The 139,673-nt window shown below is 44.8% G+C and overlaps 1 protein-coding gene across 3 annotated transcripts; it reads right to left on the bottom strand.

Annotated features, from left to right (window-relative positions):
* Positions 1-33,402: 33,402 nt before the first annotated feature.
* Positions 33,403-116,849, bottom strand: Fermt2 (FERM domain containing kindlin 2). Of its 3 annotated transcripts, none has more exons than XM_059273767.1 (16): positions 116,759-116,849; positions 112,984-113,149; positions 86,193-86,426; positions 59,821-59,955; positions 51,663-51,695; positions 51,149-51,374; positions 50,776-50,878; positions 48,436-48,543; positions 44,198-44,335; positions 43,473-43,522; positions 42,106-42,230; positions 40,093-40,199; positions 39,748-39,969; positions 36,786-36,910; positions 36,376-36,517; positions 33,403-34,659 (listed from the first exon to the last, which is right to left on the bottom strand). In XM_059273767.1, the coding sequence occupies exons 2-16, from the start codon at positions 113,138-113,140 to the stop codon at positions 34,486-34,488; spliced, it is 2,079 nt and encodes a 692-aa protein (XP_059129750.1). In that variant the 5' UTR covers positions 113,141-113,149; positions 116,759-116,849; the 3' UTR covers positions 33,403-34,485. The 3 variants fall into 3 exon arrangements, with proteins under 3 accessions (XP_059129750.1, XP_059129749.1, XP_059129751.1); XM_059273766.1 differs by lacking the exon at positions 116,759-116,849 and adding an exon at positions 113,508-113,619; XM_059273768.1 differs by lacking the exons at positions 51,663-51,695; positions 116,759-116,849 and adding an exon at positions 113,508-113,619.
* Between the last annotated feature and the right edge of the window lie 22,824 nt (positions 116,850-139,673).

Below are 139,673 nucleotides of genomic sequence, written 5' to 3'. Positions count from 1 at the left end.
GTGCCACCATGCCCACTGGCCTCTTTACTTCCTGTGTATGTGATTAAATAAGGAAAAGGAGAAAGATTCAGTGCTATCAAGTTTGGGGTTCGTTTGTTCGTTTGCCACAGGCAGGTGACAAGCCCAGGTATCTGTTATCGTTTGCTTGTTTTTAAAAAGTTCTGGCCATTTTGTACAATCAGTAACACTCTCTTTTGGGTAGTGACTGCTCTTTCGGGTAGATGTGTACTCGCTTAGGGGAAGACACTAGAAGTCGCTTCTTTGAATTCAGGTTTAACTCCATAAAGAACAACAACATCAAAAAACCCATGATGAATTATAAAAAAGTGTGAGTATGGTGAATGACGTCATTGTTTACCTTAAAGCCTGACTGTGGTTGTTTGAATGAGACTGGCCCCCGCAGGCTCATATGTTAGAATCCTAGGCCCCCCCAGCTGGTGGAAGAGTTTGGAAAGGATTAGGAGGGTGGCCTTGTTGGAGGAGGGGTGTTACTCTGGTGGGGAGGGGGGCTTTGAGGTCTCAAAAGCCTATGTCATTCCCAGTTAGCGCTCTCTCTCTCTCTCTCTCTCTCTGCCTCATGGTTGTCTCAAAACGTCAGCTCTGAGCTACCGATCCAGCGCCAAGCCTGCCTGCCTGCTGCCAAGCTTCCCACCATGATGGTCTTTGGACTCACTCTCTGGAATCATCAGCTCCAAATCACATGCTTTCTTTTCTAAGTTGCCTTGGCCATGGTGTTTTGTCACGGCAGTAGAAAGGTAACTCAGACACTGGCAGATGACAGCAAAGTTGGGTGAATATTTAAGCATTTGAGCTAAGAGTTGGATGGCAGCCCTGTGAACATCTGTGCAAGACTGCTGCAATCAGGATTTAGCATGGAAACTCCAAGTTGAGATTCTCCTCTTATGTGTCATGGAAATCATATTTGTGATTTAAAAATCATTTTCCTCAATCATCTGTCTCTTCTAAAATACAAATGTGTTTCTTATAATCCACAGAAAACTGACCAAAAAAAAAATCAGAAACACTTCAGGCCAGTAAATGACATGAGGGACTACATTCCTACCAGAGTATCAACCTAAGACTCAAACTTTGGTGAAAGTTTGGATCTGTGTCACCCCCATTGGAATATTCACCTGTGACATCTTGTCAGAGATTGATAAGGTTCAAATATAATTGCTATTTATATTTATATCTTTATGTGGTTCTAGGCTCTTAAAATCCTGTGACCCAAGAAAAGACAAGAGAAATTTTCTGGATACTAAATCCAGTGTTTGGTGCTGGTACCATCTAGTTTGGTGTCCAAATTTAATATATCCTTTTTCCCTTGATGGTAAGAGCCATGTAAGATGTTGGAACAAAATGTTGGACCGGAGTGATGACTGGGGCAGTAAAGCTCCTGAGTTCCCATCTGTAACAACCTCATAAAGCTGGGTGTAGCAGGGTGAGCCCACAATCCCAGTACCAGGGAGGCACTAAGCTGGGTCCCAGGGCTTGTAGCTACCAATCTATCTCTAGGACCAATGGAAGACTCTCTCAAAACCTCAACAAATAAATAAGTAAGGTGGAGCGTGATGGAGGAAGATATCTGACCCAACGTCAACTCAATGGTCTACATACTTATAGTCAAGAGCATGCTTACCGCACACACATGCATACATACGTGCACTCACACACACATGTACAATGAACACAATACATGTGTACGATCAATCAACATAAACTGGGTTTGCTATCCTGCACCCTTAGCTTTAGAAAGCTAATGCTGGACTTTTTAAACTTACCGACTCGAATGTCTGGAGAAGTCAGTGAGGCTGTTTTGGCACATTGTCCCATAACTCAGGGACCTTCCCATCACACTTCCATATAGCTTCTCCCCCAGGCTGGAAAAACATACCCTCTCAAGGTTTTGTGACCGTAATGGCAGATCATTAAGATACAGCAAAATATTCAGAGGTGAACACTTTACTTTGCCAGCGTTTTATATTACAAGACATGTCTCCAATCTTCTCATGACAAACAGGATAGCCAGTAGCCATGCACTTTGGAACATTGTAAGTGCCCAGTACCTGAGAGCATCAATGACAGCTTAATCAACTATAGTGTGTGAATATAAATATTGACTAGATCCTGATTTTTAAAACATCTGTAATACACACCCTTGGGACAGTTATAGACATTTGTGTTTGAGCTGGAAATTAAGGTGTTGTTCATTTTCTTAGGTATAACAATGAGGCTTTGAAGGAGAACACACCTGTTCTTTTTGTTTTGTTTTGTTTTGTTTTGTTTTGTTTGAGACTGGGTTTCTCTGTGTAGTTTTGGAGCCTGTCCTGGATCTTGCTCTGTAGACCAGGCTGGCCTCGAACTCACAGAGATCTGCCTGGCTCTGCCTCCCGAGTGCTGAGATTAAAGTTGTGTGCCACCATCGCCTGGCATACCTGTTCTTAAAGGAAGATGAAGTATGTAGAGGCAAGATGTCATGACAACCTACAACTTATTTGCAGTGGTTCAGAAACATGGTTAGAGTCAGGCATGGTGGCATATGCCTTTAGTCCCAACACTTAGGAGGCAGAGGCAGGCAGGTCTGTGTGAATTTGAAAGCAGCATGATCTACATAGTGAGTTCCAGGACAGCCAGGGCTATGTAGAGACACCTTGTCTCAAATGAACAAACAAAAAAGAAATATGGTTAGATGAAGGAGAATGTTAATATTAGCTAATAAGAGTTATAATAGGAATAGTTAAATGTAGGTGGCTGGTGAGTTCTATTCATTGTAGTATGTTAATAATGGCTAATAATAGTTATAAGGATTAGTAGCAGTTAAGCGCATTGGTTTGCAGTACTGGGACTGAATCCAGGATCTCAGGCATGCTTGGCAAGCACTAGACCTACACCTCCAGTTTGCTCTCCTCCTTTAAAATTTTCTGGGAAAATTTTTCATTAGTTTTGTTCCTCTCTGTCAAAAACAAGTTAGAATTATGTAATTCCCCAAAGGGAATCCCTTCCCAAAATATGAATTAGAAACTGGAAAGCATACAAATTTGAGCAACTTTCAAGCAGATTGTGTGTGTGTGTGTGTGTGTGTGTGTGTATGTGTGTATGTGTGTGTTTCTTTTAAATCGTTGCTCAAGGGTAAACACAGATCTGAGGCAACAGTTTCTTGACCTTTATCACAACCATCATCAAAAGTTACTTACCCAAACTCCATTGCACTTTGTACATTCCAGCTTGCCAGAGACGCTGGGTCTCTGTAGTCACTCATCAGCAAGCTCCATCATACAGTTCACACACATGCTCATAATATGACACTCCTGGGGGTCTGTGAGAACAGATCCGAGATGCAGTTTCCCTTGAAGAGTTCCCAGTTCCGTTTGAAAGCAAACGATGATGAAATTGAGACACAGAAAGACTTAGACGTATAAACTAAAACAATGCAGTTCCAAAAGGGACCGGGGGGGGGGGGGGGGGGGGGACGGGGACTATCGCCTGCCCAAGTGAGACGAAGCTGTATGAATAAGCTGTGAATAAGCTGTGTGCTCACAGCGACTTCCACAGGTCTCACGTGTGTACACAGAGTAGATTCTGGACACCGCAACTGCGATTTTCTGTTGCTGTTCTCCACGTTCCTAATTCAAGCATTCTTGCGCAGATTCAAAGCCGGGAACAACACTGAATATCTAAGCAAAGGGAACGAATCGCAGCTGGAGGGGCTGGAGAGAGGTTCAGAGGTTACAAGTGCTTGTTGCTCCTTCGGAGGACTTGAGCTTGGTTCCCAGCACCCGTGTCTGGTTGCTCAAAGCTGCCTGTAACTCCAGCACCCACAGATCTGCTGCCCTCTTTCGTCCTCCGTGGGTACGTATGTGATGTGAGCGTGCGTGCATACAGACACACAGACCAGAGGCTGCAGTTTCATCCTGCCTGCCTGCCCACAAACCTCTGGATAAAGAGTGTGACCCAGTACTGGGTAATGGTGACACCTGTGGTCCTTGGTGGCTTAGGGATGCTTTTATTCTAGAGTTAAATAAGGCGGGGGTGGGGAGTGGGGTGGGGGGGGTGGGGAGAAGAAAAGACTGAGAGTCACACGGGAGTCAAGAGTTCTTGTAGCTGTTATGACCGAGTCACTTTAAATATTTTATCTACAGCCAGGCAATAATGGTGCATGTCTTTAATCCCAGCAGTCGGGAAGCAGAGGCAGGAATATCTCTGAGTTCGAGGCCAGGCTGGTCTCTAGAGGGAATTCCAGGACAGCCATAGTGAGACCCTATCTCGAGGGGTGGGGGTGGGGAGCTTTATCCTTGGCTCTGTGTGTGTGTGTGTGTGTGTGTGTGTGTGTGTGTGTGTGACAACACAAATTCTAGCCTAGTAGTCTACCAAGCAAGTTTCAGGCTAGCCACAGCTACAGCTACATAGTGAGACCTTATATCAAAAACAAAACAAAGATACAGCCTGTATGAGCTGGGAACATAGCCTGGTGCTGAGTGCTTGCCTAGCATGCAGAAAGCCCTAAATTCAATCCCAGTACCACACACATATATACACACATTTTATCTCACATGACAGGCCTGTTAAAACTCTGACGTTTTTCCCAGGTAGTTTTTGTGTGTGTGTGTGTGTGTGTGTGTGTGTGTGTGTGTGAATATAAAATATATTGACATGACAATTTGGTTTTAAAACTAAAAACATTATTTTTAAATATTTATTTATTTGTGTGTGTGATGTATGTGTGTGTGTGTATGTGTGTGTGTGTATGTGTGTGTGCGTCACATAGAGTAATGTGGTTGTGAAGCACCTGATAAGGGAATTGAACTTCGGTCCTCTGGAAGAGCAGTGTATGCTCTAACCCCAAGCCATTTCTCCAACCAATAATAATAATAATAATAATAATAATAATAATAATAATAATAACAATAGTAGTAGTAGTAGTAGTAAATTATTATTGTTATTATTAATTTCTGACAGAGTTTCATGTATCCCAGGCTATTACCACATTTGTATGTGGCTGAAGATAGTTTTGAACTTCTGATTCTCTAGCCTCTGCCTCTCAGGTGCTGGGATTACAGGTGTGTGCCAGGATGCTTGGTTCATGTGGTGCTTGGCATTGAGCCCAGGGTTTCATGCATATTAGGCAAGCCCTTTACCTACTGAGCTAGTTCTAAAAAAAAATTTTTTAATGAGTGAAAAATATGGCAGTGTTTCTTGTTACCTCTAGATGGCGCTATGTGCTGCTTTTTGTTTGTTTTTTGTTTTGTTTTGTTTTTTAAATAAGCACAAACTACCTACTGAAGAACAAGCTTTTGACAATTGTTAAAGTAAAAACTTAGGGTTAGGAGCTGGGCAATATGGGGCATGCCTGTCATACCACTGCTCAGCAGGCAAAGGCAGTGGGAAAGAGAATTGAGTCTATATTTACTTAGTCTCTGTCTCAAAAAGCTAACAGAGGAAAAATTATGGTTTGGAGATAATGTACTAATATTAATACATTATTTATTTGGCAAAAGTTGATCATTCTATAATTACTTAAGACACATTTTTACTGTTTTTAAGTGCATGTGTGTGTGTGTGTGTGTGTGTGAGAGAGAGAGAGAGAGAGAGAGAGAGAGAGAGAGAGAGAGAGAGAGAGAGAGAGCGAGCGAGCCCATGCATTCAGGTTCCCTCATATAGTACTGAGATCATCTAGGAGCTGGAGTCGAAGGTGGTTGTGAGCTGCCTGATTTGGGTGCTGGGAAATGACCTCAGGTTCCCTACGAGAACAGTGCACGAACTTAACCACTGAGCCATCTCTCAGCCCCAAACAGCATTGCTCTATTTGTGACAGGTTTAAGTTTTTATCTTATAGATTCATAACATTTTCCTTAGGAAATTCTAAAAGAAAATGCTTCTTTGGACTTAGGACATCACTTCCTAGACTCCTAAACCACTTTACCAGAAACTCCTAATGAAGAAAGGACTCAAAGATGATTTACTAAAGGAGACATACGCCTGCAGGTGATTGTATGGAAACACACACAAGCTCGCTAACAAATCAACACAAAAGCAAGGGAGAGGTCTTGTAAAGAAAGCAGTGAGGGGAGCTTTGTGCTTGTAGTTACAGAACTGGAACTATATGGCAGGACCCCATCTCAAGAAAAAAAGAGAGAGAGAGAGAAACAGAAACAGAATAAACACTGCCCAGTAACTAGGTGATAAAAATAACTGCCCAGTTATTTTTATCACCTGGTTACCCTGATAACTAACTCACATAAAGACCCAACAAAGAAAGAAAATTATAGGTCAATTTCCCTTATGAACATAGGTGTAAAAATTATCAATAAGATACTTACAAACCAAATCCAAGCACACATCCAAAAGATCATTCATCATGATCAACTAGGCTTCTTCCCAGATATGCAGGGATCATGCAACATACGTAAACCGATGAATGTGATCTACCACATGAGCAGACTGAGAGGGTCCCAGTACTGAGAGAGCAAGGACACAGGAGGCCCCATCCCTAACCCAGAGCTATCGCCAGCTGATGAGCACTTACAACGAAAAAATTAGTTTTCTCTGATGGAGTCTCACTGTGTATACAAACCACACCTAAGGGCAGGCAGGCCTCATGCCCAGCAGTAGATGCCAATACAAAATGAACAGCTGGGTATGACGGTGCCTGTCTTTAATGCCAGCACTGGGGAGGCAGCGGCAGGTGAATCTCTGTGAGTTTGAGACCAGCCTGGTCTACAGAGTGAGATCCAGGACAGCCAGGGCTACTTGGTGAGATCCAGTCTCAAAACAAACAAACAAACAGGCGATGTGGCACACACCTTTAATCCCAGCACTCGGGAGGCAGAGCCAGGGGGTTCTCTGTGCGTTCGAGGCCAGCCTGGGCTACAGAGTGAGATCCAGGACAGGCACCAAAACTATACAACAGAAACCCTGTCTCGAAAAAACCAAAACAAACAAACTCAATGGTATTTTGGAAGATTTTTTTGGTCACATAATGCTTTGTTTGGGCTTTTTTCTCTTCTTTTACTTATATATTATGGTTCCTGATTTTGTGTCTTATGGGCTTTGTGTGTGTGTCTGTGTCTGTATATGCTTTTGGTTGTTTGTTTTATTTTGGTTTGTTTTATTATTATTTTATTTTATTTTGCCTGTTTGTTTTCTAAAGAGAGAGAGAGAGAGAGAGAGAGAGAGAGAGAGAGAGAGAGAGAGAGTTGGATGGGTGGGGAGGATCCAGGAGGAGATTAGGAAGGGGAACCATGATCAGAACACATTGCACAAAAAAAAATTTATTAAAAAGAGTCAAGCCAGGCAGTGTTGGTGCATGCCTTAAATCCCAGCACTCAGGAGGCAGAGGCAGGTGAATCTCTGAGTTTTAGGCCAGCCTGGTCTACAGAGTGAGTTCCAGGACAGCCAAGGTGACACAGAGAAACCCTGTCTCGAAAAACAAACAAACAAACAAACAAACAAACAAAGGGTTGAGGGTGGGGTGAGAGGGTGGCAGAGAGATGGCTTAGAGGTTAAGAGCACTGGCTGCTCTTCCAAAGGACCCAGGTTCAATTCCTGGCACCCACAAGGCAACTCATAACTGCTTGAAATCCAGTTTCAGGGGATCCAACACCTTCACACAGACATACATGCAGGCAGAATATGAATGCACATGAAATAAAAATAAATTATAAAAGAAAATCAAGAAGCAGGCTAAAGGTGGACATGATGATGCTCTAATCCAAGCACTCAGGAGGCTGAGGCAGGAGGATTGCCACTTTGAGCCAACCTGGGATTCATTAATGAATGATGTTTTAAAATACAAACAAATAGCAATAACAACTAACCAAAAGGCTAATGTTTGTAGGTATGCTTTTACTTCCATTAGATAGACTACTTGAGCATTTAGAGAGAGAGAATGAAAGACACACTCATATATTAATGAAGGTTATTCCTTTATGAAGCATGTAGGTGCCTTACCCTTTACATTTTTGACAAAATGTAAGTTGTTCTTTCATAAACAGGAACATAGAGTTGTTTTTTAATGAAATAAGCGGGGTCCGAAGTGACTTTGAAGCTGTCACTCTGCCTGTCTCTGGAAGCTGAGACTTTGGAGCCTTCCTCTTTTTCCTGATGGTAAAAAGGACAGAATGCTACCAGTGTGACTTCCGAGACAGAAGTCTTGCTTTGCCTGTCCACTCTTTCCCTGTCCACCAAGACTGAGAAACTGTGTGTGAACCCGTGTGTGTATGCATGTTCATGTGCATGGGAGTGCAGAGGCCAGAGGACAACCTCAGGATGCTGTCTTTCATGGTCCTGGAGCACACTGAGCAGGCAACACTGGATGGCCAGCAAGCCCAAGGGGTCCTTCTGTCTGACTCCTTAGCTCAAGGATTTCAAGAGCAGGTCACCGTGACCAGCATTTTTTGCATGGGTTCTGGGGTCAAACTCAGATCCCTACATTTGAAGGCAAGCACTTGGCTTGCTCAACCATCCTCACTCACAGTCCTACACTGAGAAATGTTTAAAAACCTCAAGTTCAAAGTTGATTCTTATTTTACTTTTGAGACAGAGTCTCATTATTCAGCCTTGGCCGGCCTGGGGCTTGCTGTGTAGTTGAGGCTGGCTTTGAACTCATAGAGATCTGCTTGCTTCTGCCTCCCAAGTGCTGGAACTAGACGTAAGAGCGGTAACACATGGCCAAAGTTTATTTTAAACAGTAGGCAATTGAGAATAATCACATTTAAACATATGTTATTGAGTCTATGTTATCCATTTATCTTCTTCAAAATTTCTCTTCATTTTATTTGATGGCTTTTGTTGACTCTACTTTAAAATTTAGTTCACATTTTTGTTTTGTTTTGTTTTTTGAAACAGAGTAAGTAACCCAGGCTACTCTCAAATTTATGATCCTTCTTCTTCAGTCTCTAGTGCTGGGGTTACAGACAGGTGCCACATGCATCTTTGAATTTTAATTTTCTGCACTATAATTCACACCAAGTTTTCTTTTCTTTTCTTTCTTTCTTTTTTTTGTTTTCTTTTCTTTTTGTTTTTTGTTTTGTTTTGTTTTTTCAAGACAGGGTTTCTCTGTGTAGCCTTGGCTGTCCTGGAACTCGATCTGTAGACCAGACTAGCCTCAAACTCACTGAGATCCACCTGCCTCTACCTCCCGAGCGCTAGGATTAAAGGTGTGAGCTACCATGTGCAGCATCATACCATGGTTTCTAATTACTACAAATCCATGAACTCAGCTGCTCCTCAGTTCATTGCAAAAGTAGTTACTGAGAATGTTCTCGATTTAAGCAAAGTCACTTCAAGAATTTGCAAGCAGAAATGTTAGCTCCTCTGAAGCTCCCTCTTTAATCCAGGTTGTCTGTTTAGTGGTTCCACTCATAAACACAGTCAGTGTCTGGGCTAAAACATCTGGGATTAGGCTGCAGTAGACCTTGCCTCGTCCTATGGACTGGTCAGCAGGACAGTTAGGAATTAACAGGGTGGCATTCCATCTGGCAATGATTTTGTGTGGTGTTTGGTAAATGATTAATCCTGTTTCTTTGCCTATAAAATCAAGCTGGTAGCCCAGATGGCCTGTGACTCACGCACTGATGGAGCAGCAGAGTGTTGAAATGAGGCTGGCCTGTAAACATCCAGGTGACGGAACTCTTGCAATGCTGTGATGCTCAGGGTCTCTTCAGAGCAGTGTCTACAGGACGCTCTTCCTGGGTCTGTCACTCAACCTTTCTCCCAGCACTGTGGTTTAAAGGCCAATGTTGACTTCTACTTCCTTAGTGCTGTGGTCTGGATGCTTGTGTCCCTACCAAACGATGCTGAAATCCTACTCTGCAAGGTGATGGGTATTAAGAAGTAGACCTGTGGATGATGAGTAAGAAATGGGATCAAAGCTCTCACAAATAGGGCCTGGAGAACTCACCTGCCTCTTTCCACCATGTCAGGATGTAGCTGGAAGGTGCTGCCATTGAAGGAGAAAGGGGGCCTCCAATGGAGCCTGCACTTTGATCCGGGGTTCCCAACCTCTGGAACTGTGGGATCTAAATATTGACTTATAAGCAACCAGTTGGTGGGTTGGTTTATTTTGTTTTGAGAGAGGGTGTTTTAGTCAGGGTTCTCTAGAGAAACAGAACTGGTAGGATTAATCTATACACAGAGGAAGGGGATTTATTAGAGTGGCTTATAGGCTGTGGTCCAGTTAATGCAATCATGGCTGTCTCCTGACGGAAAGTCCAAGAATCCAGGAGTTGTTCAGTCCATGAGGCGGGACGTCTCAGTTGGTCTTCAGCATACCCTGGATCCCAAAGAAGTGGGCTCAAATGCCCGTGAGGGAACGAACATGCCAGCCAGAGTGAGGGCAAGCAGGCAAAGAGAAAAGGCTTTCTCCTTGCATGGCCTTTATTCAGACTGCCACCAGAATTCAAGGCGGATCTTCCCACCCCAAAAGATCTGGAATTAGGCTGGGTCTTCCCATGTCAAATGATTCAGTCAAGAAAAATCCCTCACAGGTGCATGGCATTGGGTTTTAGTTAATTCCATATGTAGTCAAGTCGACAACCAAGAATGGTCATCACCAAGTCTCACACTGTTGTCCAGACTGGTCTCAAGACCTGGTAGCTGTTCTCCTTCAGCCTCCCAAGTGCTGTATTACAGCTGTGCACATCAGGTCCTGCCTTGAAGTAGACAGAACACACTTTCAGGATGTGTTTGAAAGAACCCCAGACAGGGTACTTTATTCCAAACACCTACCCCACCTCCTGCCAATCCAACATGATTGCACTTAATTTTGGCTCCTGAAAACGCCACAAATTCTTTATAAAGACATTTTTCAACACATTGAGAGAAATATAACCTGTAAAGAATAGAAATGTTTGTAGAGCATATCAAGCTCCAATAAAACTGTGGTGAGATTTTAATAGACTTCCAGGGGGCGGGGGTGGGGGTGGGGGCTGGAGAAATGACTCACAAGCTAAGAGTGATTGTTACTTTTGCTGGGACCTGGGTTTGGTTCCCAGCACCCACATGGCAGCTCACAACTGCCTGTAACCCTAGTTCCAGGGAATCCAGTGCCTTCTTCTGGCCTCTGAAGGTACTACATACATGTGGTACACTTAAATGCATTCAGACACAGCAATCAGACACATAAAGAAAAGAAAGAAAGAGATTTCCAGGGCCAGCAGGATAGCTCAGCAAGTAAAGGCCACCAAGTCTGATGAATTCAATCCCTGAAACCCACATAGTAGGAGAGAACTGACTCTTACAAGTTGTCCTCTGACTTCCATGTCTCTCTATGACGCATGTGTATCCCCTCATAAATCAATAAAAATGATATTACAATATTTCTAGCTTGGTGTAGTAATGCATGTCTATAATTCCAGCACTCAGAGGCAGAGGGAGGAAGATTGGAAGTTCGAGGCCAGTAGAGACTATATAGTAAAAGCCTGTCTCGAAAGACAACAATAACAACACAAAGCTCAAACCTTAAAAACCACTAAACTGTTCCCATTGAACTTCTCTGCATGTGCTGTTTCTGGGGTGCCGTGCTCGAATACCCATCACAGTCACTACGCAGCCATAAGTAGGTCAAGATTTACTCTGTATTTGTTTTTAAAACTATTTCCTTCCATTTTTGGTCATCAAGAAAAATCTTTATGCCCAGGGGGTTAATTTTGGTAACTGCATTTACAGACCTTAATAGTGAGACTAACTTTTTTTTACATAATATTTTTATTAATTATTTGGGAATTTCACATCATGAACCCTGATCACACTCACTTCCCAGTCCTCCAAGGTCTACACACGCACTCTTGTGAGCCATCCCCTCCCCCACCCCCCCAAAAAAAAGAAAAGGAAGAAAAAACAAATCAAATTTGTGTTGCCCATATACTTGTTGGAGTCAAACTCCCAGTGGGTAGCCCCTTAAAAAAAACAGTCCTCCCCCACCCACATCCCAGCCAGAAGCCACCAATCATAGAGAGAGCTACACTTCAGCATCCTTATCACAGTTTTTAAGAGTTCTTTTCAATGGCTTTCTGTCTTGGGTGGTGGGTAGGGTGGGAGTAGGGGTTGTCACAGAAGCGTTCTGTGTCCCTCTTTCTCAACTGTGAGTCTGCAGTCACCCAGACCACTGCGAAAGTGGCTTCCTTGCCCTCTACAGTCAGTGGACGCACAGATCATGGACTTCCCCACGGCCCTCTGCGGCAGCATGGGCCATGGACACCATCATAGCCCTTGGCAGCGGCACAGACCAAGGACATCACCATGACCTCTGGTGTCCGCACAGGCCACTCACATCAACACGGCCCTGTTGGCAGCACAGAGCACCGTGGACACCCACATGGCCTTCAGGAGTAACAGCGGCCATTGACATCAACATGGCCCCACCCCCAGCTGCAGTAGGACCACGGACCCAAATGTGGTCCTCAGAGGCAGCACGGACCTCAGACACCATCATGGATAGCCCAACTTTTTCAGCAATATTTTTAATATGTGGGAGATTTTTCTTTGCCTTGGCCTTGTAAACTGTGAACAGTAAACAGACTTTTTTAAGTTCTTAGAGTCACTCATGTTCATAAACATAGTGATGTTATGGACTTTTAACATGAATTTGTCATTAAACTTAGCTTACTTTAATTAGTGATGGAAACAGTAGACGGAGAAAACAGAACATGAACATCCTATGTGGATACTGTTTATTATACATGATGTAACATTATTTGCCTGGGGCTCATATAGGGAAAATCACAGTCTACTTACTGTTAGCTAAGACTGGGGTCTGGCCATACATTGTTCTAATTTACTTGATCTGGTTCATTGATTTTTCTGATTTCTCCTCTACTTGGTTTTTTGCATTGTTTTAGCTTTTTTTTTTTTTTTTGAGACAAAGTCCTTTTTAGCCCAGACTGGCATCTTTAACTCTATATGTTTCCAAGGTTGGTCTTGAACCCCTGTTTCTTCTGCTTCCACTGCTCAAGTGCTGGGATTACCAGCATACCTGGCTCTTCCTCTTGTTCTTTTTTTTTTTTGAGACAGGGTTTCTCTGTGTAGCTTTGGAGCCTGTCCTGGAACTCACTCGGTAGCCCAGGCTGGCCTCGAACTCACAGAGATCCACCTGCTTCTGCCTCCCGAGTGCTGGGATTAAAGGCGTGCACCACCACCGCCCAGCTTCCTCTTGTTCTTTAGAAGTGTCCTCTGAAGCTTCAGGTAGACATTCCTCTATTAAAGTATCTGTTGGCTCCACTGTGCTCTGGAAGCTGTGACTGAACTTGAACCATACTGTTGACTAAGGCAAAGTCTCAGAGGGAGACAGAGACAGTTACAACATCACAAACATACACGTGCTTGAGGTTCCCAGAGATCACACTGGAAGGAACTCCTAGGTTCTTCTGGACTGGAAGGTTCTTCTCAGGCATACCTGAGGCCACACCAGTTACCATGAGCCAGAGGAGAAAGAGGAGTGTGTGGTGCTTGCCTTGAAGGAGCCCTGGTACTCCCTGGCAGGACATTTAGTGCAGCCTAAGATGTTCTAGGTTACGGCTCTGGTTAGACTTCACTAGAGGCTACAGAGAAACTTAAAAGTAAGAGTGTCTTCTGAGGGGCTGGAAAGATGACTCATTACATGATTAAGAGCACCATCTGCTCTTCCAGAGGACTGGAGTTCAATCCCCAGCATGAACACAATGGCTCACAACTCTCTGTAACTCCAGTATCAGGGGATCTAACACCCTCTTCTGACCTCTGAGGGCACCAGGCATGCACATGGTGCAGAGACATACATATAGGCAAAACACACACACACACACACACACACACACACACACACACACACACACACACACAATTTAAAAAAAAAGTCTTCTAGGAAGACAGAGCCCAGGGTGTGGCACAAAGATGTTTCCATAGCTTTCTCAGGAAAGGTGAGGAATTCAGAAAAGTTGGTGATGTTGGTGCATCAAGGGAGTTGATGGGGGAGAATGTAAATTTGCATGACAGCAGTAGCTCGTACTTAGATGGCACACACCGTTGTAAATAGTTAACAGACACTCATTTAACACCATGAGTTATTACTATTTCCATCTCCATTTGTGGAGGTTAGAAAGAAAATGGCCCCCAAAGGGAGCGGCACTATTAGGAGGTGTGGCCTTGTTGGAGTAGGTGTGGTCTTCTTGGAGGAAGTTGTCACCGTGGAGGCAGACTTTGAGGTCTCATATATGCTCAAGACACACCCAGTGTCTCAGTCTACTTCCTGTTGCCTGTGTATGAACATGTAAAAGCTCCTTCTCCAGCGCCATGTCTGTCTTATACCCCCATGCTCGCCACCATGATGATAATGGACGAAACCTCTGGAACTGTAAGCTGCCACCTGCATTAAATGTTTTCCTTTATAAGAGTTGTCGTGGTCATGATGTCTCTTCACAGCAATAGAAACCCTAACTAGGACACCATTCTACACAGGTAGCTACTGTGGTGCCATTCAAATTGGCCCACAAAATTTCTGGTTCTTTTAAAGACATGGACCCTAATTCTATCTATTGAAATAGGCAGAAATGTGGGGGTCTCTTCAAACACCACAGTCAGCAGAGTGCTGATCCATGTGAGGCAAGAAGGAAGTCAGGTTCAACACAACTCAGCCGGTGTTGGTTCAGACGTCTAGAGTCTGATACTGGGCAGTTTGTTTTAGGCATATTTAAGCACAGCACAATTTGGGAAAAAAGTTTCCTGATGATCATTAACTCAGTCCTATGTATACAACAAAGCTTAAGACATGACTACATTGAAGTCTTTTCAAAGTACCTGTAACCTCTTCCATAAAGATGGTTCTATTGACTGAGAAGAAACTGCTCAAGATAAGGGTCTAGGAAGGATGACTGAAATAAACATCGGAGTCTAGGGTGGGGGACAGGTGTGGCTTCGCTGTACATACCGAGCGGTCACTAGGCTATTAACCACCTCTGCTCCCATTTGTAAAGCACATGTGACATCTCCCATAAGGATGGGTTCTACTGACTGAGAAACAGTGCTCAAAATAAGGATCTAGGGAGGAAGGGTATGGGATCAACATAAGAGTCTGCAGAGCCAGGTGTGGCCTGGGCCCTACAGATAGCATAGGTCACCAGGCTATGAACTACATCTATTCCCAGCCTTCTAATGGAAAACAGGTTATATATCTGTTCCTTTGAAGAGACAGCCCTGCCTGTTCAACACTTCTGTTTTCCCTAGTGCTTATCTGTGAACACAAGGACCTTGTGCCCTCTACACAGAAGTGACAAGCTGTGACTCCTAAGACTAGGTGGCAAAAAGCAGTGACGCCTTCTCGTCTCCTCTCTAGTGTGGAAGGTGGAGGCCTTACCTGGAAACACCGACGCAACATCCTGGAGTGATTCCCACCGTAGGAAATGACACCTTTCTGCTAAGGCCATTTTAGAACTGCAGCCTCCATCATAAGAGCAGCTGCTTTGGAAAGGTCTTCTAACCTCCGTGTTGCCTTCAAATGACTAGACTTCTCCCAGGTTCCTGACCCGAATTAACTTCAAAGACAGTGAATGGTAGCTACTTTAAGCACCAAGTTTTGTGTTAATTTATCGTGAAGTGTTCGATAACCAACACATAAGTTGACGCTCCCAAGCTCACGTGACTCGTATGTTATGTTAGATTTCTGAGGTAGCATAAGAGTCTGAGGGGATTGTGTTTATTAATGCACACAGCAAGGGGCAGCCTCTCTCCCAAGGAAAACTGAGTCTGCCAAGGAAAAAGCTGCCTGGGACCCTTTAGAGGAGCAGGTGAAGGGTTGGGAATGAGGGGGTTGCTGCAGCTGCAGGGGGTACGTGTCTCTGCTACAGTCCCTGCTTCCTGAAATCTTTTGCCTAAGGTGAGACAGACCATCCCTTCTGAGTTGACTGTAATCTCAAGAATCCTGTTCCATAGCCAAGGCACTCTAACAAGTTGTAAACTTGAAATGTGAATCCAGGCCTTCAAATTCCAGGGTTTACACACCTGAACTTCATGTCATCTTACCTGGAAAGACACTCGGCTTCCTCTGAGGAAGTCATGAGGGTATTATGCATATATTTGCATGCACCCCACGTGCATGTGTCTTGCATGCACGTGTTAGAACCTAAACCTGACGCTGACTGGGAACCTGTGAAAGCGATTACACTTCAGAAAAGGCCCAGCTGGAAGAGGCTACAGTGTAGCAATGTCAGATGATCGGAATAATCCAGACAGCAAGGAGAGGTCTTGAACTAAGGGATAGGATAGAAAGGGTTGGACAAGCTCAGGAAATGTTTAGAAGGAGGATTTAGAGGGTTTTGTGGCCGCATAAGTATTTGTGGTATTGGCTATGACAGTGAAGGAGGAGTCACTGCCAGGACTTCCAGAACTGTGTGGACTGTACCCATCATGGTGGGATGGTGGGCTGTGTTTGCCGCTGTCGGGAGAGAGGGCGGGTCAAAACATTCCACTCTGCGGTGGTGCAGCTGAGAGTCAGGACACATCTAGACATGGGATCCCAGCTTCCCTGAGCAGCTTGCAGAGACGGAGCTGAGATGGGATTGGAGAGATCTCTGTCGGTCTCTATTGGGTGGTGATGTCAGGACATTGACTCTTGTTCTAGGAGAGATGTGTGCCAGGAGAGACGGGGATGTCTCTCAAAGGAGGCCCGGGAAATCCTCACCTTGAGGTGTGGTGGGCAGAGAGAAGCCAGAGAAGGGAGGGCCAGGTGAAATGGCATCAGAAGGCCTGAAGGGGAGGGGATTCTCAAGGGAATGTTCCTGAAGAATCAGAAGAGGTCTGAACCGCTGAACAAGTCCATGAAATCTGCCTGTTGTGATTCCAGACCTGTCACTTGAAAGACACTCAGTGAAAACCGTTCTCCACTGCCCACTGAGGTAGCCAGCACCAAAGCCCCATCTCAGCAGACCTAATTGTTTAAATCCAGCACACACTTAACATTTAGCAACTGGCTGGCAAGATGGCTCAGCAGGTAAGGGTGCTTGCCACCAAGGCTGAGGACCCGAGTTCAATCCCTGGAACTCACATGGAGCAAAGAGAGAACCAACTCTTTGAAAGTCCTCCTCTGACCTCTTCACTTGTGTGCCTGCCCCCCATACACACAATAAATGTGAAGTTTAGCAACGACTAGGCAGGTAATCGGTGATTATTGAATGAGCAGATACTTTCAGTAAGTCATGGGGTAGCTCAGCCTTTTGCTTTGGTTATGCATGGCATACACAAGTCACGAGACTGCTCAGGGAGTGAGGACCCTTGACTCAGTACACCGCCTCAGATTTTAAAGGACATTTGATGTCTCCAATGGTGCCACACCTGTTTGCCTCTCCTGTGGAAGAGCTGTGAGTGTTGACAAAGTAGAATTCAAGGGCCCATGATTCCAGAATGTTTCCTATCGTTCTAAGATTGAGTTTAAAAATGCAGTGTGAGGTGCACCGCGTTCTTCTGGGCTCCAGCAGCCTCCTTCGATGGCACACGCTTCTTCCAGCTCCAGCTGTTCCAGCGGCAGCTTCCTGTCCATCTGGGAGTCATTATTTTCCAAACTTGTATTTAGGGGAAATGGAATCATGTCAGCACTTACCTTTCTTGCTAATTAGCTGTGGTGATTAGAATCCCTTCTTAAATTATGCTCAAGTTGTCGATCAAGAAAGCCATGGCAAAACCATAAAAGAATAGGTCATCAATAAAGTTTCAAAGGTCTGAAAACTTTTACTCAGAAAAAAAAAAATATTAGCAAAATTGAATTGATGTGGCAATCCTCTTCAAGGCAAAATGTTTCCCACATATTTAAATAATTAAGACAATTAGACAACTGTAAACCAGGCTTTCAATTCTGTGGTCTTTTATAGTAGGAAGGTTCTGTTGTAAACTGGATTTATTAGCCAAGGATGATCATTTGAGAAGGGCATAAAGCCAATGTCGCCTGCTGAGGGGTTCCTTTAGGCCCTCGTTTTAAACTTTCAGAAGATTTTTTTTTAATTGAGAAAGAATTAATTGATTACATCTGGAAGAACCTTGCTCCCTCACTCTTCAGGGAAACCTTATCCTTAAATCCCACCTCCTCCTTGTCTCCCAGGCCACTCTTTGCTGACTCTTCTCACCTGTCGGGCCCCAACTCTAGTCAGCCCCTTGGTGAGGAGGGTTCCATTCTGGCATTTCAGGAGGTTCTGTGGTAATTTCCTGGGTGCCTCACACAAGCTTTGTCTACGGAGTTTGCTTAGGACAGAATGGAAGGTTAGCTCCGTTTCCCACAACGCCTTCACTACCACCCTGTTTCCATGCCCCTGATGGTTAACTTTCTCCATCCATTCGGCTCTGCTAAGGTGCCCAACTGTTTGGTTAAACACTAGTCACTGGTCATGGTGTTGCTTTGAAGGTATTTTTAAGATGTAACATTTAATTCAGGAGAAACTGAGGAAAGCCTTTGTGACAGGTGGGCCTCATCCAGTGAAAGCCAGAACTGGAGAACTGAGGTCTCCACAGTGGAAGGAATCCTACTTAAAACCGCAGCACAGACACCTGCCCTGGGGACCATCAACTCTTCCTTGAGTTTCCAGCCTGCTGGCGAGGCAGGTTCAGAGTTCAGACTAGTCAACTCTTGCTATCACCTGAGTTAAGCTCCTAAATTAATCAGAGAGAGAGAGAGAGAGAGAGAGAGAGAGAGAGAGAGAGAGAGAGAGAGAGAGAGAGAGAGAGAGTCTGAGAGACACAGAGACACAAGAGACACACAGAGAGAGACAGAGACAGACAGGCAGAGAGACAGACAGAGACAGAGAGACAGAGAGACAGAGAGAGAGTTTGTGTGTGTTTGGCTTCTCTGAAGAACTGTGACTTAAAAAACTATGGAAAACCTATCTAAGGAGAGAGCCAAGAGTCAGCTGAGCCACCTGGATTGGACCTTGGAGGAAGCCACCATGTAGTTAACCTGTTGCAAACATGACCAGATGGAGGGTGTGTGATGTCGCACACCTGTTAGTCCCAGCGCTGCAGAGACTGAAGTACAGCTGGCAGGTTCAGGCCGGCAGGCTCCACTGTTCTCTCCAGCCTCAGAAAGACCAGCCTCCCGGGAAGCAGGCAGGTACGCTCGGCCTCCTCCAATAAGAACGAGGCCAGTGACCACCGCTTTCTCCAAACCGGACTAAGTGTAGGCGTCACTGATTTTAGCTTTGTATTTGGTTGTAACTCAAGCTTATGTAAAAGCTGCAGGAGTAAGATTAGTGCACATGGGTGTGCATGTGCATGTGCATGTGGGTGTGCTTGTGCATGTGGGTGTGCTTGGGCACACACACGTCTTGTAACTTCCACCCAGCTTTAACTAGTTTGCCCATTCACTTTATCATCTTTTTCTTACTTGCAAACTCTCTTCTCCTCTCTTTCTCATTTCTCACCATTCCTTCTTTCTCCATTTATTTATTTAATTGTTTGTTTTTTTTTTTGTTTGTCTGTTTCTCTGTGCTTTGGATTAACCCAGGGTTTCACAAATGCTACTCAAGTGCTCTACAATGGAGACACACTCCCCACACCTTTCTCTTTCCATGGGGCTGGAGTCTTAGCTCAATGGTAGAGGGTTGGCCTACCATGTACAAGTCCCTGGGCTTGATTCCCAGCACCGCCAACACACACACACACACACACACACACACACACACACACGCACGCACGCACACACGCACGCACACACACACACACACGCATATGCACACACACATGCACACATACACATTTTCAGAACCATTTGAAAGTCAACAGCATACGCTATAACCATTCCTCTTTAGATGCTGCAGTCTGTACTTCTCAAGGATGGAAATAGTCTAGTCCTTCACAGACAGACTTTAACATCAACTAAACACATCTATTCCAGAATCCGTGCTCCAATGGCATCTATTAGTGTGATATTTTCTTTTAAAGCATTTTATTTTTCTTTAATAAAGGATTAAGTTGCCCTGCCTTCCTAATCTGGAAATGTCATTTATGATATGTACTGTGAGCTATGATGGAAATGCTAAGCTTAAGGCTTGCTTTCACAAAACTTAAGATTTGTAGATAATCCAGTGTAGGCTGTAGTTTTCCTCCTAGGCCCCCTTCAGGTCCATTCACAGTCCCGGGCAGGAAGCATGCTCTTGGGACGTTTCGCTTAGCCAGCTGTCAGGCCATCCTGGTCCTCATGTGCTCCTGACCCAAGCTGTCCTCTCTGCCCTGGGTACAGTCAGTAGGTACCTCAGTCTCTTGTCTGACATTCTGTGACAAACAGCTTACTCCGAATTAGAGATGGTCTTGGAAATTAGAACCAGATCTGTTTTTCTCCTAATTAATTCATAACAAAATCTAAGAGCATGAGTTAAAAAATAGTTAATGAGAAAACGCTGAAGTCACTAGGCACAGGCTTTCCCAACATACGTTCTCTTAGGATTTATTTAATATATTTTGTAGAAAAAATAATAATGCAATTAGGGTGGATTTAGCCCATATCAAGCTCTAGCTCTGTTTTTCTAGAAAGGGGACCATTTGATTAAATTACTTTTCATCTGAAAATAACATTGGAGGGGGAAGTCCCATTAGGTGTACAAAGTTGGATATGCTGAGTAGCTAAATGGGACCAAAGACTCACATGATGTCACAGACATAAGCAAGGAGAAAATGTCTTCATTTTGAAATACTTTGTTATGCCTGTCAGACAGTCTGGTTAAAATGACTTGTCAGAGAATATTTTTTTTTTTTTGGGTCCAAAAATGGAAGTCATGCAGTGAGTGTACGTGGAGCATGGTCATTTTGGCTGACTCACACGGCATGGGTTTCCTGCAGATGAGATTGGAGAGTGTCCACCACACTGAGGAAATTACGGGGATTTCTACATTAAGATTTGCATGTGTCAGTGTGTATGAGTGTGTGTGTGGTATGTGTGTGTGTGTAAATGAGTATATGTGTATGGTGTGTGTCAGTTTATGTGAATGTGTGTGTGTCAGTATATGTGTGTGGTGTCTATCAGTATATGTGAGTGTGTGTTGTGTATGAGTATGTGTGTTATGTATGTCTGTGTCAGTATATGTGAGTATGTGTTATGTATGAGTGTGTATGGTGTGTGTGTATGTGGTGTGTGTGTGAATGAGTATGTGTGTGTGGTATGTGTCAGTATATGTGAGTGTGTGTGTTGTGTATGAGTGTATGTCAGTGTATGTGAGTTTGTGTGTAGAGCGTGTGTGTGTGTGTGTGTGTGTGATGTGTGTGAGTGAGTGTGAATGTTTGTGAGTGAGTATATGTGTGTGTGGATATATGTGAGTGTGTGGTATGTGTGTGAGTGTGAGAGAGTATGTATGTATGTGTGAATATATGTGAGTGAATGTAGTATATGAGTGTTTGAGTGTGAGGGTGTATGAGAGAGAGAGAGAAAGGGAGGGAGGGAGGGAGGGAGAGAGAATGTGTGTGTTGGGGATCAATGCAAGGCTTTGCTTAGTCTAAGCAAGTCCTCCCCCACTGAGTTACTGAGTCCACCCCCCCAGCCTGAGTCACTTAAATGCATTTTCTTGGGAACCATGAAAAGAACTTAGTTCTTTAAAAAAGAAACGGAGTTCGTGTTAAGTTCAGATCTGACAGGGAGGGTGTACGTGTTCAGTGTTTACTAATCAGAAATCTCCAGAAGCCAGTTCTCTCTTTGTGGGAAAAAGATTTGTTGATTATAGTAGGTGTTCCTTAGAAAACTTGATCAATAGAATAATTGCCTCTTAGAAGCTGGATGTGGTGGCGCATGTCTAATTCAGCACTCGGGAAAGAGCAGCAAGAGGATGAGGAGTTCAAGGCTAGCCTCCACTATGTAAGACCCTTCTTAGAAAACAAAACAAAATGAGGAAAAAGCCACTTGAGAAACTAAAGCCATTCTTACTTTAGAAACAAACTAATAGAGGCCTAATCAAAGCCAGGAAGTTACTAATAAAGTTTATGAAGATAAATGGCAGGGTTACCCCATCCAGTCAACACCATCTTGTTCTGGAAACTCAGACGGCTTTGAGCCAACGGGAGGCCTGCTGGCTACGTGTGACACATCTCTGATGAACCAAGGGGTCCCCAGGCACATCTCCAGGCACTTGCCTGACCTACCACACTGGAGGTGAGATGCTCTCCTCGGCAGCTCATTTCCGCTGCCAGTGAGAGCCACTCACACTTCCTTAGACACCCCTCTTCTCATGGCCTGAAGGGAATAAACTGGTTCCTTTTGATTGAGGCTATAGTCAAGTGCCCAGGGGGAGGTCCTGGCTTTTTCCTTCCTGCTTCTGCAAGTGGTTTTCTACTCCTCAGTCTACCTGGAATCAGAAAGACTGTTCCTCACTTCCTTCCACAGAGGCAGCCTCTGCAGTGAGTCATGCAGACACACGCTCCAGCTGCCTGGGCGTTTTCTGTGCTAAGCACAGAAGGGTTGCTTAGCACCCGCGTCTTGTGTCACCTACAACATCAGCAGCCTCCTCCAGTTTCCCAGAGCAAGTCTAGACTACGCCTGGTGCTGTGGTCCCCCAGCATCGGCACAGTGTCCCTCGGAGTGGGAGGAGAGAGGACAATTCTGTCTGATATGTTTATTTCACAGGAGTAGCGGGGTTGTGAGTGTGGGTGGTGCTGTTCAAGACTGCGTTGCCAAACCATCATCCCCAAGCTTTGGACCTGTGTTTCCTTCCTAAGAGTTTTAGAGTTAGCTCTCACATTGAAGCCTTCGATCTGTTTTGAGTTAGCATTTTATATATGGTAGACGGTCAGAATCTGGTGTCATCCCACTGTATGTGAATATCCAGTTTTCCAGCACCGTTTGTAGAAAAGGTTGTCTTTCTCGGTGTTGAATGGTCTTCAGTGGGCATTGTTTTATTTCACCTTGAGAAAAGGAAACTCTATGAGTTAGACTTTACAAGAGTGCCATTCATGTTTCGGTAGATTTTTAAAATCTATGCATTCATCACTGTCTTTTCTCAATGAGAACAGTAGGTTTTTCCAGCGTGAAGGTTATCAGCCCTGGTCCTGTGTAGGGGTCTGCCAGACTTGGGTGTGCCTCCGCGTGTGTCTGTGCTGGAGGTGTGTCCTGAGTGTCGGAGTGTCCATGCAGTGGGACATTTAAGAGGTGGAGTCTGGCAGGGGGCTACTGTCTTTAGGGCCTGCCGGAGAAGGGGTCAACAGAGACCTCTTGGAGAGGGGTTGTTTTCAGAGGACTAGCCTGGCTCCTCCGCAGCCTCTTAGGCATCTCCCACACCCACGTGATCTCTCTCACCTGGACTCCTCCATTGTGATGCCACCCACCGCTGAGGACCTCACCACAGCTGAGCTCAACCTCCAGAAGTGTGAGCTCAACAAACCTCTTTTTTCAATAAAGCTGCCCAGCCTCGGCTGTTTAGTTATAAGAGTAGAAAACTAACCCATTCTTTTTTTCTTCTTAGGTTAGTATTCTACAGTTGGAGGGTCTTCCCTCGTGAGCCACACATCCCTCTAGAATGGCAATAGGCAGAATAAAAAAGCATTAGTTACTCACATGGCTGTGTGAGTTCATTCACAACACCGCTTTCCCCCAGTTATTCAGATAAAAGGGAAATTTTACCTTTAACTCTGTCCCCTGCCCCCACCTTCCTCCCTTTTTATTTATTTGTTTGTTTGTTTGAGACAGTGTCTTATGTATCTCTAGCTAGGTTCCAACTTGTTATGTAGACAACAGTGGCCTTGAACTTCTGGATCCTCCTGCCTTCACCTCCCAAGCACGTAAGCCACCAGACTGGTTTTATGTGCTGTTCAGGTTTGAACCCAGGACCCTAAGCATGCTCCGGAAGCGCCCTGGAACTGCTCCACATCCCTACAATCTTATTTCTTAGAACGGCTGTCACTATGGTTGTCCAGGCTGATTCATCTGCTCTCTGCCTTGGCCTCTGTCCTGCCTGTTTTTGTCTTTACCTTTATTGAGTCCTGGGAAGAAGTGAACAGATGGGAAGATATTCTGCTTTAGGGACACGTTCATATTCCTCAGAGGGCAGGCCTGGGTGTCGGGCCACCCTGGTCACCCTGTGGTAGCAAGGACCCCTGACAGGCCCAGGAGAGAGGACCAAGCCCCAGAAGGGGAAGTAGGGGGCCTAAAGATAGACTCTGCACACAGCTGTGCAGGGAGAGGCACCAGGAGTGGGTGTAATAATCCCGAGATGTGCTGGAGCCGCCCTTCCATGTTTATTTTTAAGCTGGTCAGGCATCAGCACTTGCTTTTCCAGGCCAAGAAACACCACCGTTAGGTACCATCCGAGCAGCTGACTTTTAAGGGCAACATGAAAAGTCCATAATGCTAAAAACCTCTTAACTTTTCCTCCTGTGCCCCTCACATCTACCTCTAACACGTGCGTGCACAAGACAACTCTGTTTTAGGAAAGGGTAAGTTGGCATAATTTTATGATCTAATTGCATTAATTCATTGTGTTTAGAAAAAAATGAAAGAAAAGAAAGGAGGTGAGGGGGAGTTGCTATGAGCTTTTGCTTTGGGGACTCACTTTGCAGTTCAGGCTGGTTTACAACTTACAGGTCTTCCTGTGAAAGCCTCCCAAGTTCTGTGACTTCAGGTGTCTGGTAAATAGCATATGTTTGTTTGTTTGTTTGTTTACTTGAGACAGTGTGTCTCTACATAGCCCTGGCTGTTCCGGAATTCATTATGTAGACCAGGCTAGCCTAGAACTCACAGAGATCCACCTGCCTGGTGCAGGGACACATGCACTTGGCCACACCCTTATTCTAAGAGGGCAAGTACCCAGACCTCTTGGTTCTCAAGGAGGGTGTCCTCCACAAGGTAGCACACATGGTGGGCTTAGGTCTCAGTCTTTCTCCCGGGCCAAGTTAGGTTCATAAAGCAGCTGTCCCTCCCTCGAGCTGGGGCAGGGGAAGCTGCACTGACCCCACATGTGGAAATATGCAGGGGATTCTGGCCAGGAGAGATGCCCAGGCTCAGATCAGAGCTCAGTTCTCCATGTGCTTTCTGGCTACAGCTCCTGCTGGGACGGTGGAGTTCACTGGGAGATGATGGGAGATCTTTCCAGAGGCCAGGCTGGTGCTTGGAGGTCAGGGTACTTACCCGGTACACCGACTGCGAGCCCAGGAGGACTGGGCAGTTTTCCAGAAACTAGAGTTGCCAGTGGCTGCACTAAGATTGCTGGGACTCTCCTGGCCCCTGTCCCCCTCCCCGGGCTGTGGAGCCTGGTGGCAGATGTCGGGGTGTTTTGTCCTTCTATGCTCTTTCTCTGACTCTAATCAGGCTCCAGTCTGTCTTGCTGAGTTGTGTTCATCTCAGAATGCAGCCATATACCTGAGTTTGGTTCCTCCTTGTGAATTTGGGGATGAGTGTTAGATACCATCTGTAATTAAAAAAAAAAAAAATGTATTCCTAAATGCCTTCGGGAAATCCTTTGGTGTAGTTAAGGCGCGGCTTTGTGATGCTTGTGAAATGAGTGTGATACAGTCTCGTGGAAGCTTTAGCTGGGAGGAAATTAGAAAAGAGTTTGTAGTGGGCTGCTCTTTGGGACTTTAACTTAAGAGTAAATGCCTCCATCGGATTAAAGTGCCTTTTTTTTTTTTTTTTTCCTTTCTCTCTTTCTTAGTTGTCCTGGAACTCACTCTGTAGATCAGGCTGGCCTCGAACTCATAGATCTACCCACCTCTGCCTCCTGAGTGCTGCGATTAAAGGTATGTGCCACCATGCCTGGCTGAGAATGCCTTTTTGCATAAAACACATAACAGTATAATCCAGATGGTCCCTGTTGTTTTGTTTTGTTTTTTTCTTTGTTTGGTTTTGAATTTGAACTTACGTTTTCTGTTGGAAGCATCTGCCTCCAAAGAGCTCTGATCCGCCCATTATTTAAATTGGCTCAGTTTCCTGACTTCAAAACAGTTAGTAGCAGGGAGGAAAGGCTAAGATTTTTTAATCTAAAAATAACAGGAAAAAAAAACAATAATCCCTCGTTGGCTAACAAAAAACGAAGTAGAAAGCTGTGTTCAAACTCAGGCCTGAATGCAGTTTCCTCTGAGCCCTCCAGCCCTGGCTAGTTCCGGGATCGAACCCAGGGCCTTGCACATGTTAGGCTCTCAGCAGATACACCGCACGCACTGCAGCCCAAGGAAGTCACTAGGATGCTTTCATAAAGCCAGTCCTCTCCTTTGTATCTGGATCCTGCCCTTCCTTCACTCCAGAAGTGTTTGCCTGAGTCACTTCTGCATGCCAGGCTCTGTCAGGCGCTGGGCATGTGTGGCCTGGAGGTCTACTTTCTTCCTCCCAGGTGGAGATACTCTGAGTCGATGGTAATGCCTTGTGGGACACCTCATGGTGGTTATCAGTGCCGGTCTCCTAAGAAGTCATGAGCACAGAGCCTGTCTGGTGATTGAGAGCCCTTTTTCCTAGGTTTGGTTCTTTAGAGTCAACATGGAATGTCCCAGAAAGAGCTGGCTTTGAAGACTTGTTTATGGCAGTGGTCTTTCTCGGTCACTTCAGAAGTTGCCCTGAGCAGAAAAGGACATGACTTACTTTAGAAGAGCCGTTAGGCACAGCTGCTCCGGGTCTAAGGTCCCTGCACGCTCCTCCAGTTGGAAGATTCTCACGAGGCACTATCTCCCCGCAGGGCTGTGATCCCTTCCCCTCTGCCCTCTGCGCTCTGGGTGTGATGTCCCTCATCCTCAATGGAGAGCATCTCTGAAAAATGCAAGCTGGCTTTCCCACGGGTCTCCTGTGGCATCTTGCTTAGGGAGCTTCCGTTCTAGGCTCCCGTATCTCAGTTGTAAAACCTCCCCCCTGGCTGCTTCTTTCTCTTCGATGTTCCTCCACGGCCTCATAAAACCACAGGCATTTAAGTTGACTTGGGTTATAGCTGATGTTCACATGGACATGTGATTGATTGGCCTTGTTTCTCCAGGATGATTTTATTAATGGCTCCACTCCCTGGAATTCTGGTTTTCCCATCTGTACTTCAGAAACAGCTAAATTTAGCTGCATTTCAATAACTCAGACATCACTCATTCATCCCCATAATTTTTTGTCTTTCTTTTCTCAAGTGTTCATTGAGGTTTTGAGGGCTATTTCTTGAGTTTCCCTTTCCTGGGGGATGGGCTCTGGGTTTTCTTATTTCCTGCCATCTGCTCTCCACACCCTCCCTGCATGGCTTCCCTTGGGCCCTTGGTCACAAGTGTCCCCTCGGTCCCACAGTTTTCCCAGGGCTGTGCCTCGTGAGCATTTATCGCCTCCATCATAGCTGTAGTTAGTCATTAACGGCTGTCAGCTGTGACCGGAGTCATACTGCGACCTTTCTTACATGCAGTCTTTTCGTCTCTGAGCCCTACAGGCTTCCATAGTTTCTTCTTCTCCTGAGGACACACAAACATTTATCAAAAAAGCTCCTCGATTCTTACCCCACCTTCGGCGGCAGTGACATATTTGGGTCTGAATGCGAAGATCTTCGGGAGAATGAGCTGAGATCTCTGGCGAAAAAATGAGCTGGCTGGCTTCTTTAGTGACCCGTGACCTTCCTTAGAGATGGCACCCAATTAACTAGGTTCCAAACAGTTATTTTGTCCCTCCTCATTCAGACAACAGGTGGCCTAATGTACTGCCACAGACCATGCCCTCAGGCTTTGCTGGGACGCAGCTTCTCAGCCCAGCTGCTCAAAATATCAAAGGGGGAGGGGGCTTCTAACCACACTTGCTAGGTTTAGAAATCACTTTTGTTCAGAGATCAGCACGATTTGACCTGCAGCAGTTCTTAGAGTTGGAGGAAGGGCTGCCGGATCCATGTTGTCTGCCTAAACAAAAACCAAACCGGAAAGCACTTGGTCGTCCATCCGTTCTACCACGTTGTCTCAGTAGTGAAGATGAAAGGAGACATCTGTCCAGTTTCCTTTTTAAAGACCTTCACGGGGAGAATTTGGGGCATATGAAAGAGGTCAGCTGCCAGGCTGGGCCCCATCCACCATACAGCAAGCATGGCAGGAATTCAGTTCCATTTTCTAGCTCGGGCCCCCCAGTCTGTGTTAAGAGGCTGCAAGAGGAGATATCAGCAGTTTTAGTGATTTCTCAGCTATGGCTTAGGTGGTTTGGGCAGGCTTGTGCTGATTTCCCCAAGCGCTTGGGAAGAAGGCCACTGTTTGTAAGCCGAGGCAAGCTCTGAGCTTGGTTTCCCAATGAAGTCGGCAGCACTGTTCCGCCTGTCCTGCTGGTCTGTGATTTTCGTGGGGTCTTGGTATAGCCTGTGAGCATGAAGCAAGGTCAACTGGACCTTGGGAACTGAACCCCCAGTCCCGGGCCTATTAGCTTGTTCTCTTCTTCAACCTCAGCAGTCAGGTAGCCCACCGGTGAGGGATTCACTTGGCAGCAGAAGCCAGAACTGGAAAAAGGCATCCCGGAGCAAGCAGAGTGGCTGCTGCTGAGAGTCACTCCCTCCCCCTGGCCTTTGGTGACTCAGTACCACTCTGTTTCATATGGGACATCAGAACTAAAATGTCTTTCAGTACAGTTTGGAGGCTGTCAAGACGGTGTAGTGGGGTGATGGGCTTGTCACCCGAGTCTAAGAACCTTAGATTCTGGAATCCACACATGGGTAGAAGGGGAGGACCTTGTGTGTTCGTCCCCTCCTTCTCAATAATATTGGAAAGTGGAAAGCACATTGTCCTCAGTGACAAACATCTGCCACTTTCCATTTGTTTCAAACTTTGAAATCCTGCGTGTTTAAAAGCTAACCATATTATGTTTTCTGCAGGCTGGCACATGTCATTCTTCATTCCACTGTTACATATCTTTGTTTCCAAGTTGTTGCTACTTTATATGGTGAGCTCTGTGATTTTTGTTGTTGTTTTCCTCTTCAGGGTTAGACACTGAACACAGGACTCTGCGTGTTAAGCAAGCACTCTTCCACTGAACTACATTGCCAGTTTGCTCTTTGTCTTTCCTTCCTTCCTTTTTTTTAGGGGTGGGGAAGAGACTCCTAGGTAGCCCAGGCTGGGCGTGAGCTCCTGATCCCTGTGTCTCTACATCCCAGGTGCCAGTTACACACTTACACACAGGTTTCCCAGCCCTCTTTTGACTTTTCAACACGAGGTCTGACTAATTTGTTCAGGCTGGCATTGTGATTCTCCTGCCTCAGCTTCAGGAGCAGATGGGATTATAGACCTGTGCCACTGTACAGCTCTGCACGTCCTGGAGCGTGGTTCCTGGTGGGCGTGAGTAGGCAGTTTGTTTCTCCAGATGCAAGCGTTCCTAATAATGGAGTTTCGAGATCCTTGGATGCATGGGAGATTTTACTAGGTGATGACATATGCCTCTGGTGATGCTGTAATTTATAATGGCACCAATAAATATCTTTGTTATCCCAGCAATGCCTGACACTGTTAGCTCTTAACTATGTTACTAATGATAGGCAAGAGGCTCCAACTGGTGGCACTGGGCATGGAGTTGAGTGGTAGAGCATGTGTCTGATACACAAGATCCTCTGGGTTGGTTCAGTCCTCGACACTTCATAAAGTGCCCATTTTCCAGGATACTATGAAGTTGGGTGGTTTTTCATTTTAGGCTTCCACTGTTGTGAAGGGACTATATCTTAGGATTTTGACCATTTCCTTTTGGATTGGTCTGTGTGAGCACAGACATGTGTACTTACATGTTTATAGACTGGGTACTCATCCTTTTTGTTACAATACCTTCCCCACATTTTATTTCTTTTTAAGACAAGGTTTTCCTATGTAGCCCAAGCTGGCTTCAAACCCATCACCACTACCACCACTCCCCCTTTTCGGCCTTCTACTCAATAGTTCAGTGTGCCTTACAATGTAGTTATCTTGCACTGTGTACTGTCTCACAGCATCTTATACCAATATTCTTTCAGTCAGACCACGAGATCATTTTGCTGGTTGAATTTAGTCCTCAATCCACCTGGAACTGATCGGGATAACGGCGTAACAAGATGAGGTTGTGGTCCAAGCCCTTTGGGGACATCTTTTGTGATGCTCTCAGAAACAAGTAGTCCCTCTGCACGTTTCCAAGTCTTGACTCTTCAGTGTTTCAATCATCCTGTGCCAACGCCATGCTCTTGGCTCTTGTTTGAGTCAGGTTCTCACTGTGTAGCCCTGGAACTCATTATTGTAGATCAGGCTGGCCTCTGCGTGTTGGGGTGCTGGGCTCAAAAGCTGTGCAAGAAGCCAGGTGGCAGTGGCGCATGCCTTTAATCCCAGCACTCGGGAGGCAGAGCCAGGTGGATCTCTGTGAGTTCGAGGCCAGCCTGGTCTACAGAATGAGATCCAGGACAGGCACCAAAGCTACACAGAGAAACCCTGTCTTGGGGTGTGTGTGTGTAGAAAGTCGTGTAAGATGTGCACCAGCTTTGTTTTGTAAACTTCTAACTTTTTAATTTAGATACAACTTATTGAAACTGGGGGTGTCATTATGGTACTTTTGTACCCATGTTCTGTGCTTTGTTCTCATTTAGTCCTTTCTCCCACTGCCCTCCTTCAGGAGGGCTTCATGTGACCTGCTATTTGGCAAACCTGGTCCTCTCTGCCATGATTTCTCAGGAGCATTTTGGCTCTTCCAAGTGTTCTGAGCGCTGTTTGTAATTAGGCAAGCAGCTGAGAGGCTGGCTGTGTAGCTTTGAGTAGGATTCGGCGTGGATGTGCTCCCCTATGAGTAGGATTCGGCGTGGATGTGCTCCCCTATGAGTAGGATTCGGCGTGGATGTGCTCCCCTATGAGTAGGATTCGGCGTGGATGTGACTTGGAAGCTCAGGAACCTGAGGTCAGAATTCTCCGCTCCATGATTTCTTTCCGCGCATCTGCCACATTGATTCGGACATGGCTTTCAACTTGTTTGGTTGACTGTGCCGTCCGAAATCACAAATCTAATTAACATTGAACTTGGATCGGTTCCCGGTGCAGTAATATGAATAATGCCTGACCGGTGAAGCCACAGGAGACTATAATTAGATCTCATGAAATAACGGTCTCAAATTATTTTTAAGTGCTTGTAATTTTTAGTAATACTTAGGCCCAGGCACAAACAACAAAAGGCAAGCTCAATGGGAGTGAGTCTACTATGAGAACAACAGGGCACTTGACATGTGTGAGCCCAGCCTGGGAAACTCTGTATTGTTTAATGAAGCAGAGCAGCTGCCTCTTCTTCACAGTGGGAAATAAGGCCACTAGATAAGCTCCTGGTGTCTGTTTCCTGTTCTGGGTGGCTCTGCAATCCACTGAGAATTTCACTGCCCTCACCCCGATGTCCCATTTCCTGTTGGTTCCCCCCCCCCCCCCCCCCCCCCCCCCCCCCCCGCTGCTTCTTCGGCTGCCAAACCAAATCAGTTCAAACAGATAAAGACTCAGTTAATTCACTGAGCAGCCTGGAGCTCCTGGGAAGGAACAGCTTCCTGAATTGCTGTGTAAAGGGCACTGGCGATTCTTCTGCAGAATAAAAACTGGGTCCGTTTCTCCTACACCAGCTTTTTAGGTCTCTACCCACAGAGCAGGCCAGCTCTCCTTGTCTTGGTGCTGTGGCTCCACGGCTACAGAGGAGCCGGCACAGCGGCCAGTGTGGGTGGTGGTGGTGCACGTCACGCGCTCTGGACAGGCAGTCCTGATACGTGATGACGTGAATCAAAGGGATGGATTCAGAAAGCTCTCTCCTGCTAAGGATGTTCCCATGTTTCAAGTGACTTGATAGAGCACTTGAGAAGTTGAAAAAAAAAAGCTTCACTATTGCGTTCACTATTGCTAGTGTTGACTCTAAAACACTGAACACCTTGTCTTTTAGCTAAGGGTCAGGAACCCAGGCTGGCCGAATCCTTCTTTATCACTGCTAATTTTAAACTCTTTTTTTTTTTTTTTCTAGGCAGGGTTTCCCTGTGAAGCACTGGCTGTCCTGGAACTTGCTCTGTAGCCCAGGCTGGCCTCAAACTCAGAGATCCACCTGCCTCTGCCTTCGAGTGCTGGGACAAAAGGTGTGTGTCACTACTGCCTGGCTTAAAACCTTTTAAGAAGACATAAATCACAGCTAAACAACTTGGAAAGGGTCTGCCTTGTCTTTGTCTTTGGGAAGTGTGTGACATTGGAGAGTCAAGAATTACGAAAGTCTTTCTTTCAAGGCTACAAAGGAATAGTGCAGAGCTGACATTACCTCATCAGGAGTGTCTAACAGGCCCCTAGCCATTTGACTGAGAACAAGATTTGGGTAGCGTTTGGTTAGTCCCTGTTCCTGTGCCCTAGTGAACTTGAATCACAGGGAACAGAAACTCAGATGTATGTTTCTGGGGGTCCTAGCCAGTGTTCTTGCAAGGCGTCTCTCTTGTGTGAGGCTGCCGACCACAGGCTTCTCTGGGGCTCAAAATGGCTTGCTTTCCACATAACGAGACAGAGGGATAGGAGCCTGGGCCAGGCTGTAGCTTTAGCATCACTGAATCAGCCTTAGCATCCATTGAATACAGCTGGCAGGTTAGGGAAGGCCAAGAACATGCTTGGCTCCAAGGCAACTTAGAAGGATTTACGGAAGGAAAGCTACAAACTACAAAATTTCTAGACGCAGATACAGATTCAGACAGGCGAAGAGCAGGTGAGGCCTGGGGGGACAATACGGCCCATGGGGTGGTGAAGTGTCTACAGCAGCAGTCCGTTCTCAACCTGTGGGTCACGACCCACTTGGGAGTCGACCGATCCTTTCACAGGGGTCGCCTAAGACCATCAGAAAACACAGATCTTTACATTACGATTCCTAATAGTAACAAAACTACAGTTATGAAGTAGCACCAAAAGTCATCTTATGGTTGGGGTCGGCACAATGTGAGGAACTGGATTAAGGGTCTCAGCGTTAGGAAGGGTGAGAGCCGCTGGTCTAGAGAAGGAGGCTGCCCAGACTGCTTAAGGACGAAAGGGCGCCTGGGAGATCCCCCACCTCAGCATACCTGAGGAGACCGGTGGGGACTTGGGCTTTTGTCCCACAGGTCACAATCCTTAGAACGAAGAGCAGGCAGGGCAGTGGGCCCAGGTGCTCTCTGTGTGAGCAGTGACGTGAGAAGGACTCCAGTGTGGCCTCAACCTAAGTCTATTTGAAGGCTTTTAGTAAGTGACGACATACGGATTATCTTATCTTTAAAAATGGGAAAGGGCTCTTGTATTCTGAAACAGGCCTACCAAGGTGCACGGGTGGGGGGAAGGAGTCAGGACGGGGGATATGGCAGCCTCACCAGCACAGACAAGAAAGCTGTAAGGCTGCCTAAGGAGAAAGCGGCGGGAGGACAGGGCTTCGGGAAGGCACGCAATTCAAAGTCTGGAGTCTAACTGAAGGACAACAAGAAGAATGTACCTCAGAGAACAGAAGCTCTCCATCTGGGTCACGGCCTAGCACCAGGGGCCGTTCCAACAACACAAGATGTGCGTGGTGTTGAGAGATCAGAAGTACAAAGAGAAAACGTTAAATAAAAGGGTTTGCTTTTATTTAAAATAAAATGCATTTATACAGTCTTTAAATCATGGATTATTGGACAATACTGTTAAGTCCATCCCTCCCTGGCGCCCTCTGGGCTCGTGAGCTAGGAGTTTCCTAACTAGCACCAATACAGATTGTAACAGCGCAGCAGACCGGACACAGCCAGTCCAGGCGTTAGAGTTAAGGACATCGTGGCAAGTCATGACCATCACGAAGGCATTCTTAATTTAGCAGATACCGAAACTGCATATTAATTATACACTTTAAAAGCATTTAATTAATGCAAGGATGCTACATTTAAGCCATTTCCTAGTTGTGAATAGTTTTTAAAAAAACTGTACAATTTTATAAAATTTGTGTTTGTACATTAGTTACACAAAATGCATACTTCATAGAACTTTACTTCATATTGTAACACAAAGGTTGCATATTTTAGGCAGATAGTGAATATGCTGGTGAATACTAAGAGTGTTGTAATACAGTATGGTGTAAAAATAAACACAAAACAATGTACAACATGCTTATTCAAGGACAAACCCAGCCAGGCACAACAGATCAACAGCGTTTCCTTCAAGGTCAATGACGTCACTGAATACCAGGCATCTACTACAGACCTGATTTTACATTAGGAGAGGGGGCTAACTGGCTACCAGAAGTGGGTATTTCAAAGAGGGCATCAAATTAAACATACATTAAACACATGCATTACACATGATAAATAGACTCGTATAGGTTATGCCCTGGGTAACTTGGTAGTAGATGGCTTGTTTCTTAGTTTGGCTAGTGTCAATCAGTGACAGCTGGTTCCTGATTCGCCCACTACTTCAGATTTCAATCCGTGGCCCTGAGGAACATTCGGTGTTCCACAGAGCACATACTGCATCACGGTAGCAGATTAATAACCGTGCTTGTTAGTGCACACATTAACCGGTCTGATAAGGCAAAGAGTTTTCATGATAAAATGGTACATTTCAAGCTTACTTTATTAAGCAGCATATAAGAAACAACAGCTTTAAAGTTAAATAGTGTTATGGCCGTGGAGTTTCATTACATCCTCTTCCTATTCACACCCAACCGCTGGTGAGTTTGTAGAACATCTCCTCATCTAAACTCTCATTTTGGTCTTTCGCACGAGTCGAGAGAAATATGTAACCACCAATGAATTCATGGACCACCTTGCAGTCTACTTCAGTACAGATGAAGGACAACCGGACCTCATCTGCAAACTCCACAGTGACCTGCAACAGAGACAAAGAACCGTCAGTATCCCCAGGGAACTTCTGGAAGTTCACTTCGTAGGCTGCCACTCCCCGGACTGTTATACAGGAACAGCAGCGGTGTCTGTGTGCCAAAACAATAAAAGAGGCGTATCATCCCCTCCCCCATTCCTTTAGTTCAGTCTCAAGGGATTTAAGCCATCAAGTTCCCAAGTGGTCTCTGGTAATGCAATTAATGAGAACGTCTCTCTCTTCAGGTCCTGGGAGAAAATCTACTTCCTGTGTTTTACTTAACATTTGCTCCAGTATTTAACCTTTAGGTATCATGTTGAAATATTTCAGAAAGATGGGTTTTTCTGACAGCAACTGATACAACATATCCAATGTGCCAAGCTAAACAGTAAGACTGTTTTATACGATGTCCATGTAACAAGGGAAAGGGCACCGTAGTGGCTACAGCGGTGCATGCACCAGGTCTTAGAGACCAGAAACAACCGTTTGAATGCTGAGCCAGTCACTAAGTGGACAATAACCACACCTTAGGCTCCTAAAAGGGACTGAAGTACAGGCAACCTGCTTTAGAAGGCTGTGACGAGGCTCGAGAGGAGTCTAAATGCAAACATCTAGTGTCATGCCTGGCCCAAAGAGGCACAGGACACAAACTCTGACTGCTACTATGAGAAGAAAAATTAGCTATTACAGATAGATTATGAAATAGGTAAGTTTAAGTGAAAAATGAGTAACAACCATATGGTCTATACTTTAATCCTAAAGATTCTTTCTTTTACAATTCATATTATTAGGCAGTCTCCCATAGCCCAGGCTGGCCTCTAACTTGCCATGTAGCTGGAGATGACCTTGCACCTCTGCTTCTTCCAAGTGTCCAGATGACAGGTATGCTCCACACCCAGGGCTTCAGGAACCAGGCAAGCACTCTCCCTCTACCTGAGCTAGCTATCCCCAGGCTCTATTTTTTTTTTTTTTTTAAGTTTTATGTGTACAGGTGTTTTGTCTGCAGATGTATCTGTGAGGCCAGAAGAGGGCATCAGATCTCCCGGAACTGGAGTCATAGGTGGGTTGTGAAACTCCATATGGGTGCTGGGAATTGAACCCAGGTCCTTTGGAAGAGAACAGCAAGTGCTCTTCGCTGCTGAACCAGCTCTCTACTCCTATTCCTTTGTGAACAAATGGAGACACCCTGTGCAGGGCCTCATTTGGACGAGGCTGGAGTCTTGGAAGCTTGGCTACCTACCCAACGGTGGCCTTTGAAAGCTTGTTTGAAGGTTCTAGCATGGGAGCACAGCTGCTCGTATACCCTTGGCAGAAGGAAGGCTTTCTTCTCCCACCAAGAAGTATGAGAGGTGAAGGGGGACACCAGAACTCACTAGCCAGACAAGCCAAATCGGCCCTAGTAGTTAATGGGGTTATCAGGGGCTGGAGAGATGGCTCAGAGGTTAATAGCACCGACTCCTCTTCCAGAGGTCCTGAGTTCAATTCCCAGCACCCACATGGTGGCTCACAACCATCTGTAATGAGATCTGGCACCCTCTTCTGTATACATAATAAATAAATCTTTTTAAAAAAAAAATGGGGTTATCAGATACCAGAGCCAAATCACCTCACATAACCCGATCTCCAGAATTTACAAGGCTCTCCCTCTTTGTTCTTCTTGAGTGCTGCGGACCAAATCCAGACCCACTGAACACCTCAGCTGTTCTAACGCGAGCACTGGCTTACCATTTTGATCTCCCAGTTGACATTCCACTGCTTCATGTTGCTGAACCGCCATGTTTTGATGGCATCTCCCGTGCTGGCGTCCATCCGAATCAACCTGTTGTATGCAATCCCAATAAGTTCTTCTCTCTTGCCGCCTTGAAATCTGTAATATTGAAGAAAAACTCCTCAGAAGGGGGTGAGGTGGGAGAGGGTGGATTTTCTCCAACCCTCAAAACTGAACTACTGTAAGTAAAGATAAATATGCAATATTGTGAGCTGTTAATGAGAAAATGGAAAGCCTAGGAAATACCACTTTTTAAAGTTTTGGTGTAGAAGAAAGAGGTTAGTGTGTCTAAGCAGTTTTCCTTTCAGAGTTTAAGCTCTAAGTCCATGAAGTAGACAACATGCGCAGATCACGGCGGCACACTGACCTCGCGATGAAGTGTGTGATGCCGAACTCAGGCAGAGACTGCCACGCTTGAATGAATCTCATCTTGGCTTCAATCAGACTCATCTGGGCTACATTCTGATGGGCCTCCAAGATTCTTGCTGTTATCTAAACATGATTAAGTATTAATTAGATAATTATATCTTTTGTGATTGGACCGAGATTTTTTTCTTTCTTTCTTTTTTTTTTTTCTTCGAGACAGGGTTTCTCTGTGTAGTTTTGGTGCCTGTCCTGGATCTCGCTCTGCAGACCAGGCTGGCCTTGAACTCACAGAGATCCGCCTGGCTCTGCCTCCCAAGTACTGGGATTAAAGGCGGTGTGCCACCAATGCCCAGCTTGAACCAAGATTTTAACAAGATAAAAATTTAATTATGTGCCCCATCAAATCATATTGAATTTTAATTAAAAATTATCTAAAGCTTTATTTGGGAATTTCAAGAAAGTAACATTGTTAATTTCAGTTTTTATGTATCACACAAGAAGCATTATTAGGAGTCTAGTGTATGACTGCCAGGGCTGAGAAATGTTCCAAGTGAGCAGACATTGGTGAGCAAGGACAAGACAATACATTCAAATCCATATACAGATGCTGGCTGAAGTTCAGAAACAATAGGGCTAGGGCTCAGTTTCGAGACCTGAACACGGAGAAATAGTGAGTGTCTTCCACGTTTCCATGGCAATCAAACAGAATCATTTACCTACATTCATTCTAGGGTGAATTGTCCCATGGCAGGGGTAAGGGGTTGGGTAGGAGCCCTACACTGTTGAATTTCTCTCTTTGTAAATGTGGAGAACTTACCAAATCTCTTACATAGCCTGGCTGCAGATGGCAATGCGAGGAAAGAAAAAGGGAGCAGAAAGAAAGAAAGAAAGAAAAACAAAACAAGAGGAGATCAGGAAAACAGCAATGAAGCAAAGAAAAGCCTGTGGTACCTGCAACCCAAAACTCCAGCGGAAAACCATGCAGAGGAAGAGCACTCGGGTGGAAACCAAGCCAACGAAGGAATGAGGATGAGGACATGGAGGCGGCAGCGGTACTGGCCACACAGAACAGAGACGTGCCACACTGCACACGTAAGTGCCACTCAGAATAAAGGTGGAGGCTCGCAGAAGAAAGCGAGAAGGGGCAGATCTCTTTCTCCCCTCATGTGCCGGTTCTGACAGTGAGGGCAAAGCTAATTATTTTAGTAGCAAAATAAAAACCACTACTCAAAGGCCATGACAGCTTTCTCAGATTTAGTCAGACGGCACAATGCATGTACCACTCCTCAGCAGGGCGCTAAGGGCGCACATGAACACGCGGCCACACTATTCCTTAATTTGCACCGAAAGACAGCAGCCCCTCAATTACCATCTGCTTTTTGCATCCTTTGTCCTGGAAGGAGAAATAAAAGTTTGGCAAACAGGGCGCTGGGAGCTGTGGCCACATATGCATGATGTCTTTCCAGTTTGGGACGACAGGATAACTCTTCTATTTACAGTTAAAACCTCATACTCAAAAGAATCCTGGTAAGTTTAGCTAAAATATGCATAATTTGGGGAAGAAAAGCAGATTGAGTGTCAAGGCTATGCTGATGAGTCCTGTGTCGTGGAAGGGTCTCGTGCCTGTGAGCACTTGGTAGGGTAGGGCCGGACCTTCAGGGGACGAGGCTGAGGGCCTACTTAGAGAAGGAGGGGCTGAAAAGGTCTGTGTGTTTGACTCAGTGAGACCATAGCTCCGGAAAGGTCCTTAACCACAGCCACACACTGCCTTCCTGACACTGGACACAGAACGGAGGATTTTTTTTTTGTTTGTTTGTTTACAACTCAAGACAGAAAACGATCACCTCTGGACACCTGGCATTAATAAAACCACCAAGGTCTGAAATCATTTGAAGAAATCATCTACAGAAACTAGCCTCTTGGCACCCAGCTCGTCAGTGAGTAAGAAGCAGGCCAGTGGCTCCTTCCTTGCCTTCCTGACTGAACTGCATTCCACAAGGCTCCCGGGGCGGCACTTCCGCCATTCCTCACCACTCACTCCCACAGCCAGGGATAAACAATGTCCCTGTCGCTGACTCGGCCTCGCCTCTGAACCGCAGAGACAGACCATTCCTGACTAAAGCTCTGAACATCTTTGTGGAAAGCGAAACTGTTTAGGTTTCATTTAATAAAGCTATGCTTAAATTTAAGGAAGGTAATGTTCTGTTTAATTTGGATTTTAATGTTTTAAAGTGATCCCTTAAAGATAAAAACGAAAGTCGATAAAAATGATTTGTTTATTTTAGAGGTCTTCTCTGCTCCCTCATCCAATCTGAAGTCTGTCCTTTTATGGCGTGCTGTTTAGTGTAGAGAATTCTGGGGGCTCTCCGGTCAAATTCCCCTTCAAAGGACCTTTCGTGATGTACCAAAGTGCCATTTTCCTGAATAGCAAACCTTTTATGGAATTAATTTCCAGGACAGGAATTCCAAAGAGAGTGGACAAAGGCCATGAATTTTAAGTTAAAATTCATCAAACTTTGTAACTCTGTAAGATTTTGTTAGATTCTGTTAGTGTTAAGACAGTGATGGACAACTAACTATCTTTACCACATAACATTGTATTTCTAAAAGCTGGTTAATCTACCTCAGCAAACACAAGTTTCAAAGATACTTTGGGGAAAGTGCTGACTGGGCTTTTTTGTCCTGTTTCCATAGGGAACCAAAGAATCAGGCCATTTCAGTTCTTGAAGGTCCTTGGAGAGAGCTCTCCGTGGGTTGTGTAGAGTAAACAAGCTCTGGGCGCTGCTCCCCAGAGTCTACCCTATTAACTTTATACAAGAATAACAACCAGTTTAAACTGACCTACGCCCCCATTTCCTGTTTTACATTCTACCAAAGCTGGCAGCGTTCATTTAAGAGGAGAAACCGCATTTAAAGCATGTGCACACAATTAGAAAGCCGGCAAATTAAGTACAAGGAAATACCTGTTTGTTCTTATACTTTTTTAGGTAGCGAGGGGACACCAGACACTCGGGGTTGATGTCGGTTGTGATCTGCTCTGGGATCAGCTGGGGATCTGGGTTCAGATGCTGCATCTTCAGGAAGGAGAGAATGTTCTGAACCTCTAAGTTGTAAGAACTGTCTGCCATGGTCTTGCCTTTGGAAGCTAATCTGCAGGCCGCCATCCAGTGTGCGTACTGCTTCTCCTGTTGAAAAGAAACGCTGAGGGATGAAGCCACACAGTGCTCGGGACCTAGGTACAGAATGTAGGACAGCTGGCCAACTCACATGGGAGTCAGAGAAAAGTGAGGTTTAATTGGAAAACTTACACTATCACAACGAAGCCAAATTTCGTTCATGCCCTCTGCAACCGGAATTAGGAGTTTGATGTTAAATTTTTGGCCTGAAATGTTTACATCTGGGGTAACTTCACATCCTGTAATAATAAGTTTAATTGTAAAAGTGCACAAAGGAAATCCTGAGTCAATAAAATAGCCTCATTTTGTGATGTCTTACTATGGTGAATTCTGCCACAGCATTTTAAGAGCACCTCCATACGGTAGGAGGTCACTTGATGTAGCTTTGGTACTCAAATGACAATCTAGAGCCAAGGATTCAGAAATACAGACATTCATGAACTATAAGAATCCAAACGGTCGCCTTGGCCTCCAAGTAATGTTTAAATTAGTAAAGGAAAGGGTACTTTACGTAAAGAGTTATCTCTTCTTTCCAGGAACACTACTACATACAAACAGTCCTTTTGTAGAAGCAAACAAGGGGTAAGTTGTATAGTAAAATTAAAACAGACACAATCTGACTGGGTTCTCGAGGTGATTTAGAGTTAGTAACTCTGTAACTAGCCCTTAAAAAACCATCAAAACCTGAACTAGGCAGTCTTTTCTTCTCGTATTACAGCTAACCATGCTAAGTGGTTGCATTTACCATTCATGCATTTACCATTCATGAGGATTTAGCACAGATTTCCCTTGACCCATTCTCGACATTTTAGCTATTCTCTCCCTAAACCCTGTTCTATTCCAACCTCCATATATATCGCCTTTTCTGCCCAACCGCACCAGCATGGAGTATCTGCTTGGAAGGCTCTTCCCACCAGCCAGCGCAGGCACGCACACACGCACAGTCTCTGCTCTGCAGGCCTCCTGCAGATTTATTTGATTTACTTGGGTGTTCAGATGGAACCCAGGGCCTCTCGCACATTCCCAGCACATGCTTCACAAGTGAACTCTATCCCTCCTTACATCTTGAGCCAGACCCCATTTACACCATGACACTCACACCCTCACGGAAGGACACACAGCAGCAACTCTGTATCACCACCACCTTCCCACACTCCCTTCTAAACTGTCACCGCCCAAAGTGGCGGTGACTTCCAAAAGGTGCTGGGGGCGACAGCAGACACACACTCCACCACTGGACGCCACTCCTGGTCCCCAGATGGGGAGTCAATCTCCTTCCTTCACCTGAGCCAGGAGAAAGAAACGAAGAAGCGACAGAGGCCACCGAAATGGTAAACGAAGCTCTAGCTCCAGCTATAAGCCTGAACGAATAGAAGATGCAGCTAGTGTCTGGAGGAGGCCTGGCTCAGCGGTTAAAGAAGGACAGAGTTCAGGTCCCAACTCACAGCTGCCTCTTATTCCAGCTCCGGTGGATCTGATACCCTCTTCTAGACTACTCAGGCCACTGCATACACACACGCACACTTAAAGATGAGATGAAGCTTTAAAAACAATCAATAAAGAAGCAGAGCTACCAGCTGAGCCCTCACTGAAGAGTGGCCCAGGCTGCAGGTGCTCAGTGAGTAGGCCCATGCCTCAAGTTCCAGCTCCTACTTCTCAGCCCACTTTCAAGAGGACAAGGCAACAGGAAACTCCAGCTGGAGGCTAGACACCTAACAGGGCCATCCTGGGCTTGCCTCAGGAGCTGGGCAGAGCAAAGTAAAGAGAGAAGAACTGGATGAGGAAGAGGGAGACTGGGCAAACAGGCATGAAGAGCAAGCAGGATGCCTGCCAATGATGAAGGGCGAGACAAGAAATACAGACGTGAGACCCACGAGGCTGCAGGTGAGGGACCCGAATGTTCCTGATGCTCAAGATGAGAAAAAAAAGACATCACAAATGCACTTGCCGAGTGAGGTAAACGTGGTGTACTTGAGCTCGGGTCTGCCCAGAGATCACAACAAATTATCCACACGTAACTGAATAACAAACTGGAGAATCAAAATCACCGCAAAGACCCCAAAGGCGTAAAGAGAGCGTGAAGTGCCCCCCACCAAGTGAAGTTTATTGAATACCGGACTGACAGGTCCCATGAGGCTCCCCTACCTTTGAGGTTCATCTGGTGAGCAGGTGTACCACTGGACTCTTCTCGGCTCTTATAGCAGGAGATGGACGTGTCTTTGAATGTGCACCAGTACTGCTTGTACCCTTTCAAAGTCAGCTTTTTAGGCCTGGATAGCAAACAGAATTGAGACAAAAACCACTCTGAAGTACCTTGGTCAGGGCTGTTTTAGTAGTTAAATGTCTCAGTGCTGAAAAACACGAGGCCAACTTTACAGGGCTGCAATCGTCTGCCTTTGGCCAGTTTTTTCCTGGTGTGCTCTCCTCCTCAGTCCACTCCAGGAGACCGGGAGTCCAAACGGCGAGGAGGTAGAGGGCCCACAGCCCCACACTTCTCACTTAAAGGTGTCCCTGTGGAAAGGTCCATGTCCACCCACACTCTGCAGAGGCAGTGAGTGGTGTCCACAGCACTACTGCTGCTGAGGCTTCTGCGTCATGTGATGTACTGGGCATGATTGCCGTGAGAGAGGAGTCAGCCTGACATGGACACACACACCACACCAGAGTCACACACAGAACAAGGCACAGGCAGCCGGAAAGCATGGAAAAGGAAGAGGCTAGATATAGACTTTTGAAATCTCGCCCTTACCGCAGAAGCGTTCCAGACTGTGAGCTATAGTATTTTCAGCCTTGGGAAACTCTAGACCGCAATGGTTTCCCAGAGCATACAGTAGGAAAGCAGACAGTCGGCACCACATCTCCATCTCAACTGCTCAGCTCTCAATTTTGAGGATTACAAATAGACTGCTTAAAAGTCTAGAAAAATTTACTGAGACCTTACAGGAAAGGGTCCAGCAGCACATGAACATAAGCCAATGGAGTCTGGAGCTCTGAGCAAGGACATAACACTGGCATTCACAGGACACCGTTTGCCACTTTTCACGAAGCACAGTGGGGCCAGCCACTACCACCAACTATGATACAATCAGCCTCGATGATTTTTTTAATATGTATTTTTTAAGGTTTATTTATTATGTATAGAGCATTCTGCCTGCATGTGTCCCTGCAGGCCAGAAGAGGGCACCAGATCTCATTACAGGTGGTTGTGAGCCACCATGTGGTTGCTGGGAACTGAACTCATGACCTTTGGAAGAGCAGTCAGTGCTCTTAACCACGGAGCCATCTCTCCAGCCCCCAGTCTCGATGATTTTAAGATCAAATAAAACAATGATTATTGTGGTTTTAGTTTAGTGAACATGAATATCTTAATTTTTAGTGTTCATCTAATTGGTAAATCTTACAGATTTATTTTACAAATAATTGACAAAGTTACTGTAAACTTAAATGTGAACATGACTATAAAACTGACAGCTCTTACTGACATTTGAAATCTCTCCCACTTTTGTACTTACTTGAAAACTTTAATATAGTCAGCGAGTTCTGGAATTGAAGTAATGTCACCCTAGGTAAAGAATTAAAATAATATTTTTCTTAATCTTTTAAATTTAGTTTGGTATCTGATTTTAAAAACTGCTTATTTAGTATTCAAAATACAGCTGTTAAAGACATAAATGATATGATCATATTACATGGTCTTGTTACAAAGGCATTTTCAATTATACAAAGTTGATAAGAATTTGAACAAAATGACATCTGTACAACTCCCAAGAATGTATTCTTGCTTCTAAATACAGCCAAAATGGTTTACAGCCACACATGGAAATACTGTAAATCATGATGCACTAAGAAAAATGTCTTCGGCAAGAACTCATTCTTTAGCTTTAAAAATAAGCAGCTTTTAAGCTATTGTGCGGCTCCTTCTCCTTCTTTAGTGTATCAATTAAGCAGACTACCTAACACAACTTGACGTTGCTGTCCCCTGCAGAACCGCCTTCCCTCGAACAAGTGTTTAGACAGCTTCAGTGTGGGAGGCCCGAGGAGCTGGTAACGCTGTTTCCTCAGGAATGGGGTGGAGCCAGGCCCTGGGTGGATCCTCCCACCACAAAAACCTTCTCTGAAAATCCGTGACTGACTCTGAACACTTTCTCCCCCTTCCAGAGGCCTTCTCCGGCAATGGAAAACCCACAAACAGGCAAGCCTCAAATAAAGTCACTCATCAGCTAGAGATCCACCTTACCACCAGAATTGTGGATGCTTTCCCGCCTTCCAAGGTGATCTCCAGGTCAGAAAGGGCAGCGCCAACTTCATCGACGTCTCTGTCACTGTTGTTTAAATGATTTTCTGACGTCATGATTGACAGCTTATTGATATGATACTGAAACCACAAGAACATGCTGTTGAAATGACTGTTCAGCGGCAGAACTTTAAGATGAAATTACTCCCTGACTCTACATTAGCTGTTTTTGAATCTGATTTGCAAGGACAAATCGTCAGGGAAGGAGGGTGGAGAGCTGGAGGCTCAGAGGCTAGCCGCACTGGCTGCTGGAACCGTGAACTCGGGTTTGAGTTCTAGCACCCAGGCGGCAGCTCACAGCCTTCCGTAACTGCAGGTCCAGGGGATCCAGCGCCCTCTTCTGGTGCCCACAGACACTGCATGCACATGAGCACAGACAAACTGCAAAACTCCTGAACACATCAAAGTAAGCAAAGAGTCCTGAAACCGGAAGGATGAAAAGCAAGGGCCATGGCACCTGGGATCCGTGTGACAGCCCTGCTCAGAAAGACTTATCCAAAATGAGCCCAGTACCTGTAGACACAATGTATTCTGTTTCTGCCTCCCTTGGTGTGAAGGGGATTTATAGGTCTGCTACTACATTTACACTAGTGAGTTTTGGTTGTTTTGTTGTTGGGTGGTTGATTTCCTTGTGCCTAGAACAGGGCCTTGTACAGATGCACATCCCATGAGGGCTCAGGCCATGCACTTCTGTAGGGATGAACTCACCGCTTGTACTCTATCCCTGGAGAAAACGAACCCTCACTGGCCCACAGTCCTAATCGCTCAGGAGAAAAGTACTGCTATTGTAACTTCAGGAGAAGTGGAAGCCAGCTCCACTTTCCCAGTTCTGTTTTCAGGGCTTCATAGCCTCAGCTATCTAGAAATAAGAAACTCTGTTCATACATGTGAACAGAATGTGTGAGTACAGTCAGACAGCCGGAAACGGTCTTGGGTACAGAATTTTCTAAAGTATAAAATAGTTGTTTTTAAACGCACTTGGTGACTCGGGATATTAAAAATCTGTTAGGTTTTGATGTCAAGTCTGAGAGATTTTGTGGAGAGATCAATAGAATCTGGTGTAACTCTCATTAGCTGCCTTTCACAGCGTAAGAAGAGGCTCTGACCTTCCGAAGGATCCATTTACCTGTAAAGCCTATCTGTGGGAGCACTCAATGTTTGGACTCAGTAGTAAATGGTTACACCTTCAAGGTGGGCAAACACGAGATCTTCGCGGTGACAGAAACTTCTGTGATAACCACTGAGAACACGACAGGCAGAGACTGCCAGGGATGGCCTCAATGGTGAGAGACTATTAAGAATCATGTGGAAAGCTGGTTAAAAACACAGGCCTCTCCCTCCATTCCCTGCCCCGTCACCCCAGAGATCTTGGCTCAAAACTCCATGGCTTAGCTTGAAATCCACCATTTTTCAAAGCACTTGGACTGGTACTGCTACAAAACGCCCCGTTACCATCTTATTAACTTTGCAACTTTTATGTTTTTTTATCCAGTTTATTCCAAATTATTTTCTTTCTTTTTGCTATAGAGTAAGCCTGCTTTGGATCTGGGTGCCCCAGAGACAGAGCAGCTCAATGTGTGGGCCACAGGGTCCTCACCATACTTTCTTCTCAATGGTGAAGAGCAGAAACATGAGCTCCAGTCAGTGTGGTCACATGGGGAAGGACAAGAGTCTGTCGTCTTCTTACCAAGATGGCTCCAACAGTCTGTAGGTCAGTCTTTTGGATTTGCACTTCAAAACTCCCTCCCTCCCCCATATTATATATAGATTTATTCTTTCTTTCTTTCTTTCTTTCTATCTATCTATCTATCTATCTATCTATCTATCTATCTATCTATCTATTAAAATGGTCCAAGTCTATCTATCTATCTATCTATCTATCTATCTATCTATCTATCTATCTATTAAAATGGTCCAAGAGGGCTATGCTTTGAGGCCCTTCGATTACTGGGAATAGAATCTAAGGCCTGCTAGGATATAACTCAGTGGCACAACGCTGAGTTAGCATGTGCAAGACTTTGGGCTCAGTCCCTAGCACAATACCAAAACAACAACAAAATGATAAACTAACACTGTTATAAAATTAAAACCTATGGTTTTTCAGATATATTTTACATGACTTGTACTTGCTTTTGGCAAAACTTCCACCAGAAGATGCCAGAGTCTGTGTCCAGAGGGTGAAAGATATATTTAAAGAGTCACTCAAGTGGGAGACTCCCAGGAAACTGTGCCGAGATTTAGTTCAGGAAATTCTCCAGACAGTCGAAATGACCCGGAAACTGTAAGAATCTTAACCAGCTGCTTAGTTAATTCTCTGGAATAGCTGATGAATTCACCCGCCTGCCCACCAGCAAGGACTTGCCACGTGCCCTCTGCTTTCCAACAGTGACCCTGGGTTGTAACTGAACTTCCTGGCCGGGCGGTGGTGGTGCACGCCTTTAATCCCAGCACTCGGGAGGCAGAGCCAGGCGGATCTCTGTGAGTTCAAGGCCAGCCTGGGCTACCAAGTGAGTTCCAGGAAAGGCGCAAAGCTACACAGAGAAACCCTGTCTCGAAAAACAAAACAAAACAAAACAAAACAAAACAAAACAAAAAAAAGTAACTGAACTTCCTGGTGCTTTGGTGCATTTGGAAGTCTGAGAGCATTTTTGTGTCTGAGAAAAGAAGTAAAAATCTTCACAGTGAGAGCTTCTTCACTGAGGGCCAGTCTTTCTTCTCCTGCTTCTATTTAAAGATTGTCAATTGCACTGGGACCTTAGGGAAGACTAGAATCCCAGCCCAGCCCAGGAATACTTGCCAAAGCCCCACTCAGACACAGTAAAATCTGAAAGATTTCATCTGGTGACAGTGGACCTCACTGCTTCTAAGAACACTGATTAGCTAAAGCCATTTCAGTAATGGGAGTGGGTAATTAATTTTTTAATAAGTACCACTATAATTCTGAAGCATGTGGTATCCAAGGTCCACATTTGTAAAAATACTAGTTAAAGAAACATTAGCTTTATACTTAATAATTAATACTGTAAAAACATTTATGTTTATTCTAGTCTCTTGAACTCTCATTATTTAAAGATGTTATTCTGACACAGCCAGTGTGCAATGTGCCTTATCATCAATTTAATATCATTAGTACTTTTTTTCTAAGAGAAAACTGAGTTAACTTCAAGTTACTATCCATTGGGAGGGAAAAGATTAATTTTTCCACAAGATACAGGAAAGTAACCAAGGTATCACTGATTCTTCAATACATATATCTGTATATTTAAGATCTATTTATTTATTATATATACAATGTTCTGCCTGCATGTATGCTGCACACCAGAAGAGGGCACCAGATCTCACTAAAGATAGTTGTGAGCCACCATGTGGTGGCTGGGAATTGAACTCAGGACCTCTGGAAGATCAGCCAGTGCTCTTACCCTCTGAGCCATCTCTCCAGGCCCAATTCTTAAATATTTTAAAACAACAACAAAAATAATCATTAGCTGGGCTGTGGTGACGCAATCTTTAATCCCAGCACTCGGGAGGCAGAGGCAGGGGGATCTCTGTGAGTTTGCGGCCAGCCTGGTCTACAGAGTGAGTTCCAGGACAGCCAGGGCTACACAGAGAAACCCTGTCTAGAAAAACCAAAAGAAGAAGAACTAATCCTAAACATTTTTGTTTCACTTTCGTAAATGTCCACTTTCAATGTTTAAAAATGTTCATTTATTGAGAGTGTGTGTGAGTGTGTGTGTGCATGCATGTGCCGTGTGTGTGTGAATGTGTGTGTGCATGCATGTGCCGTGTGTGTGTGTGTGTGTGTGTGTGTGTGTGTGTGTGTGCGCGCGCGCGTGCACATGAGGTGAGAGGACAGCACTGAAAAGCCAAGTCTCACTCTGCAGCCCTAGCTGCCCTAGACTCACAGACAACCACCTGCCTCTGCCTCCCCAGGGCTAGGACTAAAGGTGTGCGCCAATGTGCCCAGCCTCAGAGGATTTTTGGGAGTTGGTTCTCTCCTTCTACCAAGTAGGTCCTGAATACCAAACATGGGTACCATGGTTGGCAGAAAGCATCTGCTTTCTGGGCCATCCTGCCAGCCCCACATGCCACTGTCTACATAGCAAAGAACACTATCAAAAGCCTGTATAACATCGACACCACTCTCCTCTTTCCCAGTAAGGATTATCCACTGTTTTCATTACCTGCAAGGCTGCAAACATCATCATCTCTTCTTCGGTGCATTCAATCTCTTCCAGCAGAAGAGCCCACTTGGCCTGCTCATAAAGCTGATTGATTCTGATAGCATCATACTGCAGAATGAAGGAAATACGGGCTTTAATACACAGACTTCAATACCGCAAACTTCTCAATGTTCAGTCTCCACTTTTGAGGCTGGAGAGATGGCTCAGCCGTTAAAGAGTCCTTACTGCTATTGCGGAGGAATGGAGTTCAGTTCCTAGCACCCATGTAAGATGGCTAAGAACTGCCTGTAATTCCAGACCCCAGGGAGTTCTGATACCTCTGGCCTCTAGGGCACCTGTGCTCACATACACCTAAATTTTAAAATAATAAGTCTTAAAATAGCCTCTCTTTTTAAATAAAATTATTGTATTTTATGAGGGTTTTGCTCTTGTGTACATGTGTATACTACATGCATGCCTGGTGCCTATTGGGTCCCTGGAACTAGAGTTATGGATGGTTGTAAGCTACCATGTCGGTGCTGAGAACCCAGGTCCTCTGCAAGCACTCCTAACCAGTAATCCACTTCTCTAGTGCCCCTTCCCCACCTTTTTTGAGACAAAGGTCTCACTATGTAGCCCTTGGTTGACCTTAACTTGCTGTCTAGACTAACTAACTAACTTTGAATTCAGAGATCTGCTTGCCTCTGCCTCTTAGGTGTGGCCATTCAAAGCTTGTGCCACGATACACAGTTAAAACTCATGCTTAAAGCATGACAAAAAGTGAGTATGTCACTTTTTTCAACTTTTTATTATCAAAATGGTTAATTCTAAAAAAGGAAGAGATCTATTAGTGTTAGCTATGACTATAGATACATGTAATTTTCTATTCAAAATGACATAAAATTTGACAAGAAAATTACCCAGGGATGTAGCCCAGTAGGTAGAAGGGGTTGCCTAGCATGAGAGAAGATTTGATCTCTAGCATTGAAGGGAAAAAAGGAGGTCCATGTAACAATTGTTGCAGTTTCAATGGAAGAAATCTAACCTGAGGAAGGATGTGGTAGCCCATGACTGCTCTGTTGGCCCTTGGGAAGCTAAAGGAGGAGGATCCTTGGTTTCTAGGCCAGCCCAGGCTGCAGAGCGAGGTCTGGTCTCAAAAACAAAGATGATAAACCCCACAAAAATGGGTACTGTGCAAGGCGGCGGTGGCGCATGCCTTTAATCCCAGCACTCGGGAGGCAGAGCCAGGTGGATCTCTGTGAGTTCGAGGCCAGCCTGGTCTACAGAGTGAGATCCAAGACAGGGACCAAAACTACACAGAGAAACCCTGTCTCGGAAAAAAAAAACACCATATATATATACATACATACATATATATATGTATGTATGTATGTATATAAAATTATGTTCACACATAATGAATAAAAGATGAGACACTAGATTAGTGGTTCTCAACCTGTAGGTCCTGACCCCTGTGGGGTTTAGACAACCCTTTCACAAGGGTGGTCCACAACCATTGGAAAACCGGTATTTACATTATGATTCATAACAGTAGCAAAATGACAGTTATGAAGTAGCAACAAAATGATTTTATGGCTGGGGGTCAGCACAACATGAGGAACTGTATTAAAGGGTCACAGCATTAGGAAGGTTGAGAATCACTGCTCTAGACAGAGTACAATTCAGACATGAAGGAGATACAGGGGGGCTGGACAGGCTCTGTGCCCCGTTCTTGGGAAAAAACAACTAGAGATTTTTACAGCAAAGTTAAAAAGTGAAGTTAGAGCACAGCAGACTCACCCAGCACAGAAATCAAGTAACAATGGTTAGCTATTAGGAGGATAAAAAGGAGATGATAAAACAATACAAAGCCCAGCTTGGTGGCACACACCTTTAATCCCAGTACTCGGGAGGCAGAGGCAGGCAGATCTCTGAGTTCTAGGCCAGCCTGGTCTACAGAGTGAGTTTCAGGACAGCCAGGACTACACAGAGAAACCCTGTCTCAAAAAACCAAAAATAAAATAATAAAAATAAAATAAACAAACCCCCCCAATAATACAAAGAATAATTTTTCAGAAACTATTCTTTACCTTAAAATATAACTGCAGATGTTAATTTTTTTTTTTTTTAAAAAGCAACTAGTACCTTTGAAACACATTAAAATGTGATTGCCTTATCAAAAGGAAAAAAAAAACCTCAACCATGCTCCCAACCTAGGAAAATACCAGATTTACTCAGAATACAAACACCTTTGCCTTCAGGTCTGGGTTTTAAAATATTATTCAAAACTTGCTACAGTTTCTTAATGCTCAAATGAGAAGGGAAAGAGAGGCAGAAAAGATCCCTCTAGATCCTTGGTACCTTTGGGTTCAAATCAAAAAAGCTGTAGTACTTGAATCGGAGCAGCAAGGCCTCATTCTCCTTCACATCTTGCTCCATCAGCGATCTCGAGGAATCCAGCCACCTGGACGGACGCATTGGAGAAGAGCACTGAGCAAGGCCGCCACCGTCAGCCAAACACTCCCCCACCAGGTACATCTGTGCTCATGCCTGGTCTCTAGAACTTACCCTTGGCCAGGCCTGGGGATGTACGCCTTTTTAAATCCCAGCCCTCAGGAGGCAGAGACAGGCAGATCTCTGTGAGTTTGGGGCTAGCCTGGTCTACATAGAGAGTTCCAGGACAGCCAGGGCTACATACAGACACCCTGTCTCGAAAAAAAATAAAAACACTTACCCTTGGTTGGTTTTTGCTTTATCAAGAAGAGCTTGAGGCTTGAACATCTTTGCCAGTATCTCTGGTGACGTTACCGGCTGACTGACGGCAAGTATCCCGGGGTTGCCTTCTGACAGGGCACTGTCACCAAACCAGGCAGAAGTCGGTGACAAGGGGCTTCCGTCATGAGCGTCATAAGTGGGGGTCATTGTTTTACTGTAAAGTCCAGGGCTTGAGTATATGCTTCCTAGTAAGTGAGAAGAGGCGGCTGTGAGGGGGGGCTCGGACTCTTAGCTCAAGAAGGACACACACTACGGCAGGAAGCACAGTGAGCCACAAGCTTCAATCTGGAAGGAGAGCTCAGCACATTAGCTACCTGCCTCAAAACACAAAGTAACTCCGCTCGTACAACAGAACACGCAGTACCAAAGCCGTGATGTGATTGAATTGGCAAAAACTCTGAGGAACTAGGAAATAAGGCTGTAGCTGAAGCGCACAGACTGACACTTGTGTGTGTGGCTGTGGTGAGGCTCACCTTTCAGAGGGCCAATGTAAAGAACATCGATGCCTATAGGAAAGGAAAGAAAGGAATTGAGAAGGCAAAGGAAAGTCAACACCAGAAGACAAAGAATGGAGAGGAAACGGGAAAAGGGAAGCAGATTCGCCCCAACTGTGAATCCTGAGTAAGCGTATTAAAACCCCGGGAGCTTCAACATAAACACAACACTATTTTGTCCAGTGCACAATGAAGCTGGGCTTTCATCAGGCCTCCCGTGATTTTGTTTCTATGCAGCTGCACTAAGTCAGAGGCGTCACCTCATTTCTCTAAGGACCCCTCAGTATGACGGGGCTGGGCACACACTAGAGGCCACACAAAGAAAACACACTGGCTAATGATACAACACATGCTCTTTCACTAGAATAACAGAATTAAGGGTATCAAAAACATGTCTTAACTCTGTTATATTATATTTGGTCCTGTCCTGTTTTCTGAGACAGGGTCTCACATGGTGGTCCAGGCTGGCCTCCAACTTAGGGCGATCCTCCTGACTCATCCTCTGGCTATGAAAGAGAATGTGCAATTGCTGTTACATTGTTACTGGATGTGGAAGGAAGAGGGTTAACCCACTCTCCCCAGCTATCTAACTGAAGACTATGCTTAGGAATCCTCCTTCCTCCCACTCCTGTGCCCACACAGAAGCGATAAGAAGACACAGTGTAACAGAAGGACTTTCACTGAACGGAAGCAGATACTGTCAGCCAGCCATATCTGATCTGATAATCCCTGTGTCCTGGGTTGTGCTTAAGCAACCTGTCGATCGGATGCTGTGAGACACAGAGAGGAGGTATGAACTCTGCTTCAGCCTTTAAAGGAGACACTGGACATAGGCAGTCCTGAGGCACTGTTGTCTAGGGGAGTCATTGTCAAACTTGAAATCATGGTACTGTGGACGGGTGCAGTGTCCATACTTACCAAAGGCAGAAATCACTTCTCCAGCTCATCTGGGCAGTGATTCTGCTAAGGGAGTACATATAAATGCAGTATGGGAGAATATTAACTAATAGGCAGAAACCTGTTTACTTAAGAACAAAAACAAAAACATTTGAACCGGGCAGTGGTGGTACATGCCTTTAATCCCAGCACTTGGGAGGCAGAGGCAAGTGAATCTCTGTGAGTTCGAGGCTAGCCTGGTCTACAAAGCGAGTTCCAGGACAACCAGGGCTGTTACACAGAGAAACTCTGTCTGGAAAAATCAAAAACAAAAACAAAACCATTTGTTGAATAAACCTTTCACTAAGAATGTCAGAATACTGACATTTTTTCCTAGTGTGATGTACTAGAATTATTTAGAGCTGAGTAAAGTTAAAATTGACGACTCTACAAATTTTCCAACACAGAAAGTAAGTTAATAGAGCCCACTCTCAATCTCCTACAGTCCGCATTTTACATATCACAGTTCCTATCCATCATACAGATACCACGGGGTAACAACTCATCTAGTGTCCCAACAAATCTATTTTCACCCTGAGGAACAAAACTGGGGCACAAAGGCTAAAAGGCTTGTTCGCGATCAAGAGCCAGCAAGCTGCGGGGCCATGCTGGGAACTAGCCGGTCTTGGTTGCTTGCACACTGCTTCATGAAATACAACTCAAACCACTCCCAACCCATGTCTGTCTGACTGCTTAGAATCTCGGTGGCGAGGCAAGCGAAGCTTCAGTGAACAGCTTTGGACTTATTTCCCAACTCTAGTTGCGCTGCTGGGTCAGAGGGTAGGCATAGTTTAAATTCCTTCAGGGCCAGCTCAAAGGCCAAGCCTAACTTGTTTTCCTATCTGCCTGCTTTTCTATCCATTTCAGCAGGAATCAGAGTAAGATGAAGTAACAAATTTAGTCAGCAACAAAATATGGAGAGAGAACTTAAAAGCTAAACCAAGAGTTCAAAAGGAAAATCGTCCAGAGAGCACTATATTCTGGGCTACTACACACAACTGGCCCGAGATAATAAAAGCCGCACGTGGCTGTTGGGAGGGCTGCTGCGTTAGGACACAGGAAAATGACCACAGACAAAATGCTGATGTGCAGTGAGACTCTCCAACGTAAGGGCAGTATCACTAAAGACCAAAACATAAATAAGAAGGAACAGTCTAGGCATGTGAAAAATCAATAGACTAAGAAGAGCTAATGGCTAGTACATCAAATACCATTCTACCATCCCAGTGTTGATAGCATCTGTCCAGGAAATGGGAAATAAAGTAACTCTGAGATACTATTTGTCAAAATGGTAAAAAATGTATAAAGACTGACAATACTCAACATTGGGAAGAATGGATGAAAAGGTGTATTCATGGGAATGTGAACTACAGCTACTATGTGGTAAAACACCACACAGGTAGAGAACAGATAAATAAAGCTTTTGTGTATAGAAATTTTTGAGAGCATTTAAAAGGGCTTGGGACTCTCTGCTTTGCCACAGAAAAAGCACCAAAATATTAGTCAGTGAAAAGAAAAAATCAATGCAGTATATATTAGAGTCTTTCTCTGTGAGCTTGAGGGCTACACAGGGAGTCCCAAGCTAGCCAGGGCTGTATAGTGAGGCCTTGTCACAATAGAAAAGAAAGAGAAGGAAGGAAGAAAGGGAGGGAGGGAGGAAGAAATGCAGGGAGAAAAGGGCACCATCAAGCTGTAGTCCAAACTGTTACAATAGAGTCATCAAGAAATGGCTAATTCTTGGGGGCTGCGGAGATGGCTGCGGGAACATCTGCTGCTCTTCAGAGGACCCGAGTTCAGTTCCAGTCCCCATGTCAGACAGCTCACAACCGCCTGTAACATCAGCTCCAGGGATCCAACACCTTCTTCTGGTTTCCATGGCGTGTACACATGCACGCACGCACATAAACATTGGATAAAAAAAGAATATGAGGGAACAGCCAAAGAATAAGTTTAAAAGGAACCTTCACCACTGCCTTAGCTTAATATGAGTTTATTATAATTAAATTAATATTCAGAGTATGACTTCTATAATTGAAAATACAAGGCTCATTAGAACATATTACTGATGGAAGGAAACACAATACATATAATCCCACTTTTGTTGGAAAAAACAAATTGAAGAAAATTTGAGCCTTCAATATTTGAATATTTAGTGTATGTGTGTGTGTGTGTGTGTGTGTGTGTGTGTGTGTATTGCTTTTGTTCTTTAAAGAACAGGTTTAAAATATTTTGATATTTAAAATGGTCAAGATCCAGTTAGGAAAAAAAATTGCATCCTATGTAGATAATTTTCCTAATAAAGTGAAATAGAATATTTATTATATTCTATATTAATGTAGATACTCGACTTTTTTCCTTTCCTAGATGCCTTCTCATTTTATTTTCAAGAAGAATTTGTTTGTTTATTTGAGACAAGATTTCTCTGTGTAGCCCTGGCTATCCTGAAACTCACTCTGTACACCAGGCTGGCCTCAAATTTACAGAGACCCGCCCATTTCTGCCTCCTGACTGCTGGGATTAAAGGCGTGCATCACTGCTCTCAAGAAGTTTCTAGTAAGATAATTTCCACTTGTATAATGCATTCTGATACTAAGTTTCTTTGAAGATCTTGACCACACTGCAGAAAGTGTTCTTTCTTTGAAAAACTGCATGCAGTCAGTCTGGTGTGGTAGTGCAGAACTGCTGATCCCAGCACTCGGGGGTCCAAGGCAAGGATGGTCCAGAGTTTGAGGTGAACTCTGGCAACATACTGAATTCATGACAAGTAGGACAGTGTAGCTGTTAGAATTTATAGTGTGTTGGCCAGGCAGAGTGGACTCTGACAGATACGGGTTACATACATATATATAGTCTTAATAAAAATGACCTAGTTGCATTGATTATACGTAGCTACATGTTAGCTGTTACACACCAGACATCTAGGCGGAGGAAGATCCTGGAGGGCTTCTTTATGATTTCGTTTACCACCCCTTTCTCTACCAGAGCATCTTCTAACAGGGGAATATCAGTCTAAATTACCATGGCTTAATCATAACCCAAAGCCTAAGCATCAGTAAAAAACGAGCTGTTTTGCATCAGCTCAGCCAGCTTTCTTAGTCTGTCACTATTAGCATAACTGGGGAGTAGTAGGAAAAAAGAGCCTAAGTACTAATCCACGCTAACAGTACCCTGTGCTTCACATTCCGCTACCAACTACATAAACAAGGTTTTCTTGTCTTTCTCACACTCAGAAGCTATTTCTAGCCACTTCTGGATAACTGAAACAATCGTGTGTCTTAGAATTCCTATGACCCTTGTAGTCACCGTTGGTTTCTGGGCTAGAAAGCTCACTCGGCTCACCCAGACGGACAAGATCGTCCACGCTGCAGTTTCTACGTGGATGATCTCAAACTGTTCTGATTAATACACAGTGGACAGTGTAGATTCCTTAAGGAACTGAAGTTTATTTCTTTTTCTTTAAAGTAATCAAAGTTTAAAAATAATCAGTAAAAGCTAGATTCTGGCCTTTGGCTACTGGAACACTGCTAAAATTCAGGGTCTCTGTGTCCTCAGTAAGGGCGGGGGAGGGGCATGTGGCTAGACAGTCAGAGCTTAGGATGGCTCCAACAAACCTTGACTCTCTTTCCTCGGTGTCTGAGCCCAGGCAACTGACTCCGCCTGAATTTGTCCTGCTACCTGTTAGTCAGAACTGAGGCCAGAGGTAAACATTAGCATTGCATGTCCTGTTGGGGAAAGTGAGTCGCTCAAGGAACGTGGCCCTCAACAGCAGCAACCTTTCAACACAACTCTGGTTTTTCCTTTCTTTTTTCTTTCTTTCTTTTTTTTTTTTTTGATTTGGGTTTCTCTGTGTAGCCTTGGCTGTCCTGGAACTCATTCTGTAGCCCAGGCTGGCCTCGAACTTACAGAGATCCGCCTGCCTCTGCCTCCTGAATGCTGGGTTTAAAGGCGTGCGCCACCACCGCCCGGCTTGGTTTTCCTTTCTTAAAAAAGATCTCCTGAACGGGCCACAGAGAGGGCTCAGTGGGTAAGACTGCTCTTCCAGAGGACCCAGGTAGATCTCCAGCATACACAGGGCAGCTCACAACTGCCTCTAACACCAGTTCTAGAGGCTCTGACAGCCTCTTTTGGCCTCTGTGAGCCCTGTACAAACACACATGCATGTAAAACACCCACACACATAAAATTAATTAAATACATAAATCTCAAAATGAAAAAAAACAAACTTTTTAAAAAGGTCTCTTGTAAAGCTGTCCAGTAGTGTTCTTAGGACACTCAGCTGTCTGAAAGTCAGGCCTGAGGGAAGAGCTGAAGAATGACACACAGTCCAAAAATAAAGAGCAGATGCAGTCGGAGTGGAAAGGAACTAGCCAGAAGTGAGCCAGGAGGAGCAGATCATGAGTTCTAAGCTAGAGTGAAACCCCACTGCTCCCCCAAGAAAAACCAACAAAACAAACGACCCTGTACACCCACCGAACTACTCAAGCCAGTTTAGTTGTTGGAATAAAGCTGGAAAATACAAATGCAGAAGGTGCAGGGCCTAGGATAGCTAAGTTAATAGTTCTGGGGATACGATTTTTTTAAAAAAAGCTAAAACACCTTCCTAGCCGGTGAGGTGGCTCAGGCCTGTAGGCTGCTATATGTGTGAGATCAGCATGGTCTACATAGCAAGGCTCCACTCAACTGAAAAACAAAGCCAGCTTGCTGAATTAACTGAGGATCAGTAATTACAAAGGACTGTGAAGAAAGAGATGTAAAAATCTGGACTTTGGCGACTGGGGAGATATCTCAGTGTTTAGGAACTCTTACTGCTCTGCTCTTCCAGGGCACCAGGGTTCTGTTCCTGGCACCCCCGCAGGGTGGTTCACAACCAGCAGTAACCCCAGGTTCAGGAAATCTGACAGTGGTCTGGCATCTTTGGGCACTGCACACATGCCCCACCCACCCCCTTACACAAAAGGATTCAGAACTCTGGCCAGCAGACACACTAGAGGGCTTTTAGTCCTACCTGAAAAAGTGAAAAATGTATGTATTTGTTTCGAAGACATTACGTGGCCCCAAAGTATCCCTCCTTTTGGTTGGAAGAGATCTTCCACTGTTACCTGTAACACTGGCTGACTTCTGGGGCCACATGCAGTCCATGTGCTCACCTGAGCTCTCTGATCCTGGCTCTAGATCAGAGTGCCTACACCCATCTTCATCATTTGCTAGAGTGGCTAACAGAACTCGGAAACTCTCGCTACATCACTAATTCCTAACGAAAGGAGTCTATTCAGGCACAGGCAGAAGGAAGAGACGCATCACGTGGCATCTACCCTTTTCCCTGGAACACTCTCCACAGCTCCTGAGTAAGTTCTGACCTAGAAGCTCCGCCTCCCTTTCCTTTGGGTTTTGATGGTTCCTGCTTATCACCATGGTTTTGTTGTGATCTTGTGACTGTTCTCCAGGGACAAAAAGGGTCAAGTTTGGTTCCCAATGTGGCAGCATTACGAAGCAGCAAGATGCTTCAGAGACAGGGTCTAGTACTGCTACTCAGGTCACTGGATCACTGCCTTCAGAAGGACCTGAGATGATCCTTGTAGAATTCGGAGATGCTCTCTTGAGGGGGTTGTTTCAAAAGTCTAACCCCTGAGTTCTACTCTGGCATCTTTTCCCTCATGCACGGTGATGTACGTCATCAGCCACAAGATCTTTAACCATGTTTGTGTCACAATTTGAACCACTACACTACCAGCTGAATAAATGTGTTTTATGAGCTACCAGCCACATAAAACATTTCCTTACTGTAACAATGCTCAACTCAACCTCCAGCCCCTTCCCTTCCACAAGACGTCTGGGAGGTGCAGGGGGCGCCAAGCCTCTAATCATACAGTTGGTTTCTCAGATAACCAGTCCCATCCTTCCGGGCTTTCCAAAAGCTCCCTCATTAGCATAGACTCAGGTATGGGTAGAAGGTGCTTGCTGTACCGATCTCCTTCGTGGCTTTTAATACAGGAGTTTTAGGGCCTCCGTCAGAAACACTGAAGGAGAACCAAAATGTCTTTTTAAAAACTGAATATTCCCTAATTGAAATGAGTAATACTGGTCTCTGAATTCCTATTATGTTTTTAAATTTATTTAACATTTATGTATAACTTCTTTAAATATAAAAACTGTTTTCCAAATAGCCTGCCTATAAGCAACTTAAGAGCAGTAAGTACATTGTTTTGTTTATATTTCTCAAAATACAGCCAATGTATGAATATTAACAGAAAAAATACTCTCCTAACTTTCTTGTGCCATAATTCCACCCTCCTTAAAATGCGGGTAGTTATACATCTACCTCAAAGGGCTGGGTGGGAATCCAGTTCCCATAGGTAAAGCCCATTACATAGATGCATGGTTTGTACGTCATAATTATTGGCTTCTATCATCACTCTGCTAGAATTTAAATGGCCAGGAATGAATTACATCAGTACACTGGGCTCAGACATCTGCAGCAGGGAGAGACCCATCCTAAGTAATGGGTGGTCAGTGGAAATGTGGCAGCCATGACACTCAGATATGTGACCTCCGTCTTCCAGTGACAAGTCATTGCCTTCTTGCCTGATATATGCCATATGCTGAACAGGTCCCAACAACAACAACAACAAAAACTCACAAAAAACAGTGAGAGACTCCCTTTGTGCAGGGAATGCACAATTATTAGGGGACACAACACAGAAAAGTCTTAAGATAGAAGAATATCTAATTCAGCTTGGGGAAGGAATGGGTGGGAATGTGAAGACGCTTCTCAAAGGAATGATTTCTAAAGAAAAAGGGATGCAAAGAGACCAGGATATGCAAACCACAGAAAAGGTCTTAAGTAATTAAGTAAGGTTTTCAGGTACTAACGTATCAACAAAATAGAGATTCCTCCCCCCCCCCACCCCCACCCTCTACCTATCAGAAAGCTTTCAACTTCTGCAAACAAAGAACTAAGTCCAGATGTGGAACTATCCTTTTCAAACCTGAGCAAAGCGCCAGGTTTCTTCTTCAGTGACTCGATTATTGACAGCTGATGACCAGCACACAAGAGGACCTTCATGGCACTAAGGTGACTGAGCAAAGAGGCTGAAGGGGCCTGGACCACTCTCCCGACCTATAGGACCCACGTGCCCTGAAGAAAACACACCCAGTTCGGGGTCCTGACGCGAGTCCTGCCTTGGTGCACTTGGGGTCTCACCTGATCCGGGAGTGATGAGCGGCCCTTCCAACTCAAGTGCCTCGTCTTCAGACTGGTCGTCTAGCTTCTTTTTTTTTTTCTTTGTCGGATCTCTGGGTTTTTTTAGGAGGGAAAGTTCTTCAGGGTGTCTTATATCTGTAAAGGAATGGATTAAATGAAAAGTTACCACAGGAAGTTTACTTCATCTATTTCCTTCTGTGTATGTGGGTGTCAGCATTCTGCCCAACACATGAAAGGGTGATAGATGACATGCTAAAAATCCCCAAAAACTACAGCAAGAGAATGCTTGGCTAGCCCACACAGAGCCCTGGCCTCTATTCCAGCACTGGAGAAAAAAAAAAAATCTACCCAAAGCACTCTTAATTCACTATTAGCTAACAGACAGAATGACGTCAAAGCAGACAGACGAGAACCCGCTAGGACACAGGATGAAACTACCACACACACCCCCACACCCCCCCCCCCCCCCCAGTGGCGGTTCACGCCTTTAATCTCAGGAAGGTGGATGTAAGTGACTTCAAGGCCAGCCTGATTTACACAGCAAGTTCAGGACGGCCAAGACATGTCTAAAAAACACTTTCCAAAAACCAGAAAGAAAATTCTAGAACTTTTATTCATATACTCATTTTTATCTAAGAATTTATATTATCTGTTATCAACCATTCTCTATGTTATAAGGTACATGTGGTGCACGAAGCATGTATAATAGATTACCTTAATAAACAGGCATTTTATTTTAACTTTATGCATATGGGTATTTTGCCTGCATGTGTGTCTGTGAGCTCCTTATGGGTGTGAGCCACCTTGTGGGTGCTGGGAATTGAACCCTGGTCCTCTGGAAGAGCAACCAGTGCTCTCAGCCTCTGAGTCATTTCTCCAGAGTCAAGCTGGTATTTCTTCCATATTAGATACAGTATACACCATGTTCCTGAATCGCGAGACTCAACATTATCCCTCCCCTCAAACTAGGGGACCTCAGTCAACTCTCCCCATAGTTGATAAGAAGGTTGAAAATTGTGTAAGTGTGCACACACGCCCTTGAGTGCATGTGTGAAAATCAGCGGTCAGTCAAGATCAGGTACCTTCCTCAATCATTTTCTAACTTTTTCCAACATAATATTTTTATTGACTATTTGGGAATTTCACATCATGCACCCCAGTCACACTCACTGCCCAGTCCTCCCAGGTTGGCACACTCCACCCGTGACCTACTCCACCAAAAAAAGTCCAATTTGCATTGCCCACACACTCAGTAGAGCATGCTCAAACTCCCAGTAGCCAGCCCCTGAAAGAAAACTGAGTCCTTCCCCACCTGCCCTCAGGCCAGAAGCCCTTAACTGTGGAGAGCGACACTTCAGCATCCTCATCCCGATTTTTATGAGTTCTCTTCCATGGCTTTCTGTCTATTACTTTCTGGGGGGTGGGCGGGGTTGGGTTAGGGTTGTCACAGAAACGTTCTGTGCCTCTTTCTCAACTGTAAGCCTGCAGTTATCGATGCCACTGCAAAAGTAGCTTCCTTGCCCTTTACAGTCAGTAGGAACTCGGATCATGGACTTCCACATGGTTTCTGGCAACAGTATGGACCACGGACTTCCACATGGTTTCTGGCAACAGTATGGACCACGGACTTCCACATGGTTTCTGGCAACAGTATGGACCACGGACATCCACAGGGTGGGTCTCCATCATCAGCATGTGCCACGGACCTCGGCATAGCCCTCTGTGGCAGCACAGGCCAGGCCATCAATATGGCCTCTAGTGCTCGACCTTATTATTGTTATTTTCTTTTACAAGACAGGGTTTCTCTGTGTAGCTTTGGAGCCTGTCCTGGATCTCACTCTGTAGACTGGGCTGGCCTCGAACTCACAGAGATCCACCTGGCTCTGCCTCCTGAGTGCTGAGATCAAAGGCGTGCGCCACCGCAGCCAGGCCCTTATTTTTTTAAGACAAGTCTCCCACTGAACTCGGTGCTTACTGACTGGCTAGGCTGGCCGGCCAGTGAACTCTAGTGACCTCCCATCTCCAGCTCCCAACACTGACATTAAAAGTCCATGCCATCATGCCTGGCTTTGTACATGGACGTCAGGAATCCAAATTCAGGTTCCTATGCTTCTGCAGCAAGCTTTTATCTACTAAGCCAACTTCCCACCCCCACAGATGATAAATTAATATGAAAATGAAAACAATCCTAGAAGAGACAAAGCCTTCTCTGCAAAGAGTAAAGCTGGTGAACTTGGAAGAATTAATTTCAAGTCATCGCAAAGCTACAGCAATAAAGAGGTGGTCAGAAAACAGATGAATGTGGGAAGGCAATTCAAATGGAAAGAAACACCTTCAACAAGTACTGCTAAACAGTAAAAGATTCACAGTTTTTGTTTTTTCAAGACAGGGTTTCTCTGTGTGCCTGTCCTGGATCTCCCTCTGTAGACCAGGCTCAGAGATCCGCCTGGCTCTGCCTCCCGAGTGCTGGGATTAAAGGCGTGCGTCACCACCGCCTGGCTAAGATTCACAGTTTTTAACGAGAACATTAACATTCACCTAACTCAACGTGTTAAAAGTTAATTCTTAACGAATTGTGGACCTATATCCAACAGTGACACTAAAAGACCCAGATTCCTTAGAAAGGGTGGAGGAAGTGTGAATGAGATCGTCCCTGACAAGATCACGTCTGAACACTTGGGTCTCAGAGGGGGATGCTGCTGGCCGAGGTTGTGGAACTGTGATGCTGCGGAGCCTTGACGAAGGACTGTAGCACTCTGAGGTGGCACTCACAGAGGGCTTTGAGGGTTTACAGCCTTGCCCCACTTCCTGTTCACCCTCTGCTTCACGTGTGTATAATGATGTGATCAGTCAGCTTCCAGCTCCCACCACCAGGCCTGAGGCTTGCTGCCAGGCCTCCCTACATGATGGACTGATCCCTCCGGAATCACAAACCAAAAGAAATGCTTCCATCTGTGAGTTACTTTGGGTCATGGTATTGTGTCTCAGCAACAGAAAAGTAACTAATACAGACACATACCCTCCCACCCCCACCCCGCGAATTGCCTTTGGGGCTGGAGAAATAGCTCAGCAGTTAAGAGCTCTTGCTGTCCTCCCAGAAGACCCACATTTTGTTCCCAGCACCATACTAGGTGGCTCACAACCACCTGTAACTCTAGTTCCAGGAGATCCGATGCCCTCTTGTGGCCTCTGCTGGCACTGGCACACATGTGATACATATACACACATGCAGGCAGGCACTCACACATAAAATAAAAATGCATAAATCTTCCTCTGTAATTCTGATTCCAGGGGATCTAATACCCTCTTCTGGCTTCTGAGGGCACATGCATTTGGTACACATACCTATGTGAGGGCAAAACACACATTTAAATAAAGTAAAAATATATAAATTTAAAAAAATTAACCAGCCTGCTCTTTGAAAGGTACTGTTCAGAAAATAAGGAGAGAAGCAATATATTGGCATAAATCTGCAAGACTTGTATTCAAAATATGTGAAGAATATACAATTCCAAATAAGGTCACTGGGCTAAAGACTGAGACAAGTACATGAAGTACATGAAAAGATAAGGAATAGCCATCCATCAAAGAAACGTGAATTAAACTATACCCGCCAGAACAAAGCATCTTCGAAAACACACAGGGAACTATGACGTATGAGGAGAGGGCCATCCGCAGCTCTCACACCCAGCTAGCTGGAATGGGAAATGACAGAATATGTGGAAATGGGTCTTCGGTTTCTTATAAACATGCAGCTAACACACAACTTGGATATTCCCCTATTTACCCAACAAAGTGGAAAGCACATTCACAGCAGCTTTATTCAAAGTCCAAACTGGGAGTAACTCAAATGGGTAAGCAAAACATGTGAAATATGCCTGTCACTGGAAGTAACACTCACACAATGGAGTCCATTCATCAGCAGAAAGAAACAATTTACTGACACGTATAATAAAGTGAATGAATCTAAAGTGGAAGAAGATCATTTGAAAGGAGAAAATTCGTGATTAAAATCTATGATTCCACCAATTAATTTCCACAGAATGCCAACAAATCTCAGTGACGAAGAGCAGCTGAGCGGTATCAGACGGGAAATCTGAGAGAAGACAGAAATATGTTGAAGGAGGAGGATGGTGAGTTTAGGCTAGCCTGGGCTTCAGAGTGAGTTCGTGAATAAGATCCTCTCAAAAAACCAACCACTTCAAAGTTTTACACTTTAAATGGGTACAGACAGTTGTATGCTGGTTGCACCACAATTTACTTAATTAAAAAAATAAAGGGTCAGGGATGCGGGGTGCGGGCCTTTAATCTCAGCATTGAGGAAACAGAACTTTGTGAGTTCAAGACCAGCCTGGTTTACATGGTGTGTTCCAGGCCATTCAGAGTCACCTAGTGAGACCCTACCTTAAGAAAGATCAGGAGGCCGGGCGGTGGTGGTGGTGGTGGTGATGATGGCGCACGCCTTTGATCCCAGCACTTGGGAGGCAGAGCCAGGCAGATCTCTGAGTTCGAGGCCAGCCTGGTCCATAGAGCAAGATCCAGGATAGGCACCAAAACTACACAGAGAAACCCTGTCTCAAAAAACCAAAAAAGAAAAAAGAAAGAAGGAAGGAAGGAAAGAAAGAGAGAGAGAGAGAGAGAGAGAGAGAGAGAGAGAGAGAGAGAGAGAGAAAGAAAGAAAGAAAGAAAGAAAGAAAGAAAGAAAGGAAAAGTAGAGAGAGATGGAAAAGCCAAAAAATGAAGAAGAGGGAAAAGAGCAGCAGAAAGCAGGCTGGGACAGATCGCTTAATCACATGACCACGGTTTATTAGTGGCAGCCTTCCTGCTTCAGAGGCTCACAAAATTACATGTGACCCACTAGGATGATTCGGGAAGCTCTTTATTTCCAGGAAACAGAGACTAAGGTCTACCATTCGGCTGAAGGGCTGAGATACTTTTTTTTTTTTTTTTTAAGGTTTATTTATTTATTATGTATACAGTGTTCTGCCTGCATGTCTGCCTGCAGGCCAGAAGAGGGTATCAGATCTCATTATAAATGGTTGTGAGCCACCATGTGGGTGCTGGGAATTGAACTCAGGACCTCTGGAAGAACAGTCAATGCTCTTAATCTCCGAGTCATCTCTCCAGCCCAAGAGACACAATTTAAGGTAAGAAACACTCAGCCATATTACCTGAATTCAAACCCCAGATCCATGTTTACTGGAACTCAGGGAAGCTACCCAGCCCGCCAGGGTCTGGGCTTCCTTATCAACTGCTATAAAAAGGAAGGGACAATTGTCTTGTCTTAGACATTTTACAAGTCTCCTTCTGTCTATGAAACATACATTCCACAACCCTAGTGGATACCCTGCAACTCCAGGTGGTATCAAACTCTACTGTGACTCTAAATGTTTCTTGTACATACACACCTGTAAGAAAGCATACTTCCAAATGAGGCACAGTAAGAAATTAAACTGTAACCAGTAACAAAACAGAACAATTACTACACAGACTCCTCTAACAAACGAAAGTTACGTAAACACAGTGTTGCCCATATCTGTGTTTGTTCTTCCTGTGGTGTCTTGAGATGGTTCTTCAAAGGCACTTTTAGGCTTTTTTGCAGACCCAGATTGCCAGCATTGTGCCTCTTGCACTCTGAGACCACTACAGAAAGATTAAACACGAACTGTGACAGCCCCCGGGTGACTAGGGGCAGGAGATGTGCATATACAGCAGACATACTGGACAAAGGGTGATTTACCACTGGTGAGGCAAGGTGAGATTTCACCACACTGCTCAGAAGGGTACAAAACATACCGCTGTCAATTTCTGGAATTTTCTATTGGATTTTATAGAACTGTGTCTGACCACTGGTAAATGGAATCTTGGGAAATAAAACCACTGACAGCATGGGAGAATTGCCACATGTAATGTTTTCTTCTACTTGTTAAAAAAACAAAAACAAAAACAAAAACAAAAGTCATGGTAAAAATAGAAAAAAGTATGAATTATTTATGTTTTTTGTTGTTGTTTTGAGACAAGATCTTGCTATGCACCTTGAGTGTCCTAGAACTATGTAGACCAGGCTGGCCTTGAACACAGAGATCCATCTGTCTCTATCTCCCCTTAAGCATTTTCTTATTGAAGCATAACTATGTAGACAATAATCTGAACACCTATGCAGTATTCTGTGTAAATATAATGACCATTTCTTCTAATTACTGATGTCATTATAAATAATATTTTTATGAATAACTATGTTAATCTTTTTCCATACCCTATTCCTTTGCAATTCATTTTTGTGAATTATTGGATTACTACCAGAGGCCATGATAATTTTAAGGCAAAAATGAAACAAGAAGGCATGTATCTTATTTTTAAAAGCTGGCTTTGAACTCTGTATGTAGCTGAGGATGACCTTTAATTCCAGGTCTTTCTGCATCCACTACCTTCCAAGGGCTGAGATGATGGCAGGTATGATGGATACTTGTAACTGTTAACTTGACACAATCTAAAATTACTCTGGTTTTTCTTCAGATCGCATACTTTTTTTTTTTTTTTTTTTTTTGTCTTTTTAAAATCACCTGGGAAGAGGGTCTCAATGACGACTGTCTAGATCAAGCTGGCCTATGGGTATGTCTGTGGAGGACTGTCACAACTGATTTGGAAAGACCCAGTCCATTGTGGGCATCACCATCCCCCTCGGTCCTGGAATGTCTCATCTGAGAGGGACTTAGTATTTAGAATATTTAAAAAATTCAAAACATTAAATGCCTCTCTAAGTCATCCAATCAAAAATGGGCAAATAAATTCCATAGAAGAAATAGAGAGGGCTGGAGATGGGGCTCTGTGGTTAAGAGCACTGGCTGCTTTTCCAGAGGACCTGGGTTTGAGTCTCAGCACCCACATGACAGCTCACAACTGCCTGTAACTCCAGTCCCATGGGATCCAATGCCCTCTTCTGACTTCCATGGGCACTACACACATGTGGTGTATAGATATACACAAAGGTAAAACACACACATAAAAATAAAGCTTAAAAAATTCTAAAGGAGAAATACAGAGAACCAACAAATATTTAAAAAGAAAACATTTAACATCATTAGTTGTCAAAGAAATGCAAATAAAAACTACATGGAAGGCTGGTGGTGGCGCACGCCTTTAATCCCAGCACTTGGGAGTCCAAGGCAGGTGGATCTTTGAGTTCGAGGTCTGCCTGGTGTAGAGAGTGAGTTCCAGGACAGCCAGAGCTGTTACACAGAGAAACCTGTCTCATTAAAAAAAAAATAATAATAAAATAAAATAAAATTTAGCTGATCACTGGTTGTGCACGCCATTAATCCCAGCACTCAGAAGGCAGAGGCAGATGTATCTCTGTGAGTTTGAGGTCAGCCTGGTCTATAGAGCGAGTCCCAGGACAGTCAAGGCTACACAGAGAAACCCTGTCTCGAAAACCAAACAAAACCAAACTAAAAACAACCCTCCCCCAAACCTCTACCCTGAAATCCCATCTCACCCCAATGAGAATGGCTATCATCCAAAAAACCAATGTGGTGCTAGAGGGTGAGTGTGAACTAGTGCAGCCACTATGGAAATCTGTGGGGTGCTTTCTCTAAAAACTGAAAATAGAGCTACCATCTGGTCCAGCTGCAACAGACCCAGGCACATACTCCCAGGGTCTTTTAGGAAGTCAGCATGCCACGGGAGTATTTGGACATTTATGTTTACTGCCACACACTATCCACTACAGCTGAGATATGGAACTGGCCTGGATAAGCAGCAGGTGAATGGATAAAGACATTGTGATAAATAAACACAACAGGATTTCATTCTGCTACAAAGAATAAAATTAATGTCATTTTCAAAAAACTGAATGGAACTAAAGAAAATCACATTAAGTGAAATAAGCCAGTTGAAGACACACAGTCTGTGTTTTCTTTCATAATCAGAATCTCTCTCTCTTTATATATATATATATATATATATATATATATATATATATATATATATATGTTCATATGTGTGAATGACATGTAAACATATACAAACATACGTGTGGTGAACATGAAAGCAGAGGGAATGAGAAGAGCAGAAGAAAGTCCACGGCACAGGCACTCCCTGGTGCTGAGCTATGACCCACTCTGCTCCACCACGTGCTCCCTGCCACAACGGATGGAAATCTCTAAAGCTGATGTCAAATCTTTCCTCTCTTTAAGCTGTTTCTCTTGGGTATGTGTCACGGTCACGGGGACTTTAACACACACAAGTATTTATGAACTGCACTTTTAATTCTCAGTGCACACTCGGATTTAACTGCCATCACTGCTGTGTCTAGAGAAAAGAAAATTCCAAGCTGAGCTGGAGGGATGGTTCAGCAGGTAAGATCATACATTGCTCCTGCAGAGGACCCAAGTTCAGTTCCTGGCACCCACATCAGGCAGCACGATCACCCTTAACTCCAGTTCCAGGAGGAACTGTTACCTCTGGCCTCGGAGGGAACCTGTACTCATGTATACACACCCCCAAATAGACAATATACATAATTAAAAATAATAAATCTCTGAAACAAGAAATTTCAAGCTTCTGCCATGCTTCAGTACTGGGGGCAGGTTGGCGGTGGCAGCAAACTCTTTCCCCATGGTTGTTTCCCCTTAGAGAAATTACACTAGTGTACGGTAAAAAAGTCAAAATATTGGAGGACACAAAATGAGTCACAGCTGGGCTGTGACACACTTCCACCACCTCTCTGTGTCATTCACTGTCCAGCTGGGCGGGGGAAATCAAGCATGTCATCTAAAGTCTTCTCAAGTGTTTCTGGAATGTTTTCTGGGGCCTGAGAATTTCTGCACTGCACAAGTCATACATTGAGAATTTTTGTTCCTAAGTCATTTCCTGTCCAGCTCATAAGCTAGCTATGAATGTAACTAAAACAACAGCAAAAAATACTAGTAACTAACTTTTCAGCCTGTCATAAGCAGACAAGGAGCCCTTAACCAGCTGGGCCAATGCAAACTGCCTGTCATGTCAAAATATTAAACTGTATGCTTGGGGACCTCCCTCTCCAGTATTCTCAGGTGCTCAGCATTCCCCCAAGCTCATTCTTATAAACGTTCTATAGGTAAGGTTTTGCTTGTTTTTTGTTTTTTCAAGACAGGGTTTCTCTGTGTAGCCTTAGCTGCTCTTGGCTGTCCTGGAACTCACTTGGTAGTCCAGGCTGGCCTTGAACTCACAGAGATCCACCTGCCTCTGCCTCCCGAGTGTTGGGATTAAAGGTGTGCGCCACCACCGCCCGGCTTGTACCCACATCTTATGCGGTAACTAGAAGCTTAGAGGAGCTCCTCTCATTCTCTTGGTGATTGACAGTCTCATCCTTGGTCTGCATCAGCCACTGTCAGCACATGAACACGACTATGCAGCTTTCATTCTATTATACTGACGACAAAGAGTAAGCCTAACCATTCATAGAGGAGACTATTTTACTAATGAATGAATTTAGAATTTACTGCTTGATGAACAGGAGAGAACTCGGGGATTAAGAGCTCATGCTGTTCTTGCGGAGGACCCAAGTTCGTTCCTCAGCACACAACTGCCTTTATCTCCAGTTTCAAGGGATCCAACACCATCTTCTGACCTCCATGTGCACTGCACTCACAGGCATAAACCCACACACAAACACACACCTACACATTATATCTTCTTTATATAAAAACATAATCTACTGACTTTACTTTGTGCCTTTTATCAGGAACTAGTAAATTTAAGAATCTAAATTAATGGCTGGAGAGATGGCCCAGAGGTTAAGAGCACTAGCTGCTCTTCCAGAGGGACCTGGGTTCAATTCCCAGCACCCACATGGTGGCTCATAATTGTCTGGAACTCCAGTTCCAGGGGGGTCTGGCATCCTCACACAAATATACATGTAGGCAGAACACTAATGCACATAAAATAAAAATAAATTATTAAAAAAATCTAAATTAAGTATGAGTGGGACTAGTGAACAATATAGCACTACGAGACATGAAAACGTCAGACATAAAACATACTGTCTCACTGAACAATAATACTGTGTGCATGTGTATCACATATATGTGTATATATGCACACATATACAGAACTGTAGGGACCCAGGGATAGAAGAACTAAGAAATGAGTACACAGAAGGGTGTTTGAGGGAAATAATTTTAGATTTTCTTTAAAGAAAATGTTTCTTGCTAGTTTCTGGTTAAATAAGAATAATGAGTGTACATTTGTTTTTACTTTTCCAAGGTGACACACAAAGAAATATCTGCCTGTAAAGAGTTTTCCAAAGGGGTGTGTGTGTGTGTGTGTGTGTGTGTGTGTGTGTGTGTGTGGTGGGGGGAGACACAACAGCAAGAAAGAATGTCAGGAGGTAGAATTGATGGGACACACATAATCTCAGCACTCAAGAAGCTGAGGCAGCAGGCTGTCTACAAGTTCAAAGCCAGCCTGGGCCACAAAGCAAGATCTTGTCTCAAAGAAACAGTAATACAAACAAATACAAACCAAATAATAAGAAATGCCAGAAACCCTCTGGAAGGAAGAAGCCAGATAGAAGAGCAGGAACTGGCTGACCAATGTGGAACAGTATCAGCAGCAGAGACCAGCGAGGGCCACTGACTCACTGGGCCAAATGCCAGGAGTCAGGAGGACCAAACCAGCACAGCAGGCAAAGACAGTTTGCCAGTTTCCTGCTCCATTACTGTCTTCAACTCGCCTAACCTACCTTTAGGTTCCTGTCAACAGAAAAGTGTAACAGCTCAACAGAACATCCTTGAGCTGCTGAAAAGCTCAGAGTGGGGACTCTGCTCCCTGACAGAGGGTGATGAGCTAAGCTCCGCCCAGAGCTCCCTAGTAGTGAGTTAGGGTGCATCATCACTGTAAGCTCCGCCCAGAGCTCCCTAGTAGTGAGTTAGGGTGCATCATCACTGTAAGGTCTGCCCAGAGATCCCTAGTAGTGAGTTAAGGTGTGTCATCACTGTAAGCTCCGCCCAGAGCTCCCTAGTAGTGAGTTAGGGTGCATCATCACTGTAAGCTCCGCCCAGAGCTCCCTAGTAGTGAGTTAGGGTGCATCATCACTGTAAGCTCCACCCAGAGATCCCTAGTAGTGAGTTAGGGTGCATCATCACTGTAAGCTCTGCCCAGAGATCCCTAGTAGTGAGTTAAGGTGTGTCATCACTGTAAGCTCCGCCCAGAGCTCCCTAGTAGTGAGTTAAGGTGTGTCATCACTGAACTGTGAATGGACATTTGAGAAAGGCTTTCGGAACAGAAACTCTAGAGACATCTCTTAAGATTCCTACCCCAGGCTCTACATTCCAACAAGGTGGACACCGCCATGAAGGTTATTAAGCAACTGATCTTAGGGGAGATAATCCTGGGTTATCTGGATGTGTCTAATATCATCACATCATCCTTTACAAACAGAAGAGGCTGAAGAAAGGCACAAGAGAGATGAACTAGGAGAGGTCAGATAAATTTGTGGGAAACTGGTGGGGAAATTCTTATTCCTACAACTACAAGTAACCCAACTGTACCATGAAAAACCCACTCTCAGAGCCTCGAGGGGGCAACAAAGACCTCAAGGGTCAAAGCGGAGGACTTAGGTGAGCCATGCTGCCATGCCCAGGCTTTCAGCCTAAAAATGAAAATTCTGTCTTGTTTTCAGTTGCTATATTTCTGACGCTTCCTGACAGAGGCAATGAAATTCTAACAGTTTCAAATACGAAGGTCAGAGGCAAAGCTCAGCAGTGGAGTTCTTGTTGGTGTGCACAAAACCAACGACATAGTAGAAGCATGATACCGAGTCCAAAATGAAACGACCTCAATGAGCTAAGAAGAATGAGAGACAGACATCTGTGAGATGAACAGGACATCGAAGAACCAGAGATGAAGAGGTTTAGGTATCAACAATGCGGAGGGTGTCTCCGTATCTTCTCTGCACCACTGAAGTACAACTGCATCACAAGTCAACCATCTTAAATTTACTGAGTGTCTGCGCAATAAACACCCAAGAAGCACTGAAAATGAAAATGTAGTGTCACCGTGAAAAAGCTCAATAGAAGAGATGTAGTCAGTAGGAGGGTCAACCCAAGAACACTGCCCAACAGCACCAAGTGATCAAACAAAGGGGGAAGAATGAGTAGGAAACATTTCACACAAGAAACAGGCCCGGGAGGAGTCTCCAGAACAACGGACGGAAATAAACCCCTAACCAGGCACATTGCTATGAAACTTCAGAGCGGAGGAGGAAAGACCTTCCAAGTTTCCAGAGAGAAAAAGCAGCCACAAAGAAGAGAGGAAAATAAAAACTCACAGCATCACCACGCCTTAATAACAACGTGGAACCTACCAGACAAGTGAGCAGTGACTTCCAACTCAGAGGGGAAAATAACTCTTACTCCAATAATTCTATTAAAAAGCACAATAAAGTCAGTTTCAAATTAACATTTTAAAATTACTTATCCTATTCACCTTTTCCTTACTACAGGAATGATCTTATTTCCCACCCTAGGGAAACAAAATAGGAAAACATAGGGATCAAATGTGACAGAAGACATTTCAACCGTGTGTTCGTGTGTGTGCCCACATGAGTTTATATGCAGAGGCTAGCGGGTGACCAATCCCTGGGGCCGAATTAGAGGCGGTTGTGAACCACCTAACGCGTATGCTGGAAACCAAGCCCAGGTCCTCTGTAAGAGCAGTAAGCGTTCTCAGTCACTGAATCCTCTCTCCAGCCCCTTAAGAAAATAATTTTTTAAATGTTTCTGCTTAAGGAGTGTACCAAAAGGAACAAGAATGGATAAAAAGGAACATTTAAAGAGACTGTTTGGAATAACCCACAAGGAGACAGTGGCAAATGGGTTATCATCATGGTACAGATGACATGGAAGATTCGCAGAGATCTGGAGGCAAGATCAGTATATACATGTAATGAGTCACTTTCTCATTCTGCAACAAAATACTTCACAAGAGCAAGAAAGGAATGGTTTGTTTTGGCTCATGGTTTGAGGACACAGTCCACCACGACAGAAAGGCATGGGAGCAAGAGCCTGAAGCAACTAGTCACATTGTAGCCACCGTCAACAGGAAGTGAGAGAAGGGATGCTTTGTGCCACCCCCATTTCTCCTTTCTGCTTGGTCCCGGACCTCAGCCTATAGGAAGGGACTGTCCAGTTAGGGTGGATCTGGACAACTCCTCACAGACACGCCTACAGATTTGTTTCCATGGTGACTCTAAGGCCCATCAAGCTGACAAGATTAGCAGTGCTAAGGATGACCACCCCGTTCCTGGTCTATGTATCTGGCTGGCTGACGGAGCCTTTTACTCTCGTGGGGTGGGGTGGGGTGAAGACGAGATCTGGCCTAGAACATGTTCAAGTTTAAATTCAATGGAAGAAATGAATTTGCACCTAAAAATGCTTTAGTGAACAATGATGTCTCTTTGAAAAATATACAAAGCTGAGCGAATTTTATGATAAATTATGATAAATTAGGATGGAGGGTCTAATGAAGATGGAGTGGCAAGAATTTAGACTGACTATCCTTTATTTAAACAATAATAATGAGAAGCCAAGGGGATGAATATGGCTTTACCTGTACCAATTTACTAGCTAAAGGCAGCAGGGCCAGGAGGGGCAGAGAGTGCCAGCTCTTGCCGAGTTGAGACACTGGAGATGGAGGTCAGGGAGGCCAAGATGACTAGAGACAGAAGTGAGCTCTGTTTACAGAGAGGCCTCCCAAGGTCTCAGAGACGGTCCCTGGAGTCTGGCTGACTGTGATCTGTGTCTGCGAGCAGAAAACACTCAAGACTAGGAAACAGACTGAAAGGACCCATGACTGAAACCAGGTTGCCACCAGGAAGAGTGAAAAACTCCCGAGAGAGACAACACCTTAGGAGGTAGGAGAAACTGGTCCCATAACTAATTAATGATGGCTCTGGATCTACCCTGATAAAGCTAAAAACAAAACCTAAAAAACAAACAAAAAATCGATTTCCTTACAATCTGACTGGTGAGCAGAAAAAAGCTGGCACCACTTGAAAGGAATTAGGAAAAGAAAAATCCAGCTACCAACCACACTAAATTAATAAAGCCTCTTACACAAGCTAGTATGATGTGGGAAGAGGCAGGGAAAATACAATTCGTAACCATGAGTGAAGGAGGAGGACGGGGAGGAGGCAGGAAGTGGGCAGAATGCTCCAGACGGACAACAGAGGCTGCCCTGTGGAGAGTCCGAATGCTTAAACGGAGAAGAAGTGCAAACACAATGAAGGCAAACATGAGAGACTCAAATAAAACTAATAAAGTCAAACCTCTAGTGCTGAAGAGATACCTGGCATGGCAAATACACTGGGTAGGATAATCAGCAGATTAGCAGAGGCCAAACCACGGAACTCAAAGACGTAACAAGAGACCCTGCTGGAAATGAAGCACACTTGGGCATCACTAAGAGGAGAGCAGAGAGCACACAGAGGAAAACAGACGTCTGTGAAATCATGTTGGCCAGGAGACAAGACATCAATTACTGGAGAGAGGAAAATCCAGAATTCTTCAGCGTCTTTCAAAAATAAAGGCAAAAAAAACCCAAAACAACAACAACAACAAACAAACAAACAAACAAAAAAAACCAAGATTTTTTTTTTACAATAGATAAAGAACAAGTGAGAACCCGCATGCGGAAGTTTCATTTTCGTTGCTGTGGTGAAACAACCCAACCAAGAACAACTTACAGAGGAAGGGTTTACTTGGGTGACATTTCTAGGTGACGGTCTAGGAACAAGACAACTGGCCCCGTCATACACACACAGAGAAATGAATGCACCCTTGCCGCCCGCCTGCTAACTAGCTTTCTTCATTCTTATACAGCTCAGAGCTCTGCTTAGGGACTGATGCCGCCCACAGTAGGCCTGGGTCCTCCTACTTCAGTAACAACCAAGACAATCTGCTACGGACCTGCCGACCTCTGTCACCAGAAAATTCTTGCTAAAGAGCTGCATAATCCAGTTACAAAAAAAGTGAAAAAATAAAAATAAAAAAAACCCTAATACTGTTTTAAGTAAGGTGATGATTTTGCCAGTGTTCAGGGCCATCCCGGAATACAGGCACAGGCTCAAGGTGGACACCCCTGCAGTTACTATGAAGACGAAAGTGGAAATAGCTCCTAAGTCAGGGGTGGAGATAACTCAAAAAGGACAACTATAAAACCCTAGAAAGCAAGGAAGGAAACAGGAAGAGAAAATAGAGATCACAAACTGTTTTTCACAAACATTAAAACTTTCCTGTTTCAATAACACTTCACAAAAAGTTAGCCACACACTGAGAAACACTTTCAAAACATGTCCAATAAAAATTCTACATCCAGAATATGCAAAGAATGCTTGTAGTTCAACCAGATGGCCCGCTTATAAGAGAGGGAAAGAATTCAAACATATCTCACGTGTAGTTCCCTTTGCTTAGCTTTGGCCGCAGCAGCAGAAAGAAATAATGCCGAGGAGGAAAGACTTTCCTCTGCTCACAGCTTCCCTCCACCAGCGTGGAGCCTGTGTGGGATCTATGCGAATGGTGTCAGGTTTGAAGGCAGAAAGGGCCCTGGAATCAGGCTTGCTCCTAGTGACCTACTTCCATCAGCTAAAAGGTTCCAAAGGTTCCACAGCCTCTTAAAATAGTATCACAAGCTGGGGAGCAAGCTTCACAATGGGAGCTGTGGGAAACACTTCAGACTCAAATCATAACATCGCCCAAGGAGCTAGACACGGGCAAGTAATCACTGGACTCTCATCTACCAGAATGCTCAAATAAAATGTTTCAAGGACACAGCACGTCTTAGTCACTGTTCTATTGCTGTGAAGAGACACTATGACCAAGGGGACTCATGAAAGAAAGCACTGAATGGGAGCTTGCTTGGTTTCAGAGGTTTGGCCCATTACATCATGGTGGGAAGCATGGTGGCATACAGGCAGGCGCTGGAGCAGTGGCTGAGAGCTACATCCTGATCCGTAAGCAGAGGGAGAGCCTGCCCTGGGCTTTTGAAACCTCAAAGCGCATCCCCAGTGACACACTCCTAATCTTTCAATAAGGCTATACTTTCTTGGCTTTTTTTTTTTTTTTTTTGGCTTTTGAGACAGGGTTTCTCTGTGTAGCTTTGGAGCCTGTCCTGGAACTTACTCTGTAGACCAGGCTGGCCTCAAACTCACAGACAGACCCACCTGCCTCTGCCTCCTGAGTGCTGGGATTAAAGGTGGTATGCCACCACTGCCCGGCAAGGCTACACCTTCTTATCCTTTCAAATAGTGCCACTCCCTGGTGACCAAGCACTCAAATATATGAGTCTATGGGGGCCATTCTTATTCAAACCACCACATTCCACTTCCCAGTCCCCACAGGCTTGTAGCCATAACATAATGCAACAATTCATTCAAGCCAACTTAAAAAGTCCCCCACAGTCTTTCACAGTCTCAACACTGTTTAAAAGTCCAAAGTTCAAAGTCTCTTCTGAGATTCAAGGCAATCTCTTATCTGTAATCTCCTATAAAGTCAAAATCAAAAAGCATATTGAACTAGGCAGTGGTGGCACATGCCTTTAATCCCAGCACTTGAAAGGCAGAGGCAGGCGGATCTCTCAGACGAGGCCAGCCTGGTCCACAGAGTGAGTTCCAGGATAGCAAAGGTTACACACAGAAACCTTGTCTTGAAAAAAAAAAATAAAACAAGAGAGAAAAAAAGCAGATCACATACTTCCAACATTCAATGGCACAGGATATTACATCACCACTCCAAAAGGGAGGAAAGGGAGCACAGTGAGGAAATACTGGACCAAAGCCAAGCCCAAGGCCAGCTGGGCAAACTCCAAATTCTGCACTTCCATGTCTGATGTCAAAGCACTCTTCCGATCTCCAACTCCTCTTCAGTTTGTTGACTGCAACACACTTTTCTCTCTTGGGCGGGTTCCAGACCTGGTCTGCAGCTTGTTCTGGCAGGTATCCATCCCACAGCTGTGGTATCTCCAACATCTTGGGGTCTCCAGTGAAATCCAGGCTTCATCTTCACAGCTTCACACAATGGCCTCTGTAGGCCTCCATGCAGACACCTTTGACCCACACCTGGCCTCAGTGACTTTGCTTAGCCACAGAGGGAGACTCCACAACCCCTTTATTGTATCCTCGACTCTAAAGCCAGAGCCATGTGGCTGAAGCTGCCAAGTTCTGCTGCTTGGCGGGGCTGGAACATGGCCCCTGTTCAGTTACATCTGCATCAGCTTTGTTGTGCATGGTTTCCTTCCTGGCCTAAGCTTTCCTTTAATTCCTTTTCATAAGTTGGAAGCTTAGCCGGGTGGGGTCTTGCCCTGAGGTCACCACTCCCGTTATTACATTTAGCATCAGGCTTTTCTTTAATCTGTTTATCTCCCTGAGCCCTGGACTTAGCTCCATTACACTTCCTGGTGCTCCTCTCCTCAAACTATACATTTTGCATTTTTCCTTGCTTAGCTTTCTCTTTTTCATTATAGATCTTCATAAAAGTGACCACTAATAACCATACAACACAGTCAATACTAGGCTGTCTTACAATCTCCTCTGTCAACACCATTGATTCAAAACTCTTCAATTTTGCTTCAGGCAGATTTTCAGGTCAAGGGCAAAAACAGTCACATTCTTCGCCAAAATATCACAAGAATGGTCTCTAGGCTACTTACTAATATTCTTCCCCTCTGAAACTTGAGCTGAGCTGACACTGCTCTCAGCATGACTGCCCTTGATCTTACTAGGGTGGCCCAGTAAGCCCCATTTGAAGTGTTCAACCACTTTTTTAGTCCAAAGTCCCAAAATCTTCCATATTCCTCCAATAAACAGCATGGTCAGGCCTGTCACAGCAATATGCCAGTCTTTGGTACCAAGTTCTGTCTTAGTTACTGTTCTGCTGTGGAGAGACATCATGGCCAAGACAACTCTTATGAAAGAAGACACTGAACTGAAGGCTTGCTTACAGTTTCAGAGGTATGGTTCATGGTATGGTTTATTGTGGTAAGAATCATGGTGGCATAAAGACAGGCACTGGAGTAATAGCTGAGCACTACATCATGATTCATAAGGAGAGACAGATAGACAGACAGACAGACAGACAAGCGCCTGGGTCTAGCACGTGTTTTTGAAACATCAAATCTCCCCTCCAGGGACATTCTTCCTCCAACAAGACCACACATCCTAATCCTTCTAATCCTTTCAAATAGGACCACTCCCTGGTGACTAAGCATTCAAAAACATATGAGCCCATGGGAAAGCATTCTTATTTAAACCACCACAGGGCAGGCAGCTGGAACTCTCAAGTACTGCTGGTCAGAATGCAAAATATTATGTCCAATTTGCAAATGGGGCTGGAAAATTTCACTCTTTTAAATTTCCTATGTTTGATGACCCAGAATTCCTACAAGAACTACAAGTGGGTGGTCTTTGTATCTTTATTTAAAATTCTTATTCCATTTTATTTATTTTGCATGTGTACATATGTTTGTGTGGATGTTGGGGGTGGGGTCAGAGGACAACTTGCACTAATTAGTTTTCTCCTTACACACTAAGGGTCCCAGAAATTGAACTCAGGTTTTCTGGTTAGGTGGCAAGTGCCTTTACCTGCTGAACTATCTTATCATGTGTCCTTAGATTAGTGATGCATTATTATCTTTCTGTTGCTGTGATAAAACACCATGACCAAAAGCAACTAATAGAAGTTTATTTTGGCTTATGGTTCCAAAGAGTTCAGAGTCTACAATGATGAGAAACCATGGCAACAGGTAGCAGGCAGGGCAGCAGGAACAGGAAGCTAAGAGATCACATCTTTTACCTCAAGCACAAAACAGACAGGGTGAACTGGAAGTAGGGTGAGGTTACATAATTTCAAAGCTCCACTTCCAGTGACATACTTTCTCCAACAAGACTGTGTGACCCAAACCTTCCCAAACAGCATCACCAACTGGGGACCAAATGTGCAGATACTGATGACCTGTGGGAACATTGCCCATTCAGACCACCAGAGGTAAATTATACACACAGGGCAGAAAGCATTATGCTAGGTGGGAAAAGCCATAGAAGGCTACATACTGTTGTACGGTTATGCTTAAATGACATTTGTGAAAAGGCAGCCCTTATAGTGATAAAAATAGGTCAGTGGCTGGCAAGGTCAGAACAGCAAAGGGGACCAAGGAAACGACAGGGTGATGAAACCTGCCCTATCACTCTGCTCTAAATTTGCCAAAATGCACTCAGTACTGCCTAGAAGATCATATACTTCAATCACACTGACCAGACAGTTAAGTGAGAGGCTGGAGAGATGGCTCAGCTGCTAAAAGCATTGGCTACTTTTCCAGAGGACCTGGGTTGGATTCCCGACATCCACATGGCAGCTCATAACCATCTATAATTCCAGTTCCAGGGCATCTGATGCCCTCTTTAGGCCTCCCTGCGCGCCAAGTACACACATGGTACACAGACATACATGCAGACAAAACACCTACACACAAAATAAATCTTTTTTTTTTTTGTTTTGTTTTTGTTTTTCGAGAAAGGGTTTCTCTGTGTAGTTTCGGTGCCTGTCCTGGATCTTGCTTGGTAGACCAGACTGGCCTTGAACTCACAGAGATCCGCCTGCCTCTGCCTCCCAAGTGCTGGGATTAAAGGCTTGCGCAACCACTGCCCGGCTCACGAAATAAATCTTTAAAGTTAAGTGAAATCACAGCACTTGGGAGGCAGAGGCAGGCAGATCTGTGAGGTTGAGGCCAGCCTGGTCTACAAAGCAAGTTCCAGGACAGCCAGGGCTATTGCACAAAGAAACCCTGTCTCCTCGCCACCCCCCAAAAAGAGTTAAATCAAATGAAAGAGAGTTTTCATATAGTCACTCTAATCAAAATGCCATTTGATCTTTATGTTTTGCTCAGTTTGTCTCCTTAAGGGCTTAAGAAAGGAGCATGTCACAGACCTGCTTATGGGTGAATTCACAGACCATTTCTCAGTCCTTTTCTCTCCTTGTCTCTAATATAAGGAAACTGCAAACATTAGTATCTTCCTATGTTTCTCTACTCTCTCTTGCAGCTAAGACTGGCCACATGATCCAGGTGGACAATGAGATGTGAAGGAAGATTCTGGAAGGTTTCTGCTTCATTTATCAGCCAAGTCGGGAAGAGAGCTCAACAGACCACACCCTGAAGGGGGCCTGTCCTGATTGGTTTTTAAATCAACTTGACATCTGAGAAAAGCAACCTCGAGAGAGAAAATGTCTCCACCAGACTGGCCTGTAAGCAAGTCTGTGGGGCATTTTCTTGATTAACGATTGACGTGGGCAGGCCAAGCCCTCTGTGGCGATAGCAACCCTGGGCTGGTGGTCTGCAGTTGCATAAGAAAGCAGGCTGGGTGAGCCATAGGAAGGAAGTCAGTAAGCAGCACTCCCCTATGGCTCCTACATCAGTTCCTGCCTCGAGCTCCAGCCCTGGCTTCCCTTAGTGATGGAGTGGGACCTGGGACCTGAGAGCTGAAATCACCCTTTTCCCCAAGTTGCTTTTGGTCGTGGTGTTTATTACAGCAACAGAAACCCTTACTAATGCAGGGCCTTACGAACAGGAGGCCAAGGCCACATCTGAAGGGTGGAAGGGCCTGTCCTTCGAGACACGTTAACTAATCACTTCAGTTTTCTCATGTAACTTCTCATGATGGGAAAATGTAAACCCTTACGTGGAACACAGCTGAGTTTAGATTTCTAGTACTTACAGCCAAAATAAACTTAAAAAGAACAAAATATATGAGAAAAATAATTTGAAAATAAACTAACAAGAATGAGAAAAGTAATTTGAATATAAAGTAACAAGGAGCACTAAATAATTTTTAGACTGAAAAAAACAAAACAAAACAACCAACCACCAAACTCTTTGTGGGTAGAAACACGCATAAAGTGCTGCTGGAGAGATGGCTCAGTGGTTAAGAGCACTGGCTGCTCTTCTAGAGGACCTGGGTTCAATTCCCAGAACCCATATGGCAGCTCACAACCGTCTGTAACTCCAGTTCCAGGGGTTCTGACATCCTCACACAGATGAAACACCAATGTACATAAAATAAAAATAAATTATTTTTAAAAAAGAAAGAAGCATAGAGCATAGAACAATAATCTGACTGATTCTTCATTTCTTTTCATCTTTACAGGAGCTCCCCCCGCCCCCATCTGCTCTGTACACGTGTCTCTACAAAGTCCAGCAGGAGGGAAAAGGGAATGGGTCAGCACGTGCCTAACTAATTTCACTAGTGGGAAGACCTGAACCCCCATCTACTAACACCAACCTAACACACTGTGAGCACAGAACTCTGTCAGTATGGGGCGCACATTGGTGACGTCACCACACCAGCGTGCAGGTCAGAACTCGACAGCCTCTGCTGATGATGTTCGTTTAAAAGGAAGAGGCAAGTCAGTCTCATTTAACCACCACACGGCATTTTTGTGAGAGTTAAATTACAAAGAAATCATTTTTACCAATTTTAAAAACAAAGAAAGAAACCCTGGAAAGGCTGTCAGTGTTCAGCACAATTAGGTCATTTCCTGTTCGGTTTGGTGTCGGTCTGTACCGCTGACCCCACAGTAGCCGGCGTCCCTCACAAGACTCCGGGCTCTGAGGGTATCTGCATTTGGTAACACTGGCCATGTCATTTTTCTTTTTTTGACGCTACTTCTCTTACAGTCGTCAAGAGCCAGAAGAGTTCAACTAATGAAACCACAGTGACCAGCACTTAAGTGAATTCATTTAATTTGAGGAAAATTACTCGGCTTGAATATTAAATGACTAACAGGAGAAAATCATTGCCGGGAGCAGTTATGAAGTGACTTCAGTGTTTGGTCCAGTGGTGGAAAGACGAACAGTGCCTCCAAGCTTTCCCTACACAAGGCCGACAGAAGGTATTTCACCCCTGTGCAGATCTCTTCATCCGCCTTGGAACACAGAGGTAACCAGACAACAGCTAAGCAAGGAGTCGGACCATGCTCTAATACAAGTTACTTGTGGACACGGGATTTAGATTTCTGTAATTTTCATGTATCTCAAATAGATACGTTTATAAAACCATTAAAACATACAAAAGCCTAATCACAAGTCACTCATAAATGACACAAATGTAGACAGGCACACTGCTAACTGGATTTAACAACTGTCTATCAAATATGCACACTTTCCTTCCCAATTCACACACTAACATTTTATGGTATTTATAAGGAATATTTTTCAGCAAGAACAATCTTCAATTACTACTAATAAATAAGTTAAACATGTAGTTATTGAATTACTTAAGGCCAAGTAGCTGCCTTAGTTATTTCTATAACCAACTCTCAACTCCAGAGTGATTTAATTACATCTTTAAGTCCCAGCTTCCTCTAGGCTCCTGCAAGCCTGCAGATGCTGTGGCTTGAATACAGGATATCCTCCACACTCAGTCTCCAGGTGGTAGTGTTAAACACAGGTTGTGGAGCCTCTGGGGCTGGGGCCAGGCTGGTGTCACATCTCATCCCAGAACTCTAAAGGTAAGAAATGCTAGACTTACACGTGGCTGAAAATGGCACGGTATTAGCAGTAGTAAAGGCTGTAACAACAACAAAGACAAACATGCCCACAGCTGTATTTAGGAAGGTGGAGAAATGTAAGTACAGACACTTAAATACCACCTACATTTACCATCACTCACAAGAGAATGTGGCAGGAAGGATGAATGCTGTGCAATAATCCTTTTGTACACTGTGAAGATTTGTCGCTGTGGCTCGTTTAATAAGGAAGTTGACTGGCCAATAAATAGCTGGACAGGATAAAGTTAGGCAGAAAAGCCAAACTGAGAATGATGGGAAGAAGGATGGCAGAGGCTGGAGTCACCAGCCAGACACAGAGAGCAGATGAATGTGCCACGCTAATAAAGGTACAGCCAGGTGGCAGAGTGTAAATAAAGAATATGGGTTAACTTAAAATGTAAGAGCTAGTCAGTAATAAGCCTGAGCTATTGGCTGAGCATTTACAATTAATGTAAGTCTCTGTGTGGTAATGTGGAAGCTGCTCCAGAAATGGGAAAACTCCACCTACAGATGAATGCCCAATACATTTATGGGTAAGGTTTAGTGACAGCACGTGGATAATAAAGAGGGGAATACGAGCTAAGGTAAGGTATGAAGAGTTCTAAAGTTAATCAGGGCACGGAGGTCCTTCCCATTGTTCTACTATGACCTCCATTTAATTACATTTTATGTGTTTCCATGAGTTAAGGTATTAGAAATAAAACATAGGTGAAAAGTTCCTAAACACACACAACCAAATGTAAGCTCCTGTAAAATATCAGGAACAGTTTAACAATACTGCCACTGTTGTTACTCAACACGACTAAAAGTCTAATTCGTCATATCAAGACACAGTGGGAGACAAGACGTACAAATGAGAAAGAGAGTAAATTATAAGAGGTGTGATTATTTATACAGAAAAGTGAAATATAAATTGTTAAGATTTAAGACAGAGCCCAACGAAGATATTAATTAGATAGATTACAAGAAAAAAGAAATCGATGGCATTCCTAACAGCAGAGACTGATGAAGGAAAAGACAGGGCTGGGAAAGGGTCAGTGGGTACAGCGTGGAAAAGCTTCTGAACTCAACCCTAAGCCAGGCATGTTGGCACACTCATAATCCTAGCACTTGGGAATGTCCTAAAGAATGAAACAAAACTAAACACCACCCTACTCTGAAAATCCCTAAGATATACAGAAGAATACTCGCTGGAGCTTAGCCTCAGCAAAGATAATTTGGACAAGATGCAGCAAACACTAAGCATAAACATGAAAGATCTGGGCAGGAAATGGCTCTGAAGAAAGGAAGAGGACTTGGGTTCAATCCTCAGACCCCACATGGTAGGAGGTCAGAACCATCTCCAGAAGCTTGTCCTCTGACCTCCACATGGACATCATCATGACATTTGCTCCGCTGCAACACAAGCAATACATAAATCAATGAAAAAATGTTTGAGCCATGTGTGGTAGCACACACCTTTAATCCCAGTAACAACAGTGCAAACTAGGCCACATGTGCTCTGTGAAGGGAGTTAGGAGGACGTCACTTAAGAATTTTACCTAAGCTGGGCGGTGGTGGCACACGCCTTTAATCCCAGCACTTGGGAGGCAGAGCCAGGCGGATCTCTTTGAGTTCGAGGCCAGCCTGGGCTACCAAGTGAGTTCCAGGAAAGGTGCCAAAGCTACACAGAGAAACCCTATCTCGAAAAACCAAAAAAAAAAAAAAAGAATTTTACCTATATTACCATGACTTAAAAATGATAAAGTATCAATAATTCTAAATAACCTAAATAATGGGAATTAAGTAACTGTTACGTAGTTCTTTGTACTTTTCAGTGTTTAAATTTGTATTATCCCATTAAACATAAATGAGAAGCATTAGATAAAAACAGTGATATTAATCTGACTGTATGTCCCCCTCTGATACCCTAAGTTCCTAGAAATGACAGCAAAAGATGCCTAAAAACTGGAAAGGATGAACACTCCTAAGACTGCTTGTAAACAAGAACAACACACATTTCAGAAGGTTTAATAATAATAATAATAATAATAATAATAATAATGAGCTGGGCAGTGGTGACACACACCTTTATTCCCAGCACTCGGGAGGCAGAGGCAGGTGGATCTCTGTGACTTTGAAGCCAGCCTGGTCTACAGAGTGAGTTCCAGGACAACCAGGGCTACACAGAGAGACCCTGTCCGTGTGTGCGCGCGCATGCGCGCGCGGGGGGGGGGGGGGGGGGGCGCGGGGGGGGGGGGGCGCGGGTGTGTGTAGTGGAGTCCTAAAGTAGATACTGACTTGGTCAGAGCCCCTATCAGAACCACAAACAAAAATGGGAGACTCCACACGACAAACGCAGAGACTCAACTCAGGAGCAAGGAGCGCTGTGCTAAGGATCAGCAGCCCCACCCCAGCCTTGCTTCCAGGTGCCTGAGACAGCCCAGGAGCATCTGCCAATGGCTCTAGTAGCAATTAATGAGGACCGGGTGTCCTGAAGCTATCCCAACCAAAAACTTGTCAATAATATGCTACACCAAAACAAAACCTCATCGCGGTATTTGCTCTAAAACTGAAACAACCTAAATGTCCACTAACAGGGAACGCTGGGGATGGGGAGTTAATACTAGTGCAACTATACACGATTACTGTAAAATAGTAAATTGTATAAAAAAAAAAAATACATGTAACTGGGGGCAGGGAGACGGCTCAGTGGGCAAGAGCACTTGCCGTGCAAGCCTGAGGATGTGAGTTCAGATCCCCGGCACCTACCCAAACAGCTGGCAGTGACTGTAATCTCAACGCTGCGGAGGGCACACGGAGGGCAGCTGGGGCTTGCTGGCTGCCAGCCTAGCTCCAGGTTCAGAGAGACACTGTTTCAAGGAAACAGGGCAGAAAAAGTAGGACGGACAACCAACATCCTCCTATTGTCTTTACATCTGTGAAGACTTCCAAATCCTCGTACACGTACACATGTGCCCAAACCATACACCACACATAAACACACTGCACAGAAAATGGCCTGGACAAGCGAATGTGTAGAAATCAAACTGTAGACTGAAGTCACTTTGGGGAAGGGGTCACTTACTGTGTATGTCTACAGTCTTGACTCTTTTGTAACAGTGTGTTCATGAATTATTAGTGTCACCTGAAAATGCAACATATGTATAAAAGAGTTCGAGTTCTAGTTGGAACTAAAATCTGGAGAGTCATTAACTATATCTAAAAATTATGTGCTAGCGGGAATGATGAAAATTCACGTTTTCTCTGAGGGCTAAATGCTTCCTGCCATACATCATAACCAGAAACATCTTGTTTCTGAAAGCACAGAGTATTCACAGCAGGTGAGGGAGAGTCCTCACGGTTTCCTTAGGAACTGGCAAGCCTTTGTCAAAGGAAGTGACGCCATCTCTCGGAATTACTAAAATCACAGTGACTTATGTGAAGGAAATACCGGAGAGCCACAGCCCTCTGAAAACAATGCCTGCTCCCTTCCCCTCCCTCGGACAGACAAAGCTGCTGGGGCTGAGAGTGTAGCTCAGTGGAAAAGCGCTCGCCTTGCATGCACTGAGGCCCAAGGTTCAATCCCCACTACTGTCAAGTAATAAAGCTATCAGAAAAAAAAACTTTTATATAATAAGAAACATGATCTGATTCTAATCAGGGAAAAAAGAAACCTTAACCCAATACTTCTTTATCTAAAATGAACATTAAAAACTATATAAATAATAATTTCACCCCAAACCACACTCTGAGGATAAGCTCAATACCATGTGAGGCCCATGGGCACCACACTTGACTGGAGGGCTGAACACTTACTGAAAGTCTTGCAGATGTCAGACACAGCCTTGAAGACTCGGTCAGAGAAATTCACTTTCACCTTCACATACTTCATGTTGGGGAGCTGTAGTCGGAGCAGCTTGTGCTGGGGGGTGAACTGAAGCTTGGCGTCCGCCTGGATACCGTACTTATCCAAGGTCCAGTGCGTCTTAAGCAGCCAAGTTCTCTTCTTTTCCCACCAGAGAGCATGGTCAGACCAATCCTTTTTTACATCTATAAACAACAAACAGTAAACAAGAAAAATGCTTTTAAAAAAAATCACATAGAATAGCTGGAGAGAAATTAAAGACAGAAAACCAAACCTGGGTACTTAAGATAAACAACAGATACTAGAAAACAAAACCGGATACTTAAGAAAAACAAGACTGTTAGTGATAGGTGCAAAATGTACCAACGGCTCTGCCCTCAAAACCCAGTGCACACCGTGCCCAGGAAAAACACCCAGGGTCAATCAGACAGACCTGGACCTTGGAAGACAAACAACCCTGGGACTGGAATAGGAAGGAATCAAAATTGAGTGGATTCGGAATTCAGCTTTGAAGAACAGGCAACAGGATTCCCACAATATACCTAGAAATGCTCATGTCTGAGGCTATCCACCTGTGTGAAGGCGGAGGGTAGGGGTGGGGGGGCAGGAGAGGCGGGGCTGGAGAGGAGGCTCAGTGGTTAACCACACTTGCTGCTCTTGCACATGGGCTCCAGGGGAATCTGATGCCTCTGGCTTCTGTGGGCACCAGCACTCACGTGTACAAACACCCCCATATAATTAAAGTAAGATAAAAGTCTCAAGAAGAAGAAATAAAAATAACGTGTTATGGTAGTAAGGGTAGGAACATGGACGGGGAATCGAAGTGAATGAGGGTGACATTCTAAAACGTGAACAGCCTGTAGTCCAAACATGCTTCCCCAAAACATCCTGAGGAAGGAACTCAGAGAACTGTCACAGTTAGCGACTCTATCGCTGTGACAGAATAAACATCATGACCAGGAGTGCTCAGGGAAGAAAGGGTTCATTTCAGCTGGCAACTCGCAGGTCGTACTCCATCCCTGAGGGAAGTCAGGGCAGGAACCTGGAGGCAGGAACCAAGTAGAGGGCATGCTTACTGGCTTGCTCCCCATGGCTTGCTCACTCCGCTTTCTTGTACAAGTCAGGACCCCGAGGGTGGGCAGTCTGGTGAAGACATCTTCTCAGTTAAGACTCCCTACTCCCAGACATGTCCAGGTTTGTGTCAAGTTGACAAGAACTAACCAGGATAAGACTTACACAGCCCAAGCTTTTTTTCTTTGAACATATTTCAGTATAAGTATATAGAAAACATTAATATCTACCAAATGTTTTAGTAGCTTTAGAAACCAAATACACAAGATTTGGCTATAATCAGGTAAGGAATACAGAAACAATAAACTTGTAACAGGAAGACATACAACCTAACTTCAGCTAGTATTTACAGAAAAATCTTTTTGGATCAACTGTATAGTAAGCTTACTAAGTGGTTAAAAAGGGGAGAAGTGACTTGAAGAAGACAAGAAAACAACCAAACAATTAGTCCAGAGGAAGAAAGGACCAAACCAGAGAGAGCTCACCACCACCAACAGCATAGAAACTGACACGAACATCCTTGAAAATAAAAATGGCTGAGACACTCGGAGAAACTCTTGCTAGCAACCAGCAGGACAGACGTAAGGGGAAGGACACCACAACACCGTGGCCAGCTCCTAACTCCTTGCTAAGAATCCAGCCATAGTTTATAGCCATGGCGACACGTTCTCTGTTTATAAGACAGTGGATAAATGTTATCTTATTCAAAGCAGAGATGATTCTCCAAGTTATTTTCCCACCAAACTGTAAATTACACTTTTTATTTATCTATTTTCTTGTTTTTACACCCTAACCAAAGCTTCCCCTCCCTCCCCTCTTTCTAGTTCCCCTCCCCCATAAATTACATTGAATAAAAATGGTTTTTTCAATATTTGCCTTGCACTGGGATATAGTCCAGTCAGTCACGGTGTTGGGAGCTCGTCTGCAAACACACGTGAACTGCTATTTTGCAGCCGCCCTGTTATACATGTAGGGTTCACGGCTTAAGTTATTCTCCAGCACAGAATTTGACAACTTTTGGAAGTACCAAGTTCTGAATTAGCTTAGAGCAGATAGCTGAAGCTGGGGCTTTCTACATTTAAAGAGTTCTGGTCACACATGCTACTGTTCTCTTTAGGAATAGAGATTAAGATCATAGAGTTGACCTGGTTTATCTGTAGGTAGATACAAGCCTTCCCATCCACCCCTACCTAGGCACTTCTGTAAACTCTTATGACAACATCACGACTAAGGAAATGACGTCACGGATTTCCAGCAAGCAAAAGAAAGGAGGGATGGGCTGGAGAGATGGTTCAGTGGTTAAGAGCACTAACTGCTCTTCCAGGGGACCCAGGTTCAATTCCCAGCACCCACATGGCAGCTCACAACTGTCTATAACTCCACGGTCTGACACCCTCACACAGAAACATGCAGGCAAAACCACCAATGTACAAAAAATAAATAAATTTTTTAAAAAAAGAAAGAAAGAAAGGAGGGAGGGGAAGGCTTGTAGTAAGAGTCACCCCGGGACCAAAGCAATGGCTCAAAGCACTTGCTGCTCTTGTAGAGGACACACGTGAATTTCATTCCCGGCCCCCACACGGCAGCTCACAGAGATCTGGAACTCCAATTCCAGGGGGCCCACTGCCCTCTCCTGGCCTCCTTGTGTACCAGGAATGCCCGTGGTGTACACACATACACATGTGGTTAAAACATCCATACACATAAGAAATACAAACAAATCTTTTTAAAAAGTTACTGAGCCAGGTGGTGGTGGCATATGCCTTTAATCCCAGCACTCAGGAGACAGAGGCAAGTGGATCTTGATGAGTTCAAGGACAGCCTGGTCTAAAGCATGAATTCCGAGACAGCCAGGGCTACACAGAGAAACCCTGTATTCAAACCCCCAAAATAACTAAATTAATTAACTATTAATTAATTTTAAAAAATCACTCTAATTCCAAAAATCCAGACGATGCAGGCAACTTTGAGATAAACGAGTGACTTATTTATGGAATGGGGGTGGGGGGTTCCAGGGAGAGCACTGTGGGGGGAGGGAAGCAGTTCTGAATGGCCAGGAGTTCACTAACCCGTGTGGACAACTGCCATCCATTCCTTCTGAGGAGAAAAGGCCGGGGTTTGGTATTTCTCCTCTTCCTCGGTTAAACATTGTTCTGGGGTCATTAAATGCCCAGAACTTCCGGGCTACCTCTCTAGTGGCCTAGGGCCATGCACTCCACAGGCATACAGCAAATCTAGAAATCTCCATGCTTTAGCAAAAGAAGCCGCCGGCATGTCAGGAATCTGTCCACACAGCTGCCGGTGAACCGGAGTGGGGGCAGTTCCTCAGCACCTGCCTCCAGCCTGAAATAAACGCTGACTGATGGCAAGTGCAGCTGCTGGACAGGGCTAGCAAGGCAGAGGCGTGCTTTCAGCCATAACAAAGGGCAGACTCAAACAATGTCAAATGTGGTCCAGAGTAAGTGCTTAACAGAGAGGCCTGACAGGGAGCGATCTGAAATAGAGGCTACACTACACATACATTTTGACAGAGAGGCAACTTGTTCCAGACCACAAAAGTTACGAGCGGTCAAAAATTGCACTTTTGAAGAAAGACCTCAAATAAGATGTGAAGCTAGAGGTGGCGACCTATGGATGGCTGAGGGACCAAATGCACCATCTCCTGGCTTTTTGGTGTCCCCAAGAGCTAAGAACGGGTTTCAGTGTCCATAAGTAGTTGTGTGGCACAAGGCCACACTCATCTGTTCAGATACTATGACTGTATCTGCCTTCAACATCAATGCCATCCTGACGGGCAAGCTGTGGCCCTCAGGCCTGATATACAACATTGTGAGCGCTCTCCACATAAGCAGTATTAAGTAAACTTCATCAGAGTAGGATACAGTGAAGTCTCATCTGTCCCCTCCCCATGATGAACTGTACCCTGAAAGCGAGAATCGGAATAAAAAGAAAAGAAAGAAACCCACCACAAAACCCTCAACGCTCTATCAACCAGTCTTCAGAGTGGGCCCAGGGCACAAACCTTCCCCAAAGCCCATTTTCCTTCTTTTCCATTTCCCATCAGACACACGGCATCATGACAAGGTCTGTAAGAGGCACAGCTCACACATTAGCACAGAAACGGCCTATTTATAAACCAAAAGTGGATCGCTGTTCTTCTCTTTAAAGCCTGCTCTCCCAGCCAAAGCCAATTCTACCTGGCTCTTCTGTGAAGGAGCAGCCTGCCTGCAGCCGGCAGGGATAAACAGGGACAAGGACAACACGCGATACAAGGACCAGAAATCCTGCGTGGGCTTCACCCACTATACAATAGAAGCTCTTACCAAGGGCAATGCAAGTGAGACCTGATGTGTTTTATCCACAAGGACCTGAGCTTAATTCCCCAGCCCCTACAGAGAGGGGAGGGCAAATGGAGCACACCTAATCTCAGCACCGTCAGGGAAGAAACAGATGTATTGGCTGGAGCTCCGTGGTTAGCATGTCTTGCTACTGTCAGTGAACTTCCGGCTCAGTGAGAGACTGTCCAGAAAAACAAGGTGAAAAGTGATGGAGGTCAAGAGTGGTGGTGCACACCTTTAATCCGGGGAGTTGGGAGGCAGAGACAGAAAGTCTACACAGTGAATTTCATTCCAGGATAGCTAGGGCTACTTAGAGAGACTATCTTAGTTTGGATTACTATTGCTGTGATGAAACACCATGACCAGAATCAAGCTGGGGAGGAAAGGGCTTATTTGGCTTACGCTTCCACATCCACAGTCCATCACCAAAAGAACGCAGGATAGGAACTAAAAAAGATGGGACCCTGGAGACAGGAGCTGATGCAGAGGCCATGGAGGGGTGCTGCTTACAAGGCTTTGCTCAGCCTGCTTTCTTACAGAACCCAGGGTCCTCCTCCATCAATCACTAATAAAGAAAATGCCCAGAGGCATTTATTTTCTCAATTGAGGCTCTCTCCTCTCTGATGACTCTAGTGTGTGTTGAACTGACATAAAACTAGCCAGGACAGAAACCTGTTTCAAAGGGAGAAAAAAGTGATAGATGACACTTGACATTGTATCTGGCATGCATGCAACATCCAACATGAGTGCATGCATGCTCATGCGCGCGCGCGCGCGCGCGCACACACACACACACACACACACACACACACACACACACTACAAAAAGAAAAATGGTGTTGGAAGGTGGATAGAAGAGGAATTATGAGCCTGGAGCATATATTAAAACAGTGGACACTCTGGTATTACAGGAGTGTGCGCTACAGCATCTGTGTGGAGCTCAGAAGACCATTCACAGAATCAAGGATCCACCTTTCTGTGGGTTCCCATGACCACAGAGCCATCTCCCTAGCCTCTCCAGTAGCACTCTTAAGGACAACAGGCTACCGACCTAGTCCATGGTATTTCTCACCACAGAATATCACACAGCATCTGTAAAACAATACATGGACGGTCTCTGTTAACCCATGTGTCAAAAGGCACTGGAGACGGTTGGTGCTGGGTGACAAAGCTGTGGTATCTGAAGGAGACTGATGAGCAGAGGACTGCTGTCAGCAGGTGAAGACTCCAGGCAGCAGGACCCTTGTTTGCTGTAAAGTTGTCCAGGTCTTACTGTGAGTGTGACATAAGCTACTTAGTGACTTTCCGTCTGCTCAGCATTGGAAATGCCTGAGCAGCATTAAAAAAAATTTTTTTTTTAAGTCTAAGCAATTTTTAAAAATATTGATGCCTGGACCTATCTGCACAGCAGAGCTATTTTGCTTGTCTATGTCTATTTTGTCTATGTTTGCTTTGGGTTTTAGTTGGGGGTGGGCAGATAAAGGTGACTGTCTCTTACCACCACCTTAGATCAACTATGTCAAGATAGGTCTGGAGGTGGTTTTAAGCAGGGTGACCTGTGCTTCATAGAGTGTTCACCGAGAAGAGTGCAAAGTGAACAAGGGCTGGGTGAGAACACAGCAACGAGGGAGACACAGTGGCTCTGATATTCTGCTATGGGGAGGGGTTGGCCAACAGGTCAGAAAAGGGACGGCAGGTCCAAGGAGTCCTTTAGTTTGGGTTTTCAGAAGGGAATGACACTACAGCATTATTATAACAATGACTGGGATGACTGGGATGACCGTGGAGCAATCTCCACGGAGCATCCCATAACGAGCTCCTTATGGCAGCAGCTGAACACATCCTCTCTATTCACGCAGACAAAACAAGGTTTCACATCCGTAGAGAGCCTGAGAAGGGCACACTACTTTACAAGCAACTCCAAAGACAAGTCCCAAAGCCAATGCAGGTCAGAAGCACAACTCAGGAGAGGGAGGTTTACCGTGCTGACAGGTTTCCCGCTGAGAAAGGGAGACTCACAAACAGGCTTCAATGGAAGAGAAGTCAAGCTACCACGCTGCTGTTACTGACTGAAAATTTACTTTTTACTGTTGGGTTATTTAAAAGAACTGGCTTTTCGATGATTGCTCTCGTAACCAAGCACCTCTGCCTCATGGTAAATGACTGGATGTTTCCAGATGGAAGAAAGTAGGTTTAGGGAAGTTATAAAGGTCTAAGGAAGTGATTTAAGGTGTGTAAAAAAATGAGACTTAAGGATTATAACATGGCATTAAGACTTCAAAATTCAAAGTTTAATATTAGTCACTGGAGTTCTGGTGGACTGTTAATCTGGTCTTGGTAACGAAAGCACTGGGCTGCTACTGTAGTCGCAGGCTCGAAGCTTTACATTTTCTTGGGTTGTTTATAAAATAGACTTAAAAGTGCTTTTCTCTTGTGCTGAAAATACCTCTCTCCGCTCTCTCTATACCCAGCCCTCAGGATAGAGGACAGGCTCTCATCCCAGGACCGTCTTCAGGTCCTCAAGCTCTTCTCCTTTGTCTTCTTCCCTGCTGAGAAATTTCTTATTACAAGTCCATGTTTACACTTCTATTACACTGGTAACTCTTCAGGCTTTGTTTTGCTATGGCTCAAAGGTGTGAGCCTACTTCAGCTGTTCACTGCTTATTCTACAAAGAGGAACTCAGTGCGGATTACAGGCAGCGATCATGTTAATATCTTCTGTATGTATGTATGTATGAACATATATACACACACATATATACACACACACATATATACACACACATATATATACACACACACATATATGTATGTATATGTATGTGTGTGTATGTGTGTGTATGTGTGTGTATGTATGTATGTATGTATGAATGTATGTATGAGAAGACTCCCACTCAGTTGACAGACAACATCCAGCAATCAACTGCAGAGCCCACCAGTGAGCCCTAATCATGATGAAAACCAGTGTGAACCAGTCCGGCCAACGTGACTGCACCTTGTTTCTTCAGGCTTGGTCTGCAAACCAGATGCTTCTGATGGAATTTCCATGTCTCCTGCCATTACCTGACTCCCCTCCCCCTCCCGACCTTTGACCAGCATTCCAGCCTTTCTGGGCCCTCCCCAGTTGTGAAGCGGCCAGAGCTTACCCTCTATCATCAATAAAAGGCTGGAATGTCAGGTCTAAAGGAAACTCCAATTCCCCAAACTCCAAATCCTTGTGAGTAGGGACTGAGGGAGCCTGGTGGCTAGCATTGACTTTGATATGCTGATAGGCATCACAGGTATATGTCAAGGAAGAGCCATATGTGTCCCTCTGTCAGAGGTAAGGGAAATGACTCCTTTTGGGAACCTGTTTCACAAGTTTCTGAGGAATGCTGGCTTTTATCTAGCCACCAGAAATCCTTCTAGAGCACAGTTTGAATTGGGCCAAGACTGACATTTCTGGACATATGTACTGCCTTTGGAGTTTGGAGAATTGGGGTTTACAACCAGTCTCACTGATATTTACTACAGATTAGAGAGGACAGACAGAAGGAGTGGAGGAGAACCATGAAGCTCTCAGGTTGACTGACGCACCTGAACATTTCCAACAGAAAACAAGGACCATTCAGGAGTGAGAAAGAAGACAGGTGGGACTTCAGAGAAGAAGAGTTACTAAATCAAGTCTGCACCTAAGAACAGCAACCTGTTCGTAAGACATACTGGTGCTGGCCAGGCGTGATGGCACATACCTTTAATCCCAGCACTTAGGAAGCAGGGGCAGCCTGGTCTACATAGTGAGTTCTAGGACAGCCAGGGCTACATAGTGAGACCCTCAAGACAACACCACAACCAAAAACCCCCAAAACAAAAAACAAACAAAAAGACATACTGGTGTAACAGTGGCACAGATATCATGGGAGTAACCAACTACCTCTTGATTGGATTTAAGGCCTACTCCTTTAGAATGAACACATATCTGACACTAATAAAGTGGCCAAGAACGTGAGAAAAATACGTCACAGGCTTAGAGGAACTAAACTGTTCTGCTTAAGGAACACAGCCATGAAATGACACCTAATGACGTCCTGCTGTACTCACAGACCAGGGCTTTGCTCAGCCCTCTTACTGTAGATGGGGCCAACACAGAGACCCACAACTGGACAACGTGCAGAGGGCAAGAGACTTGGAACACCAAGTCCTAAACAGGAGGTTTTCATCAAAGCCCTGCTCTCAGGGATCCATGCAGAAGAGGAGGTGGGAAGATTTTTAGGAGTCCAAGGAAACGGTGTCTTCCAGATACAACAGGACCAATGTACATATGAACTCTCAGATTGTGGCAGTACTATACAGGTTCAAGATAAATGGGGTCCCAGCACTGAGACAAGGGAGTGAACAATCAACACTCCAGCTTCACCTTCTAGATAGCTGTGGCCAGGGACTGGTACATACCCTCACACAAGGCCGGGTACAGCCACTTCTGTTTTTAATATAAGAAATTGGATTTCGTGTGTGTGAGAGTGTATATGTGGCACAAACTATGCGACCGGCCTCCCGAAGGACTCCAGGTCTCTGTTTTAAGTGTGGTAGAGAAGGCCACTGGGCTCGTGCCTGCCCTGCCCCATCTGGGCCTTGTCCAAAGTGCCACCAAGAGGGACACTGGTCAGCTGACTGCCCCCATATATCTCATGGCATGGAGACATCGAATGACGACCACCCTCCAGCCCATCTCCTAGTCTTGGCGATGGACGAGGACTGAAGGTGCCCCGTTCCTGGCCCGACCACAGCCATCTCTCACAGGGAATCTAGGGTAGCCATTACAGTATCAGGGCGATCCATTTCCTTCCTTTTGGACACCGGAGCCACTTACTCAATCCTGAGGGAGTTTTGGGTCCCACCTCTCCTTCTCATCTCCCTATTGTTGAGCTAGGGGGACAGCCTTACCTACCTCACCAGACCCCACCACTTAACTGTATTTTCAGGGGTATCCCTCTCACCCACACATTTTCAGTTGTGCCAAACCTGCCCTGTGCCCCTAATGGGAAGAGATTTTCTAGCTAAGGTAGGAGCTTTTATTTCATTTGCTGCCCCCATGTGCCTGACTCCAGACTCATCAGAAGCTCCTCCTCCTCCTCCTCCTCCTCCTCCTCCTCCTCCTCCTCCTCCCCACCCAGTTTACTAGCTCTAACATTTCATTTCCCTTTCCAGCCTCTCAGGTGGACCCCAAAGTCTGGGACACCCAGAACCCTTCTATTGCTAGGCACCATCCCCTTATTATTATCCAGTTGCAGGACCCTACCAGGTACATTACCCAAGCTCAGTACCCTCTCTCCCTCCTGAGCCTTAGAGGACTTAAGCCTATCATTTCCTCAGGAAAAAGCTGCTCAGCCCAACCTCTTAGCCTTTTAACACCCCATACTTGCAGCTAAAAAGTAGAACAGCAGAGAACTAAACATTAAAATAGATTTTAAATTCCCTGTTTAAAAATTCTTCCGAGCTCCAGAGCCACCCTGAATCCACCTGGACAGGTCAGACCCAAACAATCACCAAGCCCAAAGCAGCAGAAGGCGATGGACAAGTCCCAAAGCAACAGAGGACAATCCACTACCTCAGGACGTCCAGCTATCTCAAAAGCCCCCTTCCCTACCTCCAAATTAATCGATGCCCACTGAGTCAGCCAGAAGCAGTTTCAGGGGACATGGCGCCCCCCATTCCTGTTCACCTGCCATTTTTTATAAAAAACAAATTGTCTAGAATGTTAGAATTCCTGGCCACTCCCCCAGCTACATGACTGCACATGTGCTGTACAGTATCGATGCTTAGTCATCCCAGGGCCTTACTTCCTACGTAATCTGTGTGCTGCATGATCACGTAATCCGCGCACAGTGTGGTCATGCAATCTATGCGCATGCATGGCGTAGCTATGTAAGCCCATAGGTGCATGTGCTGGGGGGGAACCTATAAAAGCGGGTTCCCCCTATTCCTTCCCTCTCTTCCTGAACGGTCACTCCACAGGCCTATGCGCACCCCTTCTGTTCCCTTCCCTTAATAAACTCTTATAGTGGGTTTTGTTTTGCCTGTGGCTTCTCTTACATGGTAAACAGTGCTGCTTAATAAATAACATTGTGCCACTTAATAAATAACAATACCCACAGCCCCTTTTACTGCTCAAAAAGGATCTCTGTAGGTTGCTCCAGTTGGCCTTAAACTCACCCTATAGCTTTGGCGGTCCTTGGACTTTTGAATATTCAAACAACATTCCAGTGGCTAGGGTAACAAGTTTGTACCACACCAAGGCCCAGTTTGAAAACCTATTTTTACAATCTCCCTTAGCTAACTTTTACAATGCAAATTTCATCATTTTACTTCTAATGAAAAACTTGAAAGTCTCGGCTGGCAACGTCTAAACTCCTCAATGAGTTACACAAGTCTTTCGGTGTGAGGGCTCTTCCATCCCAAGTCCTCTGACCCAGTTACAGAACAAGGTGTTTTTGGTCTGCTTGACTTGACACCTTTCCCGTCATCTCTATCCCCAACCCAGTCAACACCCTGTTTTCCCTTGACCCTTTTTGTCAATGCAGCCGAGATTAGCTTAGGGTCTTGAACTCTTCAAGTGTGCTTGTGTGTAGATGTTTGTATGCGTGTACCTGCATGTGACATCAGAGTTTGATACTTAAGGGCATCTTCCTTAACTGCTCTCCTGATATGTGTGTGTGTGCATGTGTGTGTGAGTGAGCGCACTCATGCTATATGGAAGTCAAATGACACTTTTCAGGAGTGGGTTCTCTCCTACCACAGGTTTTAGGGATTAACTGAGGTCTTCAGTCTAAAACACACAGTTCACGGTTTCAGCTAGACTGCCTATCCAAGTCCTCCTGACTGCCTCCCCAGCCCTGGGATTATAGGCATGCCCTCATCATGGGCCCAACTCTCTGTGGGTTCTCGAGAATCGAACTCAGGTTTTCATGTTCACACAGCAAGTACTCCCTGAGCTGTCTCCCCAGCCCGGAACGCACACTCAACACACAGAAACAGCATCTTTCATGCTGTGCTAAAGTCATTCTATTTTCTAAATGTGTATCTACATTTTACTCCTTATATTCTTGTTGCTGTTGTTGGTGTGGGTGTTTTGTTGTTGTTGTTTGTTTTTGTTTCTCCCTTGAGACAGGGTTTCACTGTGTAGCCCTGGCGGGACTGGAACTCACTAGTATGTAGATTAGGCTGGCCCTGAACTCAGCGGTCTGCCTGCCTCTGCCTCCCAAGAGCTACTCTGTGTATTTTCAAAGTCATTCTGAGCTGGTGGCACAGGCCTGCACTCACAGCTACTTGGAGGCTGAGGCAGAAGGACCACAAATTCAAGGCCCGCCTGTACAACTTAGTGAAACCCTGTTAAAATAAAAACCTTTTTAAAGAGCTGCAGCTCAGTGGAGGAGTGCTTGCTTAGCAGTGACAGGTCCTGGGTTCAATCCCCAGTAGCCAGGGCAAGGCAAGGGGGATCAGTTCCATCAAGTATTTCTGAGATCATCCTTTATACACATGCACTTTTGTTTGTGGGGACATGGGGACATCTCTGTTACACTGTCTTCTCTTTGTGTCCTAAGTCCTGTCTTTACCAAGTTCTATTGGCTGCATCTGAGTCTCCCGAGTGGCAAGAGCACCCAGGTGCCCAGGCTGAGCTACCTATGCAGGAGCTCTATTTGATCGGTTCGAACCTCACACCCAGTGCCTCCCACCGCTACGGGTTGTGCTTCTATCTTCATTAATCAGGTTCCTCTTTCAATTATCCGTTCTTATAAAACAACACAGAAATGGATCACCTGGAAACAAGAGGCCACACCAGGACACATTTTGCTGAAGAGGTGTCATGACTGACGTCACTCACTTATCACCACTGAAGAGCTAGTGGCACAAACTGCCCTTCCCACAATCAGTCACAGTTCAAGTTGACGGCAGCAAAATGTGAGTTGTGTGTGTTGCTGGGTAACTGGTGCAGTGTAAGTTACAGCAGCAAGGGTGTACTGATGGAAGAGCATTGTTTTGAAAAGTCTATGTCCTATTTTAAAATGTTAACTTATTGACAGAAACACGAGGTGCTTCAAAGTCTACACGCCACTCAAACCGCCAACAATGTCAATGGAAGCCTGGCATTCCGTCAGAGTTAAAGGCAGTATTAGCTGACATGAAGGTTTCTGAGGTTAACTGTGGGAACACAGAAGCTGCTATGGAATGAGGACTTGGATCTCTTCACTCTCACTGTAGAAACCCTACTCCCCAGGGTGACAGCACCGGAAATGGGGCTTCAGGGAAGAAATCAGGGCAGAGGGCAGAGCTCTGCTGGTGGCCTCAGTAATCCAGAAGTCAGGACAAAGCTGGGTGCCCCTCCCTCCAGAGGAAAGAGGTTGGCTGGGACCTCTTGGTCACCGGAACTGTGAGGACTAAATCTTGCTAAAGACAAACAATTCTGGATATTTGTTATGATTAACAGAAAAATAAACTTCTAATAAACAAACACTGACTAATTATTATTTCTTCTACATAACTAACAAAATAAAAGTTAGGAATATACTTGTGATCTATACTTGTAATCCCAGCACTCTGAATTAAAAGCTGGAGGTTAGGTTGTCATTGTATGCCATTTCAAAACCATCCCCCCCACCATGACCCAAACTTAACACAAGCTAGAGTTATCTAAGAGGAAACCACAATTGAGGAAATGTCTCCATAAGACAGCCTGTGGGCAAGTCTGTGGAGCATTTTCTTAATTACTGGTTAATGTGGGAGGGCAAAGCCCATGGTAGGTAGTGCCACCCCTGGGCTGGTGGTCCTCTGTGTTATAAGAAAGTAGACTAAAATACCAGCACTCAGGAGACACAGGCAGGTGGATCTCTGTGAGTTCAAGGCCAGCCTCATAGTGAGTTCCAGGATTGCCAAGGCTACAGAGTGAGACCCTGATTCAAAATACCAAAAAAGAAAAAGAAAAGAAGAGAAGAGAAAGAAGGAAGGAAGGAAAGAAAGAAAGAAAGAGAGAGAGAGAGAGAAAGAAAGAAAAGTATTCTATGAGGCTGGAGAGATGGCTCAGTGGTTAAGAGCACTGGCTGCTCTTCCAGAGGTCCTGAGTTCAATTCTCAGCACCCATATGGCAGCTCACCACTGTCCGTAACTCCAGCTCGAGAAGACTGAATGCCCTTATACAGATATACATGCAGGCAAAATGCCAATGCCCAGAAAATTAAAAAGGAGGCTGAGTCAGCCATGGGGAGCATGGAGGTCTCTGCTTCAGCTCCTGACTTCAGGTTCACCTTGAGTTCCTGCCCTGACTTACCTCAGTGATGGACTGTGATGTGGAACTGTAACCTGAAATAAACCCTCTCTTCCTCAGGCTGTTTTTGGTCATAGTGGTTTATCATTCAACAAAAACTTAACTAAAACACCAGCCTGGGCAAAATAGGGAACTCTAGGCCAGCCCTATATATGACAAAACCCTGTCCAAAAGCAAACAAAGCCAACCAACAAAAACCAAGACACAGAGAACCTTTTGAAGTACAAATACAAAATTAGGTCTATTGATTTCTATTTATCTGACTTCTCTATTTCTATTTGTTATTATATACTAGCTCGAAGTGGCTGAGAAGTCTCTCAGATCAAATTGACCACACAACTATAGAGTGCATACTGTAGACACCACACAATCATTATTTCCAGAGGGTGGCTAACTTTCTACCCAACACTGAAGGCTTACTGCTAATTTGTCCAACCTGCCTTAGTTCCTAGACACCAGGGCTCACACTATATGCGCTGCAAATACTCAAAGTGTATCACTAGAGTATATAAACTAGGTAATATTCAACTCACAGAAGAATTAGTGGTCAAAGGCATTAACCAGTTCAAAAGGTAATTTAGTAAGAATACATGGCTTTGACATTCTAAATTTCTCTCAGAAGAAAATACTAACAAATTCTAATACATTGAGATCTGAGCTTCCAAGTCATTGCGCTCTACAAATCCTTTTCTACACTCTGGGCCAGGGTCTCGAGCACACATTCCTCTATTTTATTTTTTATTTTATTTTTTTTAAAGATTTATTTATTTCTTATGTACACAGAAGAGGGAGCCAGATCTCATTACAGATGGTTGTTAGCCACCATGTGGGTGCTGGGAATTGAACTCAGGACCTCTGGAAGAACAGCCAGTGCTCTTAACCTCTGAGCCATCTCTCCAGCCCCACATTCCTCTATTTTATGTACACTGACTTTTGCTACATTTTAGTAATTACTATGAAGAACATCTTTCTTCATGACGGAAAGTGGAAGGATAGAAAGATGTGAGCTAATTTCACTTACTGCAGTATTAAGTGGAGAATAAATGGAGTGTAAGATAGCACTTGTGTTCCATCAGGTTTTCTTCTGAGAAGCCTACACCCCACTCCTCTAGGATAATCTATAATACACCATGATGCTACACTCTCCCACCCAAGAGTCTTTCTAACTTTTCAATGGACCTTCCTCAACTAAGGCCACCCATTGGCTATGCTTCTAAGGCCCCATTATCTTCCTGTACCAGGGCACGAGTCATGTGGCATTTATTTCTTAGCCAGTCTACCAACTCAAAGTAATCTGTTTCATTTTGTTATCAGAAAGCAGCTCCTGGTGACAACAGGAAGGACTTATTAAAATAGCGCTTACCCCTCCATGTTTACTACTGTTCCTGGGAAAGATGGATTCATGTACTTCTTCACCGCACACACAAGTTTCATACTCCATACCTCTGTAACATGATGCAGCATGAACATACAGAACGTATACATGACTGTCCATCTCACCCTAACATCCCTGTTTTGCAATCAGCATCATCATATAAGGCATTTCTTCCCCAAACTCATATGGTGAGAAACATAACAATGAATTTCAAGAGAAGACCCAAGACAATGATAACTGTCACTGATGCAACTGCTCTACCCTAGGAGGTCAAGTATAGCAGGATCCTCACTTCACTTACATGACAGTTAAGGCACAGGACCCTAAGAAACTTCGCACAAGACCATAAAACATACATTATCAAGCTAGTATTCAAACACACATGGTCTCACTTTAGGGACGTAATCAGACATCACACTATTAAACAGAATTGGTGAAAAAAAAAAATCTTCCAAAGTAGTTTTGACAAAAAACTACACCAAATATTTCTGACTAAGCACTACAATTAGAATATTTTAAATTATTTCTCACATTCATGAGTTTGGTTTGCATGGTATTTGAAATACCACACAGTATTTTTCTGAGATGGGGTCTTACGCTGTAGCCCTGGCTGACTTTGAACTTGCTACATAGAGCAGGCTGACTAAGAACTCAGGTTATCTGTGGGCCTCTGCTGCCCAAATGCAGGACTAGAGCTATGCGCCATATAAGTGACTGAAGAATGTGTTTACTGACTACCTACTGACTACCAGAGATATTTAGTCAAAATACTAACTTTAAGAAGTAAGTGAGGAATCTAAGTTAAGTGAGACTAGATAAACCTAGTCTACAGTACACACAACTCTGGCCAGGTCTTTAAAAAAGTTCTTTACTGCTAGGGAAAAAAAAACCAGACATTTGTCTAACCAGAATACTAAATTTACAGAAATACCCTCTATGCCAGTACAGTACATACTGAAGCATAGAACTTCATACGTAACTCTTCATAATATTACTAATATTAATACAAGGTAGGTCAGTAGAGCTCCATGTATTTCTCATATTGGTAGAGAACAGATGAGTACTAGTTGGCTTAACTTCATAAAAGACATTTTTAATCTGTTACAAAATACTGTTATTTCCCTAGTTCAGCTTGAGAGAAAGCTGCACAGACCATCGACGGTCTGTCCTGTGAGGATGCACATCACCATTACAGATGTTCTAACACTGCACCTGTGTTAGCTGATATAGTCCTTCTCATCACTCAGCTAGTAAGGCTATAGATCACCCCCATTCCACAGAGGAGGGGTGCAGTCCAGTGGCACACAGCTCGTCTGTGGCAGCTGGGACCCTGGCACAGGAGGCTTTCATAGCCACAGACTTTATCCCCACACCGTCTGGAGCGTTTGAAAACTGATACGGCAATCACTCGCCCTTTTCGAGTTATTTTTAAATTTAAGGCTTATAAAATTTTTAAGTCAGAACCCCAAAATTACATTAAGGAACATCACACCACCAACAGCGAACTACAATCGATAACCCCGGCACTTTATTGGTGTTTTACTCATAACTCCAGGTGTTCTATTATGAAAAAGAAGATATCAAAAACATCATTATATTGATGCTTTAAAAGACCAACCTTTAAAATACCTAATATATTTTTAAATTACATTATAAGATACAGAGCTGGTATGGAGTGGGTAGCTGCTCTCACCATGCCCTGAAGCACCACCCTAGTGAGGTAGCAGGTAGCTGTTACACCTGCCTATGACCTTGTACACGCCCCTGGGGTGTGGCTGCTCGGGGACCCTTAAGACCTGGGATGCAGGTACGCACCCTCCTTCTTAAGGGTGCTATCTTGTGGTTTTGGATGCTGGGATGGACCAGGGTAGATCTTGCCAGAGAACAGCGTTGGACCGTGCCTCACCCTTCCAGGATCCTGTGACAAACTCCTTTATTGTGAGTTAACCCCCAAATAAATTCCTTTGCTCATTAAGCGGACTCCGTGGATTGCTAGCAATATAATCCCATTGCTGGTGTTTTTCAGATGGGTAACCTAGACAAGTGTTAAGGTCATCCAGGGCTGGTCCTCGTGTACCTAGACAGGAGACAAGTCTCAATCCTGAATCCTCGGCAGGGTATGGCCCTAACATCTGTAAACCCAACCCTCTTTAAAAAGCAAGGCAGGAGGGTTTGCATGAATTCAAAACCAACCTGAGCCACACTGTGAGCGCCAGGTCAGCCTGGGTTACAGAGTGAAATACTGATGTAAAATATTCTCACTTAAGGAAGCTGGAGAGATGGCTCCGAGTTTAAGGGCAACCACTGCTCTTCCAGGGGTCCAGGGTTTGATTTTCAGCACTCACATGGTAGCTCCTGCAGAGGACCCAAGTACCATCCCCAGCGCCCATGCCAGGAGCTCACAAGTGCCTACAAATCCAAGCCAGGCCTCCTCAGGGACCTTCACTTACACATGCACGTATTCACACACAGAGACATACATATATACTTAAGATAAAGGAAAGTTTAAGAAAGAAATAAAAACACAATCAAGATAAAAATGGGCTGGGGAGACGGCTCAATCAGTAAAACGTCTGCAATACAAGCACTCAATTAAAAAGCCAACATAGTGTGTGTGTGTGTGTGTGTGTGTGTGTGTGTGTGTGCGCGCGCGCAGTTCAGGGATCTCTGGGCCAGCAAGGCCAGTTAGCTTCATTTACAAACACGCACTGCAGCAAATGAGCACTTTGAAAAGTACCCCAATGCCATCACTCATTCCAGACACTACCCAAAAGCAAAATCAGTTCTCAGAACAGCTCACATGAGAACAAATACAACAAGGAACCCTGACTACTGTGCTGAGGCGGACTAGAACCGACCAGAACTCTCATACACTACTGACAGGTGTGCAAAAGTGACTCTGGTCAAGCTTCGTGGTTTCTTCTAACGTTAGGTGTATATTTTAGCCCAGCCATTCCACTCCTCACCAAAGAGAAATGGGAAACTATGTCCACACATGTTTGTGGCAACCCTCTTCACAGTCTCCCAAAACTACAAACAACTCACATGTCTTCAGTGACTGATAAAACCATAGCACACATCCAAGCTGGGTGGCGGTGGCACACACCTTTGATCCCAGCACTCAGCAGGTAGATCTCTGAGTTTGACGTCGGCCTGAGACCAGTCTGGTCTACAGGGCTCTAGGACAGCCAAGGCTACACAGAGAAACCCTGTCTCTAACCACCCCCTACACACACACACACACACACACACACACACACACACACACACCCCATTATAGTACACATCCATTCCACAGACTACCATTCCACAATAAAAGCTATTGACATGTTCAGATTCACCAAAGGGCCAAATTGTATCAAGAAACCAGGTTCGAAGAGTTACATCAGTATGTTCCACGCACAAGGCTCCCCAGGTTCGAAGAGTTACATCATTATGTTCCACGCACAAGGCTCCCCAGAAAGAACAAATCAGCAATGGTTTAAGGACCTCAGGCTGGGGAGGTAGGTTAACTATGGAGGAATACCAAGAAACTAGGGGCTTATTTCTATTTATTGATTATGGTAGCTTAACATGACTGTGAATTCTTTAAAACCCAGAACATAATATTCAAGGACTATTTTTGCTTTGTGTAAATTATACCTGAAAAGGCTTGCACATGTTAAGAAAAACAGTAGGGCTAGAAATGTAATTGAGTTGGTCGGGTGACTGCCTCCCATGCAGAAGCCCTGAGTTTGATTGCTAGCACTGCATTAACTGGGCACACAGATGCACACGTGGAATCCCAGACCTGGGAGACCGAGGAAGTAGGATCATATGTCCAAGGTCATCCTCAGCTACCTAAGAGTTCTAGGCCAGTCTCTGCTGCATGAGACACTATCTAAAACCAACAGAAACAGCAGTAGTATGAAAAAGTGCTGATGTACGCAGTGATTACAGTCTAATACAGTAATTTTGATAACAGACTATATGTTTCAAAATGAAGTACAACAGAGAGTAATTTGTAATCACGAATCCAAGAGCAAAATGTCACATCTAAGAACAAAATGCTGGAGAGACGGCCCAGCGGTTAAGATGTCTGCTCTTCCAGAGGACCAGGGCTTAATTCCTAGCACGCACATGGTAGTTCACAACCATCCCTAACTCCAGTTCTAGGAGATCCAAGGCATGTACATGGTGCACATACATACATAAAGCCAAAACATTCATATGCAATAAATAAAAAAAATCTTTTAAAAAGATAATAGAGTTATTTAAAAACATCTTGCAGAATATTTACTTCATATAAGGCATTAATACTTGGATGTTAATATTTGTATAAAATTATTAAATAAAAATCCTGTACCCATGACTGAAGGTCTGGCTCAGTGGCAGAGTACTTGCTTAGTTAGCATCTGTGAGGCCATGGTTTTGAGTCTCAGCATCAAGAATACACAAGGAACCTGAATACATTAGCTTTTTCTCAAAGTACTTTCAAGACTTTCTGAATAGGCTGTTTTCATGTGCCAAGAAATAATTTTACTTCATTCCTTTATTATAAATGAATATAAAACACCACTCTTATAAAATGGGTTAAGTAAGGAATTAATTGACCGCTGGCTATAAATTTTTCAAATCCCTGAAATACCATCCTCCACTTACTGCTCAATTGCATTTCAGAATCTCAGAAAAATGGTGGTTAAATAGCTCTTTGTTACATTACAGAGGCAGGTGTGTGTTTCAAAGTGAGGGAAAGAACAGAAGGATAGCTATTTTTCTTGTAGTCTAGGAGATGGGAACTCACAGTAATCCCAAACTAAATTCCTTTGAGGTGCACAATTCTCCTCTCACAAATATGAAACGCCCTTCCTCTACTGACAGTGTATACCCAGAGACTTTCACTGCAGAGTGTACTCACTGTATTTGTATAGCACTGATAGTTTTTATAAAGCACCTCAATGTAGTAACCCAATTAAGTCTCAACAAAACCTATGAGAATCTGTTTTCAATTTTGTATTACATCTATTCTCGAGCATGTGCACATGTGTATGCTGAGTGTGTGTGTGTGTGTGTGTGTGTGTGTGTGTGTGTGTAAGTCGGAGGACAGCTTTTAAGAGTCAGTTCTCTCCTACCATGTAAGTCCTGGGAATTGAACGCAGGCCATCAAGTTAGGCAGGAGGTCTTTACCTGCTGAGGTGTGTCACTGGCCCTGTTTACTTTTTTGAGACAGGGTCTCATAGAGCCTACACTGGCTTGCAGCTCATTATGCAGCCTACCCTAGACTTCATCTCCTGGGATTACAGGCATGCACCACCATCCTGGCTTAAGAACTTTGGTTTTTCCATGTTATAGAAGTCAAGACTCACTCTGAAGGTTGGACTGGTTGCCCACAGATCACACAAATCAGAAAGTGGCAAGGCCAGGAGCTGAAATCAAATCTGCTGGCAAATAGACAAGCATCTTCCTGATCTATGTATCCACTAGCACCTAAAACATCTGAGGACAGCTGGTATTGGCATAATCTACAGCCAATGATGGCTAGAATAGTGCTGGGTGCAAGGTGAACACCCATAACAATCCCTATACTTGGGAGGTCAAGACAAGACGATCATTTAAACCCAGGAATTCCAGGCCAGCCAGAGCAGAAAAAGGAGAACCCATCACAAAAAGAATATTAAAATTAAAATCTTTCCAACAGTCTAATCTGAAAGTTAAACTGAATTTAAAGATACAGTCTAAGAAAGAGTACCACACTGATGCCTTTGCTTTGGAGGGTAAAGCGGTGTCTTAGGAAGGCTGTTTTACAGTGTGGCTATCAACTCTGGAAACGGACACTGTTACTTTACATGTATCTTAACTTCACACTCTTTCAACTCTGCACTTAGATATTTGTATTAGAGGCCAGTCTGGTTACAGTCAACGCTACTGGGACAAGCAAAATCTGAATGTATTTGAATATGGGCTTATAACAGATGACAGTATTAAATCAATATTAAATTTCCTGAATTTGATAAAAAATGTACTCTAATCATTTAAGAGAGAAGCCTTCCTTTTTTGGACAGAATGTGTTAGAGTACTTAAAGACAGGAGGTTATGATGGTAACAATCCGCTCAACCAGCTCTAAAAGCTGTGCGATTTCCAGCAATGAAATCAAATGACAAAGTGACCCAGCTGAAGATTAAACAGTACTCACTGAGCCCTTCTTGACTTAGTTTGAAGTTTTAAAGATGAGTTGAAAAAAAAAATAAAATAAAATAAAGATGAGTTGAAGATTAAAGTTAAAACTTAAAAGTATTTTCTTCCAAATGACAAAAAGACTTTTCTAACAAGGTCTTTTGTAAATATCTGAATAAAAACAAACATAGCCTTTGCCCCTATAAATAAGTTCATTCTAGTTGGAATCTGACTTTTATTTTGTAGAAAATTGGGGCATAAAACATGGCAAATGAAAAACCCAGCCGCGAAGGCACCACCTTTAACCCTAGTACTTAGGAAGGCAAAGGCAGGGGGATCTACTCAGTGAGAACCTGTACTTTTTTTTTCCCAAAGGGAACAAATGCCACATAATATACCCAACAAAATAGCTCATATTTTATTGAGGTTTGTTTATAAAGGTTATAGTAAAATTTATACTGTCCTCTATTCTTAAGGAGCTTAAAATTAAAAAAATTTTTTTTTAACATTTTTGTTAAAATGTTTGGGTGTGTGTGCATGCCACAGTACATGTGCAAAGGCCAAAGGACAACTTGTAGGAGTCAGTTATCCAGAAAGTGACCTCAGGTTGCTGTTGTCACACTTGGCACCAGGCGCCTTTAACCTACTGTGAACCCATCTCTCTTGCCCAAAGAACCCGCAAGTTTTTTTAAGAAACAGATAAAATTCAATACCGAATTCCTGTGGATCAGTCACGGTATAGAAACACCTCGTGAACGTGCTATCAAATTTAACTGGGACTCAATTCACTTAGGGATTCCCCAGCTGTTCCTCCCACCCACCCAAAGACTTGAAAACATGCCTTAGAACCCGAATACACTTGGGCTGGGAGTCGCTGACCTGCATTACTACGCAGACATTTGCTCCTAAGCCTTCAAAGGCGGAACCAGGATTTTCCCAGCATGGACACCATCTCCCTTCCTCAGGGAGCCATATGCATGAGGACTGGAGGAGGGCTTTCCAGTCACGTGGCCTCTCTCCCGGTGGACACCCAGTCAATCTCTGATCTTAGTGTTTAAAGTACTCTGCATAACAAAGCTTCTAATGTGAGCCAACTCTTTCATCAGGCACTCAACTAAAACTTACTTTTAGAGTTCCTGGAGGAAAAAACTAGCTATCTGTATTTCTGGGAGGTGCAATAAATGCACACTGAGAAATCACTTTAATTTGTAAATAACTTTACCAATACCTTTATTTAGTTTAGCTCATGCATGCTAACTTCACAACCTAACTGGATTCCTCCTGTCCCCCCTTTTGAGAGCAGGTCTCTCTGTGTAGCCCTGGCTGGCCTGGAACCTCACTGTGTAGACCAGGCTGGCTTCAAACTCACAGAGACCCACTCGCCTCTGCCTCTCAAATGCAGGGATTAAGGGCGTGCACCAACCAGGCCTGGCATTCTTCAATTTTTTTAAATCAACTCCATTCATTTCTTCTTTGTTATACCTGAATCCTGAAACTTGCATTTTTGATCTGCATTATCTGATGTGATTTAACTTCAGACTAAGGAGAAATTAGTCTGGTAAATCAATTCCTCCCTTCCAGCTCTCAGAGCTAGCTGCTGAGATGTCCATTTGGTGAGCTCCACAACATTGTGAATTCCTTACTCACCACTGAAAATGAGTATTTTTAGAAAGGTTCAAATGTGTAATTGTAAGAAATCATCTACAAAGACTTTTGTAAAGTGACTCTAAAACTCAGCAAGGGTTAGTTAGCTCAGAGCACACTAGAAAAAAAGAAAAAACAAGCATAATATCAATTAAGCATCTCTTTGGTCCTCAGGCTCCTCAGTGCTGACTGGAGTACTGAATCTCCCAGGTCTTAGTCTGTTAATTGCTTTCCAGATCTCCAGAGGAATCCCATCCAATTAAGCCTTTCAGAATTTATTTTTAGATATAATTATCTTAAATTATATCCTCTTTTATTTTTATAATTCTTATCCTTGATATAGTTTAATTTCTTTTCTAACCCCCTTAGCCCCCCCAACCCCCGGAAGAAAAATTGGAGTGTGGTGATATGTGCCTTTAATCCTAGTACTTGGGAGGCAGAGGTAGGTGGATCTCTGAGAGTTCAAGCCCAGCCTGGTCTACAGAGCTAGTCCCAGGACAGCCAGGACTACACAAAGAAACCCTGTTTTGAAAAACCAGAACAAAACAAAAAACAAACAGAAAACCACCCTCTACGTGGGCCAGTCATGGCAGTGTATGCATGGATCCTAGTACTTTGGAGGCTAAGTTCAAGGATAGCCTAGGCTATACAATGAGTTCCAGGCTAGCCTAGAGTACATAATGAGAAGCTGCTTCAAAACAAACCAACATAACACTTCAACACATGTCATATACCTGTATGAAAATGTCCTTATATAAGGTAGTACAATTTATAACACACACAATGGGAAAAAATTTAAACTACGCACATTTAAAAATTTAATAATAACTGTAGTAATAGTTAAAGCATTCATTATGGCTTTTAAAAAGAAATTGATGAAAAAAAATTTTTCACATACACTGAGGTCTACAATAATAAGACTGCCTAGGATCAGCCTACAAGGGGTCAATGATACAAGTTTTTGTCTTATCAAGACATAAGTCCCTAAAGCCCACATCATATTGACAGCATATACTTCTCGTTTTCTTTTAAATGTCTACTGCAGAATGACAAATGTACTGTACACTAGAGACTTTTCAGATACTTGAAGTAATAAATCTAAGAATCAGGTTCCAATATCATTCCCTGAAATGCAAATGCTCTTTATAAAACACCGAAACCCAATACAAAGGTTTCACTTGACACATCCTAAGAAAGCATCGTTTACCCTTTTGTCGTGGTCTGTTCTTGGAGGAACACTGTGGCTACACAGTAAGCCCTACTGTACGGCTGCTCCCTTTTCTGCTCACATGCATCTTTGAGGACCCAATGACAGCCAAAGAACCCTCTTTCCAGAGCTTCCACACTTAATGCATCAAAGGGAGGGTTCATCCTGGGATCTACTAACTCCAGGGACTCATGGGGTACCATGAATACTGTATGGGGAAGATAGCTTTGAACCATAAAACCTTTGGTAACCACACACCCTCCACGGAGGGTGAAAAGGGTACCAGACAGGCGGCCGGAGCCTGAGGATACAGGCTAAGGCTCCTGCAGTACAGTGTCATTAACTGGGCATGGCCACAGAGCCTGCTTTGCTACATGTCCAGTACTGCTGTGCAACCTGAAGACACCAGAGACTGGACCCTCTCATCCCTACAATGACCTCAGTCTCTTATCTAGACTCTGTAGAGTGCTTTGATCTAGCTAACTGTCGACAAGTAGTCATCAAGTCTACCCTTTAATGCCTTCGGTGATATCGATGCAGGGCTTCAGAAGGCAGCGCATTCCAACTTTAAGACAAACCCGAAAAACTACAAAATTCTTTTCTAATTTGACTGGCCTGATGTGTGGACGTTTTTTAATGGCATCCTACTGTATGTACCTGTCAAAAGCTTGCTGAAAAATGACTTTCTTTTTGGAACTTAAATCACAAGAGGAATCAGTATCGGTTCAGCTGAAGAAAGGTACATACAAAGTTCCCAGATACCCCTTTTAGGCTTGTCTATGTAATTAATCTGTATGAGCATTATTTATTAAGATTATAGTTACTTAAAAATAACCTCAATCCTGTCTACAAACAGCTCATTCCCTACAATTCTATTTATAATTGTGATTTCATAACACAGTCAATCAAAGTGATGTAAATATAGTAGAAATCATTATTTATTCATTAAAGCCTGTTTTTTGAGAATTCCAACTTGTCTTAAGTCACCTTTAACAGATCCTTTATTGCATTATCTTAAAAAAAAAAAACTACAATGTAGAGCTGGGCTCTGGGCATGAGTAGGGTACCCCTTTAATCTCAGAACTCAGAGGCAGATCTCTGTGAGTTCCAGGCCAAGTCTGGTCTACACAGCAAGTTCCAGGCCAGCCTGAGCTACATAGTGAGACTCTGTCTCAAATAACAAAAACAAAAATTAACTAAATAATTAAAAACTACGATGTATTAATAAGATCTATTTATCACACATAAGGAAATCTGATACAAACGACCGTTTCCTTGTCAAACAGGAACCATATTGGATAGTTTTCATCCTCGAGTGGAGCTGGACAGAAATGGTTGGTAAATATTTTGCCAACAGTGACTGATTTACTTGAATCAAATAAAAACTGTAAACTGACAGTTACGTGGTTAAACCAGCAAAATCGAATTCTCAAAAGGCTCCTGGGCGCTTTCTTGGGCTGTCTCTAGAGGCAAACAATGGACCTTGTGGAGAAGGCCCCCCTGCCATGAGCGCTTCTTTGGTCCTTCGATAATTAAATTCCCTGCAGGGGCATAAAGCAGGTTCACCTAAATGAATTCAGTCTAATTTTCCAAATTGTATCAGACTGCTATTTCATTTAAGTTTATATGGTAAATATACAGCTCCCCTTCCCCTTGATAAGAAATACATTTCCTGAGAAACGATTATTTCTTACTTTTCCAGGATGGCCTGAAGCATGGATACTGACGAAAACCAATCAACCCTGTCTAAAATGACACCCTCATACAAAACAATTTAGCACGACTTCATTAGATACAGCACCAAGCGCATTTGCAGCCCAGGAAAGCAGTTCTCTGATAAAAGGTCTCCTGATAAAATCACCCATCTGATCTAGTCAGTGAATTCTGCCCCGTGAAAATGATCTGATCACAAAATGTGAAGTGCCAAGTCTTCTCGAACACCCTGTGGGATGTGATCGCCCTTTACTTCCCATCGGAATCGGAATCAATCCATTGTGTGTACTCACAATAAATTCTGTCAACCTCAAATTAGTTTAATAAAAGTCTGATTTAAAAAGAAAAACCACGAGGTTCTTTCATTGGCTCCTTAACATAAAACTAAATGCTCGAAATAGCTTACTCCCAACTCAGTATAGATACCAAGTTGGTCAAGCACTGCCCCACCCCTCGCAAGAGCGGATGAGTGGAACATTTCACTGCACTCCACCACGTAGCCCGGCCACAGAAACTTTCATAAGCGACGGCAGTCGCACATTCTCCCCACTAACCACCGCCATCAACACCCAGGTTCAATGAGGGTAAGACGTGGTAACACAGATGTTACCGTAATGTCACATTCGCAACTTTCACCTACATACTCTCTCCTCGTTGTTTCAACAAGTCGTCCCGGGAATCCGCACGGGACGTTAAGTATTTAGTTAAGTATTTAGTCGGCTCGAATCACACTACCTTACGTAGATTGAAAAATAACAAAACAGGACGCAAAGGGGAGCTGGTCTATGCGCCCTAATATGAACAAATTTCGCATTTTCAGCGCAGCCCACGCCGGGTGCTAGGATCTCCCAATTCCACCCCTCCCCCCGCCGTCTTTCCTCCCCACCCCCTCCTCCCATTCTGGGAAGTCTTTATTGGAGGCATGGGGTGGGGGCTACTCACCGAGTTTCTCCACCAACTTCAGCATCACCCCTCCGATGTGCACCTCTCCGGTCACTCTCAGGGTGACATCACGGTTGAGGTCGGTGACATGGACGCTCAGTTCCCACGTCCCGTCCGCGTAGCAGCCATCTGGCATCCTTATCCCGTCCAGAGCCATGGCTCCTTCCTGCGAGCGCGGAGGAAATGGCTCTCGTCAGCGTCACTCCCCCAAAGGAAGGCAAACCCCACCGACTCCGCTGCGCCGGCCGCGGCCAGGGAGAAGGCGGAGGAGCCGCGTCTACGCGCGCACCACCCCCGAAGGCGCGAGCGCGGCCGAGGCGGCACCCACTGATCCGGGCCTCCGCCCGCTGGCAGCGCCCGCCTAGCGGACTCGGACGCCTTCACCTGCCGCCGCCGCCGCTGCTGCTGCTGCTGCGCCCGGGCCCGCCCCGTGCTCCAGCCCGGGGTGATCGCGCTGCTGTGCTGCGCCCTCCCCGGGCTCCGCTCCTCCCGCCGCGCCCCGCTCCTCCCGCCGCGCCCCTCACCGTGCTCCTTCCGCCCGGCTCCCGCGGCAACAGGCGAGGCCGGCAGCGCCCGCGTCGCTGCTCGGGGGGGGAAGCGAAGCCTCCCGCCGCCGCTAATGGAGTCCCGGCGCCGCGGCCCCCGCCCCACCCCCTCTCCCCGCCCCGCCGCCCCGCCCGCAGCCGGCCTCCGCCCCCTCCTCGCCTTCTCCTCCGGCCGCGCTCCCGCGGGGGGGGCCCGGCGCGCGCTCTGCTGGGGCCCGGGGACGGCGCGCGCCTCGGGGGAGCGCCGCGGGGGGAGGCGGCGGCGGCCGCAATCTCGGCCCTGCGGAGCGCTGCCCTTTTATGGAAATGAAGGACCAGGCGCAGGGATGGGATCCAACATCCGGGCTCTCGGGCTGCGGAGCTGGGGAGGGGGGCGGGCGGGGGCGCGCGCGGGGCCGAGGCGGCGCCTGCAGCGGGGTCTGGGCTCCGTGCGTGAGAAGCTGCGGCGGGAAGTTCCCAGGCCCGGGACGTGTGCGGGGAGGAAACCTGGGCCCGGCCGCGGGGACCTCGCGCCGGGGAGCCGGGGAGAGGAGTTGGGATGCAGAAACTTTCACGACGTCTTGTCTTGAACATCCCACAAAAGCACGAGAAAGGCCAGAGGGGCGAATGAGTCACAAAAGTTGCCTGGCAAGCGGGGTCCCGCACCAGCCCTCGGCTCCTGCTGGACCCCCCCACCCCCCAACCCCGGGCGTGGGCGAGCATTCCTAACCCCTCCGACCCCAAGCGCCTGCCAGATGCCGGAGCGCGCGCGGCCTCTGCGCTCCTGCTGGAAAAAAGGGGAAAACATCCCAACCGGGCAGCGGTTTGCCCAAGATCGCTTCTCTACTCTCGCCAACGGTTGGCGCGCACTTGCGGCTTTTCATCCTCAACTTAGAATAATCAATGGTTTGGATGCACGCACATTGTCTTCCTCACTCTCCGCCACATCTCGAAGAGATTTAGGGAGCTTTGAACCGGTGCGCACAAAGGGAAGACCTTTACCTGTTGGAAACTGACTTAGAGATGGAGAACGGCCCACTTTCGCCTTCCCCACTAACTCGCACTCTGTTGAAGGGAACTGTTCAGAATCCGCAAGCCCGGGAAAGTGCCTCGTCTAACAAGCAAACCCATGGCTCAAAATTATTTAGGTCAGGAAGACTCAGATAAGACACACAGTAAAAGATCCTAGTTTTAAGTCTCTTGGACTTCTTGAACTGCCTCAGGCACTTCAAAAGGGAGTCCACTGGGCAACCTTTGTTTATCAACACTACCACAAAAGAAAAGGCACACCCTTCAGAAATGGGTGGACGCCCGCCCGTAAGGGAGTGAAAGCGGGGAAACTTAGTCAAATGCCAGAGGTTTGGGGGTGGAAAAAAAAAGGGAAACCACTCTCCTTACACTAGCTATTCATCATGGAGGAAATGATGCCTCTCTCGCCAGGCTTGCCCCTCTCTAGTTATGTCTACGTTTCAAGGAGTTCACTTGGAATCGGTGCTGTTCAGGGTGGGAAAGAGTTGATGGAAGTATGGTGTTGGAAAAAATATAGGAGAATATTTTAATGATGTAGAGAATTACTTGAGTAAAAAAGTCCGTACAAGCCGGCATATAGGGCTCACGCTTTTAATCCCAGCACGCGGGAGGCAGAGGCAGGTGGATCTCTGTGAGTTGGCGGCCAGCCTGGTCTACAGAGTGAGTTCCAGGACAGCCAGGGCTATTAGATTCTTTCTAAAACAAACAAAAATCTGTAGAAAACTGTACATGCAGCTATAAAATCACGAACTCACCCATTTTGAAAAATTCGGACAAAAAAAAAAAAGAAAAGACTAAAAGGAAATCCTCCAAGTATTAATTAGTGTGTTGAGGGGGGTCATGAGGGGTTTGGAGGTTTTGTTTTGTTTGGTGCCTCATCATGGACATTTCTGTCACCGCTAAGAACTACATTCAGTGTTACAATGCCTCTGTGTGATGGACGGACTGTCTAGGACAGCTACCAGATTCTCAGATTTTTTTTTTCCCGAGTGTGTGTGTGTGTGTGTGTGTGTGTGTGTATTTTAGCCTCTCCAAATAAGAGTTATACCAATTCAAAACAAATATCAAAGAATCAGTGATCTATCCCATAGAGAAATCTCATTATTAAGGAAATCCCTGTGTGAACATTTTACACATCTGTTTGCTTCCTCACCTTATCCTCAAAAGATTTGTGACATGGGCTGGAGAAATGGCTTAGCGGTTAAGAGCACTGAGTGCTCTTCCAGAGGACCCGGGTTCAATTCCCCGCATCCACATGGCAGCTCACAACTGCCTGTAACTCCAGGGTCTAATACCCTCACACAGACATACATGCAGGCAAAACATCAATGCACATAAAAATAAAAATAAATTATAAAAAAAAGATTTGTGGCAATGTATAAGGATTCACAAACTAGGAGGCAGAGGATATTAGAAATGGCACGCACACACACACAAGATGTGGAGGCTTAGAAGGGTAGGGTAGAGAATTAAAATGGAATCAGGAATGAGGCCCAGAATCATTCCTAATGACCTGTGCGTATGTTCCAGTAAGCCCAGAGTGAGTAGTTTCTCTAGCATGCCTTTAGAACCAAAAATATCCATGTCCTTTCTGACTATTCCTTTTCCCCAGACAAACTTGTTGAAGCCAAGTGTGGTGGTTCAGAGTCCTCTCATGCCTCAGCTTCCACATTTCAGCTGTCTCCCAGTGAGCTGTTTTCTGAATAACCTTCCACTATAGTGTCTGCCACTTGGACGACCGTGTTTCTTTAATCGACTTCAGTAACTTCAGTAAACATTCCCTACAATTAGCGAGGGGGTGGAGGTGTGTTTAATATTGCAAATAACTGCACCATTTAAATTACAGTTTTACAGGAGACTTTAGGCTACCTTAAAAAGCCAGCAGGAATGTTGGAATGGTGTAAAGCACCAGGAGGCAGAGACCCCTGGTGAAATTCCTTTGGAGGAATAATTAGGGTGGGTGCAGCCGGTTTTTTCAGGACTGTGCTTTGAGTATTTCAAGCTGTTGCTGCTTTTGAAGACTAAAAAGGAGCCAAAACTCAAACTTTTGAAACTAGGATATTTTCCCCTTCTACTTCATCAAGTGAGGTCTTCAAGTGCATTTCTGAAATATTTACTTCTACCTAATGTTTTCTAACGTATTTAAATGTAGACCTTATCTGAACACCACCCCCCCCCCCCAACAAGAAGCTCTAAGACAATGCAATACTTGTGGTACTTACATCATGCTGAAAAGTAGCCGAGAACTCCAGTGTTTGGAAGAACAGCTCAGGCTTTGAAAGCAGCAATATCCAAATAAGGTACCAAGCACTGGGCTTAGATTTAGACCAAATGATACCTCACAGATCTGTCCTCAGATGCAGCCCTGGGCTTGGTAATCCTCAGGTTGACTTCGGCTTTTTCTCTGGACCTACTTATGGCGTCCTTTAAAAGTTATTCTGATGTATTGATACTAAACACAATCATGGGGTTGAAAGGAGAGAGGGAAGAGAGGGAGGTTTCCAGCATGAATATATGAGATGGAGCTTGAAATTTAATATGAAGTCAGCGGGATGAAAGAAATATAATGGATTATTCCTATCGAATACCAAGTAAGCAGATTGCCAGGGACGAAAAGCTACCAAGAAGACAGAAACCAAGGAATGTAGGGCAGGGAGGAAGGTAACCGCTGTTTTGGTATAAGTGGTTAGGCCTTGTGGGGTGGGACAGGAGGTGGGGGAGGGGAAGGTGAAAAAGACTGGTAAACTATGAAGAAAAGAAAAAAGTATAAGCAAAAGCATAGGTCTGTTTTCACACAGACCAAAGGAAGGGCTCTGAGATAACAATGCAACCTCCTCTCCAAGGGAAAAGAAATACACATTCCTTGTATTTACTGTTCTCATTTCAGAAAGGTTTTTTTAAATTTTATTTATTTTTGTTTTTTTTTATTTATTTCTAAAGAATCATGTGGGGTTTTGCTTTTTCTGTCTCTCCCTCTGATTTAACTTTGAGTGTTCGAACGTCAGGATAGGTCACGAACTTTGACAAAATACCCAAGGTGCGTATACACTCATAACAGCATGGGCATAGTTGTGTGGTTAGCGGTGTGGGGCACTGAAATAAACAGGCAGATGGGGAGCACACCCCAATCTCCTGAGGCAGCAGGCTCATATTTAAAACACCAGAAAGATTACCCACCCAGGAGTGAGGTTAGACCCGGACCTCACAGTGTACACAAAAAGTGAGCTGAAATGGATTGCAGACGTGAAATGTCAGTTCTGAAACTGCAACACTCTTAGTAGAAACTCAACACTGGCCCTCCAAAACCTGGGATAAGGCAGGGGCTGATCGAGTAAGCCATAAAAACAGAAGTCACAAAGGAAGTTAGGTGAACTAGGTTTTATCACACTATGAGGGGCAGGTTCATGTAAGTCTGTGGCAGAATACCGGTTTAGCATGTGTTCCAACACAGGTTCAGTACCAGCGCCCACAGAGCAGCTCACAAATGTCTGCATCTCTGGTTCTAGGGAATCTAACGCCCTCTTCTGACCTTTCTGGGTATCAGGCACCCACACGGTACCCAGACATATATACAGGCAACATACCCACCACACACATAATTTTTTGTTTTTTCGTTTGTTTGTCTTGGTTTTTCGAGACAGGGTTTCTTTGTATAACAGCCCTGGCTGGCTGTCCTGTCATTTTGTAGACCAGGCTGGCCTCAAACTCACAGAAACCTGCCTGCTTCTGTTTCCCCAGTGTTGGGGTTAAAGGCATGTGCCACCAATACCAGGCCATAAAATAATTTTTTAAATGTAGGGAACAAACTCTATGGAATAAGAAAAATATTTTAAAATAATCTCTTTTAAGGAGTTTGTATCTAGAATATACAAAACCCTGCTATAATATGAGATAAATAAATTTATTATCATCATTATTATTGTTTTTAGACAAGGTCTCACTATGTAGCCTTGGCTGGCCTGGAGCTCTCTATGTAGATCAGGCTGGCCTTGAACTCACAGAGATCCACCAGCCTCTGCCTCTTGAGTGTTGAGATTAAAAGTATGTGCCCGCATGCCTGGCAAGAGATAATTTTTATTGGGCAAAGGATACTAATAAACAGGAGATATACAAATGCCTATAAGTATTTAAGAAGATGTTTAGTGTCATTAGTCATTAGGGAAATGTAAACCAAAACTACAGGGAGTTAATACTTCATACCTACTACAATAGTTACAATTTAAAAAGATGGTAAGGGGCTGGAAAGATGGCTCAGTGGTTGAGAGTACTAGCTGTTCTTCCAGAGGACCCAGGTTCAATTCTCAGCACCCACATGACATCTGACAAGTATCTGTAACTCCAGTTCCAGGGTACTCAATACTATCATACAGACATGCATGTGGGCAAAACACCAATGCACATAAATAAAAAAAAAAATTTAAAAAGATGGTGTGGTGGTTTGAATAGGAATGGTCCTCATAGACTCGTGTGTTTGAATGCTTGGCCCACAGGGAGTAGCACTATTAGGAGGTGTGGCCTTGTTGCAGTAGGTGTGGCCTTGTTGGAGGAAGTGTGTCATTGTGGAGGCAGGCTTTAAGGTCTCATATGCTCAAGCTATACCCCATGTGGGACACAGGTCTCTTCTGCTGCCTGTGGATCAAGATGTAGAACTCTCAACTCCTTCTCCAGCACCATGTCTGCCTGTATGTCACCATGTCCCACCATGTCCCACCATGATGATAATGGACTAAACCTCTGAAACTGTAAACCACCCCAATTAAATGTTTTCCTTTATAAGAGTTGGCGTGGTCATGGCATCTCTTCACAGCAATAAAAACAGATGACAATAGAAGGTGCTGTCTAGAATCTGGAGAAATCACAATGCCTTTATTTGTTTGTTTACTTATCTAACAATTGTTATTTATTCTTTGACAATGTGTATATAACATTCTTTGAGTATATTCATCCCTATTTCCTTATCTCCCCCAACTCCCTCTGAAATTCTCCCTTTCCAACACATCCCCCTTCTACTCTTGAGTTCTTTAAAAACCTAAACCTATTGAATTTAATTAGGACTGCTTGTATATGCATGAATGTGGGATTATTTATTAGATCATGGGCAATTTACCAGTAGCTACACCCTGAAGAAAAATTAGTCTTCCTCCCTAGCAACTTCTACCTGCCAATAGTTCCTCAGCTAGGGGTAGGGCCTGGTGTTCCTTTCCCCAATCAATGATGGGGTATTGATGGCTCAATCTTATGCAGTCTTTTGCAGGGAACCACAATTGCTGGGATTTCATGAAAGCAGCATTCAGTCATGTCCAGATGAGGGTTTCACAGCTCTCTACCCCACCCTCTGATTTCTAGAGAAACTACAGTTCATCTATATTGCTGAAAGGAAAGCATAATGGCCAGCTGCTTTGTAACAACTTGGCAGTTCCTCAAAAAGTTAAACATAGGTTTATTGTAAGCTATCCACCAAATTCCTAAGTTGAAACCCTACCTCCAAGTAATAGTACTAAAAGGTGGCCTTTGATTAGATCATAAGTTCCAATTAGACTTTGATTAGATCATTGGCTCCCATACATAGACATGGCTAGAATACACCATCTGTGAAACAAAGGGGTTCTCACCAGACACAAATGGACTTCCCAGCATCCAGGACTTGAAAGATAAGTTCTTTTACTTATAAGCTGCCTCATTATAGTATTTTGTAGTCCAAATAGGCTAAGATAACATATAAGCCCCAAAATCTATTCCTGGGTATATAACAAAAATGTTTAATTCATAAAAACTTGTATACCCCAGCTGTGGGTATGTAGTTCATTAGCAGAGTGCTTGCTTTTGCAATTTCTGAGCTTAAGCTCTGGATTCAATCCCCAGCACTGAGAAACAAAACAAAATGGAAAAAAAATATATCTTGAAAACTCTAAAAGGCGACTGGGCAGTGGTGGTGCGTGCCTTTAATCCCAGCAGAGGTAGGCAGGTCTCTGTGAGTTTGAAGCCAGTCTGGTCTACAGAGCAAGTCCTGGCCATTGCATGTATACATATACACAGAACACTGATGCATACTAATTTGAAATCATGCCTAGCGAATGAAGTCAGATAACCACAGAAGATGATTGCGTGTTTCCATTTACGTGAAATATCCAGAACAGGGGCAAATCATATAAAGAAAATTCTCAGTGGCTGTCAGGATGAAAGTGAGGTGTACAGAGAGAATGGGGTGCACTGGCAGACCTAGTTCTTATTTATTTACTTAATTTTATTTTTAGTTGTTGTCTTGTTTTGTATTTTGAGATAGAGTTTCTCTATGTAGCCCAGGCTGTCCTGGAACTCACTAAACCAAGATGACCTCGAACTCACTGTAATCCACTGCCTCCCGAGGGCTGGGATTAAAGATGTGTGTCACCACACCTGGCTGCAGTTCCTATTTAATGACTGGAAGTTAATTGTGAGGTCTGTACACTTTTGTGACCATGCTATGTCCTACTGAATTATACTCTTCAAAAGAGTAAAATTTAAAATGTGAGTTATATCTTACTAAAGTTATTATTTTTTCAAAATGAGAAAGGAGAGGGAAAAAAAACGAAGGGCATAGTTTGAAGGCAGTGACAGTGAAGATCTAGAATGAAGGCCAGTCAGCGACAGGTCATCTTATGGAGACCTGCAGCCCTACACAGAGCTAGGTCTGTCCTGGCAAGGAGTGGACCAGTATGGGAAAGGGAGAAGTCAACTGACATGCCCCGGACCAGGAAGAGAAGCCTGAGGAAGGCTGGGGAGAGAGTTAGTGGAGTAAGGGCATCTGACCATAGAGGAAGGTCACTGCCTGTCCCCAAATCGTGAAAGCAGTGCTGAAATAAGATCGACCTAGTAAGAACAAGCGCCGGGCGGTGGTGGCGCACGCCTTTAATCCCAACACTCGGGAGGCAGAGCCAGGGAGATCTCTGTGAGTTTGAGGCCAGCCTGGGCTACCAAGTGAGTCCCAGGCAAGGCGCAAAGCTGCACAGAGAAACCCTGTCTCGAAAAACCGAAGAAAAAAAAAAAAAAAAAAAAAAAAAAAAAAAAAAAAAGAACATGCATGAAGGATTGAAAGGGGACGGTCCTAGAATCCAAAGTGGGTTGCATCTGTTCATAGCTTAGGGGTGGGAAGGGGCAACACACACACACAAAAAAAAACAAACAAAAAAACAAAAAAACAGCGAAAGCATCTTTGACTTCGGCTGCTAAGTTTCGTAATAGGTAGTGGCGAATGCAGAAGATTGAAAAAGAATTGTTGTCAATCCCTGCCTCCAATATTCTAAGCATTTCTGACGCCCTAGGTTCTGGCTTAGGCCATTTGAAATGTTCCTCCAAATTACCCGATTTTTTTTTTCTTTCCTGTACTGAAGATTGAGCTCAGGGCTTTGAACATGCTGTACCAGCGCTTTACCACTGAGCTCATGCCCAGCTCTCTTTTTGTTGTTGCTGCTGTTTTTGTAACTTAGAGTCAGACTCTTACTAAATTGCCCGGGCTGGCCTTGAACTTGTTCTGTAGCCCAGGTAGGCCTTGAGCTCGTGATCTTCCTAGTAGCTAGGATGAGAAGACTGTCCCCATACCCAGTGTGTGAGTATGTGCTTCTCTCTCTCTCTCTCTCTCTCTCTCTCTCTCTCTCTCTCTCTCTCTCTCTCTTCTCTGTCTCTGTCTCTCTCTTTCTCTCTCAATGTCTCTCTCTCTCAATGTCTCTCTCTTCTCTGTCTCTGTCTCTCTTTCTTTCTCTCTCAATCTCTCTCTCTCTCTCTCTCTCACACACACACACACACACACACACACACACACACACACACACACGTACATACACATCTATCCTTAATGGTTATAAACTGATGGCCAGATAGGTTACCGGATTATACAACTCATCCTGAACCACACTGCTGGCAGGTAGAAGAACTGAGATTTGGATCTGAGTTTGGAAAAAGATAGAAATGCTTCCAAGTGTTTAGCTGTGGGTGGTAGGAAGAACAAGGGAGTCCCTGGATGGGGAAAGAGACGCTGAGGCAAGACTTCTGGGTGCTGGGAAAGCTAAAGAGGTTTTGTTTTAAAAAAAAAAATGGGGTGTGGGCTCAAGCAATGGCTCAGCAGGTAAGAACTCCTCTTGCAGAGGACTTGGGTTCGATTCACAACACTTTGGGCCTCTGCAGGCATCAGGCACATATCTGGTGAACGTTTATACACACAGGCAAGATACACACATACAATTATATATATGAAATGCTGAACTTGGGGGTGAAAGCATTATATCCAGTGGGAAATTCTACAGGGCAATTAGGTAAGTATGCCTGGCAATCTTGAGAGAGGATCAGATCACGCAAGGAATTCATTAAGGTAGAGGTGAACCTTAATGGAGGGTTCAACCTTCCCAAATGACACTCCTCCTTGAATAACAGTCTCCCAAGGGCAGAAGCAGGAAGAATAGAAGAGTCATCCCAGGTGACTGAGGACAGAGAAGAAAGGACCAAAGGGGTGGGGGGAAATGAGGTCAGTCTAATGCCAGGCATGGGGGTGGGGGCGGAAGAAAGTCGAAAGCAAGCATCCATTTCAAGAAAGGAAAGGCCATCAGTGGTATCGGATGATGCTGCAAGGCTGGGAAGAAAGTGGTACAGTGCCCAGGACAACTCTAGAGCCGACCGAACAGAGGGAAGGATGTTAGAGGGAGATTTGTCTGGAAAAGCTCAGCAAGGAATAAATGGGGATTGGGGGGGAATGGGGGAGAGCAGCAGTAAGGATTATTTTTTAAAAAACAATGAAGCCTGGGTGTAAGGCAAGGCTCGGGGATGTATAGGGGAGGTCCAGGCAAACAAGAAGTAACACACAAAACTTCACCAGTAAGACTGGGTGGCTGGAGGGCCCTGGACAACATATACCAGTGGGAAGGCGCTGCCGGACAGAGCAAACCAGAGTATAAACACATTTAAACAGATACTGTGGCTACGGGCCAAGGGGAGGGTGGGGCTGCTTGGGTTATTGTGTGACTCTGATGGACTCCCTCCAGGAGGTCGGAGCTGGGCCGGGATGTAGGAAGGGAAGGATGTGATTGAAAGATTATTTCGGTACAACTAGGACAGAGGCTTGTAAAGGAAAGGCAGCAGTGACCTCACACATGCAAACGTGCCTGCCCTACGGAGGGAGGCTGGTCTAGGGCCATGAGGAGGGTTCCTACTTGTGAATGAGCAGGAGCTTCACGCCACAGGAACTCCACCTCAGTCCTCAAGCTTGCTAATAACTGTGCTAGATTCTGCCCCGATCTCCAGGGTCATTCACTGCCCAGTCGGTTTCTTCTAGTTTGGTTGGCAGGCCCAACCCTCCATTCTGAGAAAATGTTCTCTAGCTTAGTCCTTTGTATCACGGTGTCCTCTGCAAACACATACACCCTTTGTTGGTCCTGAGGCAGGATTTTCAGGGCCACTGAAAGCCAAGCCAGAAAGTCACCTCAATTCCAATTGCCCTGAGGCCAACTTACAAGGACAAAAGTGTTCTGTTTTGTTTTTAATCTGCCAGGTCAGAAGGAGGCACTCTCAGGTGACAGAGAACGGCCCAGCAGCTGAACAGCACCCTCTGGTGCCCGGGAGGTGTCATTTAGAAGTTTTTCTCTGAACTAATCTCAATAAACCATTAAGGCTCACTACCAAGGGGATCCAATGCTCTCTTCTGGCTTCTGTGGGTGTCAAGCATGCACGTAGTGCACAGACATACATGCAGAAAAAAAAACATTCATGCACATGAAGTAAAAATAAAAAACAAATACATTTAGGTAGAGCTGGGGTGTAGTGGCACCAGATTTTAACCCCAGCACTTGGGGTTGTGAATTTGAGGCCAGCCGGGGATACATAGTGAGACTATTTCTCAACATTCGCTTTTCAGCCAGGAACTGGTGAGATGGCTCAGCAGGTAAAGACACTTTGCCATTAAGTCTGATGACCTGACATGTACAGGAAGGACCCACACGACGGAACTGACGACCACAAGTTCTCGGACCTCCATGTGCATGCCGTGGGATGTGCAAAGCCCCTCCCCACAATAAATAAATGCAGTAAAGAAGCAGATAAGATGGAAGTTTTCATTTTACATGGATTTCATCATAACAAAGATCGGGAAAAGATGAGCTTCTTCCTGAGATGTCATCCTCTTTAGGATGCCCCGCCCCCACATGATTGGCATTTCCTGCTTCAGATCTTCCTATTTTGCTGTGCGTGCAGACTCCATTATCTGTACCTCAAAAGCAGAGAGAAAAAGCGCATCTTGATCACATGCCTGCTTCCGGTACCCATTCATAGATAATGGTCCCTTAAGCATGGAACCACTTGCACAGCATGCTTGAATGCGAAGTCTCTACTTTCTCAAGTCTTTCAAAAATATTTGTATTACATTTTGTCCCCCCCACCCCTGAGTGTGCATGCACATGTCCTCTGTACTTCCGTCTGAGGATAACTCCTGGACGATGGTTCTCTCTTTCCCCCATGTGAGTCCCAGGGATGGAACTGGGGTTGTCAGACTTGGCAACAGGTGCCTTGCACCTGCTAAGCCATCCCAAGGGCCCTCCACTGTGTCAGTCACTTCTAAGTTACTTTCTACATTCAGTCCCAGATCGGCTCAGAAGAAACCGAACCATCTCATCTTTGAAGTTGGCTTTGAGCTGAAGGAAATGGAGAAGCAGCAAGCAGAAGAAAGGCCCGGTCTGTTCCCTCTTCTCCTGAGACAGGACATAAACAGGACAGAGATTCTCCTTCCCAGGTGACAGCTCTACATTGGAAACAGAAGACTGTGCAAACACATTTTATCTGTTCATTTTCCTCCTCCTCCTCCTCCTCCTCCTCCTCCTCCTCCTCCTCCTCCTCCTCCCCCTCCTCCTCCACTTCTTTTCCAGTTTTTCAGGGTTTCTCTATGCAACAGCTCTGGCTGTCCTGGAACCCTCTCTCTGTGTGTGTGTGTCACAGTTGTGCAGCTTGGTCTGTTTGTGGGGCTCCCAGCAGTGAGATCAGGGCCTATCCCTGGTACTTGAGCTGGCTTTTGGGAACCTACTTCCCATGCTGGGTTGCCTCGCCCAGCCTTGATGCAGCGGGGAGGAGCTTGGTCCTGCCTCCACTTGATGTGCCATGCTTTGTTGGTGCCCATGGGAGGCATGTCCCTTTCTGAATGAAGAAGTGGATGGGGGAGGGGCGGGTAGATGGGAAGTGGGGGGAGGAGCGGAGGGGAAACTGTGATCGATATGTAAAATAAATGAAAAAAATTAATGAATGGAAAAAAATCCTAGTAAAAGAAACATGAAAATCAACCCACATGAAACAGATATCAAAAGTTCAAACAGGTTGGAAACCTGTATGAAACCTGTTAGGTTTACACAGCAGACAGACTGGCATGCCCACCTTTGTCCTGGTCAAACTCACTTTATCCCTCCACTCTTTATTCAAATCTTGAGTCTGAAGTCCATCATTCCCTAGCTCTGCTAGTGGAAAAGACAGGATTCCTTCATACTTACTTTTGTAAAATTCAAGCAATGCTGTTGTATAAATAAGACTTATATATATTAAAAGTAAGTGAAGGGCAAACAAAATAAATAGTTTTTTGAGATTGGGTTTCTCAGGTAACAGCTCTGGCTGTTCTGGAACTCAAACTGTAGACCAGGCTGGCCTTGAACTCACAGGGATCCATCTGCCTCTGCCTCCGGAGTGCTGGGATCAAAGGCATGCACCACCACAGCCCAGCACTATTTCTTTTTGCATTTGGCAGTGCTGGGGATTGAACCCAGGTGTTGTGAATGGTACCAAGTACACTGAGATGTCCTCCCAGCCATGGAACTTCTTGTTTTCTTTTATGCGTATGAGTGTTTTGCCTACATGTATGACTGTGCACCATGTGCGTAACTGGTGCCCATGAAAGTCAGAAGAGGGCATTGGGTCCCCTAAGACTAGAGTTATAGAGAGTTATGAGCTACCTTGTGGGTGATGGAATTCAAACACGGGTCCTCTGGAAGAGCAGCCAGGGTTCTTAATGACTGAACCATCTCTCCAGCCCCCCTCCTTTTTTTTTTTTTTTTTCTCTTTAGAAAAGGTCTGGCTATGTAGCCCAGGCTGGCTCTAACTCACAATCTTCCTGCCTCTGTCTCTTGAGTGGTACACATCATTCCCTCATGCCACCACCTGGCTCTCACTTCTTGTTCTTGCTTGAAGATGCTGTATTAGCCAGAGCTCTGGACCTCTGCTGTGTCTCCCACGAGGCTTCCTGTGTGATGCTCATCGAGTATGTTAATAGTGTTGCTTTTTGCTTCCTGATCATCTTTATCATTTGTGTCTCAGCTGAGAACTACAAGGGGTTATGAAAGAACTATTTCACCTCTGACAACTGTTTCTCGACCATCCCACTCGAACTGTTTCTAATATCACCAGTGACCTCCATGTTAGCAGGCAAGTGGTTCTCTTCAGCCTTCCTTGGCTGTTCTTTGATATTTTTCTCTTCTCTCTTCCAGAGCTCTCATTCCTCCTGGAACCCAGGCGCTGCCGTGTTCCCATTTTGCTGCCTTCCTTGAACACAGGCTCCTTCTCCTTTAGCTTACTGTGAAGTTAACTTGCTGTGGCACTCGATCCAGGATCCTTTTTAACATCTTCTTTTTCACAAATCCTCTCGTTGACTTCTCTTGGTTTGAAGCTTGCGATCCCCATGCTGATGAGCCAGCCCCGAGTTTCTTGCCTAGACCTGGTCTTGGGGCTCCAGAATCATGGGCCCCTGTGAAACACTGCAGAACACTACACTCTGTGTGAGACTCGGGACTTTTTCTCCAATGTCTGCATCATTCATATCACCAAATGGTGCCACACACTCATCTGTGCAACTTAGAAATGAGGAGTCAAGCTTGGTCTTCTACTTCATTTACTGCCTTTCTCCAGTGACTAATGGGACACCAAGTTCCGCCCTGTCTGCCTCTGGCATAGACCCCACAGTGAGCCTCCTTTTCCCATCTCCGCCCTCCCTCTAGAGTCTAAACTATAGTCATCTCACTGGGATCATGTATTCAGTAGCCTCCTGTGTGCTCTCTCCAATAACTCTCACGTTAACTGCCTTCTACCATACTTCAGATAAAAGCCAGAGTTGAAAAGGACTCACGTGACCTGGCCTGACCTGACCTCCTGACCTCTTGTTCTCTGTGTTCCTCTCACACAAGCTTCCTTGTTTTTCTGTCTTGCCACACACCATTCCCCGTGCTAGCGGGCTTTCCCTGGCTCCTTTGAGGCTCTGTGTGGCTCAGCTCTGAAGGGCCGTCCTGACAGCCCACTCCATAGGAGCCTCACTTCCTATCTGCTTGCCTTTTATTTCCCGTCTGCTTCTATTGTCTTAGAAGACACACATAGCAAAACATGCAATTATCGTGTATTTGCGTATCTGCTTGCTCATCTCCACGCCATTCAGGTTTCCTCCGAACGCAGAGTGTGAGCTCTTTAGGGGGAGGAATCTCCTGGCTCCATCCCACAGGCACCAATCTTGCCTTGTTCTTAGCCACACCCCAACCAAGTACCGTGCCTGGCTCATGGCTAGTGCTCAATAAATATTTACTGTATGAATGAATAAAAGATGGAAAGAGATTAAGTAAAGAACCGTGGTTGTATGCCTTGCTATGTCCTATGCTTCCAAGAAACTTAAACTCTCTTGGAAGGCCATTAGAACCAGGAACATAAACATCACAAATAAATATTGATGAGTTTCTGCACATGAATATTGGATAGGGTGGTGCTTTGATGGCTGGGCTGTAAACAAGCCTATCTGTGAACACAGACTTTGCCCCCATCTCCTCATAGATACTGTCCTGCAATCCCCCCCTGCCGCCCTTCAATAGTCAGCCCTGTCCCCTGACAACCTGGCCTTATTGTTTCTTCTCTGGTGACTGCTGTGCCTCACTGAGACTGAAGCCTTCGGAGTCGCCCCCTGGCCTTCTCTCTCAACTCTCTTTCAAGCCCCTTGGCAGGATCACAACAAAGAGGAGTCCGTATCGTCCTCAAAGGCTAGTGCACCGATAGCTGGGTCCCGTTCCCTCCTAGTTTCTATCCATGAATTCTGGACTGCTCTTCAGATTCTCCCCTTAACCTAGAGATCCCTCGCAGCAGTGAACATGCTCAAATCTTCCCTCTTGTTGTGCTAGATGGAGGAAAGGTCAGGATGCTCCGCCCCTTCCCACTTCCCACGCAGCTGTCCTTCAGAGTCAAATTTCTCAAAGACATGTAAGGCACTGTCTCTGAACTCATGTCTCTCTTTGCTTACCATTGTTCTAGTGCTACTGAATCAGTTTGTCCCTTACTCTAGGGACATCGCTCGTGTGGGGAACATGAATTGCCTAGAAGCCACTAATTGATATTTAAAGAAAGAAAAAAGGAAGGAAAGAAGGACAACTTTTATCACAGGCATGGAGGGTATCAGAGAAAAATAGCTTACCATTAAAATAAACTGATAAAATAGTTACCATTACAGAGGTGAGACACAGGGACTTACTTCCCATCTAAGGAAATGTGACACAGGTTTAAGCTTGTGAAACAATGTTTATGGCAGACCATTGTTTGGACTGACCAAACCAGAGTGGAGTTGCTGGAACTGGTGCCATGCAATCTACTTGAAATGGACCAGCTTTCTGAAAACAAGATACTTACAGCAGTAATCACTCATTGACATAAGCTGGCATGAAAGTTCCCTGTGAACTAGCTCCATATAAACAACTGTAGGACTGGGGCATTGCTCATTGGTGGAACAGCCTGGGTTCAGTCTTCAGCAATAATAATAATTAAATACTAATGGTAATAGTTATTGAAGTATAACATTAAAAATTTTTAAATGATTCTAGAAAAAAGATTAGATCTTTGTGATGTCTATTCTTGGTTGTCAACTTGACTTCATCTGGAATGAACTACAATCCAGAAATGGAGGGCACACCTGTGAGAGATAATTTGATTGGTTTGAAGTGGATGAGTCCACTTCTAGTCCGACCTTTGAGGTGAGAAGACACACTTTTACTCTGGGCCTCACCTTCTGCTGGAAGCCTATGTGGACACAGAAGAAGGAAGCTTTTGCTCTTTGCCTGCCGGCTCTCGCCTTGCTAACAAGTCCATTCCTTCACTGGCAGTAGAGCCTACCTCTTCAGAATTCCAGTATCTACTGAAGACCAGCTGACACATCCAGCTTCATGGACTGAGAAACTTCTAGATTCTTGGACTTTCCATTCATAGCCAGCCATTGTTGGATTAGCTGGACCACAGCCTGTAAGTCACTCTAATAAATCCACATATATATGGAGATTCATTCTGCTACTTAGAGAACCCTGACTAATACAATCTTTAAGCACTCTTTTCCCTAGTGGTGTCTTTTTTTTTTTTTTTTTTTTTTAAAGATTTATTTTTATTTATTATGTATACAGTATTCTGCCTGCACGTGTCCCTGCAGGCCAGAAGAGGGCACCAGATCTCATTACAAGTGGTTGTGAGCCACCATGTGGTTGCTGGGAATTGAACTCAGGACCTCTGGAAGAGCAGTCGGTGCTCTTAACCACTGAGCCATCTCTCCAGCCCCCCTAGTGGTGTCTTTAACAGGTTTCAAAGGAGTAGAAGCCATGGAAATGAGTGGATAAAGAAGAGAAGGATGCCGGGCAGTGGTGGTGCACGCCTTTAATCCCAGCACTCAGGAGGCAGAGCCAGGCGGATCTCTGTGAGTTCGAGGCCAGCCTGGTCTACAAAGCGAGTTCCAGGAAAGGCGCAAAGCTACACAGAGAAACCCCGTCTCAAAAAAACCAAAAAAAAAGAAGAAGAAGAAGAAGAAGAAGAAGAAGAAGAAGAAGAAGAAGAGAAGGACTGTGTCCCACATTCATATCTTGATACACTCTTGTTTCTTTGGTAAAGGTGTCCAACTCTCAGATGGGTAACAGAACATTTTTCCAGAATCTGTTGAGACTCAGTTGCCATTATTTCAAACAGTTCTAATGTCAATGCCGCACATTTTGGGGTGGCATATTCTGATCCCTCAGAATTCAGACATATCACAGCAGCAGTGAACTCCAAGTAAGTAGCCAGCAATTTAAAATATCACAGTTTAATGAATGTTGTGCACTGCCCTTCAGTAGTCAGCCTTGGCCCCTGAGGACCCAGCCTCATTGCTCTGTCTGCAATATGCTGCCATCCACTCAATGGACATTTACTGCCAGGGCCAGCATCAACCTCACGGTGGCTTTTCCGGGAGGACGTCAAAGGGAATTTTCAACTTACATTTTTCTGGCTCTTTCAGCAACTTTTGGTACCGAAAGCTATTTTTTCCCTCACAGCAATCCTGTTGGCTCCAGCACCACGGTGTTCCCCTAGCCTTCCCTCAATTCGTCTCAGACCCTTTATCTCACTGTGACCAATTTGCTGGAGTTCTCGAGTCTGAAGCTTCCCTTCTCTTGACACTCAAGGGTCTTTTTCTAGGGGTGCTATCCCATGGTGCCAAGCACCAGCTCCATGTTAACCATCCCCAAAAGGAAACCACTGGGCCAGGTCAACCAGCTCATCCACTCGGTTCCTTACTGCAGTCTGTGCTTGACGTCTACATGACCCTCAGACTCTACACACACCACTCAGCCCTGTCAGAGGCCAGACCACACACTTAGGAGTTGTTCTTGACACAATCTGCACCTCTTCCCCTGTTCACTTCATTACTAAAGCCTGTTTCTTTTTTTCTCCTACATTCTTACCAAATGTATCCGCCTCTCTTTCTCTCTACCACCCATTGATTTGCCCCGGAAGCCTGATGGGGTCCTCACACTTGCCCTGGTGCTTTCTAATGCTCTCAATACTGTAGCCCGATAAACACGTACACAATGAATTTAAAGTCTTTCAGGAATAAGGTCAGAACTTAGCATGTGCCCTGGGCCCTGACGAAGCTGACTCTACCAGCTACATCTTCTTCTCAGCTCCCTCCCTTCTTCAAACATCCTTAGTTCCTCTGATCAGACCCTTTCCTCCCGCAGGACCCCTGAGGGCTTTGACTGTCTGACATCTCTCTTTCTTCTGACCCTTTCTCTATTTAAACCTCTTCTTCCTTCTCCTCCTTCTTTGGGTTTATTTATTATTTTATGTGTGAGTGTTCTGCCTGTGTGTGTGTGTGTATGTGTGTGTGTGTGTGTGTGTGTGTGTGTATGTGTGTGTGTGTGTGTGTGTGTGTGTGTGTGTGTGTGTACCTGCATGAATTTATGTGTACCACATGAATGCAGGCGCCCGAAGAGGGAGTTGGATCTCCTGGAGTCAGTTACAGGTGGTTGTGAGCCACCATGTGAGTACTGGGACCCAAACCCCAGGTCCTCTGCAAGAGCACTGACTGAGCACTCTTTACCTCTGAACCATCTCTCCAATCCCTTATTCCTCTTTAATTTTCAAAAATACATCTCAGATTTGTTGTTGTTGTTGTTTTGCTTTGTTTTGTTTTTGGCTTTTTGAGACAGAGTTTCTCTGTGTGGCCCTGGCTGTCCTGGATCTCGCTCTGTAGACCAGAATGGCCTCAAACTCACAGAGATCCACCTGCCTCTGCCTCCTGAGTGCTGGGATTAAAAGTGTGCGTCAGATGCCCAGCTTACATTTTTATTTTAAAACCCCATATTCCTTAATATCCGTCCTCAGAGTGCATGGATTCCTTTGTCAGTCGGCTCACTTCTGAAGGAGGTTGCCGAGGAGTAACAGACAACAGTGTGTGTCTGGGAGGGACCGGAAGGAGGCTCAGTGAGTTCAACACACCAAGAACACAGCCCGAAGGGTGCTCACAGCCTCTCATAGCCTGTCTCTTCAGGAGCAGCTTTGGAGCTTCTGCCCTGTGGGTTTTGCTTCTTGGCAAAAATCTTTAAAATAAATAATAGAAAAGCCCCAGTAGGTTTTTCAGCCTCTCTCTCCCCCAAACCAGAACAGGACCATTTCCTACATTAGGCCCAGCTAATGTTTTATCTGATTTAATTTTTAATATTTTGGATAGTGACTCTCGCGATTTTCCCGAGGAGGCCATTTCATAATTCAATATTTCTCTCCCAGATAGGGAGTGTTTCCAGTAATCAACCCAAATGTTTAAATTTATTTTGTTCTCTTGGAGATGGAGTGCTTCCTCTCTGTGAAAGGTAAAAATTTCCAAATATGGCATTAGGATACAATAGCTCCCCAGGGGGCAACCTATTTCCTTAGTCTGCTCAAGGAAATTAATATCCCCAACCAATGGTTTTCTGCTTTTCTGTAAACCTATCATTTCCTCTGGTCTCTTATTATCTTCATAAACTTTTTACTTACTTAAAAAAAAATGGCTATGGACCAGAAAGATGGTTTAGCAGGTAAAGGTGACTGCTCTTCTCCAAATTAAAAAAAAAAAAAAAAAAAAGATACAAGAAAAGGAAAAGTTATACTAAAAAAAAATTGCCTTTTTTTTTTTAAATAGTGGATTGGGACACACAAATGTGAAAGCATGAAAGAAGGCTGAAAGGCTGGATAGAAAGAGGGTGGAGGTGCAGAGCTAACGTGAGTGCACAGTGGCCCCCCCCCCCCCTCATTCAAGAGCCCCGTGAGGTTGCTGAGGGAACCGGGCATTGCCAGCACCCACAGCTGACCTGTGGCAACAGACTATAGGAAACCCAGACGGATGCACGTACAGAGGAGACAAGGGCAGAGGACCTATGATCCTGGTGTGGCTGGACCCGCACCAGGCTAGCGTGTCAAAGCCGGGTGATGGAACCGATGAGGGCCATAAGAAATGTGGAAATGGCATAAAAACACCCCAACTTTCAGCTGGGAAAGCTGGCTGTGTGGGAAGCCCTGTTAGTGGCATCAGGGCCTACACTAGATTTTGAGAAAGAAATGACTTGAATTCAGTTTTTGATATGTTGAACCTGGAGTGGTGACTTCGAAACACCCAGATCCCTCTGGGTTAAGAGGGCTTTGAGGCTTTTCAGGCTCACACAACCTAACTGCTAAGCCAGCCAGCTTTTCCCAGTTCTAACTCAAAAGGTGTGACTTTTTTCTTTCTCACCTTTCTATGGCTTCTTAAGGTGCTGGCCCAAATCCTAAGTACCATTGCTCTGATGTTTGAGGCTGAGACAGTCTCACTGACTCGGCTGGCCCATGCATCTGCTTGCCGACCTTCACTGCCAACCTGCCAGCTCTCTTGGGGCCCCTAACTGAGAGGCAAAGGTCTCAGGCTTTTCCTTGTATCCATCCCTCCTCTCCGCGGCTTGCCTGACCCACAGTTAGTTCTCTCTAACCACCACAAAATGACCCTCACATTGCAGAATTAAAGGAGGCATTGTCTTTGTAGGTCTGGAGTTAGAGGACGTAGCAGGGACATCTCTCACTTGTGAGTCAAACACACACACACATCTATACAACCATCCGATATAGATATACTCATTTGCAAAATTATTAATATTACGTAAATAAGTGAAAGGCAAGCATGTTTTGAGATCTCCCAGGCAGGAAGAATAGCTACATGGAAAAGAGCCCTGGGGCTCTGGAACAAATAAAGGTCAGATTAGGGTATCTACCCATGAAACGGTAGGAGAAACAGGGACCTATGAAGGAAACGGGAACATGGACAGCCCAAGGAGCAAGGTTTCCAGAGTGTGTGTGGGCCTGAAGGTGCCACATTCTCCTCAGCACCATTCATCCTGCTGTTTAGCCCTTTAAATCCAGTCCTCAGGGCTTGCTCCAAGTTCTGCTTGCTCTCTGTGCTAGTGAATTCTGAGCACATTACCAAAGCACCTTATACTGAATCATTTTAAGTGCAGGAGTTTTTTATTGCTCACGCTTTGGGAAGCTGGGAATCCAAGATCAATGTACCAGCAGAACTGGTGTCCCATTCCTCACTGACGTGACAGTGACCTGGTTAAGATACATCAAGAGAGCCCTTTGGGGCTTTATGTACAAGGCACTAGACTTATCCACAAAGATGGAGCTCTTAGGGCCTAGTCACTTCCTAAAGGCACTTTTGACACTGTGGATTGAATCTTGGCACACAGGTCAAAACCTTATCAGAAATGTCTGAGATAAGATATTTTCATATTTTGCTCCTCCTCCTCCTCCTCCTTTTCTTCCTCCCCCTTCCTCCTTCCCCCCTTCTCCTTTCTCTTCCTCTTCCTCCTCCTCTGCCTCTCCTCCCTCCTCTTCCTGTAGATTTTGGGATATTTGCTTACCAGTTGAGTATCCCTACCCCCCACCCCCCATGTAAGATCTAGAATACTTGGTTTTGAGCTGAAATTTCAGGTTTCAGAGCGCTTTCCATTTCATATTTTTTAGACTGGGGACGCTAAGCCTGCGTGAATGGGAGCCTTACAGAGATATTCAGGCCACACAGCATTACCTGTGCTGGAAAATATTTTGCTTCACATTGCATGTTCTCAGTGCTCACCGACGCCAAATTTAGGTAAAGGTCCTGGTGTTTATTTAGCTCAACCTCCCACACTGTTGGAAAGTGTCCTGGTGAGCTTTTCTGTCTCCGTGATAAAACATTAACCAAAACAACTTGGGGAGGAGGGTTTATTTTAGCTAACAGGTTAGTCCATCATTGAGAGCAGCCAGGGCAGGATCTCAGACAGGAACCTGGAGGCAATGGTTTTACTCTGCTTGCTTTCTTTTACAATCTAGGAATACTTCCCTGGAGGTGGCACTGCCCAAAGTGGGCTGGGCCTTCCCACTTAGAACATTCATTTAAAAAAAAAAAAAAAAAAAAACAAAACCTACAGCAGTGGTTCTCAACCTGGGGGTCTTGACCCCCCACAGAGTTGCAGATCAGATATTTCCATTTCAATTCATAACAGTAGCAAAAATTACAGGTATGAAGTAGCGATGAAATAATTTTATGGTCGGGGGGTCAGCACGACATGAGATGTCCAGCATTAGGAAGGCCGAGAAGCACTGCCTTACACAGACATGCCCTACAGGCTAATCTGATGGAGGCAACTTTCCAAATGAGGTTCCTGCTTCCCAGCTGACTCTAGCTTGTGTCAAGCTGACAAAGCAAGACGGCACAGAGAGCGAGATGAGGCTTTCGGGCAGAGCTGCTCTAGGTAAATAACAGGCAGTAAACAGAGCAAGCCTTACCAACCTAACTCACCAGGAAAGGTAAAGGAAAATGGCTTGTGAATCTCTTCTGTTTTGCATTTAGTAGTTCGCATCATGCGCGGTGATTAGGCTGGGCTATGTTTTAATTGCAGCCCTGACTGGTACCGATAGTCTATGACTTGACCAGCAGAGGGAGCCAACTGGGGGTAGGCCTGGGTCAAGAGTGTTATGGTGTAACAGAAGCGACGGCGTGGTGGGTAGCATGGCAGCCAATCACCCTTTCTTAGTATGTCTGGGTGACATTTGCTAGAAATAGAAACAAGAGTTGGTCCAGCTCTTTAGCTACTTCCTTAGTCGTTCAGACAAGGTCTCATGGAGCCAGGTTGGCCTCCCATTTGCTGTGTAGCTGAGGATGACCTTGAACTTCTGAGCCTCCTGCCTCTACCTCCTAAATGCTGGGACTACTGGTGTGCACCACCACACCCGGCTTATGTGGTGCTGGGGATGGACCTGGGGGGCTTTGTGTGTGCTGGGCACTCACTCTACTAACTGAGCCACATCCCCTGCCTGTTTTTGCTACTTTGGGGCCTAAGGTCTTTTGTTTGTTGAGATAGGGTCCTGTTACGTGGCCCGCGCTGCCTTAGAATTCGTGATCCTCCTTGAAATGAATGATAAGCGTCGCTGTTTGCAGCACTGGTTACCCGTGGAAAGGTCACGGTCACGACAGAACCCAGTGTTAGTTTTAGAGCTTTATTAGGAGGAAGAGGGGTGGGGGAGAAGAACCAGGCCTGGGAAAGGAGCACATGTGGTGAGAGGGAAAGATGGTGGGGGAGAGACAGAGCAGAGCAGAATAGAGAGAGAGAGGGTGGGGTCTGAGTCTCTTTAAGGTGCAGATTGTGTGACCACGCCACATGCACGTGATCACCAGTGCACACTGATGACATAAGACACAAAACCCTTTGCTTAACTCCTGAACTGCGCATGTGCGGTCATGGAACTGGAGCAAGGGCAGAATTCTAACACTCCTGCCTCTGTCTCCCTGGGATTACAGGGATTAAAAGTGTCAGTCACCAATACTCTCTTTGTATTTACTTCCAGCTATTAAAGCAGGAAGTGTAAAAACACTTTTTTTTGGTTTTTCAGGACAGGGTTTCTCTGTGTAGCTTTGCGCCTTTCCTGGAACTCGCTTTGGAGACCAGGCTGGCCTCGAACTCACAGAGATCCGCCTGGCTCTGCCTCCTGAGTGCTGGGATTAAAGGCATGCGCCACCACTGCCTGGCCCTGGAAGCTTTTTGTTCACAGTACCTGGTGCAGGCAAGTGCTTAGCTTCATACAGGCATGTCCTGCGATTTGAGTGGCTGTACTCAACTCGAGACAATCACCATCAGGTATTCCACAGCCAGGGGAAGATGCTGTCCACTGAAAAGGGCCACTGAAGTTGTCCTCTCAATCAGTAAACAAAGGTGCAATCAAACAAAGAGCCTGCAAATGCTTGCTGGCCCCTCCCCCTTCCTCCTTTTAGCCAGACACACACTAAATGCCAGTAAGAAGGCAAGGCTCACGCAGGAGAGCCCCTGCTGCACCGGCTGGCTTGGTGGTCACAGGAAGTGCTTTCTCCTCACAGATCCGAGGACCACCAAAGCACTTGATGCCCAATTTGCTTCATCAGGACACCAGGTGAGGAAGCTGTCTTGCTTATCTGCTCCCAGGCTGCCTCTGAGGAGGAGTACCTGGATAAAGATCACTTCACACCTGTCTGAAGGAAGACAGGGGCTTGTGCGTTCTTAGACTTGATGTGCATTCTTAGCCTTGCAGAAATACCTTGAGGATGAGTCAGCCAGCACATACCGCACAAGGCAGTGCTTCATAGTCGACGCTCCTTGTCTGACTTTTCTAATCTTCTCCGAGCAGATGCAGAAGCCTTCACAAAGGAAAAGGAACAATAAATAAAACATTTGCTAAAAACCTACCCCAAACTCCCATTTTGTCTTGTACTATAGTTTAAGATGAGAGGAACATATTGCAGACAGATACATTGGCAGGATTATGTTCTAAGAGAAATCAGTGCTAATCACATGATAAACACTTTGAGGGTTCAATCACAGCGCCATCTATCAGTAGCACCTTTCCTCGGGAGCATCCTCACTGGGCAGCATCTTTGTGGGATGGTTCCAGATACTCACAATACAACCCTGAGCAAAACCCATGTACACTATGCACTCTCAGGGAGCTTACCTCTAGAGCAGTGGTTCTCAACCTTCCTAATGCTGCGACCCTTTAATACAGCTCCTCATGCTGTGGTGACCTCCAACCATAAAGTTATTTTGTTGCTACTTCGTAACTGTAATTTTGCTACTGTAAATATCTGTGTTTTTGATGATCTTAGGTGACCCCTGTGAAAGTGTCGATCAACACCCTCCCCCAAGGGGTCATGACCAAAGGTTGTGAACCACTGCTCTAGAGAGAAAATGTTCATAAGAAACATTAGATAATGCTAAGTATGGAGAAGGAAAAAAAGTGGCGGGGGTGGGGGGGATGGGTGGGGTGGGGTGGTGGTGGTGGTGGTGGTGGTGGTTGTGAAACATGGGATGAGGGGTTATGATTCACACAGAGTGGCTTTAAGAAAGCTCTGTTAGAAGGTATAGAGACCTGAGTAAGGTAAGAAAGAGAGACAGACATGCAGATATTTGGGAAAGAGCATTTCTGTACCAGGTTTTTTCTTTTGGGCCACCAACCAGCTCCCAAATCATGACATGGAGACTTATTATTAGTTATGAAAGCTCAGCCTAGCTTAGGCTTGTTTCTGGCTAGCTCTTTTTTTTTTTTTTTTTTTTTTTAAATATTTGTTTATTAGGTATACAGTGTTCTGTCTGCATGTTTGCCTGCCCGCCAGTAGAGGGAACCAGATCTCATTACAGATGGTTGTGAGCCACCATGTGGTTGCTGGGAATCGAACTCAGGACCTCTGGAAGAGCAGCCGGTGCTCTTAACCTCTGAGCCACCTCTCCAGCCCCTGGCTAGCTCTTAAAACTTAAATTAACCCGTTTCTCCTCATCTACCTTTTGCCTGGAGGCTTTTTACTTTTCCTCCCTCTCCTGTGTTCTCTCTTCTTCTCTCATTCTTCCTTTCCTATGTATTCTCTCTGCCCGCCAGCTCTGGCTACCCTTCTCCTGCCTAGCTATTGGCCATCCATCTTTTTATCAGAACCATCAGGTGCCTTAGTCAGGCAAGGTGAAACAAATGCAACACATATTTGCAGAATTAAACACACATCCTTACATCATTAAACAGATGCAGCATAAACAAATGTAACACACCTTTACACAGTTAAAGTAATATTCCACAACACATTTCAGACAGTAAAATGGTACACGCAAAGGTCCTGAGGGCTGAACACATTTGGTGTTTTGCATAGAGGCTGAAGCTGAGTGGACAAGAGTTGAAGTCAGAGGTGTGGTAGGGGCCTGATGGTGACAATTATCTCTGGTTGGGACACTGGCTCGGTACTGGCTAGCTCTTTGTATTTGGATGAACACTCGTGTGCTGTGGAATAATCCTCTTTAAAGATTTGTCATTCAAATTGGTTTAATAAAACGCTGATTGGCCAGTAGCTGGGCAGGAAGCATAGGTGGGGCGACCAAACTAAAGATGATGGGAAGGAGAAGGTGGAGTCAGGGGCTGCCCGCCAGGTGCAGAGAAAGCAGGAAATGATCATTGTTGGGATTCCTGGCCACTCCCCTAGCTACATGACCATACATGCGCTGTTCAGATGTTTAGTCATTCCAGGGCTTTGCATCCTACATAATCTGTGTGCTGCGTGGTTACATAATTTGCACACAGTGTGATCACACAATCTATGGGCATGTGTGGCATAGCTCCATAAGCCCATATGCATGTGTGCTGGGGAACCCATAAAAAGCGGGTTACAGACTCCTCCCCCCTTCTTCTTCCTCCTTCTCCTTCTTCCCCCCTCTCTCTGCACAATCATTTCCATAAGCCTAAGAGCATATTCTCTTCCATCCCCCCTCCCTCTTCAAATAAACTCTTATAAGTGGGTTTTGTCATGCCTCATGGCTTTTCTTGCACTGT

Source organism: Peromyscus eremicus, chromosome 9 (genome assembly GCF_949786415.1).
Source record: "Peromyscus eremicus chromosome 9, PerEre_H2_v1, whole genome shotgun sequence".
NCBI lineage: Eukaryota > Metazoa > Chordata > Mammalia > Rodentia > Cricetidae > Peromyscus > Peromyscus eremicus.
Note: the sequence above shows the minus strand (reverse complement) of the source record. Positions and strands in the feature narration are given on the sequence as shown.

Bases quoted from the DNA above. Each gene is read 5' to 3' on its own strand.
- Fermt2 (XM_059273767.1), bottom strand. From the start codon at position 113,140: ATGGCTCTGGACGGGATAAGGATGCCAGATGGCTGCTACGCGGACGGG. The intron at 59,956-86,192 runs GTAAGTGTTCAG...ATTCCTTTACAG, and splicing joins TGACATCTGCAAGACTTTCA to ATATAAGACACCCTGAAGAA. The intron at 36,518-36,785 runs GTCAGTGTGCCG...TCAATATTACAG, and splicing joins ATCACACACTTCATCGCGAG to ATTTCAAGGCGGCAAGAGAG.